This window comes from Salarias fasciatus, chromosome 10, assembly GCF_902148845.1.
Source record: "Salarias fasciatus chromosome 10, fSalaFa1.1, whole genome shotgun sequence".
Taxonomy (NCBI): Eukaryota; Metazoa; Chordata; class Actinopteri; order Blenniiformes; family Blenniidae; genus Salarias; species Salarias fasciatus.
The window spans coordinates 17170671-17275578 of record NC_043754.1 but is presented as its reverse complement, the minus strand read 5'-3'; the positions used below and the strand labels follow the sequence as shown (position 1 = coordinate 17275578).

Sequence of the window (104908 nt, the reverse complement as noted above, 5' to 3'; positions counted from 1 at the left end):
ACACTTGATGTTAGGTTGTACAATTTTTTTTATTGGTGCAGTTTTATTTTTTTAACTTCTAAACCAATTTTAACTTTGAAAGATTAATCAAGTAACATATGTTGGTGGAAGTTCATGGACTGGCAAGGATAATAAAAAGCACAAAGGTTCTGCAGACATCAATCAAAAACTGAAGAATAATAAAGATTCTGCTTGTTTTTGGGGGCAAAAAGTGAGTAAGTCTTTAGGTATCTTTACCACAGACCTTTCAGAAGTTAGACGCAGAGGCGTCTAAGGAATGTCACCGGAGGTCAGTTCCTGACAGAATACTCAGATGTCAAATACCCAATAAATTCAGATTCCTTGCCTTCCCAATGGATCAATCACTGCTGAAGATCCTGAAGTCGTTCTTCCTCGAAAGACTGATAAGTAGCTTCTCGAGTAAAGGTGAGAGTTACAGCCATGCAGGGTTAGCGGTTCAAAGGTCAAACCGACGAACTGCTGTTTGACCATGGATGAGAGAAGAGTTGCAATGTGTTAAGTCGGCCTTTGAATCCCTTTGGAGTCATTCCCACAAAGGCTGCGTGGAGTGTAGCTCCGCCCTTCACCATCCTGAGGAGGGATGAAAGGCTGCTGAATGGAGAGAGGATCGCACAAAGTGAAAAAACACAAAAATATCCGCCTAATTTAGAAATGCCTTCATTTTTCGGGACTTCGCCCTCGTGCACAGAGCTCGTGGGTCAAAGGTTAGGTCACAGGGGCCTTTTAATTAGTCTGTCTACCAAACCAACCATGTCTCAGAGGATGGGCACCATTTATGGCATCTCACCCCTGACCTATGGCTCCTGGTCTCTAAAATATCCCCACAATGTCAGTAGTAGACAGTTTAGCAGAAGGTGAACTTTCACACCCAAGACTGGAGGAAGGTCAAAGGGGAGTTCCTACCGATACCTCAATGGGAGCATTCAGGCGAAAATAGCTGCCTGCATTTCTTTCTAAGCTTACATCTGTGTGCAAACGGTGTAGGCCAGTACCTCCAGAGGACTGCTGTTTGCAAGATGATCGTCCTGCCTTAGATTAAATCCTCAGCGAATCTGCCAACTCAGTGGAATCTGTTAGGAAACGCCACACGTAAAAGAGATTTTCAACTGATTTATAACTGGGTGGAACACTTTTCAACTCCGATAGATCAAACATTCAGACCGAGGACAAGTAGGAACTTACTCATTACAGGAGCTGAAAAACTAAGCAAACATTTTCCACAAGGCACCAGTAGATCCTTGAACAAAAGCAAATTAGGTAGAACGGCTCATCGTGTTTAGGTTCAGATGTACAAAAGCCATATTTCTACTGTTGCTGCCCCGGAGGAGAACAGCACGAGGCCTCCGCCTGAAATGTGACCACACTGGTTCCAATTCAGCCGGGCGCCTTCAGGAGTGAAGCTCCTAAACAGATGCACAAAAACAAAGTGTGCTCGTCTTCTCGGACGCAGAGAAAAATGCACACATGTTCGCACAAAACGCACGTTAGCAAAAATGCACTTCCCCTTGCTTACATAACTCGGTTTAGAAGAACAACTGCCACCTCTGACTCATCGCTCTGCGAACTCTGCAGGGACGGTAACACCACCGAGGGCTGAAGCAGGCGTGGCTGTGGAGTATCAGCCGAAAGCATAACAGGTTTTTATATATCACACACACACACGCGCACACACACTGAAACTACGTACTCAATAAAAGTGCTGAATCTTGCAAGACTGGTTCACTGGTACTCTTGGAAAATCAAGCGTGTTGGCTCAATCTGAAGCGACGGCGGCTGAAGGAAGAATCCTAACCGTTACCTTTCACCTGCGAGCACGCCACTGACGTGCAGTGGCAGTCACGCCGCAGAGCCTCACAGAAAGTACAGCCTGTTTGCATTGCATTCCGGGATTACTCAGAATTGGACGACACGTGCTCTTAAGGCGGACGCCAACAAAAGCACTTTCTTTGTCTTTTATTGAAGATTTTAACATCTATGTTAAATGAATGAGCAACACAACACAGCCAGTTGTTTAGATCGCATTGCATTACTACTTTATGGATATTTCCAAATCTTATATATTGTGTTTTCATAATAAGCATTGCTGGACTCTCCTGCTGTCATGGCCTCTCTAACTCACTGTCAGCTACATTGGTAGTCTCTATTATTCATCACCTCCACTCCCAGGCTATTTATACCGGCTTTTACAGTCAGTCTATCTTTCTGCTCTGCTGGCTGCATCTGTCCACACTATTACAGCTATCTCAACATGCAGTTTTGAGCTGCTTTTGAGGTCGTGGTCTCAAACAGCACGACTGCAGTTATTCAAGCAACGTAAGCATTTCGTGGCTAACTTTAAGTTTCTCCTGTTTGGAATTCTATTTTAACACTGGTAATATTTATAGAAATATGAATAAAATCATTTGTAAAATACTGCCTGACATTCCTCAATTTCTGTTTGTCATTTGTTTAGCACAGCAGTGAGCAGAAAATACAGTGAGGGAAATGCTTTGCTACATGCCCTGTCACTTGTATGACCATTGAACATATTCAGGAATACACATTTTCCAACTTGGATTTATGCTCCAGACACTCTCTGAATTGCTTCTGCATTCCTCGCCAGAGTTTTAACCTCATTGAGGAGTGCTTCCAATCAATTTTCCCCAGACGAAAACTCAGAGTCACGTCATTTCACACGGGAACATCCACCATTCCCAAGCAGACGGTACGGTTTTTAGAGCTGCAATTCAAAACAGTCATGCACTGGCTATTTGTAGGTAGTCATGTGTATACTGTTAGCATTCCTCCATATGCACTGCCTGTGTGTATGTGTGTGTGTGGGTGTGTGTTTATTGGTGAGGGTTTGGCACAACTATTCCGTGTGCTCTGTGACAGATGAAGATTGAACAGCTTGATTACAATTTTACCAGAAGTTTTTTTCTTATTGCAACACACTGATTCAAGTAACTTGTTTGAGAAATTCTTGATATTTCATGTGTGTATACGGTACCACAGGTCATACTGTGCAGTCTCCGGTGTGATAAACTAGAGGATGCGAGTGAAATGACAATGAGGAAAAATTGTAGCATTGCCATGTGGACCTTTTCAGTAAACACAGAAATGTCCATCAAGACCAAATTTCTATCCTGGTAGGGACTAAATCTGAGGAGCCAGCTCTGATGCTGCATCATGCCACTATTTTTGCTCCTATTTGAGGTAGAGTTACGATGCCCTCTACAGGGCGATAGTGCTTTATTCAGACAGCAGCTGCTTAAAACGGGGCGTCAAACTCCTCTTCGCCCAGAGGCCACACAGCTCAGTTTGACTTTTGAGCAGCAGAATATTAGCATAAATATATTCACAACGTTTGCATTTACTTAAATAAACATTTGACAAAGCTCAATAAGGTGCATAGCTTTCAATGCTGCATAATTAATGAGTTAATGGACAGAGTTGTGTCCCCTGTAAATAAATTGGAAACAGCAGCTACTACACTGCCTATACAGAAATTCTCTTCTTAGTTAAAATCTCCCCCTTACCTGTTCATTCCTTGAGCTGGATTGAACCCTCTGGGGGCCGGTTTTGGACCACGGGCTGCATGTTTGACACCGCTGATCTGCAGTGCTGCATTCATGCCTACACACACAATTGTGAATCACAAATTAAGCTGAAATGTTTTTGGACTGAGGAAGGAAAAAAAGAGTGTCTAGAGAAAAGCCAAGCAGCATTTAATGCAATTAATCTACATTTAATATAATTTTACAGAATGCTAATTTCCCTTTTAAATGGTGCCACAATTGTAAAGAACAACTATTTTGAGGATGAGAAGAAAACTGAGTAAATGGGCTGCACACATGGAAAACTGACAGAATCTGTTACCATTGTTGTTATGAACTAGTTCCGCAGGTTCTCTCTGTTAGTTTGTCAAACACTATTGTTCATAGTTGTTGTGCATGGTTTGCCTTGTCCGTGTCTCATTAGCAGATACAAACTTTCAGTCTTTCATCACTATATGTAACTGAAGTCTGTAACTCATTCCTGTCAACAAGTGGTGGATGATGTTCATATTAAAGAGAAACTGGTCCTACCTGTCCAGTAGATCTTCTGGCTGATTTGCACAATCGCCCCATGTTATTACATCACAACTCATCAATTAAAGAAATCAGCATTGAACATTATACGAACTTAACTCGAAGTACTAAAATATTTAAAGTACTTTCATTAGGTTCGGTTATCAGAAGAAGATCCCTAAAGCAAGTTAATCACATGAAAGCCATTGCATAAGTTTGCCTTACCTGAAAGGCTCTTTGTATTGTGCTGATCATTTCCTGGCTGATAATCCCAACAAGTGGAATCAGGAAGGATTAAGTAGGGGGCCATAATCCAGAATCATTAGGGACCCCAAAAAACAGACATTGAAAATTTTTACTTTCAAAATTCAGATGTAGGGGTAGGGATCCTCTTCTGTGATTTTCACCATTTATTCCACTTCAGTGGAGTCAGTTTTAGAGATAATACACACCAGTAATTCGCACCAGTGCCCTCAAAAGAAGGTATGGACACAATATATGAGGTGTGTTGAGCAAACAATTGGTGGGTGAAATGTTCAATTGTTTCAAAACACCAACCTACAAGATTGCACCTATTTTAACCTGTTCAAGACTGAGTTCTCCTACTATAACAATGTTAAATCTTAAAGCCACCATAACCTTAGCCCATCTCCATCACTTCAGACCCCAAACTGAACTTTGGATGGAAATGTTCACTTTATTGGACCAACCACACCTAATGAGCATCCACACTGATCAACAACACAGCCAACAGACATGAAGCAAGATTTTTCACTCCATCTGTTGGGGGGGGGGGGGGGGGGGGGGGGGGCATTTCATTTAGCAGTAAAGTGGGCAAGTGGGAAGATTTGAGAGTTTACCAAAGACCAGATTGTGATGGCTGTGACAACAGGGTCAGAGCATCAACCCTGCAGCTCTGGTGGACTGTTCCAGTCTGCAGTGGTGCGGATCAAGAGGTTCCCAGTGGTCATACTGTTATTGCTGATCAGTGCATGACAGTCTGGGGGAGACAAGTGATTGCAGTGCCAAAAACAATAATTACAGACACATCAGATCAAGTATTTATTTACATTTTTAATTGTGCGTAACCAACTCTTTGGGACCAAAACTAATATGCACACATACGATAATGTCATTAGAAACAGACAGGGCAAAGCATGGCTTATCTACTTTCCTGACTAGTCACACAAATTCTCAGAATTGAAAAGGACAAAATGTCACATTAAGTAGCTACGTTGGTCGTATTAAGTGCTGTCGGGATGTGCTGCTTCCAGTGCTTCACTGTTCTGGCAGACTTGATTACTGAGTGATTCCGATGACTCCACATGCCAGACGTCCACCAGCATTGCCCGTCTTCAGGCTCTCGTCATTTCCTCCTTTTCCTAAGTCGTCAGCCTTCTCATGAATCTGATGGACGGAAAGAAAACAGGTGCGAGGCTCAGTCATTTTCCAGATTTTGTGTCACAAAGGGGTAAAAATATAAAAAGGATGTCACTTCCGTACCACCATGGTTCGGCCAATGATGGAGAGGGGGCCTGTAAGGGTGAGCATCTTGTCTGTGATGTCTATCTTGGCGATATTATCGCTTCCTGCAGTCACATTCCCCAGGTCCCCCACATGTCTGTTTACAAAAGGAAAAAGGTTTGCCTTAGTGATTTTAACATTAATACGTAAAGAAACGCTTCTTAAATCATGATAAATACTGTATGTGTACCAAGTGCTTTAATATACAGGTTTAAGAGAACTGAAGACATGCTACCTAAATGCTATGACAAAATATGACCATGTCTGGACTTTCTTCCTGTATGTATTCTAATGTCAAAAGAGGTCATCTGTTTCACTCAGCACAAGCAATAGTTTGAACTTCAGAGTCAGCTGAAACTGCTAATAAGGAAGGAGAAATGTGTCTGCACAGCAACATTACTTCTTGCAGCACTTTATAAGATTCTTCATAATTTTAGACAAAATTTCTGACTGCTGAAAATGAATGCGGCACATATTGTCAATTCTTTTTTGCTTTTTGATTTGATTTTTTTCATAATATTCTCCTCTCCTTCCTTCCTAATTTACATTGGCTGGAATGGGGCCATCCTTTTGCTGTCATCACAACAATCACTAAGCTTTTTGCAGACACCTTGTAACTTCAGATACTCTTATCTACTTAGTGCAGAAGATCCCCACCTGATCAGTTGAATGCACTGACAGTTCAGTCAGTCTGAGACAATATGTGTTGTGCACAGAAATAGATCGGTGTCAGTGTATCAGTGATATTGTGCAGCACTGTCTCTTAGATAGATTGAGCTCACCTATCGACATCAGTAGGACCAGCATGACTCTTGTTGTGGGGATTGAAGTGGGGTCCAGCACTGATGCACCCTGGGAAAAAGAAACAGATCTTACCCATGTAAAACAAGCAAACGTAAGCAAAGAAGCAACACCAACTTGCCTGTCTTGTGCATTACAAATGTACAGCCATACACACAACTATGGTCAGATGCTCACCATTTGTATTATCTCCAAAAGCGTGCACGTGGAAACCGTGCTCGCCTGGTTCAAGGCCTTTGATTTCGCCCTTCAGCTTGACAGGGGACGCATCATTCTAGCAGGTTGAGAAAACACACTTTATCAGGACATAGCACAGACAACAAAAAAAGCTGTCACAGCCAGATAGCTGGGAGGATTCAAAGCTAAAACAAAGTAAATGGGTAAGGAACGTAACAGGTTACAGGCAGTCAGTCAAGCAAAACAAAAAACAAATCAATTTCATACAAATAGTTACACATTTGGAACTGCTAAGAAACAAATAGAAAACAATGTTCAAGAGATCATGTTCCATTCTTATGCAACAGTAACACCACCATACTTCTGAGGATTCATTCAACTACAGCAGAAGGGCTGCAAGGTATTTCTGGAAAAATAAACTTATCAGAACATCAGATGACCATCTATTACATACATAACGCTAAGTACATGAACAACACTTCAGTGTCTCTAACTTGTCAAACACAGCCGATCCTAAACCAGTTACTCTGGTCAGGGGGTTAAAGGCAGGAAAGTGACTCAGCAAAATTTGTAGTACTACACCGAGGGTGGCAGGAGTCATGGGCGTTTTCAAGCAAGAAGTTTTCCTACAATCATTTAACAGAATTCACATTGTGAGTATTTTTTTTCAAACGATACCGACAATGACAGTTGCTTAACGTCAGAGACGGTAATGTTGAACTTGTGTAACAGGCGTTTATTTTTTTAAATCGCCTAGTTACTCATTAACAAAACACGGTCCTACGGTGACCAAAGGTTGTGATTTGAGCAGGAAGCCACTGATAACAGCAGGCGGATTAACCAAACATTAGTAAGTCGCTTAATTTAAGAATGCCAAAACTGTCTGCGCACTTTTTTATGCTAACAGACGCGACAGCACCATTAGCACAAGGTACGCAATCCACCAATAAAAACCTGCACGTGTTTGCCAGATCTGTCAGAAATGCACGCGTGGTCACCGAAAACATGCATTTTTGTTGCCAACTGTTAGCTTCCCTCCATAAAGGTGATCTTTATCAATGACTAGCTTGTGATTTGAAAACTTAGCTAGCTTAGCGCTCGGATGTTGAGGCTGCAGGGAGGAACTTGGACATTTTCTGTAAATAACTCGACTCTGGCAAGTGTATCTCAGAATGTGGCACCGCATGCCTTACCTCCTGCTCGAAGTAAACCGTGCCGGTGGTCTCCCCGGCTCCTTTCAGCACGCAGACTGCTTTCAGCACCATCTTTGCTGCAACTTCACTCTCAAGGAACCTCGGCGTGCTCCTGCCTGAGACAACCAACACTATTGCCAAGTGGGCGGGGGCACGTTCACGACAGCCAATCAAAAAAGGGGACTGTTAAAATACCTCCTTCTGATTGGTCTCTTATTATTACACGTGAGTACGTTAATATCGTTACAAAATACAGAATGTCCGAGTTTTAATTCACAGAAATTAAAAGCTATTGTGAAGTCATATAATTAAACTCTGATTAGTTTTGACAACTGAAGTTGACAGCCTCAAACAAGAGTACCTTCCTGCAACCTGTATCACTGTATCAGTGACGGACGAATGAAGTGTTATTTTATCTTACCCTGCTGCAACGCTGGCCTGATCAATTAATCCCTAAACTCACTATATTGTCGTGGGAAAAATATATAGAACAGCACAGGATCAAGTCCGACTTCTTTATTTTCCTCCTCTTCTGAACTCTCTTCCTGACCTCATCCACTTTCTCCCCTCATAATCTCTTATGTCCATAATGTATTACTCCGCCAATAGAAACTAGTACCTAAAATAACATTGCTTCACCAATAACATATTACTGTATCCCATTGCATTTTACCACTTCTTTAGATGAAATTTCCTATGTATAAAAAACAAATAGCTCTCAGTAGGTAAACAAAGAATTACCACATGACAGGAGAGAACAAAAATCACATAATTGAAGGTGCCATAAGTTTAATACAAAAATTATTAAAACCATTCCCATTTTTCACCTGTCATGAAGAGACATTCCCTTTAAACAATCTGTTGTCTTCACCAACAATGTCTTTGTCAAGTTTGTTTCTTTCAAAATGAGTTTGTAATCTGGGTCAATCTGATAAAAATTGGTGACAAATGGGGACCGAAAAAGTCAAGTCCTGGACGTGGACGAGAAGATGGTTAAGTATGATGACATAGCATTAAAACACTAACATCTAAACAGGTGATGCGCTGGGTGGGAGAGGTCTTCAGGATGGAAGTGGTCCTTCTCAGGCATCTGGAGCTGGCAATCTCTTTCAGGATGAGAAAAGGGCAGCTGATGATTTTTTTGGACTGATAATGGCCTTATAGGGCCTTCCTGTTTCCTGATGGACCATGTGAAGTATTCAGAAATCACAAGTATTAAAAAGCAAAAACCAAAGTTGGAGTTGCTTCTGATCTACTTTTCATACTATAAATCCTGTACAGATTGTCTTTTAACATATCGAGACCCTGCATTTTTTTTATTTTGCCGAGTTGCCAGCCATCACTATAAAAAATAAGATACTTTCGAGGACAAACTCTTAAGTATATGGCTGTAGTTGGATCAAATTATTATAGTGAAGTAACCAAGCATTCAAAGCTCTTTGTGTAAACAAGTCTCGCTGCCAGGCACGAAGAGGAGGAAATAACTTGAGTGACAAATGCTAGTGTGTTGTAAACAAGTGTTTGGGCGAACTGTTAATCTGGGTTAAGAAAACATTCCAAGTACAGCAGGTCTGATGAATTCATGTCTGGTAAGTAGATGTAAATCAGGTGGAGCAGATGTAGTGACTACAAGCATCTCAGATACCACTTCCTGTATCTCAGGGATGAAGGGATTGAAGTGTGCATGCATCAATTTACATAAAAAAAAAAGTAAATGCAAACACAAAGAAGTCAAACAAGTTGGTACAAAAATAGTTTATTAAAAACCATTTCCTATGGCTGAAATATTGAAGACTTTTAATGTCAATGTCTTTTGTATTTTTACCAAATCATAGAAACATCTGTCTTCACACCAGTAGGAGTTAAAAACGTTAAAGCAAAGGGCCTCTGTCGTTCCTTCCGAGACGACTTGTTTTGCTCAGGTAAAGAAATCACAGATTATTAACAATAATTACCATGACACCTCGAGACTCGCCAGTGATACAAGCATATTTACAGCAGTGTCTTGAGCAATACTCTTCATATCATCGCTGAAAATTCACCCTCGTCGCCTCCGGCTGCAGAATACGGACTCCTCACATGAGAACATACTAAAAGCCCAAACAGTTTTTCCTCAATGGAACACACACAAACTGTGTAGGATGTCGTTCACAAAAGGAAACAAATAAATCAGTTACAGGTTTATATTGTATTTTTCAGTTTCCAAAACCAAGTTTGACTGATGTACGAACAGAAAATTAAACAATTCAGTTATAGTTTGATTTTAAGTTCCTCCTGCCTTTCCTGCAGTCAAAGGAAAAAAAAAAAAAAAAAAAAAAAAAACTTAAATGGACACAGGCTCACATATGGCTGCTGTTCACCCTTTATGTTCACTTTAAATTAAAAGCATGATGGATTTCACCTTGATTAGTTCTTTTTGTCATCTGAGCAATTTTGAGCAATGGAGTGAAATGTTTCCTAACTTCAAGCAAAGCGTTCAGCTTCAACTGCCGGTGTAGTTTTCTTTACTCTGAAATTCACAATCGGCTAGCTGATAGCCAGTACATCAAAGACAAAGATCATATCCCTCTTCACAAAGTAACAATGCTTCCTTTCCCAGCAGTTCTGCAAAATCTGTCACGCGTAACATTTAAGGGAAATCATTTGATTTTATGTCGTGGCTGTATTTGAAACAAACTACAAATGAATACTCACTGCCTAAATGTATAAAGTGAAATGTGTCACATTACGACTCTTCCTCACTGTCCTTTGACATTCTTACATTGTGTTAGTTGAAAAGTCTCTTGGCCTGCTAGTCCATCATAAGCAAAGGCGGAGTGATTTAAATCTTAAGTTTTGGCCGACTATAGCTGGTGTCACATACTCGTAACAAAAGGTTTGCTTTGAAGTGACAACTGAAAAGTGAATGAAGCATGTGACGCGTGTGCATTTTCTAAACTCTACCAAATTAGTCAATAATCTAGAAAGTGTCAGTACAGATAAAATGAGTACATTTAACATAACATCAGATATAACAGTCACAGGATCCGACCGTCTGGCAGAATGACAAAAACACTCGTCTTTATTCTGCCTGACGTGGTTCAAAAGGTGAAAGAAGATGAAATTCATGAGTGTGTTCACACTTGTCAGGTTTGATCCAGTTAAAGCAAAACCCTTGAACAGTTACTGAGTTAATGTTTCCCATTTGAGGGCATGTCAACGCTTCCATCTGTACCCTGGTGGACAGAAATGGCTCTCGGCTGTGATGTGAATAAATTCTAATGGGAATCTGATCGTAGTAGGGATCAAAGAACAATCAACTGATTTAACATAGAACACTGTGGACTGTAGAAACTGTTAATCACTGGTGCACCAGAGGAATTTCTGCTGCTGTTATGACTCCATACAATTTATAGTCTTTTAGTTCTTAGTTGGATTAAAAAAATAAAAATCAGCACACCGCAGTGTTTTGGGAGGTACTTGCAGATGACACATCGCCACAGAAGAAAAGAAAAAGTATGGACCAGAAAACCGGACAAGTGTGAACACATTGAGCGTAACTGGCTTAATCTGGTACTGAATTTAAACCAACATCCACGACAACGCTCTCACTGAGAGACACGTCTGACTTTAAGGCCACCACAGACTTTTCAAACAACACTAAGTCTTTTGTTTTTCTTTTCAAAAGGCGCTTCAAAGTTTGCTGAGATGATATTCAGTGTTTGACATGGCATTGTGGTGCATTAATAAAACTTATTCTAAAAGAATTTACATCGAAAATTTTCTGTTGACACATAAATGAGGACGCACATTAAAAATAAACCAATTAAAACAAAAACCCAAACATGAACAGAGCCGAGTTAACATGCACGCACTGTTCGTTGTTATAACGTGCAGCAAGGAGGGGAACTACAGTTAAGAGCCAATTTGGTTTTTTTTGGTTTTTTTCAGACCAAAAGGAATGGCTGATTATGTGGAGCCAGATTATTTTTTCATGTGTTTTAGAAGTGGGAGGTTTGTTTGTTTGTTTTGAACAAATTGCATTACTGCCCAAAAACTGTCAATTACCGGTCGAGAAACTGATGAGTCAGAGTCCATCTCTGCAGCGGCTTTTTTTTCTCTCCTCGTCGTTCAGTGATCCACGGTCGTCTAAGATGCTGCTTCTTGCTTTTCTTCTGTGGGCTCACTCTGAGGTGCCGGCGAGGGCCCGGGGGGCGCCGGATCTCCTGTAGCCGGAGTTTCCTGTGGAGGCGCAGCTGGCAGTTCTGATTCGGGCTTCTTTTCAGGAGCCTGCACGTCTGCTACTTTACTGTCTGCGGACGCCACGGGAATCACACGAGGTTGCTCTGTGCTGTTAGAGGTCCGAAATTTTTCCATGCTCTCGATTTCAGCCAGTCGGTCATCCTTATCCCACCGCGAGGCCCTCTCCCGACGCTCCGGCCTCCGTGGCCTCTCTCCTTTCCCGTCGGCTCCTCTGCTCCTGTCACGAGTTGCTCCTTCCCCTCGCCCTCTTTCTCCGCCCTCGCCCCTCCCCCGTTCCCTCTCGCCGTCGTCGCCCCTCCCTCGTTCCCTGTCGGTGTCCAGGCTGCTTCGCCTCTCCCTCCAGTCCCGTCTATCTCTGTCTCTGTCCCGATCTCGATCTCTGTCCCGATCCCGGTCTCTTTCCCATCCTCCTCCACGGTGGTCCCCTCCGTCTTCCTGCCAGCCTCCCAGCCTTTCCCTGCCATCCATTTTATCGCCGCCCCCTCCTCTCCCGCCATCGCCAAATGAACGTCTTCCACCTCCAAAACCCCTGTCCCGCTCTCTGTCCCTGTCCCTGTCTCTATCCCTGTCTCGATCCCAGTCTCTGTCTCTCTCCAGCTCACGCTCCCTGAACCCTGGCCGGTCCCCCCTGAACGGTCTGCCTTCCATTTCCTCTGGCCCTTCAAGGCCACGAGGGACTCCCGGTCTAATAAAGGGAGGAGGAGGTCCTTGAGGAGGAGGTAGAGGGCCGTGCCCATGAGGAAAAGGAGCCCTTATATTGGGTGGAGGCGGCATCCCGAACCCTCCTTTGGGGGGTTCATGGTGGATGATTTGTGGATGTGGCCCTCGAGCCAAAATCTGAGGAGGCAACGGGGGCATGCTGGGGTGAGGTGGTCTCGGCGCATGAGGTGGAGGGAAACGCTGCATGTGTGGTGGTGGGGGGCCGGGAGGGCGCTGGAGTGGAATAATACCGGGGCGTGCACCCAGAAGACCACCAGCAGGGGGCGGGATGTTTGCAGGGTGCCCACCAGGAAGGGCGCCTGGTGGTGGTCCACCTGGAGGTAGGACTACCTGGTTACCTGATGGGGAACAGACAGGGAGGTTTTAACATGGTGATGAGCTTTTAAATCCGCCATCAATAAAGCACAGCAAATATTAACCTAAGAACTGTATCTGTTTCACAGAGCTTCACTCTACGACTCACACTCACCCAAATGTCCCATCTGGTTGTTGAAAATGTTTGGACCCTCGAGGACTTCGTCGGTCTTCCTGCTGCCCAGACCTGCTGGGTCCAGAGGTGGATCTTCAACACCAACTTTGGACGGTGGTGGAGGGCCTAAAGGCATGGCACCTGGTGGAGGAAAACCTGGCAGAAAAAAGGCAAGTCTCTCTCAAAAAAAAAGGCCCAAATCAGCATGAACTTCAACTCCGTGTAAGGAGGAGAGAAAAGGGAGATGGATGCATGAGTTGCTACCTGGCGGCATCTGCAGAGGGTTAAAGCCAGGTCTCAGGAAAGGAGGAGGGGGGACACCTGGCGGGAAAGAAGGCGGAGGCATGCCTATGGGACCCGGGAAGACAGGAGGCTGGAGGGAACCGACGCCGACCATCGGTTGCTGCATTGGTGGAACCTGAGAACATAAGTAAAAGAATCAGTTTTTTTTTTCTAAATCTTCCAGCACCATAAACATACTCCGATGACTCTAAGCAAATATTCAAAATGAAGACATAGATAAATATATGTCTTATCTATAAGTGAATTCATTGTTTTATAACACAGATTAGCATTGAAAACTGAAAATTCAGACTCCGTGGTTTCACCTGTGCAGGCAGAGGAGCTGGCGCAGCCACAGGTATCACTTGTGGCTCTTCGTGCTGCTGCTGGTCTGAACGACCATTGTGGGTAAGCTCTTCTGGGAGGTCCAGTGCCTTCCTCACGCTACTCCACTCTGGAAAAGATGCACATTTTACGAAAAACAAATTAAAAACTGAGTCAGCTGATATCAGGAATACACAACTTTAGCATCAAATCCTGACAGCCAGAGGACCACAGCTCTGTATGTTTATTTGTGTATACATGTTTCAGAGCCAAGTAAAGCTTTAATATGTTGCTAGGTTTATTTAAAGTCGTTACCTGGCGATAATGTGTCAACATCCAGTATTCCTCCTTCTTTCAGCTCCTCCAACTGGTCTTCCCTGACTTTAGACCACGGTATGTATGTGACGCCAAGCTCCACATCCCAGTACTGTTTGAACTCAGCCTTTATGCCTTTGTTCAAAGCCCAAGCAATCTGGTGAAAAAGGCAAAAAAAAAAAAAAATTAAATTAAATTATATAAATGAAATAAAACCAGATGTTTTCTTTTTGGTTCACAGTTCTTTGTAGCCACTCACTCACCTTGATGGATTTCTGGTTCACCTTGTACGACCCTCGGCTGAGCTTCTGCAGAGCCCTGAAGGCGTCTTGTCGATGTATCATAACAATGTAAGCACAGCCACGTGGAGGAATCATCTGAAGATGAGGAAAAGACAAATGAAAAAGAGAGTAAAGCTTCCTTTCATTATAAAACGCTCCATTTTAAAAACAAAATTCAGCTCAAGGTGCTTCACACCAGACAAGAGAAATACTATCTTGTCTAATAAACAGGGCAGAAACATTTTCTTGGTTATACAATAACTTCAACTTCCTAATGTTCGTACAGACAACTTTGCATAGATTAAACCGAAACCAGAAAAACTATATCGGATGCCGCGATGGGACACTTTCACAGTAGGGTTTGCGTAACTAATCTTTATGAGCCCACTCACATTGATGGACTCGATCTGGCCAAACTCTTCAAGTAAACAGGCCACGTCTTGCTGCTGAGTCCTTTTGTCCAACTGGCCCACCCAGAGAGTCGTACTGCAAACTGGGAAAAAGGGAATGCAATGAAATTATTTATCTCAATACCAGACAAAAAGGTTCACTTTTTGTTTTCCTGCTAATGTTCTGAATCCTTTACATTTGCTTTGATAGAATTGTGCTCAGATTAAGACGTACTGCTTAGTGTCTCGTTCTTGGGAGGCGGCAGGCCTTTCTGCCGTCTCTCCCGCTCCTTCTCTCTCTCCCTGCGCTCCTGCGAACGGGAGCGTGGCGAGTGGTGGCGCCTGTCTCTGGAGCGCGAGCGGGATCGTCTGTGCCGGGATCGACGAGAGCGGGAATTGGACCGTGATCGTCTTCGCTTAGGAGATCTGAAAGAACAACAAGGAAAAGATCAACTCCTTGTGATCCAGTGTATGTTCTTCAAAAATAAAAAAGCACAATCAATATACCACAATATCGGGGGAGAGAGAATATTGCTGTAAGAGCCTGGTTCAAAACATTATAATAAAATTAGAGGGGTTTACCTGGAGCCAGAGCGCGACCGCTGAATGTGTCTGCCATCTCTTGATATCATAGATGAATGGTCCATATCCACTGACAGATCCTAGCGCAAGATGGAGAACACGTTAACTTCTTTGACACTGGATAGTGAATGCACCGCTTTGACAAAACCAGGCTTCCAGCAACATAATTTCACACCAAAAATGACAGTTTTAATTACACAACCAAACCAGGAAGTGCTAACTTCCAATAAACATATGCGACAGAGCAAACAATGTCAACTGTATTAATTTAACTAAAAGCAACTTCCCTAAGAATCACATTTTATTAAACAAAAACAAAAAAAAAATGCATGTACATTTAAAAAAATGTGTGTAAAAAAAAAAACCTTTCTAGATGCAGTTATTTTATAAAAACCTGTTCAACTATGACATATACCTGTTGTTGCTGGGCTGAACCGTGTAAAGGAAATGCCCCTGGGAAGCCTGGAAGCCCAGTGGAACCAGGGAGGGGCTGTCCAGGCAGAACGTGCCCCATGGGAGGCATCGTTACTGGGAAGGCTTGTCCTGGCGGTAACCCACAGACCTGAAGCTGGCCGTTTGGAGGGAGAGGAACCTGAGCGACACAACTGGAATAAATAGTGTGCTCACACAGAATCACACCCAATGTAAGGCAATTTTAACAAGCATGCTATTCTGCATGTACTATTTCAACACTTTAAATGAGGTATTAACAAATAAAAAAAAACAAAACAAGGTGGAGCAAATGTCATTGAAGGTTTGGTTCCTTTACCTGTTGTGTGTGGTCTTGTGACATGTTCACCATCGGTGGTTTAAAGTGCTCCATGTGCTGTGGGAAGGCTGGAGGCTGCTGCATGCTGTGATGGTCATAAAAATACACTGTTAGCTTTGAGACTTTTATATCACGCCTGAACATAAAATCAATCAAGCCTTCTTATATCTCAGCATCCTGTTAACAGCGGTCATCGTGACTGAATGGAGGGCTTACAAAGAGGGCTGAGAGGTGATTTCTTCCTTCTTTGCTTCTTCTCCCACTTCAGGCTCATCGTCATAGTCGAAACGATCAAGCAGCTTCTAACGCAAAGACACAAATTAAGTTGAGAAACGACTGACGATGGCATGTTGACAGATGAGATTTTCAACAGATTTTCCTTCATTTTCATATCTTATTAATATGAGAATTCATCCTGTAACCACTAAAGCTGACGCAAAAACACACCGTCACCTTGTCAAAAGCTGATTTCTGCTGCGTAGGCTGAGTCGGCTGTGAGGGCAGCGGAGGATGTGGGACGATCATGCCTGAGCCGGCGGATATGTTTTGGGGCTGTGTTTGAACAGTGTGGAGTGGAGGCTGAGCGTTGGTCTCGTGTTTCAATGGCTGCTGCTGAAAGTTTTGGAGCATTTGTTGAAGCTGCACAACAGAGAGTGAGAGAAGACTTAGTAGTGGGAGTGAAAAGAAGTGCCGGGTGATAAATAATAATAATAATTGAGGCCAAAGCGAATGCCGCTTCGTATTACAGCAAACACACCTGCTGGCCCTGTGAAGACTGGAAGAGCTGTGCCACCGCAGCAAAGGCATCAGAGTTGTGCAGCTGAGCAGCAGATGTCATGGTGGAGTTTGCAGTTACTACAGTAACTGGTTCTTTGGCTGGAGGAGGAGAGGAACCTGAGGAGAAAGAGGCACCATGAGCATGTGGGCAGCATAGATGCTCCTAAAGCCACTCATGGCTCATTGATAAGAAGTGACAAAACTAATCAGAAGAGGTTCAAATGCATGGCAAAACTGCATCCATACATACTTTGTGAACAGCCACTGCTGCCCAACAAAAGCCAATCAAAATGTTTGCTCCCTTTAGTATTTATCGTCTTTCCTTCATCATTTGGACAACATCAAAATTAAAATAGGACATGTACATCACAAACATGCACTGTAACTGTGCAGAGCTTCCACGATTTCCACCAAGCCACCGCTCATTTTGCTGACCTGATGTCTGACTGGCTCAGCCAGATGCCAGTAGCTGTGCGGTGGATAATGCAGAACTCTGCATGACACCTTGCAGTTAAACATTAAACCCTGAATAGAAATTGATCACTTTTTCAGACTTCCAGGGGAAAAGTCCATTGTATATGAATTCAGTGGAACATCATGCCTCTTTCTGCATGTGCAGGTACTTCAGGGGTGCAGAAGGTGCACACTGGAATCTAATGACAGTCACATTTAAATGACAATGCAAAAAAAACAACCATGCAAACAAGCAAGGAAAAAAAAGGCTCTGTACTGTGAATGCAGCCTGAGAGTGAACGAGACAGCCTCAGAAATGAATGAGGAAGACACTTGTGTTACCTGGCTCATCTGTGCCTGCATACGGTGCGGCACCACTGCTGGATCCAGCTGCCATGTCCAGAAGAGGCTGAATGACCTCGATCTTAAACACTCCATTCTTCTGCCACAGGTTTAGCACTCGCACAATCTTACTCTGCAGAGAAACAACACGAGATAAATGGCTTTAAGAGAACAAGAGGAAAAGCAGACCTACAATATTCTGAGATTATTGATCCATGCTCTTACCTTGTCCTCTACAGGGCAAAGGCAGAGGTTCTCAAACGTTACGGTAATGTTTTTGGTGAACCTTGGGCCAAACACATCTTTGTCCGCTCCAAACTGGTGTCTGGATTGCCTAACGATGGAGTCCACCACGTAGAGCCCTGCTACCTTATACTCAGGCTTACACTGGATGAAGAAGTGAGCAGAAAACAAATTCATGTATTCCTGTTTTGACAACACCAAAACATTTCTGTCTAGACTCAAGTTTCACTCACCTTTTTGATAAATTTTTCCACAATCTGGACCACGTGTTTGTAGAGCTGAACAAGAGAAAAGTGAAGATGTCGTCATCTACACACAGTTTTAAAACATAAGGAAGCATAAATCAAAGAAAGATACAGTAACATAAACTCTAACTTACTTTCATAGCTTTGATGGCCGATTTAGTGATGGAGATCATCTTAGCCCGAGATATTGGGGGCTTAGAGTCCATCAGTGAGAATAGCTAGAAAACATGGACAATCAATGAATGAGATGGATAAACACAACATAGGAAAAAGAAAACAAGCACATACGCCAGTGCTTGAAGAGTATCAACTCAGTTTATCGCTTCAAGCACACTTAAATGGGAACACAATGCAGAATATAATTGACTGTTTTTAAATGCAAGCTAGCAGAAATATCACCTTTTACCAGTATTTCATGGCTGAATCAAGCATGTGTAATGAAAACTGTCTTTCAGCTTTTGCAGTTCCTGTCCTGTCCATACTTTTTCTGAAGGATTACAGAGATATGTACAGCAGTGAAATACGTGCCCACTGTTTTTCATTGTCACCCTCTATCTATTAAATAATTTCACTCTGGGCTGAATGAAGAATTTCTAATCTATTATATCAGATATTCTCTTATTGGTTTACAACAATATAGATTGCAATAAATTCATTTCATTGCTCAAGGCTGTGAACTCAAAAAGTACAGCACAGAGCTACGTAGTGGATGAAGTGCTACTGCAGACATGCAAAAAGAATATCCCCAATTCTCATTTCAGTTTGCATGTTTTTCATGTGCCTGGATGGGTTTTCTCCAGGTATTCCTGTAAGATTCCTGTAAGGTTAAATGGAGCTGCCATACTGTCTGAAAGTGTGAATGAATGAGTTATCTGTATCATTGTGATGTACTAGTGTTTTCAACCATAGTCCGGTGGGATTCATGGTGGATGTGTGGCACACAGCCACAAAAATAACTTCACACAACACAGCCATGTTTCACAGTCAAATAGATGACTACCCCATAGCTTGTTTTGAGAAAAGCAACATAGCAAAGATGCAATTACATTTGAAATATACACGTCGAGTTTACCAATGATTTGCAACAAAGCATACCCACAACATCAATAAAAACACTGCTAAAGAAACTAAAATACACAGAGAAAAGCATCACTTGGCCCTAAAACAACAATAGCCTGGTGCAATTAACACAACCAAGCCACAGTGGCTATGGGATTTTCAATCAGGTATTCAGCCTGAATGAAACTCAGCAAGGGTCCAGGTGGGGTTAAAGTTGAGGCAGAGCCCCTCATAGAACTCCAGAGAAACCACATTCAGATGACCCGAGCTGGGATGGGACTCCCTGCAGGCAGTCGCCAGGCCGCACCACAAAGCTGCATCGACTCGACTCAGCAGCGACACGTTTTACTCAATAATGAAGCCGGAATGGACAGATAGCTGGCTACTGCAGTATTGTAGTATGCTGTGTTGTTGCTGAAGTGGTTGCAATGATATCAACAGCACTGCTAGTCACCTTAATTCACTCCCACAAGCTAATGCACCGGCGGTGGAGCTAGTGTTGACCCTATATCCGCGTGCTTCTTAACTTCATACCACCGAACTCTGTTTAGATAAGCTAACATAACATTGGCTGAACGCGGTAACAGTATCGTGCACTCGGACTAAAACTGCATAAGAAGTCCAGGAGGCTCACGGAGCAGGCCCACCAGCCCGAACTGCTCGGCTAGCCCCGCTGCAGCGCAGCGAGCGGCAGGCTCGGTGAGCTTCGCGTGCCGGCGGGCTTCGCGAGCGGCTTACCTCGTGGTTAAAGGCGTTGACGGCATCCATGATTGCCGAGCGCTCCGAGTCGCCCCCTCAACTCCCGATTCCCCGTTCACTGCGATGTTTATTCAAGGAAGGGTCGGCACAACATGTCCGCTCCCGGTTGCTAACGCCAGTTAGCCTCGCATTGGTGGTTGACGGGACGGCGGGCACGGCAAAGCATGATGGGATTTCGGCTTGTTGTTCCGGGGTTTGTCCACTAGGTGGCGGTGTAGTGCCGGAAGGAGACTCAGTCCTGTCCCATTGAACTGATTGACATTAAAAACGTGCATGCAGATCTTGTGCTCCTTTACTCTGTGTTTTGAAGACAACATTTTCTGGGTGACACATGTTGAATACTTGATGTCACATTGAAAAAAAAGTGAAATTCAATCCAATTCAGCCTTATTTATATAGCACCAAATAGAACACAGTCATTTCTAAGCACTTTTACAGAGAAAACCCAATACTTGCACATGAGCAAGCAAAAGCGTCCGTGGAAAGAAAAAATTTGCTTTAAAACAGAGGAAACCTTTGCAGAACTGGGATCAAAGGTGGCAGCTTTCTTCTATTCTGGGTGGGGTGAGGGGACAGAAAGAGAGAAAAGGAGAGGACAGAGATTGATTCTGTGAATCAGCTCAGCATTGCTCCGCTTGCTGCAGGTAGTTCAATGCAGGAGGCTTCAGATCACGAACCTCGGGGATCCTGGAGGGAGGCAGAGGGAGAGAGAGAGAAAGAGAGAGACTACAGGAGAGAAAGTTCATTGACTAAGGGAGTTAATGGTTAATTACACATAGAGTGAAACATGTCAAGTGAGAAATGAGAGAAGAGAAGCTCAGTGCAGGTCCTCCAGCAGTCTCAACCTATAGCAGTTTCTCTTAAAAGATGGCCCAGGGAGGCCTGAACCAACCCTAACTAGAAGCTTTTACTACATTGAAAGGTCTTAAGCCTAAGCAGAGACAGCCTCCCTAACTGAAACTGGGAGCTGGTTCCACATGCAGGGGCCTGACAGCTGAACGCTCTCCCTCCTGTTGTACTTTTAGAGAACCGAGGAACCTCCAGCAGGCCAGCAATCCAAGAATGAAGTGTTCTCCTGGGGTAGTATGGTACTAACAGCTCTTTAAGATATGGTGGGGCCTGGTTGAAAAGAGCTTTGTAGACAGGACAAAGAACGGTTCAGAGCAACATTTACCTATTTTACTGGGCTTTAGTATTTGTTTCACATTTGAAATACTTATATAAAATATATATTATATTACAATATTGTTGTCTGTGTCTGTGTAATTGTCTGGTTATCAAATCCATTACTACCCCAGACCAATACCAATATGTGTTTAGAACAGTGAGGTTTTTCCCTCTCAAATTCAGACAGATGTTGGACGAAAAAACTAGCTTAAGTCAAAATCTTTTTTTCATGCATTTGTTCATTAATCTTTGAAAGCACTTTATCCAACTCAAGGTCGTAGAGTCAAAAAGACTCACATTTATTTTTTGATGCAATTTTGACTCAATAACTATCCTCACATGCATGTGCACTGTGTCAGAGAACATGTATTTCCCTCACAGCACCCCTGTCTCCACAAGCCCAACTTAGAATTAAGCTGGAAACCTTTTTGCTATGAGGTCATCTCTTTAAGAGGTGGCCACTCTAATCTCTGTGAGTATTGATTTTCACTGGGTTCCCGGCAAGATCTTGTATGCAATCCTAAAAACACTGAACAAGAAGGAAAAGACTGTTTAAAATAGACCGATTGTGTTGTAACGTGGCTGTTTTTTTAATCATATTTTGTAATTTTGAATATACAGTGTGGGTGTGTTGTCTTTTTGTATTTATGTTTTAGGGAATATTGATGGGTTTCTGATGCTGAGAAACAAGCATTCATGGGAACAGTTTGATCCCCTATCACACTCACAGAATATTTATCTGCAACGCAGTCACTTACACTCCCTCCAAAATAAGAATGAAAAAAATCGCTATGGGGCATTTTATGAAGCAGCAATGCCAAATTTTCTTACTTTTTTTTTTTTTTTTTAAATCATTTTAAAACCTTAATGAACTCAAAAAACCTAAACATAGAAATTCAGGTCTTTGACCAAAAATATAGCTCATTTGTGATCATTATTTTGTATTCGTACAATGATTCATGAGCAAAATACATCTGAATATGTTGTCTTGTCATCATTTCATATTGGATAACAGTAAATGTTCAACGATAGTTTTAAAATTAATACATAATATAGGATTTCAAAATTTCTCCTTGAATACATCAAGGAGCTCGGCTGCCTGTTCTTGTAGTACAACGATTCTCCAATAGATGGTGCACGTATACTTTTTGGTCTTTGTCTTGTGTTCCTGTTTGTGGTTTGTCCAGAGAGCATGGTCCAGCAGGCAGACCATGTGTGATGATGTATGCCTCTCACTTCCCTCAAGCATCCATTGAAACAGACCACAGACCAGACCACAGAAAAAAAAAAAACAATAATGCAAACTGCAGCCTCAGTACATGCCACAGAGATACCTTTCATAGATAAATATCATTTAACCAATCAATCGTGTTGGTTTTGTAAAATAAATGGCTTTATTCTGGTGGTATTTTTGTTCACACGTTGATCCAGTGATTAATAAGGAACCAAAAAATATAATTATATTTTCTGAATGAATCTGCTGTATGGGATTTTTAAGGAGAGAAATACCTGTGTCTAACCCCTCCCTGTGTTCTCTTTTGACCTATGAACACTGTGCCAGTCAAGACAGAAAGCACCTTATGTAACAAATTGGTGTACAACTTGTATGGTCTTGGAAGAACTCCAAATTCAGGTGAACTACAGAAAGCATAACCTATAGAAGAAAGATAAAGTATAGGCCTTTTTGTTTAGGGTGAGGAAGCTGGTCTCACCATATAATCAGTGTTATGCAATCCATTTTCATATTTGCAGGTGTACTGAGTGTACCGCATTTAAGTGAAGAACAAAATGTACTATTCTGTATCTGCATGATTTAAGATAGAAGGTGCTGAACCCCCAAAAAATCTTTTATGATTAATTCTTTCCTGAATCATTGCTTCAATTCTTCTTTCAGTCAGATTGCAACACATACAGGGTGATGTCAGCAACATGAGGTCACTTTTTAGAGAATAGCATTGAAAAAATAAGAGAAATAATTCGTGGACACTTTTTGGTTGTTAATAAGTTCTATTTTATACAGTTTTGTGCTGAATTGATACATTTAATTTTAATTGTTAAGGACTACAGCTTTTAAAACATCTGCATTTTTTTTAAATTGATTCACCAATAAAATGAAAGGGTAAGGACAGAGTATTTTATGATAAAACAATTGAACTGATTTTTATTTTAACAAATAGCATTCATTAACATGAATAGCAATAATGACTTCACCAGTCCATTACAGACAGATAATCTCACACATTCACATTCAAACCCCTTCTTTGTTCAGAGTATTTGGAAACATGGCATGTCTGCACATGCAACCTCTGCTCAAAGACCCCCAAGCCTGGACTTGAACCAGATATATTCTGGCTTTGAGTTAAGTGTGTTAATGTTCCACAAGAGTCTTCAGAGAAAGTTCTCAGGCTTCCTTATTCAAAGATCTGGATTGTGCCTCATTAAAGTCTTGATCCAGGAGTCCCTTGCATAGCCGGGCCTTTGTTAAAAGCTCCGATCTGTTTTTTGTGTGTTTGTGGGTATGTAAAACTCAAAGAAACTCAATAAATAAATCACACACAACATCACTATATATCTTTTTTCCCTTTAGTTTAATATGTTATATATTTTTTTCACTTCCTTGTAAACTGTTTTTCCCTGATCACAACTTCCACTTTGAAAACATTTTGTTGAATTTGCCTTGCAGATAGTGTTACCTGAGTAAATGTAAATGTTGCAAAGCAAACGTCTTGTTGGTGTTGTTTGGTTGTTTTCTTACTTCCCTCTTTTTAATTGAACACAGTGTGGCTCCACATTATAACACAGAACATGAAGAAAGATGGAAACTACGCTTATTAAAGGTAACAAAAACTAGCAATTCATGCCAGTTTTGTAATCATCATCTTATATTTGTGCAATGATTTAAGAGCAACAGATATCTGAATGCTAAGCAGTGTTGAGGAAAATTATATAGTGGATAACACCTTTTGGTTGTACTCTGTTTTGAATTTACCTTTTACAATTATAAAATAGCAGTTCCCTCTGGGAACATTATGTTTTAAAAGTCAATAATAAACGACCTACTCAGTTTCACAAATGGAAAGAAGACAGCATGTGGCAAAATGAGCATCAGTCGCTCAATGACAATTATCTGCTTGTTCTTGTAATACAACAAGCCTCCAATAGATGGCGTACATATACCTTTGGGTCTTTGTCTTGTGGTCCCTGTTTGTGTCTAGAAAGCATGGTCCAGCAGGCATGTCTGACTGTATGAGGTGATGTATGCCCCTCATTTCCAACAGAGAGCCATTCAGACTGGAGAACAGAACAACAGAAAATACAACCCTGCACACTACAGCCTCACCTGTGCACATAAATAAATAAATAAATAAATAAATAAATAAATAAATAAATAAATAAATAAATAAATGACAGCATGAGCATTTTGCTCATCAATAATGCAGTCATACTTGTTGAAATGAACCTGGTCTAATGGCAGATGAGGTAAAAGGCTGTGTCTGTTGCCCCGGAGTCCTCCTTTAACTGATGAACATTGTGTCAATTAAGGCAGAGGACGCCTTTTATCACCAAGGAGCACAATGATCGTTTATCTGCCGCTCCTAAATATCCTGGAGTTGGCAGAACAACAAGTTCGGGTACACTGCTGCCAGCAAACCAACAAAACAGATAAGGCAGGTCTATATGTTTTATTTGAGGCTTGCAAGCACGTACTTTCTGCTGGAAACGTGTACATGCATGCAATCCTTCCTGTCTTTGCAGGTGTATCGGTTGCAGCATTTAGATGGATGGGGTGAATAAATGCGCATTGCTGTCTGACATGATTGAAATGCAAGGCGCACAAAAAAAAAAAAAAAAAAAAAAAAGTTGACTGAATATTTGGTTCTATACCGCCGATTTCTCGTTTTTCCGGTTCCACGTGTGTTCTTTGTCCGCTCCCCCTGCACAATCTGTGAGCCCACCTCGACTCGCACCCAGTGTGGCGGTGTGGCGGCTGTAGCGCGTGGAGCTGTACCTCTTGTTCTCACATACTAGTGGGTGCTCCGCCCGCCTGCTCTGATTGGCCTGAAAATCACCCCCGGTTCCCACTGTCGTCTGTTTTTTTTATGTTTCACCCTCACACTGAGGAACGCCCACCCCGAGGACCGGGAAAGTCACTTCAAACTGACAAACACGCTGCCTGCGCACAGTCCGTCCGTTCAAGGAGGCGCGCGTGTTTGGAGAGGAGGCGCAGTGTGTTGTCTACCTCTGACGGTCACACAGGTTGCATCACTTAGGCCACTAACTTTCCATGAGTGAGTGTGTCATTTTTTGTATTTTTTTTACTCATGTCATTTTAATCTAGGCTGAGACACCTCTCCTGGAAACTGCTGAGTGCGCGCGCCGGATGCTTTGGGTGAACAGGTGGCGCAGGCTCCGGGTCCTCTTAATTTGTTATTAGGGGCGAGACGCAGACGCAACGGAGTTAACGCACTTTGCTGGACGCTAAGCATTTAATACCTGCCTTAAAAGAAGGTGGGGCACAGGACTCGTGCGCATTTCTCTCCCTTGCGAAAGGAGGCATTTTGACAAGGGATGCCAGTTGCAGACAGCGACATGGTAGTGGACAACAGCCACGCGCTACAGGAGGGTAAAACCCCGAACAGTGCCGGGAACGAGAACATCCTCCCGGCTTCGCTTGGCAGCCCCGCGGCGGACATCCTCAAGAACTTTTACCACACCAAACGGGTGGGAAACTATCTGATCGGGAGGAAGCTGGGAGAGGGATCCTTCGCTAAAGTTCGAGAGGGTCTCCATGCTTTGACTGGGGAGAAGGTAAGAACTGCAACTTGAAATCTATCATTCATGGAAATGTGAATTACATGAGAAGTGGTTATTAGTTAAATATAGCACTTGAAACTATTGTATGTCATTGGCACATTATTGTATGTTAAAAAAAAAAGAAATTAGAAAACAATTTAGATTTTTTTCTGATGGTAAGTTTAGTCCATGAAAATCGTTTGTGCTGTAAAAATTCAGTATGAAGTGTCAGTTTGTCCATGCCATGTTTTTATGCTGTATGTCAACTGTGAAAGGTATATAAAAAAAAACCCCAACCTAATATGTGAGCTTTTAAAAACAGTCTCGGTGTCTAATCAGTTCTTAGGAGAAAGTGATCAGCTCTGTTTGCATTCAGAGGCTTTGTTAATGAGCTCAGGCGGCAGCAGCAGCTGTTAAACCCAGCGACAGTGTGCACGAGCACGGCTGCTACAGACAATATTTACTTATTGTGTGTCTGTGTGTGTGTGTGAGAGGGAGAGATGGCTTTCTCTCGGCACGCTGGGTGACAACATGTGCGCTGCCCGTCTTCCTCTGAACCTCCGCTTTGTTTGCTCGCGGGGGTGATCTCACCACGCTCCCACCGCGGTGCGCGCGCGGCGCGGTGATAGGGACGGAGGGGGAACCTGCTCGGCCTATGAGAGGGCTCAGGCGCTACTTGCATATGAAATCATGTCGTTGATAAATGGGCTTCGGCTTCATTACGATTCCGCCAGCGCAGGGCTTTGATATGGGCAACCATTGGCCACTGGTTGCCTTTGTCTGTTCAGTTTTTTTTTTCTCCTTTTTTTTTTTTTTTTTTTTTGGAGAAGCAGCAATTACATTTGCATATTTGAAAAACAAGCACCTTCTGGTTTTTTTTTATGTTTCTGCCAGCAAACCTGCCTATTTATTTACCCCGGGCTACAATAAAATCAGCACGTGAATGAATTAAATTTAGAAAAAAAAAAAAAAGAATTGGTCTGATGAGATGCTGTGTTGCTGTGGGAAGAAAACACGCAGCTCCTTTCCCTCCTTTTACTGCCTTTGTTGAGGATGATGCAAACACTGGCAATCTCACAACCAAGCACATCTCCCCTCTCTCACATAAACACACACACACACTCTCTCTCTCTCTCTCTCTTTCTCCATCTCATTCATTTGAACACAGCTTTCCAACAGGGGCGGGGAGGGGGCGCAGGGCAGTGAGTTTATTCAAGCAAAGGGTAGTCGGGGGGAAGGAAATACAGGACTCCCATATCCTTTTTTAGCATCACTAGAAAGTCGGTGTGGCTGTAGGGATGAGAAACTGAGAGTGTGTGTTTAAAGGCAAGGGGGGGGGGGGTAAAAGTGAGGTGAGGTGAAGGATGTTGCTGTCAGGGTGGTCAGGGGGCTGGGGAGGTCGTATGCATGTGTTTTTGATGTCTGTAACCCACTTTCCCCCTCCATATCCCCCACCCCACCCTCCCCTACTGTCTGAAGGGGCGCCTGATAAACAACTGAATCCCCCAGAAGCCCCCTGGCAGGGTGAGGCCCTCCCCCCTACTGTACCCCACCCCTTCTCATATAGACCACGCTACTGTAAATATAACGCCCCATCCCCCCCCATACATACCGTACACCCCATTTCATCCACACTGCCAGTCATAAACACAGGCCATCTATCAACTGCACGCACGCACGGGCGTGCATGCACACGCAGCCAGGTTTAATTAGCAGCAGTAAAAAGGGTTTTTAGAGGTGCATCAATTATTAGAGCGGAAAGGACGAAAGTAAAAATGAAAGACAAGCTGAAGGGCAGAAGAAAGAGACGACACGCACACGGCCACTTTGGCCCTCACCATTTCATTTAATGGATATGGTGATTAGTTTCACTTGCCTTTCCATGTCTGTGGGCTCTCCTTGGGATGATTTGCTGTGCATGGTAGCCACGCTCTTGAACCCAGTCTAGACAGCACGCAAGGAGACATGGGCGCAGAAGAAATAAAGTAGATGGATATGTTATTGAATGTAATTATCTACCAAGGCACGCAGCGTGTTTGTCATTGAATTAAAGGACATGTTCTGTGGCTTTTTACAAGGCACACATCAGAGCGCCTGAGTAATTGGTACAAAATCATTTCAACCAATTTCTCCTTATTCAGTTTGTACCACAACTCTACACAAGCGTTTAGTCGCAACGAAACTCTGTGGCAAAAGGGGAACAGTAACTGTCCATTTGGCTTAAGCGCCTCTTAATGAGGTAACGTTTGTTTTTCCTTTAGTTTATAATGGTTCAGTAACCCTTCACTCTTTCACACACCTCCCCCTCCTGCAGCCTGGGGGCCCTTTAGGGCTTGGGTCGTCCCACACAGGGAGCAGCTGTGAGGGAGAGGTCAGTGTCGAGTTATATATCCCGCGAGAAATGTCGAGTAGCTCATCACCTGTTACACTACAACTCCCTGAAACCTGTCCCTTCACACGGAGGATTGCTTAAAGTGCTTCATTTTCCATGGGTGTCACAGTGTAAAAGCCCAACTTCAGTCAGGCCTTAACCTCATCCTCGCCTGCATTTCCCCAGGTGGCTGTGAAGGTGATTGACAAGCGGAAGGCCAAAAAGGACTCCTATGTGACCAAGAACCTGAGGAGGGAGGGCCACATTCAGCAGATGATCCGGCACCCCAACATCACGCAGCTGCTGGACATCTTGGAGACGGAGAACAGCTACTACCTGGTGATGGAGCTGTGCCCCGGCGGCAACCTCATGAACCGCATCTACGACAAGAAGCGCCTGGACGAGAGGGAGACTCAAAAATACATCCGGCAGCTGGTGCTGGCCGTTGAACACCTGCACCGGGCGGGTGTGGTGCACAGGTACACAAACAGATATTCTAAGTTTATAATCATAATAATAATCAATGAGTATGTTTTAATGCTTTGGGACATGATGACAATCTTCTATCTAAAACAGGCAAGGGATTTGTGTTTATGGGTTAGCGCTGACGAATATCTGAGTCAGACATGATCCTCTTTCTCAAAGTATGGGTTAATTCCTTCTTGTACACATTACTTTTAATCCCCCCCCCCTCCAAAAAAACAAAAAATCTGTCTGCTCAAAAACTGCACTGGGTTACAAAAATTTGGCATTTAATGTACTGTGAGGGAATTCATTTAGTTTCTTTACAAATACAGTTCGATACTGTAATGAAATGGCTGATACGATCCTGGGAAAAAGCAGCATCTATAGTGCATCTGTAAATCAAATTTCAGTCATTGTTTCACAAGCCTTTTCCCGGGAATATTCAATTCTCCACTGCTGAAAGCCTGGGAACTTTTTTTTTTTATCACTGTGCGATGGCTTAAGCAGATAACTGTCTAACAGGATTTCTGCGACTGAGGCGGGATCTGGAGGAACACAATAGACCATGAAAATCAACCAGCATGACCCACATTAGGAGGGTTATGTGTTTGTCTCGGGGTTTTTAAGGGAAGGGAGGAGGGGTTGAGATTCCCACTGACCTCTCCAGCATTGTGTGATGATGACAACAGATAAGTTAACTAATGTAAACACCACACAACCTCTGACATCCACTCTGTCTCTCTGTCTTACAGGGATCTGAAGATCGAAAACCTCCTACTAGATGAGCAGGACAACATAAAGCTCATAGGTAACACAAAATGCCTTCGGCTAAAAGAAACTGCTGTCAAAACTCTATAAATTCAGTTACAAAAAAAAGAAAAAAAGAAAAAGTTTAAGCAAAAAGAAAAGAAAACACCTCACCGCTCCTCCCTTGTCCCTCAGATTTTGGCCTCAGTAACTGTGCTGGCATCTTGGGATACTCGGACCCCTTCAGCACCCAGTGTGGAAGTCCCGCCTACGCTGCCCCAGAACTGCTCTCCAGGAAGAAGTACGGGCCGAAGGTGGACGTCTGGTCCATGTAAGTCTAATTTCTATTTTATTAAAACAAACTGTTTTAAAAATTCAACACGTGTGAGATTTGCCTGTTTCATGCTTGAATCCATATTTAAAGTGTGTGTTTTTGTGTTCCAGTGGTGTGAATATGTATGCAATGCTGACTGGGACTCTCCCGTTCACCGTGGAGCCCTTCAGCCTTCGAGCGCTCCATCAGAAGATGGTGGACAAGGAAATGAACCCCCTACCTCCATCACTTTCAACAGGTAAATAAAACAAGCAAGCATGTATACAATATCTGTCACAATATGGCATTAAATAAGAAGCAAGAAAGAAAATATGAACATAGAATGTTCCAAAAAGCCTAAACAGAAAAAGCTGAAAATGCTCAAAATTTCATTCCTCATTTACTACCATTTAAAATTTAATTTAACAAATGTTGCCGTTATGTGCTCCATTTAGATAAAAGTGAAGAAAATCAGTATTGTGTGAAGGAAATAATGATGTCAAGAAACTTTGTCAAATGTACACGTGATAAACAAAGGTCACAAGTACTGTTGATGTTTGTCACGAATAAATACTCCAGCTTGGCGTGTGAAAATGTAAACATGTCCCAACCAAATGACAGTTTGTGTTTTGTCACTGGTGTTTATCACAACTGCTCAAATTTTATTAGTTCAGATTTGCTCACAACTATTCAAATGGCGTTAATCAAACGCTTGTGTGAGTGAACGTGCATGTTTGGACAGGCGGTGCGACAGAAGCAGGAGTCTAATTCAACCTGACTGAAATTAACACCACGTGCAAACAGATTTTATGACAATGTCACGTGAATGGCTTCATGGAAGTATAGGAATATGCAAATCTGGTTAATCATAGGCGTGCGTGTGTATTGTGTCCGGATAGGCAGATGCAGGCTGGACGGGTAGAACTAGAGTCTAACCCTAATTCATCTGATTGGAAGTTGTTGGCTCATACCAGAGTCACTCCTCCTAAACATGTCACAACAGTGTCACCCCCTTAAAATACAAAGTCAGGATTAGCTTAACCTAGATATCTGAGCACCTATGAATCAAAGTAATGGCATCTGTCATCGCATGACAGCTATGCGAAACCTGGAATTAGGTTGGCCTGCAAGAACAATAAAAATATAACAACTGAAGCTTAAAGTGATCGTAAAGCTGCTCGTGACGCATTTCAGTGTAACTATTCACGTGTTCTTGGAAAGTTGCTCGTGACGGTATATGACAAAAAATGCATTGTTTATCTCACGTGTCCTAGCTGCCATTTGTTTGCTGAAGAAGCTTCTTGAGCCAGATCCCAACAAGCGCCCAAACATCCACCAGGTGATGGCCGACTCGTGGTTACAGCTGGCCAACAAGAACACAGGCGCGCCGTACCTCAACAGGTATACTTGAAATTTAAGTTTGAACATCATACACTGATTTTTTTTTTTTTTTTTTTTTTATATTGCACAATTACAAAAAATATGCCCATGTTTACATTGCAAATCAATTCATTCCACTTTTGTGTCTAGGATCCACATTGAAGAAATAAACCACACGGTGTTGCTGCACATGACGGAGAAGATGAGCTACAAGCACAGCGAAGTGCTGAGCGCCGTTCTTACGAATCGCGCTTGCCATACTTTGGCTGTTTATTTCCTCCTTAACAAGAAAATGAAGCGACTTTCCAAAGAATACAGGGTAAGCATGTCTTACATAACGACTTTCACATACCAGATACTAAAAAAAAACAAAACTGACACGCATTACACACTGTTTTCTAAGGAACTGCAAAGTGCTTCATGGTATGATTTCTGTTTTGGTAGACAGGACATTTTCCATGGAAAGAATTTCACAACAGCTCAGTGTAATTGTAAAACAGGTCACTAAAAAAGAAATGTTTACGTGTCTTCAGGAGATGCAGTTCCAAGAAAAGAAAAAAGGAGAGAAGCAAAAAAGCGAATACTTCCAGACCCAGTGGAGGAAGCACGTCGACAAGCTCACCATCCCCCCAAAGCAGACACCTGTCTACCTGGCTGTCAGCAAGGGGCCCAGCAAGGAGAAAAAACACAGAACAGGTGAGGGTTTGTCACGTTTAAAACACTAAACTCAGAAATTAGATGCAGTGTGTGTGTTTCCAATTGTGTCATGTCATTTATTGTGTCTATTTTATTCACTTTTATTCATACAGGGTAGGTTGACTGAGCATGCATGTTGTTGTACCACAACGCCCTGTGTCACATGTGTGTAGTTACCCCATCATCCATCCATCCATCCATCCATCCATCCGTCCGTCCGTCCGTCCATCCATTGTTTGTTTGTCCGTCCATCCAACCACCCAACTATCCACCCGTCTCAGAGGAAAGATCGTGGACAACTTGCCGTTCTGTCGTGAAGCAAAGACACAAATGCTTTTACGTAACTGAATCTAACAGTTGACAGCCAAATGAAATGACTGAGATATAAATTACATTCAAAAATGTTCTTAAAATATTACATAAAGTCACTGGTAACCTGAGTATGAACCAAAGAATTTAGAAGTGATAGACAAGTGCTTGGGTTAAAGTGGAGGCCTTCAGGGCTTGTCATATAACCGCAATTTGTGCTGACAAAGCCCCAGGACAGTTCTAGAGCCAGCATGTTAAGAACCGTCAGCCTTCACAGGGTGAAGATCTGGACAGAATGTTCTGGTAGCTTTACACGTACTTGTTACATAGTTCTGCCTGAGGGTATGGAGTAGCATATAGATTCTAGACATGTAGGTTACTCAGCCAAATGTTTGAGGGAAGGCACAGTTCTCAGTCTTTCTTTGAGTTATGCAACTGGAGAAAATATATTACAAAAAAATGGCAGAGGATGATATTGTTACAGAAAAAGTTTTAATCTTTATTTTCACTTTCATCTGCAGGGCTCTTGCGTGCCATAACTGGTGGCCATCGTAACTCCCCTCTGGCACCGCCCGGCACCGTGGCGTCCTCTTCAATGGAGTATTTGGAGATCCATCCTCTCTTTCCCAACACGCCACAGCAACGAAGACGCTTAGCCACCCTCCCACAAGTCAACACGAGCCCAGAACACAACATTCCTGCACCGCCGGCACCGTCACCGATCGGCATGCACTCCTTTGGCTCTCTCGCCAAAGCTGAACAAATCGAAGACACCCCCTCCACACCCTGGTACAAACTGACCAACGGGACTCTATCCCCTCCTCGCCATGTCTCTGCCTTCCAGCCAGACTCCTCGTATTTGAAAAAGGCCACAATCCCCAGTCCTCCTGTCCTCATTGTAAACCCACAGCCCAAGAAGAGCATCTCATCTGATTGGTGCGGTTCCTCTGACACCAGCGGAAGCCCCCCGAGCACTGTGGGCAGTCCCCCAGGAAGCTCAGCTTTTAGCCCTCCGAAATCTGCCTTCAGCCCCCTCAATCCCACCTCGGCCTTCAGCCCTCCTTCCAACAACAGCAGCAGCAGCGATCCCGAGAGCCCGACCCACCGCAGCAAGTTCCCTTCGATGGGAATCGGACAGATCCTGAAGAAGAAGGTCCAGCTGCAGCCGTTCACTTTCCGGCCGGAACAAGTTGTTGAAGAAGTGGTTTCCCCGCCTCCCTACCCCATGCAAACGCTCCTCTGTGCTTCAGGCGCACTGAAAACCCTTTGCTGAGGGACAAAAGACAAAAAAAAAAGAAGAAAGAAAGAAAGACAGTCTGAATTTGAGGCCCCTCTTAACATTTTTTGTTGAAGTTGGAGAGGTCTTCCAGAGCGGCCTTGTGAACTGTGAACTGTCCCTTTATTGCTACTGAGCCACTTTTCATGTAGACCGAATAGTTAAAAAAAGAAAAGGGAGAGGGTATAAATTAGTGTATCTGATCACCGCTCTTGTTATGTAATAGGAAGTGATGACACTGAGAAGATGAGATTTAAAATGGATCCCTGAGCAATGACTAACCCTCTTTGTGTCCTAGATACTGAGTGGACCTGGGACATCATGTAACATGGGCCTTGCTAATAAAATGTACACTTACGCACACACTCACACACATGCGTGCACACACACACACACACACACACACACACACACACACACGTACACATACATGTGTACAGACAAAACACTGTATTATAGACCAAGTTATAGATACTCTGTTATATAATATTACTGTAACTGGTTACTAATTGAGCAGTAGACTGATTCACACCAGCTAACAGACCCCAACGTTTACCCTGACCCTGATTACATGTTTAAGTGTTACGTCTGTGTAAAAAAAAAAAAAAAAACTCTTGTATGATAGCCACTTTCTTCCAGCTGGCTGGCACTGTATCCTAAATGCTGACTGGAGGAAGAAGCTCACTGCACTATTCTTGAAAACCAAAACCTAGAGTAACAATGGTGTTTTACCATCTTTTACCTCACTGCATTATTCATACATAAATGTAGAAGTGCAGCGTGACATGCTAGTGTGGATTGTGCCACTGTCGCAGTGTTTTAAATTGTTGCCATTAGAATCAACACGGGAGAAAACAAAAAAAAAAAAAAAAGAAGTAGGTACCACGCGAGTCATACTCTCACTTTTTTATAGAATTCATGAAGTGTCACTGATAATTCGTCACGAATAACTTTTTTATACACAAGTACTACACCACCTCTATGACCCACAGGGAAAACTGTTCAAGTGTTTGATAGAACTTTCTCACTGCAGGTATTGGCTGTTCAGTCAGTTTTGAAAAAAAGAAAGAAAGAAAATAGCTGAAAAAAAAAAGAAACTCCTTATAAAGCCTTATGTAACTGATCAACCTCACCAAAGGCTGAGGGTGTGAAGGTGGGGGGGGGAGAACTGCTACTGGCACTACTACACAACTCTCGCGAAAATACTTCACTTCCTTTTGTCTTAATGCTGTAGTGTGTGCAATAGTCTTACGTGTTAACTGCAATTGATGAGTATTTGCCAAGAGCTCTGTTGAGCGCAAAGTGAAATTTGTTGTAAATAACAGTACAAGCTCCCGTGTTACCGTCAGCTGTAGCATTCGATACGAGGGGATTTCTTAAATGTTTTATGGATTTGACATTTTTTGCGTCGTCGGTTGACCCTACAAAATGGCTTCCACAGGCACGAGGCTCCTCACTGTTAAAATCCTGTAAAGTCTCTTCCTGTCTAAAAGAAAAGTTGCATGAGTCAAACTGTACTGTCAACTTTTGAAATTATGTCTGTGTAGGTTTTTTTCTGGTTGATACTGAGATTGATACAGACTCGGGGGTGGGGTCTTTTGTAAGATTTTGTAACGGAAGGTTTTGTTTGAGTGTCGGAGAGATTTCTATGCTGTATAAAGTATTTTAAATATTTATACTGAATCCTTTATGTGTCTGTCTGGTCTTTCAGACGCACCTGTTTGCTGTCTGGTTTCATTCGTGAAGTATGTGCACACATGGGAACGTACAACTTAGTGAAAACACAGTGTTAATACATTTGAATTGCTATAATCAAGCAAGTGAGGCCACTATAATCCACAGAATCCTACATTCATGTTAATTTATGGATAATTCACACAGAGAGCCCGGGGTGTGTAATTTATTCCTGAAGCTCTCCGCTCCTGGAGGACTTAATGAATATTGGCTTGTCCGCTGTCGAAGGATCACAACCTCAATGTGCCATTTGTCTCGCATACCACACACATTTCCCACGGGACACCTGTGGGGGGGGAAAAAAAAACCTTGAACAGCTGAAGGATACTTGGGTCACATACTGCAACCCCTCCCTCCTCAGTGACACACACACACACACACACACACACACACACACTGTAGACAGTAATCTACTCAGCTGTGGCTCCCCCATCCCCATAATAAATCTCTTTGGGTGACAGTGCCATGTTGAGACAAAGAAGAGAGGGGGGGGGGTCACCGGAGCTATGGGACAAACACACACGCACAGGACGACACAAACAGGGATGTCCGATTAAACCGGCGTGGCTAAGCTGATAAAAGCGGAGGGGCAAGATTCACCCTGAAATGCATTAGAGGCAGAGCCTTTTGTTTATCAAAGACCGGGCAAAACGGTTAGTCAAAATCCCCAGGCGGTCCGCTCAGATAAACATGCTGCGGCAATGAACACTACGACTTAACAACATTGAGAGGATTTTACTGGACACAGACAAGTGAAATATATTTCAGGCCATATCTTCAAATTGTTAAATGTAAACTTTTTTTTTTGAAATTCAAACATATGTTTGATATAACCTTTTCATACATAAGTCATTAAAACAACACCTTTTCACCCCGAACAAAATAAATTAGAATCTTTAAAAATTACGTTAAACTTCTAAAGATCAACTACATGGGATATTTCTCATGCTTCTTTGTGACATGCCTTCACAGGTTGTAGTAATTAGAGTTATATCATATCACGGCATATCCAGAGCAGGTGGGCCGAGACCCACCGATGCATGTGAGGAATGAAGTCTGGCCTGTGTGGCGCGGCTGAACAGGTGAGCTTCACAAGTTCACGCTGCCGCAACACAGCGTTGTCACGCAAATGGAGCAAAGGATGGAGTTGCACAATATAAGATACAAAGTTATGATCAGTACTATGTTAAAGTTGTCATGCAAGAAATTCTGCAGGGATACTCAAACAACAAAATGTTACAGTGAAGATCAGACATATTTGAACGCAGGAGGACATTTTGCAGCAGTCAAGAATCAAATCCAAGGGAGACATTTGGATATAATATCCTATTTGATTGGAAATGTTTGATTAAATCTAGCACTTAAGTAAACGGATGGGAAATGCAAGATTTGATAACAGCTTTTTTTAAACATTTCAAAAACAGGTGCTTTTACTGACCGTTACAAATCAAAAATTACTGAACTATAACCGAATCTCAGATATGATAATATGTTACTCTGAAGCAATTTTCATAAGTTTAACAAAATATGTGAGGGTAACAGTAAGGACATTTTAAAAACTTCAATATTTGAACCCTTTCTCAAAGAAATGCATATTTTAAATGGCTTTTGTAAATCATTTCGTGCAACAGACAGCCGCTCGGGAGGGTCTTACCGCAGCGACAAGCTATTAATCTTTGAACAATCTCAGGAAACATTGATGTAAGAAATCTATACTGATGAGATAAAACATGGAAGTAATTTTCACCGACAATGGATTATTTTCAAATTAATCTGTGTAAACGGGTCAGGAAACAACGACGCCTGTGAGATAAACACACACCGCTCCCTGCAAGGAGGGGCAATCAGTTTTAACCAATTTTAGGGGGGAAATAAAATAATTTCTTACAATCAACATTGAAATTTCAGTTCTTACTCCTGATTATTTGAGAATTTATACCCAGTGTGATTACTGCTAGCCACTTTACAGCTCATTATTTATTTGGATAGATTTTATGTATATTTTGTTTACATATGATGCACATAATCTTTATTGTTATTCCTTTTAGATGGTATTTATTGTCGGTTGCTTGCTTGGCATGTCTGGCACGTCGGATGCATTTGGTGTGCCGGGGGAACTGTGTGTGCTCCTCATTTTGGGTGTGCTGCCGTATACAAAAGTGACTGTACAATGACAATAAAGATTAATCTTATCTTATTGCTTCCATGTGTTGACCGTTCCTCGACTCATTGGCAGACCGCCCCCCACCTCAAACCGACTCAAATAATTTATATTCCTTTTGAAATGCGACCAAAGTGACCACTTACTGTCCAGCAGGACGTTATTCCAGTCAATCTGTTCAGGCTGAGATCCTGATGACACTAATCCTGTTTTCAGCCCCCTGCTCGTCACATATACGCACACACACACTCACCCCAGGGTGTCAGTGGCAACAGGGCGAGCCTTTGTGTCTGAGAAAAACAGACGATTAACCTGCTTGTGGGGACAATCGCCCGAGGTCATCCACACACACACAAACACACACACACAGATACTCACTCCCACGCTGGGGTGACCCGAGCATCCCGGGTCAGCCTCACGCGGCAACACCGCCCTCCTCAGCATCTTGGCCACAGGCGGAGGGCGAAGAGGTGAGTGTGAAAACACCCGTGCTACCTGACAAACGGAGGCACACAGTGACACGGTGGCAAATAAACAAGCAGATGTTTCTAATGAAGTAGGAGGCTTTGAGCACTTAGAGGGGATTTGGGTTATTCTGTTAGCGGAGAGCCTGGCCGGCTTCATGCTCCTCCACAGACAGAGATAAAGGTGATTAATCAAACGAGAGCCGTGTGCCATATCACACACTTTAGGGTTTTTTTTTTTTTTTTTTTTTTTAACCAAAGAAGTTATTATTAAAGAAAGTGGGTTAAGTTTCACAAAGACTTGGAATCCCACATCCAGTGATTCCCAAGATTAATTGGGGGGAAATTTACCCTCCCAGATAAAGGAGATGACTAATTGATCTGTCATCCTGTCTTCATGGCACACAGACGACAACAGACCGTCTCAAGAAGTTTCCATTTGCAAGGAAGATTTTGCTGAAACCAATCAACCACATGAGGTGCAGATGAAGAAATCAAATAAATTACAAATTCAAATGTAATAAAAAAAAAATTAAATAGGTTTTTACAAATATTTTTAAATATATGTATGTACCGGTAGTACCTGAAATTATTTTTGCCTGGGTTTCTAACTCAGCTGCCTGTGAATGAATAGATTTTAAAAGCTGCAATAAGAAAAGCCGAGGAGTGTGCTCAGGACAACGGTTTGCAAGGAGCTTTGGGAAATTAAGAGTTAAACCAGAAACTGGTCATAAACCAGTGATGAGCAACTGGTGGGGTGTGGTCCTTTGTGAGGGGGGAAAACCATTTACCTTCAGCAGAAAGCATGAAAAAGCATTTAGGTAAGAGGAAAAAAATACACCTATTCAAACTGTAATTGGTGAAATAATGTTATTTTTCACCTTTTTAGCAGACAAAAAACCCCAGACAGGGCAGGCTCCTTCTCCTTCACTTTATTAAAGAATTAAATTAAATGAACTGGATTTTTCTCTCAAGCCATAATAATAAAACAAACATCTTGCTTCACACCAACTAATCCCTTTCACGCCGTTTGAAAGAAAACTGCAAACATATTTTTCAAAGTTGGCACACAGGTGGCACTCCTTGAGTTATTTTTTGCTCTCAAAAACAAGATCAGAAATTCAATCAAAGAGCAGAGCGCGGCCAATGGGATCTCAGTGTCTGTGGCAATAACAGCATCAGGCTGAGCCGCCATTGGCTCTCCGGTTCACACAGGAAAGCCTGTAATTGGCTGCCGGCGCGCCGAGGCTTCATTGCCTCCATGGCAACATTGCTTCCTTATTGCTTAGGGAAGGTGAAAAAGGAGGGAAAGAGGGGAGGCGACTTTCGCTCAGACACTACCTCTGCATTATTCATCCTTTGTCCCCGAGTGCTTTTTTTTTTGTGTGTGAGTGTAGATGTACTGACTGATGTGTGTGTGTGTGTGTTTCTGGGTTCGGGTGATGATTGGCTGAGACTCGAGGGGTGAATGGGGTGAAACCGGTGCAATAATTGCACTCACCAGTGCAACGCATCCAGCCACATCGCGTCTATATATATAAAAACGGCTGAATGAGCGCAGAGACCCCTCGGTAAAAGACGCTCGTGCCACACCTTGAGCCGGGATGCGTTCTCCGAGCAAGAGTCTGGAGCGGCGCGCAGCTGCGCACATCTGGACATCCTGCAGGAGGGATGCGGATTAAGACACGACACCGCCACAAACAACAAAAAACCACGAGGGTTGTTTGTTGTTGTTTTGACTTTTTTTTTTTTCACCCGGCACAACCGCTGAGGGTGGGGAGGGAGGATGAGAGAGGAGGGTGGGGTTAGAGAAGGAGAAAAACAGCGCGCAGAGATTAGGGTGGGATGGAGAAGGGGAGGGGGTCTGAACTCCTCCCCGCCGCATGTGTCTGAGCATGAGGAGAGGGGGGGGGGGGGGGGGGGGGGGGGGGGGGGGGTGTTGACAGGCACGCCGGTCAGCGAGCTGGCTGGCTGTTCCTCCACCACCGAGCGCGATGACGCCACGGCAACAGGCGCCCGGCGTACAGCACGTGCTCCCAGTTGCCATCGCAACCTCGCCTTGGATACAGCGTGCTGGTTGGCCGTTGCTATAGCTGTTGTTGTTCTGCGCGGCGGCTGATGAAACCTCGTGGGTGAGGGAGGGCAACGCGGTACTGCTGCCTCGGTAGAAAGTGTTGCTAGGCACATTAGAGGTCAAGTTGGTAAACAAACCGTCACGATCAAGCCCCACCCTCAACCCCCCCGAACCCGGGGACCTTATAAACTTACTGTTCAACTCCTAAATCCAAAGGATGCTTCTAATTACAGGGCGGGATGAGCCACTGATCCCCAATTTTCACTGTGAGAAAGGAAGAGAAACAATTAAAAAAAGCTTATCTGGCCCGTTTTAAGTTTTCTCTTTCAGTTTTGGTCTAGAACAGAAAACTGATGATGTCAAATAAAACATTTTTAATCGTCTTCCAGTCAAATTCTTTATTATACAACAATCTCAACAGTTAAACACAGTGAAAACACAGAAGGCAGCAACAAACGATTGCATCTGAACTGCAGAATCTTTTGGAAAAACTGAGGAATATTGAAGTACTGAAGTTTTTAAGATACATTTTTTATGTAAAAAAACAAAAACAAAAAAAAAAAGACGTGTGAATTTGAAATGAAAACACTTCTTTTTTAAAGGGTGTTTCTTTCTTTAGTTCTGAAAGGAATGTTTTGTTCAAATTTGAACAAGTTCAGTCTACACAAAAACCAATCATATCCATTCATCCACCATTACTGTTCGGCTTTGGGGCTTCACACTTGAGGAAAAGAACAAAGAAAAAGTGTGTGTGGCCTCGAGTGGCCAAATCAATACAGCATTGTGCTGAGTGTGCAGCCTGCCTGATGAAATCCTGCACAAATAAACATTCTGCTCGCGGCACACACTCGCACTCCCCGCACGGCGAGGAGATGGTGCCACAACCCGCAGGAGCCGAGCTGGCAACATGATTGATTACAAGTGCAAGGCGCTCTTTGTCTCACCATTGGTAATCAGGACAAAGCAGAGTGGAAGCTGTGTGTGTGTGTGTGTGTGTGTGTGTGTGTGTGTGTGTGCGTGTATGTGTGTGTATTAACCACAAGGTGAAGATATGACAACCGATTTAACTTGAAGGAATGAGGCCATGGAGGAAATTTGGACAGAGGGCCATAAATGTAAAACTGGATGGAGACGTGGAGGCAGGTTGACCTTTGATCCTCACATGTCGAACCCGCACAGAGCTGCCCCCCCCCACCGCCATGACGCCTGTCACTGCTACCCCTCATCACACCCCCCCTGTGAGGCCCAGTTCGATCTCCTCCATCCTCTGCGCCATGGTCATGACCAGCATTTTCATCTGGGGAGGGCAAGAGAGGGAGAAGTGAGCGGGGTTTGTGACGTGAAGATGAACGACCGAGGCACGGCGGCGGAGCGGCGGGCGGGAGAGGAGGGAAGGGAACGGACAGGTGGGGAAATGAGGGGATCGGCGGGGGGGGGGGGGGGGGGGGGCGGCGGAGGAGAGCGAGGGGAGGAGGGGCAGAGGTAATTGGAAAAAGGGAAGACGGGTAGGGCAAGAGAGAGGACGCGGTCAGGGATGGAGAGGTGAGGTGGGTAGGATGGAGGGAGGGGGGTCTGGGGGGTCTGGGGGAGAGGACAGGGTGGGGTGTGTGAGGACGGGTCATTGAGTGTGCCACATGAAAAAACCCAAACAAGTGTCTACAAGTCAGACAGACAGACAGAATACATTAAGGACGGCAGCGGGGACGAAGGGCAGCATCCTCATCATCATCAGATACAGTACAGCTGAGGACAAAGACGGTTCAGAAAGCATTTCAGGCTCTGCTGGAACAATGAACTTAGAGGAGTAGAAAAAAAAGTAATTAGCTTCTATTCATACTTGCTTTTTTTAATGATTAAATCAATTGATTCAATCTACAGTTCAATTTATTCTCCATCAAAACCCGAAACAGTCATTAATTAAAGCAATAAAAAGAAGCCAAGTATTCTCCCCCGTCATAAAAAAAAAAAGAAGAAATATCAAATTGTGCACAATAATTACCAGTCAACACAAGCTGCCCCACAACAACCTTGTCTGGAGAAAAGCAGCTCTACTTTAAACATGCCACATTCAGATAAACACTTTTTTTTTTTTTAATACTTGTTGCTACGGTAACAGTGTGAAGGACAACAAAAAGCCACGGATTTGAATCTGGAAATGAGCGTTGAATGGAAGAGCGTTCGGAAAAGAAAATTCAGATCACAATTTTATTAGTTGTGGACGAAATGTAAAACAAAGCCTTCGTGATGGTCTAGGTTCATGTCAGCAGAGATGTGGAGTTAAAAAGCTTAGATTTCAGATCTTTCTAATCCTGTTAGGCTGCGCTGACAGTGAATGGAGGCTACACCTCAAATTAATACAATCAGCAAACAGCCACAATCAGATTAATCTTCAGCCTGTTGAGAGAGGCCCCGCGCACAGTGGATTTAGCAACTAACCTACATATTAACTAAAAACAGAGTAAGAGAAGCCTTTCATTCAATTCTATGAAGGCCTCGTTCAAACCCCGTTTGTCTGACACTGTTCCAAATATGTTACATCACCAGAGATGCTTTCCGATACCTACATTCGTTGAATATTTAAAAGGTGAAGAAAACAAAAGATGAATAGGTTAGGTATTTTATTGACACTTAGTAAGGTTATAATTCGCTGCTGCTAAAACAACATTTCATGACAAAGTGACTAACTTGGCAGCAGTTTCGGAGTTTTGTTCAAACAAAGTGCTCCGTGTGCGTCAGGCTGCGGTGACAAAGAAGCCGCATGATGAAAACATGTTTTTCCTGTAACAAAGATTCCTCAACATGCTTCCCATCACATCCATTGTCCCTGGTGCAAGAGTGAGGGAGGGCTGGCAGGTGCTCCTGCGCGCTACCGCCACCTACTGGCCAATTGGGGTGACGGCGGGTATTTTCTTTAAACAAAGGGTGATTAAGAGGAACTTCGCAAATCACTGCAGCAGATCAAGGAAAAAGGGTGAGAAAAATTACAAAATAGCAGCATCTCTTTAAAAAAGATGATGTGGAAGCTCAAATGTAGAGATAATTGTAAAAAAAAAAAAGAGAAAAAATAGATTTAGATGTGAACACTGACCCATGGAGAGAATAACTTCATTTCCCCCAGTTGAACAATAAATTAAAGATGGATGTATTTGAAGGAGGTGACACAAACAGATGAGGTAACGTCTGTGACACCAGAGAGAGTTTCCCAGAACAGAGCTGATCTCACCCCTGCTACAACTTGTGCATTGGTAATGAGTGATGGAGCGCTCCTCAACAACAGCAGTGAGTCAAACTCCACAGCACACACCAACACTGGCGAGGTGTATATATGTGTGTGTGTCCAATCACCTTTTAAAATTACCTTCTTTAATTTTTACTTTACAAAAATAAAACAACAAAATGTCTGAGTTGAAGATCTCTGTAAATTATAGACATTCGCACACTTGGGCAGACAACCTGTTCAGTTGATGAAAGACACACTTTAATTCACCGGAAAAACCACATAAGAGCAAACAAAGAAAAGGAGCAGCAGCAGTAATTTACCTCTGTCAGCTGTTGTTCAACAGCCTCCTTGTCCTCCAGTGTGGCTGGCTGCTCTTTGGTTCCCTCTGCTGCCAGCTTGTTGTTTGCAGACCCCAGCACATAGCTGCAATGGACTCACACAGAGAGGCCTGGGTCAGATTTGCATTAGTTTTACAGTTGCTTCAGTTTTATAGCCTACAGGATGGTTCTGTACAACTTATTTTTTTCGAATAACAGAGTGAATATACCTGTCGATCTGAGCCACATCCAGACAGAACGTGAACCTCTTGTGGTCCAGCTTTCGTGGGGTGGATGTGTAAACCATGCCAATCACTTTACAACAGCCTCGACAGATAAGATCAACAATCAGGCTGTGGAAGGGACACGAAAAAAAAACGAGAAAATTAGGACTTTTTTTTTTTTTAATCTCGACAAGAAGTCGTGAATATTTTCCAGACCAAATGCAAGAAGGATATGTTTGTAGGTTTTCATAACCTGGTCTTACACAAAGCAAGAGGAGCAGCTGAGGCGTGATATTGAGTACTGGGATTGTAAAAGAGCTTTAAGCACATATTGTTATTATGATGCTGACAGGATTGATAGATGAAGGAGAAAAAGAAAATCACTTCATTCATAGCATATTTTTAACAGCAGCCAAAAAAATCTATATAAATCTAAACCTGGTTGTAATTCGTAATTTGAAGAAGAAATAAAGCCCCGAATTACATCTTAGTCCCCCCCCCCCCCCCCCCCCCCCCCCCCCCCCCACTGCAGATATCAGACACCAAACTCCTGATTCAAGTCAATAAAATGCAGATAGATTCAGCATGTCAGAAAGGGGACTTTCAAGGTTTGAAATAATCATTAAATAAGATACACAGAAAAATCTCATCAAACTTCAGTCGTCCAGACTCTGCTGACATTACTTCTTCACTTACATGAGGCAATATTTAAATTAACTGTAAGTCATTGCTGGATGTATACATAGATGATATTGTTGTGCGAATTACATGGTTTTTTTTTTTGTGTGTGGAAAAACCTTACCAGGAATATCTTTTGCCTTCTTCATGCACACGACTTTCATTTCCAAGCAAGACGTTGTCAGTGACCCCTACGAGTGAAACATCACGTTAAAAACACAAGTGTGTGTTGAATAATCCGTAGACAATGAAAACATAGCAGCAACGACAAAAAATACCCCCCCAACCCCAAAAAATAAATAAATAAAATAAAATAAAAAACCAGAAAGATTTTAACAAGAATCATTCTGAATTTAGTTTATGTCAACAAAATCAAAAATCCAAATAAAAGTATAAGGCAATCTTTTTTAACCTGAAGGCAAAATTTTATCTTTTAGTATTTCCGAGTGAATATTTGTGGAACTGAAAAACGGAAGAACTTGCTGTTTAAACCTAAACTAACGTTGATCTTGAAGGAAAGCTCACTCACTCTTGAGTCTGATCTGGTTGAGACTTTCTTCACTTCCATCCCAGGACAGCGAGTCTCCCACAATCATCCTGCACTTCCCGCAGATGAAGACCACCGGGCCGTCCTCCTCCTCCTCCTCCGCTTCGGGATCCCGGAAAAGCATTTCTTTGATGACCGTTGAGTTTATACTGGACGCTTCAAATGTTATGTTATTGCATTTCTGCTCAATTTTCTTCGACTTTTGCTTGGTCGCCATTTCCAAACTTCGTGTTTTGAACTCAGGCGGTAAAGTCACGTAGACGGAAACACAAGATGATCGACTATATGTACTTCCGCTTTCGTCTCCCACCCCGTAGTTCCAAAAAGTTGCAGCTAGTGACAGGTGCTTCTCTATCATGTAGCTTATTTTTTGTTAACATTAATAATAATAATAATAATAATAATAATAATAATAATAATAATAATAATAATAATACCCCCAGTTTGATAAAAATAATCAAAAACAGCAGCAAACCTGAAGTTATCTATATATTTCTGAAAATTGAGTCAACAAATATCCATCCACCCATATTCTATACCGGGGCCGACCAATCCATCACACCACTCACATTCACACCTTGGAGCAATTTAGGATCACCAACTACGACTACCACGACTGCATGGGAAGGAATTGCAAACTCTACACAAAGGCCTGGCTGGAATTCAAACCTTCTTAGTGGGGGGGGAGAGGATAACCACTGGTCGATCGTGTGGGAGAGTCCGCATACAGACCAGCAAGACAACAGCATAATAACCTATAAATACTCTCATAGACACGTCTCCTTTTCTCTTTGTGGAAAAACACAACTTCATCTTGAAAAAAACCCTCCACTACAATTTAGGCTCTTTGTGTATTTTCACTGATCAGCAATTCTCTTGAAAAAAACTACAGCCATTGTATTTTTTTCTTTCTATACTTTGCCATGTCATTTAATCACTGATTGGAACAAATTTTGGTTGATTTTAGTTGCTCGACACCCTTCTTCATAAAGACCAACAGTTGCAGTTTGGGAGTGAAACATCTTGAGGCGACCGTCGTCTTTGTAAGCAAAGCCAACTGTCTTTTTTGTTTTAAACACTTGAATAAAAAATCCACAGATATTACCTCATTTCGGGATTATTTCTAAATTAATATTGTATTTCCAATTTTGTTTTAATAAACAACTGTTTTTCTCCAAAACGGCTTCTCATTGGCTGGAAACCCGGAAGTTATCGCGACGATTCCGCGGAGCGCGAAAATTGTGTTTACTGCAGGGTTAACTCCTGATTTTTTTTTCTGCTGCACTTGCTTTGCAATGTGTGAAAACGTCAAAAAGGTAACCTTCGCTGTTTTGTTGTCAGTGTTTCAGGTCGGAACCGCGTTTTCAGCCTCCTGTCTCACGTGGCTCCGCAGGTAAGCAGCTGGCTCGGGGCAGTGTTTGGAGAAGGCTCCGTGCCACAGTTTGAAATGAACGCACGGACAGTGGAGATCTTGAACCAGCTGATGCAGAGCAGTGAAGCCAGCTGCAGGGACACCGCTCTCCTCATCGAGGACTACAAACAGAAAGCAGCAGAGTATCACGCTGAGGGTAAGTGACTGATCATGCAAGGGATTAATGTGATTAATTGTGAAGCATCACTACTGTGTAATCCAGACAGTTTTCTTTTCAGTCTTGATGCTTTTGATGACGTGTATTTATTCATTTGAAACATTATCTTCATTCTGAAACTTGTTATCTCATTAATTTTTATTATCTTTTTTGGGAGTTGTATAGACATTGTTTCAGACCGCAATGTCTACACCATGCATTAATATATATTGTTTCCTGCTAAGAACAAGGTAAAAAAGAATAACTGATGTTTATTAATTGACACCGCAGAGAGTTCAATATGTTTGTTTGTTTGTGTCTTCACCCAGGTGATCATCTCCAGGATATTCTTCAGCAAAGCCTGAACCTGTCCCCTGCCAGCCTCTCTGTATCTGCTGCTCGGTACTTGTCGATTTTAGTGGAAAGTGCTGTAGTGCTTGGAGTGAGAGACACATCACTGAGCAGGTACACACTGGCCCTCTGTCATTGTTGTCATCTTATTTGTTGTTATCACTACTTGTATGAAAGCTCCTCTAACAGATCTCACAAAACAGGATGATTCTGGACCTTTGTGTCTCTTCCAGCTACTTCCCTGCAATCAACAGCCTCACCAATGAACTTCTGGAAGCGGAGAAGTCAAACAGGAAACTCAAGAGAGAACTCAAGGCTGTAAGAAACAAAGTTGGGGATACTTTGTCACGGGCAGACAAAATAAAAGTGTAAGAAAACAACCGTTCACATGTTACTACTAATCACCTGTTTAAGAAAAAAAAATCTCCTGTCTACATTTTGACAGGAGGTAAACCCTTGATATCAAAACAGCAGAAAATGTTGCTACAACTGTAATATTTCTCTCATTGCCAGGGATCTGAAGAAGACAATCAAACTTCAGGCAGAGGAGAAGGTGAAAGTAGATCAGAGGCAGCTCAACATGGATTTTATGAAAGCAAAGAATGATGAGCTGAGTATCAGACAAAAGAAGTCCGAGGTATGTTATGATATGTGATGATGCTGTGCATGTTTTTTTTTAACTTAAAGCTTTACACCGAGGTGGCGTTACATTGTACAGTAGCAATGCAAAATGTCTCAGCTGATCCCTGCACCACTGATTATTTTAAATAAGCTGTTTCTTCATTTCTTTATTTTTAAATGGGGATCGTGTTGCTTGTAGCAAAATAGAACGGATATATTGGCTTTTATTGCCTAAAGAGTGTTTATTTTTCATTACTCAGTCACCAGCTGAAGATGCAGACAATCAGTCAATCCCGTGTGTGTGTTGTTCTAGTTATTTAGGTGATATGTAATGAAATGCTGAATCATAAATTTAAAAAATGATCAAGATTGCCACTGGGGATGAACCTTAAAAGGACATAATCTCAGGTGAAGTTCCTTTGTGGTTTTGCCAGCCACTGTATAATGTTACTGCCTGTGGTTGAGAGAAGCGATGCGGTCCAGCAGTCGACGCCCTCGCTGTTATTGTCAGGAGAGACCAGATCTTCAAAACATCCCCGGCTCCGTCTGTCTGCCTCATCTGGCTCGTTTCATCCTGCAGGCTCAGCTTGCAGCCCTGAACATGGATGACTCTCTTTCCCATGAAGCCATAGAGAGTCTCTCTGAGGTACCGTTCCTCTCGCCACTGTGAAAGTAGAAGCCGATGGCCGTTTCATTTCAGGGCTTGAAAAGTGTCCTCTGAATTTATTCCTCTTCAGGAAGTGGCGGCCCTGCATAATAAAATAAACCCTTTGAGAGAGAAACTGGCGTCGTACATGGACCTCAGCCCGGTACGTCATCCGGACTCTTCACAAACAGAAGTGGATTAAAGAATTTGTGTTTACTATATTTCCTTTTCTTTTTTCTGAACCGCTTTAGAACCCATGTCTCGCTAAAGTGAAACTAGAAGAGGCAAAAAGACAACTGGTGAGTCTCCAGACAGTTACACCAACAACGAACCACGCAAGATATTTTAGTGGCTGACTGGTTATTCATTTTTTGAAATTTTTTTCCTTTTTCTTACAGGCTGCACTTGATTTACAATTTCATGTTGATTTAAATAAATGAAGATGTAAACATGGTACTGGTATCAGCTGTGAGTCTACTGTACTTTATTTTATTGATTTTTTGGCATGTTTTACAAGCTTATATTTCCTGTCTTTTGTCACAGCATTCCATGTGTTGCATTTTCAAGTCTTTTTTTTTCCCACATTCTCCGTCTTAAAACCTTTGATTCCTCAACATCAAAATGTGTCTTCATAGACTTTTTACACTGCACTATGCTTTAGTCCTACGTAAATCCCAGTCTGTCTGTTGGCTCAATCTGCTCTCGCTTCCTCTTCTTGATTGTTCCAAACACTGCTGAACACTAATCAAGTGTTTTGTCTCAACTGTCTGAGCTTATTTACAAGATCTTTTACAGCAACATGGCGTGAGAGTTGCTCTTTCATGAAGTGAATCAGCCGGCCTGGCGGTTACTCATTCTTCCTATCTGAGAAAAGAAAAGTGATCTGATGACGTGAGCGAGCGCACAGCAGGAGGTCGAGGCCGTGAAGACCTTTCAAAACTAATCAATCTGAAAACCAATCAGAAGCCGGTTGAGTCGAGTGGCCTTTTTTACTAACCAGCTGCAGTCGAGGCACATCTGGATGAGCACGGAAGTATCTCAGGGAAACAGAATAGAGGATGCTGATACCCTCAGCTGCTTGAAAAACCTTTTTCCGTCAGATATTGACTGAAAGGACCCAGATCGACCTGAACTTTGGCTCCACAAAGCGGAAACGTCATCACTTGTTTTTCCACTGCTTCGTCTCCATGTTTGAATTACACGTTAAAGACAAAGCGCAGGAAACAGTCATGAGTCTGACGACTGGATTCCACGGGCTTTGGAGGGATAACGGCACATGAAAGCGGGTTTGGAGCCACTCCCCGAGCGTCTCAACCTAAAGCCCCCCCAGAATGGAAGCAACTTGTCGAGTTTGTATGCAGAATATCACCCCTGCTGTTCCTCCCCCCACCCCGCCCTCGCTGCAGAGCGTGGAGACCCCGGCGGTCTCTTGTCAGTCTTGACTGTTGTGGGTCTGACGTGGGGATTGAGCGGTTACCATGGAGTGGGTCATGAAGCCGTTTACCCAGAAGGCCCCTGGCTTTGACTGAAAGACACCTCAGCTGGGGGAATCGATGGAGACAGAAGCAAAATGTCAGAAAAAGAACATTTCTGAACACGAAACGTAGATTTCAGCCGTGTTTTGATCAATAGACTATATGAACTGTTGTGTTTTGAAAATAATTGTTATAGAAAAATTCTTGCAAATAGATTAAAAATAAAAAGAGAAGCAGAAAAAAAAATGAGAAAGTCTGAGGAAGTGAAGAGAAGTAAAGCACTTTGCCCAAAAAGTAAACACGCCTCAGAAAAAAACAAAAACCTGAAAGGCTCTCAGTGCGTCACAGCCACACCGCTGCGTGTATGTGCGCGCGCGCCCGTGCGTTGCCCCCCCCCCCTTCCTCCCTTTTAAAGTAGTTTGACGCGCCACGCCCACACCGCGACCCCCCCTCAGCTGTTACTGTAAATCCGCTCCTCTCTCCTCACGCGCCGGACCGGGACTCGGATTATTTGCCTCGCCTGTCAGATTTGGAGCAACTTGTTGCGCAGCTGCTATTCGCAGCCCCCCCACCCTCTCCTCCTCCTCCTCCTCCTGGAACGGTACCGTTCCTCTTCCTCCGTTCCTGTGCGCGCGAGGACTCGGAGACTCAACGTGACGGGAGGAGACACGCACGCTCACGGTGTTTATAACCTCCACGAGTCTTTAATATGAGCAGAGTTTCGGGGGATGCGAGTCATGAGCCGGACGGAGCGGAGCTCCAGCCTCTTCTACCTGACTCTGCTGCTGTGGACCAGGCGCACGAGCGGACTGGCGGACTTCTCCAGTAAGAGACCCGAACCCCGAACCCCGAACCCAGAACCCAGACTGTTCTGGAGCCTAATTATAGAAACATGAAGGCACGTGGTGATGTGTGGAGCCATAGATAGTGTGTTTGGACTGTGTGTCATGAGTCACTGGCAGGTGGGAGAGATGATAAATTAAGTTTTTGAGATGACTGCAGTTCACTCAGGGAGAGGTTTCTATTCTCCATCACTGAGAAAACACTCAATTCATATCTAGGTTGAATTTTTGGCCTGGGAACTGGAGTAGAAAGGGAAAAAAAAAGCCACTCATGCACAGGAAAAACATGCAAACTCCACATAAACCCATGTTCTTTCATAGTTATTCTGGCATAATGGTTCTTATTCATTTGCAGATTATGTGTGGAATGTTTATTTGTTGTGTGAGTGGCTTTCCCTAAGGGGAGATGGGACTTTCCCGACTGGTAATGTTTTAAATTCCCAGCTGCATTTGTCTTTCATGTCGGCACACAATACCTCTATTTATGTTTTAGTTCTTTTGCATAATCAGCGAGATTTAACTCACCGGTGGAAAAAAATAGAACAGACATCATTTAAGACAACGCCATGCTGAAGTTCCCTAATCTGCAGTGAAACAAGTTCCTCATCGGTCTCTAATCCTGGCATCGTGCTCCAGACTACCTGTCCAGGATCATCACCAGCCACTCCGCCCACGCCTGTGACGGGCAGCCCCTGCGCCTCCACTGCCCGCGCCACTCCACCATCTCCATCCAGTCGGCGTTCTACGGGAGCGCAGAGGTTCGGCTGTGCAGGGCGGAGCAGGCCCCCGGCGCTGTGAACCGCAGCTGCTCGGCGTTTACGGCTCTACAGGTGCGCTTTACGTCCGGCACACGGCACCGCTCACTCTCTCCCGGTCGGTGGGGGTCAGTGTACGTGGAGCGGTTTTGTCCTCTTGTCTGGTTTGGCTCCACAGTGAACTCGCTGCTTAAAGGTCATCTAAGATTTGCGTAGATGTCTCGCCTGACTGTGCACGCTGACGGTTCCCTGGTGTTTTCTGCGCAGAAGCTGCTGTCAGAGTGTCAGAGCCACAGAGACTGTCAGCTGCCCGTCAATCACCTGCTGTTTGGGAAGGACCCCTGCCCCGGGACCGCCAAGTACCTCCATGTGCACTACAAGTGTAAACCCAGTGAGTTCAGCTTTCCTGATGTTTCAGCGTCAGTTTCATTCATTGATCAGTTCTTCCCCGCTCGGTTTCCACACCATCAGCAGACACTCCTCCTCCTTCTAAGTCTCACTGTTTTCCTCTCTCTCAGCTGAGCACAAAAGACACGTGGCGTGTGAGGGGGAGACCATGGTCCTGCGCTGCAAGCCCCCCAGGGTGCTGAACATATACGCAGCTGTCTACGGGAGAAGTCTGGGTCAGACCGACACCTGCCCCTCGCGCTCCGCCAGACCACCCCCGTTCGGTGAGGTTTTACTGCCGACCAGCAATTCCTTCCTCCCTGTCCGCCGCCGGAAAGAACACGGAACGTCAAATTAGCTCTAAATCTGTTTATTTCCAGACAGTTTAAAGGAGCAGCTCATTACACACACACACGCACACACTCAGTGTTTTCTCTGTGCTGCTCCCAACAGAGTGTCTGAACCACGAGGCGGTGCACTCGGTGTCCGAGTCCTGCTACAGCAGGCACAAATGTGCCGTTGCCGTCGGCAACCAGACCTTCAGGGACCCCTGCTTCCCAGGAACAAGGAAGTACCTCAGCGTGGTCTATTCCTGCGGTAGGACTCCCTCTGTTCCCTCATTCACAATCACAACCCCGGCGATAGATCAGAGGTTTTGAAACAGGAAGGGAATCACATGATGTTACGAGATTAGTCACGTCATGTGTGTTTTCTTGTTTTGGCCCCGTTCATCAAGTCGCAATTCCTCCAGTGAACGTGTTGCACTTCCGCCTGTGTGTTCTTATCAGCTGATCCCAGCCATCGGCGGTTCTTATCTTATCATGCTCAAAAACACAGTAGGTAGGAAATCCAGCCTGCAGGCTGATATTTGGGGAATTTGATCCAACATCCTGCTGAATTTCCTGCATTTGGCACAAATGGCAGTGAGGTCATCTGGCGACATTGTTCCTGGATCATAATTTTGGGTTGCGTTGAAAGACTTACTCAGATTTTCTGTTGAACAATGAGAGTTAACCTTGTCGACAACCATGCAAAAAAAAAGTTTTCGTAATATAAAAGTGTAATTCTATTGAGGATTTCGTGTGGGCGAATGTTCTCTCACGGCGGTGTACAAAGGCCTGTCTGTCCTCTTTCCAACAGTGCCACTGGCCTTACTGAGGGAGGCAGACCCGGAGATATTAAGCCCCGCCACATCACCTACTGTGTATACGGAAAAAGGTATCAGGATCTCGCCATCTGCTGCATTTTCAGACTTTAATCATCTTATCTCCGCGTCACGCTGGTGGTTTTTCTCACAGCTCCTCCGACAGGCGAGGGGCCGTTTTCAAAAGGGTCACGCAGGCCAGACCGCTCCGGAGCCATGATGAGCGACTCTCTCCTGACCTACGCCTACATTAAAGGTAGATATTGTTCATGATTGAAGACCTTCGTTAACAGTCTGCGGTATAACCTTCCATATTTGGGCGTATGAGAGTCTTCTGAAGGGTTTATTGCGGCTCTTCCGTGTGTGTGTGTGTCTCACACAGAGCACCCAGAAATGGCAGCACTGCTGTTCACCTGCAGTGTGTGTGTCGGTCTCCTCTTCACCCTGCTGGCCGTTTCCGTCCGGGTGACCTGCCGAGGGCGGCGGCCTCAGGAACGCCGACTCGCGCCCAGACCGGGAGGTCAGACCGCTCGCTGTCAGGAGGAGGAGGAGGAGGAGGAGGAGGAGGACGAGGACGATGATGAAGGAACTGAAAGCTCCCTGATTTCTGCAGCAGACAGGAAAGCCATATTTGGATGGGAGGAAGTGACTTACGTGAGCGAGGCGGCGGACCGGGCGGAGAGGATTGAACGCAGAGAGATGATCATACAGGAGATCCGGATGAACGCTTTTCTGAATGGCGGCTCGTGTTAAACACATCTCACACTGCTCTGCTCCTTTCGGAGGAGTAAACTCCGGTGATAAATATTTTTATACTGTATAGAAGTTTGTTGCATTCCTATTATTGCAAGACTCAGACGTTGAGATGTTGGCAACTGTGACAAAAGGAGTGAAATCGCACACAAAGCTGAGGCGGATCTCAGTATATTCATACACGATCAAACATTAGTGATATCAACCAAAGACGTTTGTCAGCAGATGGGACTGGCATGACAGCATTACAAATGCATTTAAGAACATGAATTGTGTTGGACTAAAGCAGGTAAATCATCAGAGGTAGTTGAGATTGGCAGCTATCCGTGCCAGCATATGATCCAGTTTCAAAGTTGATCCTTCTTTTTTAATGTTTCATATCTGAATGTAAACATGATGATCTCTCCACTTTGAGGTCACACAGTTCATGTAAGGACTTTTTTTTTTTTTTTTGTAAATGCAGTATTATTCAATCCTCTTTGAGCAGTCTACAGTTCCTACACGGCTCGAACCCTTAGCGTGTGGATTTCTCACGCTGAGCGTTCCAGCTCCCCCGTCTCTTCTGGATTAACCTTCCTACCATGTGTCAGCTTCCTGGCTCGCAGCAGCTCCGCCTGCAAGAGGTCTCAGCTGGAGACAAAGAGAGGAAAGGTGCAGCATCCTTGTCCCTGCACTCCCAGAAGTCCAACACACTTTGTTTGAAACCGGGATTTGTGCATAAACATCTTGTCTGTACAAACTAAAGCAAAGGTCAAATTTAATGGTTTTATTTTTCACTTTGTTTTTACTCACACAGTTTGAAAAAAAAAAGGAAAACAGTTGATGAATAAAGACATCAATATTCGTATGAAAGAATTTCACCTCCAGGTTTTTGGTTATATCTGGATGCCTTAGTCACAGTTTCTCTTAAATAATTGCATCAAATCAACATTACAGGCACACATCTGCTGTATCTGTACTTGTCTTTTCGGGGCTTCCAAAAACATCAAAAGGCCACAAACGGTCTGTACAACTGTTAGCGGTTGTTTTATCCACACAACAGGTCAAAAGCAGGTCAAGGCAGCAGTTCAGAGGAGACACCAGCAGTGTCACTGATCTTCATCTCGGTCCCCATTTGATATTGGTGAGACCTTGAAACTGTCTTTTCAGGGCCTGTCGGTCGGACCACTCCGAGTCCAGGTGACTGTCATCGTCCGCCTCCTCCAGTTTCTGAGAGGAACAGTGAATTATAAAACGCACTCAGGATAAATAAGAGCGCGACATTCTTGTACTCCTCACCTTGAGCTCCTCTTGCCTCCGGTAGTAATGCAGCATCATCTGTTTCTGCTGCTCCTCAGTGACCAGCGGCTCTCTTGCCGGGGCCCCCCGTCCCTTCTGGAGTGAACAGCAGCCAAAGCACAACAATGAAAAAACAGCCTGTCAACACAGAACAAACTCAAAGGTAGCTTAAGTAACTCCTACCTTTTGAATTTTTACTATGAGTTTTGTCTTTTCATTTTTGCCAATGTAGTCTTGCAGTTTTTTCCCCCTTTGCATTTCTTTGGCAGCCCACCAGAGCTGGCATTCGTCCTCTGTGATCACCTGCAGAGATGCCTGTCGTGTGGTGACAGATGGGAAGGACACAATTAAAAGGATAAGTAGACAGTGATGATATGTTTTAGTGCTCTGGCAGTCAAATGTAAATCAGTTCTTATTGATAAAAGTATTGTAAGCAGCCAGTAGGGGATAGAAGCAGGAACAGCTGTTTCACCTGTGTTCCCGAAAGGTCCTCCTGGCCTTCAAACTCCATTCTGATAGGGTCATGAGGAGGCAGCTCCATGGGATAAACAATCATGACCGCACCCCTGAGCTGATCGAGGGCATCCTTTATCATCTCCATAGTCACACAAATATTAGCCTGAACTTGTTTCTATGACACAATAAAAGGCACAGAATTAATCAGAGTGAATCACTTGGTGAAAAAAGCATGGACTACTTCTTTATAAAGATCACTCACTTTGGAAATGACTGCCTTTGCATCTTCCACTGTTCTCATCAGCACTGCTTTCATTTTCTCATTGGGAGCTAAGAGAAGGTACAGAGACAATTCGCAATACATGATTAGCACACTGAAGAAAGTGAGATGGTTAGCACTACAAGGAGACCCAGCCTTGCTTCAAGGCTTGGGTCCAGTTTGCTGGTGATTCTAAATTGTCAGTTGCTGTTTCATTCACATGTTTGTATTGAAGAGTTTAAAGGTCAGAAAATGTCCCACCGTGTCCGTTCCTCCTCCCAATCTCATCCTTCTTAAAAACCGATCCTCCACTAGGTGTGCACTTGTCTTCCCATTCATCCCTGAGTTTCAGCTCCTCGATCTGTTCCTCAGTCAGCCCTTGCATGTTGGGAGGCAGAGTGATGCCATGCTCTGCAAGCTCTGGGATTTCTATTGAGCAGGGAAAGGAAGTCTCTGTTGTACATTTTGAGTTCAGACACCACGTGTTTTATGTTCTCAGTCTATGTTAGATCAAACAAAATTAATTTGCACTAATATTGCAAATGCTAAATTCACATAACTTCACATAAACGGAATATACAAGTTTGTCCTTTTTAGCATTGTCCCTTTAAGAAATTATAAACCGAGCAAAGTTTCTGCAGACATCACTTGGAAATAACACAACCTGAACCCACCTGAACAGATTCGATCCACTTTCAGTCTCCCGTTGTAAATGGCAGTAATCTGATGGATAATTTCCTCCAGAGGAGCGTCCACGGTGGTGTTGAAGAGAAACTGGCTCTCGTCCCCATGCTTCACATGAAGCTGCACCATCCTGTGTCAGACCAGCTGTCTACCACTAAAAATAGTCGTTCAAACGTGAAAGTTAGTACTCGAATAAACCCCTCCGGAGCACAAGGTCCTAGGATAAACAGTGTAACCATGGCAACAGCCTATGTGACGACGCTTCCAGAAGACAGCTAGCATTAGCATCGAGCTACCTGTGTATATATGTTGACTCTTCCATCTATGAGACGAATTCAGACATTATAGTTTATCATTGCGAGACTCACCTGTACAGTAAATACACGATGCTTCACGCTGTATCTTGTTTTAGACTAATACTGGCGGCCGTTGCCCCAAAACCTCACACACCTTCATGCTTTTCTTCTTCTTCTGTTGCGGCGCTCAAGAGACGCAACTATTGAAAAGTGCAATACCGCCACCTGTCGAGAGGATTGGCACTGTACAGGCAGGTGGACGGAGCCAGAGAGAAAAAGAGCTGCATTAACGATCAATAATTGCTTCATTTAATAACTAAATATTACTACCACAATTCATGAATATAGATTATGTTTCACAGTGTGTTAGGATGTGCAATTAAAATTGTGCTATTAAAGTTATTGCCTTGAAGACACAAAAACACATACATGTATGGGTTATATATAAGTTTAAGTTGTTTAGGGTGTGTGTGTGTGTTTGTGTAATGGTGGACCAGTGTCCTGTATCCTGCATGTAACTAATTTTCCTAAAAAGTATGAGCGACAAACAAGAAAGCCGTTGGGTTAAATGTGTTTAAGGACACACTGCATTTATCTGGCAGTCAAAGCAAATCAAAATAGAGTACATAGCCCACGTGTGTCGAATTTACGACTCAATATTTATTAGCTGATGAAGGTCAAGTTACAGATAAAACTCTATATACATTTTATGCTGTGCAATGAAGTCAGAGCCAGCAGTGAAAACCAGATGACAAACACTCATGTTAACGTACATTTATTTTTGCATACATACAACATAAACTGCTTCATACATAAATGTGCCGTCTGCTGCTGCGCACTTAAAATATGGAACGTCGGATATTAACATGAAATACAGCTTCATGTTTGCACTTTTAATACGTACAGAATATGTTCCACAACACATTTACCATGATTTATAGCCATAAAAAAGGGACACCAACCGCACGAAGGGAGCAATTTGTTACCTATAAAACCTCATCTTGAACTGTGACGTGACACGAAGCGCTGGCTAATCACCTACTGTTAAAAGCAGACACAGTACCTACTGCACACATCTGGATAACACAATAAATGCATTTGTTTGAAATGACATCAACGTGTAAGCAAAGGCAGCCTGATATACATTTGCTTACACAGATAAATACTTTTACTGTAGTGAATTAAGATCGTCTTGTTTACTTTACATGTGGTTAAACCGAACACAGAAGCATTAGTTAGCCGAAGCTTTCTTTAGTGTGACCTTTTCGCCTTCCATAGACCATTAAAAAAAAACAAAAAAAAAAAAGTTTTTCAGATGTTTTAGATGAAGGGGGAAACATTTGTGTATGAGCCGCGATGGCTACAGTGTCAAGTTGCTGACCTTTTCCATCGTCGATGTAAATGCTGACTGATATTAGTGAACTAGGTAGTAAAAGACAAAATACTGACACGTCACCTCTGACAGCACCACGCACACTTAAAATAAAATAAAGGTTTACGACGTCAGCCGCGCTGCGTAAAGACACTCCTTCATCTAGAATAAACAGCCACGGGGTGGGAATCACAGGCGGATCTGTAAACGCTGACCGGAGTCTGACAACACTCGAATCACACCGCACCTGGGTAGGACAAAAATCATGCTGAAGTTCTGCCTGTTGAAGTACCGGAGCTTCCCCGTGTAGTTCAGTCACTAAACTGTCTGATCGTGAGCGATCTGCGAGAGTTCCTACAGGGAGACTCTCTTTGAGGTGATTGGTGCTGAGAGAAAAAAAGAAAAAGCTCTCGTTGTTGTAAGAACAGCGAGGCGAAATACAGTTACAGCGGCGCGTGACTGTTGTGTGTGTGTGTGTGTGTGTGTGTGTGTGTGTGTGTGTGTGTGTGTGTGTGTGTGTGTGTGTGTGTGTGTGGGGTGGGGGGGGGGGGGGGGGGGAGGGGGGGGGGGGGAGCACAATGCTCATACTTAAAAGTCCATGGTGTTCCACTCTTTAACTCCGTATACACTCACATCCAAACACAAACACGACAAGGACGATATGCACCTCAAACACATCACGTCACTTCTCACCACAGTAACAAGAACAGATTATTTTGAGTAAATGTTATTTGAAATGGTGAGCTTGACTTCTTCCAAAAAAAAAAAAAAAGAAAAAAAGATAGTGAAGTAAAAAAAACAAAAACAAACATTTGCCCTCTTATTATTCCACATCCCATTCGGTATGCACACAAACTCTGAATTTCACTATAGTACTGTTTGATAGTTTGAATGAATGACGGAGGATTTAAACACTGGAGAGGGGGTAAACGCCAACAGCCAGGAGAGCACGTCCTGCATCCCAGTGCATGTTGGTTAACATCTGTACACCCACTCATACACACTCACTGCGTAGTTTTTCCCGTACAACATAGATTTATACATAACTGCTATGTATAGGTTTGATATAGAGCTACAAATGGCTTCCAGCAAAGCAGCCGCTAGAGAATCACCAGATGGATGAGATGACTTTACAGAGTCAGTCCTGCAGCCGTGGTCAGGCCGACCTCGTCTCCTGCCGCTCGTTTTCACGCTCCGGCATCGTCGGGGGAGGCAATGGCAGAACCTCGTGCAAAATAAAGTACATTCATGGTAGAAACGTGTGCAACACAACTGCTCGAGTCAAGACAGGGAGAAAGAAGCGAAACTTCTCATTTCTTAATCTAAAGTCAAAACAAGCCAATAATCCGTCAGCTATTGTAAAAGCTGTTCTGCACATCAAGTCAGAAAACCAAGGAAGTGAAAGATTGCCATTTAACTGTAAGTGTTTCTCTGATTACCGGCTCAGTGTGTAGTAAATAAGAAGACGCACGGCTCTGGAAACCCCTTGGAGGTCACTGCAGTGCGCTGCGCAGGTACAGAGACATGCTTTGATATTGCACAGGTGGCTGAACGCGCGGTTTGTGCGGACTGGTATAGTTGATAATAACTACAGACTGGAGACACAGGCACGTTTGCTGCCATAAATAAAAAATAAACGTCACAATTTATATTAAAATAAGTGTTAATCTCAGGGAAGAAGCAAACCTCTTTGCTGTAGAGTTAGATCACACATTTAGGCTCATACACTTCTCATGTTTCGGATATAAATCTTTTTCCTGTGACTCAGAAGGGAATTGGTCTATACTTTTAAATACCGTCTCTTTTGTACATACACGCATACATATACACATTTATCATAGATCTATACATATCTGAAGATGCCCTTTACATGACGGGGGGGGGGGGCCCTATCTTTCTGTGGACTCTCTGGGGAAGAAGCAGCTTTCGGCGGACCCGCCTGGGACCTTCACGCTGTTGGTGGCAGTTCTTGTTGGGATGGGAGGGGGGAGCGTCGGGAATGCTGCGGGGGCGGAGGACAACCACTCGGGCTCCGAGTCGAACACGGAGCGAGGCGGGGGCTGAGTCTGAGCGTGGGGCAAAAGGGAAGCGGGGGGGAGGACCGAGTTCTGCTGCGTTTTGGCCGAGGACGGAAAACCGAAGTCGTCGTCGAAGGTGACCCACTGCTGAGGAGCCTTCGCTCCTGGGGGGGGAGGCTGGCGACGGGGGGCGAGGACCGGCGGGATGGAGGAGGGAGGGGCTGCGGGCAACGCCGGAGCCGGAGAGGAGTCGGCGGCGAGAGGAAGCAAAGGAGCAGGGGCGGGGCCGAGGCTGGGCGACGGCCCGAACAAGGACATGGTCCTCTGGATCTGAGGGGTGGGGGCGGCCTGAGGGGGGGCTGCTGGGGCGGGGATGGGGATGAGGGGCTGAGTGAGGGCCGACATGGTCCTGTGGAGGTTGGTCTTTGAGGCTGGATGCTGGGAGCTGAAGTCCGGGGTGACGGCGCGCCGCTGCTGCTGCTGCTGCTGCTGCTGCATCAGCGGGCCGGTGAACGGGTTGGTGCTGCTGGGCCGCGCCGGGAGCGGGTCGGGCGGGAAGAGGCCCGGCGAGGCGCGCAACGTCTCCTGGGAGCGGCTGCGGGGCGGGGCGGGGGGCGGCGGCAGCAGGGACGAGGCGAAGGGCGACGGCGTGGAGAGCGAGGAGGACGACGACGTGTCGAAAGCCTGCAGGTCCGACAGCGCAGAGGACTGCAGGGAGAAGGAGGAGGGGAGCGTCGTGGAGGAAAAGGCGGACGGAGGAACGGAGGGCGGAGGGCGCAGGGACGAGCCTCTGGTCAGCGACTGGGTGGCGTGCCAGGAGGAGGACGACGACGAGGAGGGGAAGATGTCGGATGATAGCGAGTCGAGGGGGTCGGGCTTCCATTGTGCTTCTCTTTGGATTCCATTCAGTCCATTCACCTGTAAAGAGGAAAACAAAAAAACATCACTCAGACATCGCAAGGCTCGTCATGGACTTCACAAGACGCCACTGCCTCAGATTTATCTGACAAAATAAAGGAAAACATAATCTGCTTAAAGATACCCTTTGGAGCTTTAGTCTAGAACTTTAAATATTGTCCAGAGGAAGTAGTAGCGAAGAAATCCCGCTATATTCATTTTAAATGAAAAATGGTTTGGCTACTTGATGAGAAAAAGGATTTATAGTTCACAAATAAAGGTGATTTCTTAATGGCTCTTTGGGCAGAACTCCATTTCACCCAATAGGCAGATTCTGAAATCCTGGAATCCTTTTTGATTGATCAGCGTTGTGGAAGACTTTCTCTCCGACCTGCGCCGGTTTTACACCTTCATCTGTATATAAGAGGCAAAAAGCTTTTCAAATAGCCTTCAACGGAAGAAAGAAAATATATAACTCCTATATTTTACTGAATTAGTGTTTAGATTTCACAATATTCTGCTCCTTTTGTTTTATGGCAACGCTCGCCTTGGCCTCCGCAGGGTACCTTTAATCTGACCGACTTTTACAAACATTTACAGACGTCTACCGTGTTGAAGCTGCTATCCTGGGAATAATCACATAGAGCCACTAAATCTAACATGATGAACGAAAACGTCAAATCAAATTATGAGGTCGTTGCATATGTGCTCAGTCTCGCCGCCCGGCGCTGGGTGAGCCCATATGGAAGGACGAGTGAGGAAGAAAAAAATGACCAACAAACAACATCGTCCATTATTTTTTCAGGTTTTGTGATTTGATGTCGACTCACATAAAAAAGTGAAAACACAGAATGTCCCATAATATGAGCCTAACACAAAAAAAATGCAAGGATTTGCAGAAAACTAAACACATCCGGGTGAAAATAACTTAAAAATAAAAAGAATAATAAATAATAATTACAAAAAAAAAAAAACTAAACAGGGAAGGAAGTTACTGGGTGTAATGCATGGAAGGTAATAACATCAGAGCAAAAGACTGCTGTGCTATGGAGGATGAGACGGAAAGGTGTCTGAATATCAAGTACCTGTCACCCTGAGGGCTTCTCCAGCTTGTGAGAAAGAGACAGATGTATCAGAAAAAACAAATGCAAGAAGAGTGATACAGACAGCAAAGCTCATCTAATGCCAGGTAAGGAAGCAGGAAAAAAAAGAGAGGCTTTTTCTCCCGTTATGGGAGATTATTACAACAACTAAAGCCTAAAGCAGTTTTTTTTTTCTTCAAATGAGTGAAAATTTAAGCAGAAAATCTGTAAAACAGGAAAAAAAGTCAGTGTACTAAACAAGTCATTAGGTTAGGCTTCTTTGTGTGGTTTGCTGAAATGCCAACTATTTAATAAAAAGGCAGCTGGCACCAACCTGAGCGGCTGGGGTTTCAGACTTGGCAGCTTCGGGCGGCAGAGCATGAGAGGAGCGGGACCGCGGCGGGGGTTTGGGAGAGGCCAGGCCCTGCTGGGGGCCGGGAGGGGCCCCGGCGGCGGCGGCGGCGGGGGCCGGGGCAGCCGCCTGCTGCGGCAGCAGGGGCGCCGGGAGCGACGGCTGCATGGGCGGCGGCAGCTGGGACTGAGCGGAGGCCGCGGCCGGCTGCGGCTGCATGGGCGACGGAACCTGGGGCCTCGCCGCAGGAGGGGCTGCCGGAGGCGGGCCTGAGGGCGGAGGACCTGGGGGAGCAGGTGAATTATGCACTGTTAGAAAACGGTCTCAGACTGCCATGTGCAGAACAGTGAAGAGGTTTCAGTTACCCAGAGGCAGGTCGGCCGGTTTGGGCTGGGCGCTCGGCGCCGGCCGGGGGGCTCCGGGGTGGGTGTCCGGGATCGGCCGAGGAGCTCCGGGATGCACCTCTGGGATGGGCCTCGGCGCTCCGGGGTGAGACGGCGGTGGTGGACGAGACTGAGGGGGCATACTGATCACCCCAGCTCGAGGAGGGATGTTCTGGAGAGAACCCAGAAAAAGCAATCACCATCAGACCGCTGAGAGCGCATTGTGTTATAAAGCCACCGGAAACAAACTCACCGGTCTGGACGCACCGCCGGGTCCAGGAGCTCCTGCTGCCTGGCTTCGACCTAAATGAGTTTAGAGAAGAAGAAGAAGTAAAAAAAAAGAGCCAAGCTAATTCCACACCGTTTTGTTCAGGGTCCTTTGGGATACAAGTGAAGGACAGTCAGTGCATTGAAGCAGATGAGAAGTCGAGAAGAAAATGAACACGTGAACTGAAATACATTGGACTAAAATCACAGATGAGCAGGAGGGAAATCCAACCCAACCTGTGACAGGAGAAATTCCCCACGGCTGACTTCATTATGAATGATGACTCAGTGATTCCTGAGAGATGGTCTGGAAGAGAGGCCGGCCTTGTTCTGTGAGCCAAGCGCTTACCTCACAGCAATCACACTCTCTTTCTGTATTGATGCGCTCAGCTCTCGAAGCCAGCAAACGTTTTCCCACACTTCTAGGATGAGTCAACCGCACTAGCAACGCATCCTTGTCAAAGCACTTCAAATAACAGTGAGCACCTCCAAGCATGCTGGGAGAAGACAGGTGAAATGTGCTTTTTGCCCGATCATAAACACAAGACGACGGCCTCCTCCTATTCTAATGCTAAGCGAGGCTACGTCGCATTTTATCGCACTCACCTGCAGCAGCGTCAGGTCGAGGAAGAGCGGGACTTTTTGGTCCTTTGCAGCACAAAGGAAACCAGACCAAATTTCAGTTATGCACAAAGCAGAATACTAGTCACAGGAGGCCGGAGTCCCGGGTGACATCATTTCACAGAAAGCGCTACGAAGAGCATGTGGCGGCAAAAATGCAGCAGAGTAGCAAAGCCTGTGATGATCTGAGTATCAGTCTGTCTAATGAAGACTTGATTTCAAATCATAGTGCATGACGGCAGCCGAGATATCCTCTTAGTGTAAAACCCCTGAGTGTAAAAATCTGCTTGCGGAGAAACGTCACTCAAAGTGCATTAATCTTTCACTTTGCTGCATGTTTGGGACTTAAAACGAGCTAAATACTTTCTTGCAACATGCTACCAAACACATCTGTCTCTCTCTCTCACACACACACACGATTGAAATAGCGCACAATAAAGAGTTTTCCAAAGGTGAACCATCAATGTCAAAACAGCATCAGTGGCATTGATGACTGGCGTCTGGCTACAGGGATCAGGAAACACATGTACACACACACACTTCTGTCCAGTTACCTTCACTGCCTCTCCTACCAAACAGTGGGCTGGGACATTCGCCACAGTCTTTAGGTCAGAGGGGAAACAGTGTGTTTATATCTTTTATTTAAAACACAAGAGAGCTCAGACTTCATGTTTTAAAAACACAGACAACAATCCAAGGATAATCCCAAATCTAAAAGCTGCACGTGTCTAGTGGTAATGTTTAAAGCTGTTCTATTCTATATGATTCAAATTACAAAACATCTTTAAAGCTCCATTAAGCTCAAACATGCACCTGATTTCCATAATATAAAGATGACAGGCTACTAAATCCCCTGATGCGCTGTGCGCTTTGTGTGTAGCTCAGATGGGAAAAAGCAAGCTGCTTCATCAAATGCTTCAGCAACGCAAGCAACATAAACACACCGATGCAGAGCAATCACTTTACCTGCAGAGTCCTTTCTAACTGGCAGAGGGCTCATGCCTCCTTCAGGAATGAGGTGAAGCAGCAGGATAAAGTTGAAAATGTTAAAACCTGCCGATAATATCTCAAAAACTACACAGCTCAACTTCTACTGGAGGGATTTATTAGTTGCTCTGAATGATAGTGGAGTCTAAAAAAACAAACACTAAAAGGGCTGAGGGACTGCATCTCACCTGAAGGCGGTGGTGGGCGCTGAGGAGGTGCGGGTCTGGCCGGGGGGGCGTTGGGGCGAGGGGGCGGCGGGCGTTTGGGCTCGAAGCCCTGCGCTGTGGGGGCGCCTGGCTGAAAGTCAACGGGAGGTCCTGGAAGGGATGAAAACAAAGGTGGGGCTGAACGTCTTGGCCGTCACAACGTTTACACACTCTGATCGGACACGCCCCGCCCACCGAGACAGAGGATTCTTGCATTTTTCTATTAAATTTAACTAAACATTCTATGTAAAACAGCATGACTGATATAGTTCAACTACTTTCAAAACTGTTTCTAGCACCAAACAAAAACTACTGGCTCTACAGAGCGTTACCTGGAATGTCTCTCCTCTGTGATGCTGGAGTTAAATCTCCTTTACCATTACAAACACAACAGAGGGACAGTTTAAATACCAGCCGAGAGACTTCAACCTGCACCGGCTCCCGCCGTGCCTCGTGCTTCACCGTGTGCTGTTCTTACCTTGTGACGGTCGGGAGGGCTGCGGTGCGCGGCTGGGCCTGCTGGGGGCGGCGGGCTCCCCGTGGGTGGGGGAGGGGCAGGGGCTGCCGCGGGGAGAGGGCAGCGGGGAGGATCCGGGAGCAGAGCCGGCTCCAGGCTGCAGGTGCTGCGGAAGGATCTCCTCCACCTCCTCGTCCACGTCGCCTGAGACAGGTCGAAGAGAACAGGCATTAAAAACACAGAGAGAAAACATCTCGAGGGGCGGGACGAGGATTTCTGGGATACTGCGCTTCACCTTCCATGTCGTAGTCGTCGTCACCCATGTCTGCGTCTTCAGCCAGCAGGGTGGAGCTAGCGGAGGTGGGGATGCTGCCGCAGATTCTCTCCACGCTCATCTCCTCCTCCAGACTCTTAATCCAGCCTGGACTCTTCAGACGGATGTCAATCACCTTCCCAAGGACCTACGATGTTAATTTCACAATGCAAAGTGTGTGTCAGAGAAGCTCGCTTCGGAATAATACACACACTTACATACTTTTTTCTTTATTGCGTTGAAACTATTTTCCAAGCAGACTGATGACTTACGGTGGAGGCGCTGAGAGACAGAGCAGCCAGAGCAGAGTAGCCCTCGAGGAAAGTCACCCACATCTTCTCTTCAACGAACCTGCACCAACAAAGACGCCGTCATTCGCAGAAGATCTTTCTGAGCGTCACGGAGGTGTGTCGGTCTCTGTTCCAGAGTCAGGCTCACCGGATGAGGATAACCTCTCCAAAATTAGCAAACTTGTCCAGCAGCTCGTCTATGAGCGGATCGTCGAAGTAGTCATCCGGGCCGGACGTGCACAGCGACACCAGGATGGTGCCGTCCGGAGGCCCCTGCAGGGCAATCACGTCTTTGTAGACCTGGTGCCGGGCCTCAGGGTCCACCTCCAGGATGTCCACATCCATTACTGCCACCACAGGCCTGGAGACAGACAACGAGGAAGGCACGAAAACTTATAGAAAGACTCAGATTTAATCTATTTTTGATACGAACTTTGTTTTGACTTGCTTAGTTTGAAAGTCAAGTGATTTATTTGCCCACAGCGATCAACTCTCTTGTCCGTTACCTGTGATCAGACGTCTTAAGCTCAGCTCTCCCATAATACTTTAGAGTGCCAGGGCTCCACGGGTTGTCTGGGTCCTCCTCACACTCCCCGGGGGTCGCGGCCGCTCCGACAACATTCATCTCCTCAGCTGTAAAAGATTCACAAACAAACATGGACAGTCGTGGAAAGTTCCATTGTCTACTTCCGAAGAAACATAAACTATCCTACTTTTCAGACTATATTCTAGGACAAACACATAAAAAACACCCTGTTTTGGAAAAGTCACATTTATAGAGCAGATAGGACAGCGATGACACACAAGAGATTTGACAAATTAAAAAATAATAATAATCATAATAAATTTCTGGTTTTTCCTGTCGTGGTTCTGGTCTAACCTGTTTTGTCGAAGTTCCACTTTCTTCTCTTCCACAGAATGCGGTCGGTCCAGGCTGGTGTGCGGCACTTCTCACTGGTGTCGTAATCTTCTGAGAAGAGGTCGTACTTATAGGTGGGGGCAAAATCCAACTTTCCCTCAATAAAATTCCTAAAAATCTGAAAGAAGAAAACAGAAATATGTTGTTTTAATTATGGTTATATCACAATAAGCTTTTTTTTAATCACTAATCTATTCATATTAATCAAGAAGCAAAATCACTGAAGTTCAGACGTGCAGATTTCTGTATTTTTTTCTACACAATTTGTAAATAACTCAAATCAAAATGGTCGTTTCTTGTTTAGAAGTTAATCTCAGAACTAGTCTCAGTCTTTGTGAACATTAATGCTTGCTGTGAGTCATACCAAACCAGCATTCTTCTGGTCCAACAACTGGTCCCCGGCTGTCAGCGCGTCCCAGTTCTGCTGCTTGATGAGGTCCTTCACCTCCTCGTTGGGCATGCTGATCCGGTAGTTGAAGTCCCCACACCAGAACACGTAGTCGTGCGAGTACAGGAGGCGACCCTGAGGACGGCAAACGCGGCGTTATGCAATTATGCGTTCGGCTGAGGAAATGAGTTGTTTGACGAGTCCCGTCGATGCTGTGATTGTTACCATGGGAAAGCTGAGTCTGCGTGTGATCTCGTTATAGTCGTCGTTCCGTTCCTTGACCTGCGATTGGCCGGCGGCAAAGTGGGAACAGACGAAACAGATGCTGGTCGTGTGGAACAGCAGGCGGATGGCCACGCCTCCTTTATTACCCGTGGCTCCGCCCATTCCCGTTTTGACTGTATCCACAGCAACATCCCTTGAACACGCACAAGTCGAGTTGGAGTTTATCGTTATGTTCTGCTGTCGGCATTCGGTCTGTTATAACGTGTGTTGGGTTCATACCTGATGAACGGTGCGTGCTGTGGGCGGATGAACACGAACAGGCACACCCCCACCAGCTGCTCCGAAGCAAGCAGGACGTACTTGTGGTCCCGCGAGATGTTTTTCTGGAGCTCAGCTGCCCACAGTTTCTGGTTCGTAGTGCTGAGAAGAAAACAGAAGACGGGCTCATGTGCAACAACAGAAATTAGAAGAAAACAGCTCCCTGTTTAGATATAGCTAGGGCACTACATTTTACAATGGTGAATGTAATTCTGATGTTCAAAAACCCTCAAAGGACTTCGCAACAGAGTTCTCTCTCTTGGCTAAAGCCATCAATCTACTGACGTTAAAAAGATAATCGGGTTCGGTTTGAGAGAGATTGACGTGTAGCGCACGTACCTGGCACTGACAATGTTTCCAGCATTCAGTTCAACCATCTCCTCGAATCCAATGGCGAAGATGTCGATCGGGTTGGCTTTGCTGTCTGAAGACAGAAAACAATCACAGAAATGTTTGATCGAAGGAGCTAATCAATTCAATGCAGTATTTCATTTTGATCGCTCAGTCTTTGTTGAAAAAGGCCAAGCTGCTCCTGTTCCTGTCTGCTGGATCACAGCATACCCTGAAACTCTGGATGTCCCGCCTTCTTCGGAGCGTCTAACAGCCAATCGTTGAGCGTCTGATTACGGAAAGCGATGCTCCGGAACTGTTTCCCCCCGTTGACGTTCCAGGTGCCGACACACACCCGGATCCTCTTGGGCCTCGTGTATTTACGGTAGCTCTGGCACATTCCCAGCAGCACTCGGGGGGAAGCTGCAGAGGTGGAGACAGAACTGGGATTAGAGCGCAACAGAATTAAACACGTGGACGTCGGAGTGAGGGGTGGCACACAGCGGAACAGGACAAAAACTCTGGAAAAACTAATCAAAACCAACAAAAAAAACCAATGGGAATACATCCAAGTACGACAGAGGAAGTCCACATAAACAGTCTAAAACGTGAGATGTGACAAGGAATCACATACTCAGCTTCGGTCATGGTTCATTACTGTCTGTTAATTTCCTCTTTTAATTCAATTTAATCTCCCCCCCCCATTTGCTCAGACAGTGGAGTAAACCACAACCAGGACTGCATTTCAAATATATGAGCACTGATGAGTTGCAAACACAAAATGATAAGACAACAATGTGACACAGGAAGATAAGGCCCATCCGACGGTGCCAATCCGTCAGTTACTGTACCTGATTGTAAGACTGGCTCAGTGACTAAGATTGTGTGCAAGAACAAAGAGGGAGAGAAGGGAGAGAAGTGTTAACCGGCGCCGCAACGGATGATGCCAGCAGAGCAGTTGGTCAGTTTTAATCTAACTGGGACAGCGAGCTAGCACATGGAGATGAATCTGCCCACTTCGCACATAGCAGACAAAAACCCTTCTATTATGCAAAGTAGCTGTTGGTTTTACAGAGCTGCAGCAGACACTCATCCAAACACGCAACAGTATCGCAAACACAAAAGTCTGGAAACTGCAAATTGAAGAAGCTGCAAGACTTGCATTTGTGACACTAGATTTTCTTTAGGAGTGATTAATATTTCATTTTGCGCATGTCAGAAATTACCATAAAGACTGGAAGTGGTGAGCAGGGCCCGAGCTTTGTCTGCCAGATCACTGTTGAGCGTGGAGCCCAGCCTCAGGATATCTATCGCTTCCTGCTTGGAGCTGTCGAAGAAGTTGTTTTGGATGGTTCTCGTCACGGAGCGAGCTCCGTCTTTCAACTTCCCACCCTAAAATAAAAAACAGACACATGCAGACGATAAAGAAAAGAAAAGAAAAAAAAAAAAACAGAAACGGTTGCATAACAACACAGAATTATCGTCTGTATTCTCACGTAGAGTGAGGAAAGGCTTCAGCCACTCCAGCAGTGGAGGAGAGAACAAGAAGGAACACTTCACAGAGATCTAACAACACACGTCTGTTTTGATCCAACTGCTGGATTCATTCCTATAAAAAGATCAATTTAACTTATTTCTTCAGCTTTCAATATTTTTTTCGGAATCTTTATTTCAAATATATTTATGTAGTTCGCAAGTGAGATCTCCATGGTGTTCTCTGGAAGTAAAACAGAAATAACCCAAGGGAAAAAAAAAACAAAAAACAAAAAAAAAAAACCACAGTTCATTACATAAATAATGGGGAAAAAAAGAAGAACTTCCACCGGTCCCAATCCCAATCCTCGTCAGCATCCCCTTTTGACCCACTGACACTGAAATCAACAGTGCACGAGACATACACCCACGGCTGAAAAGACGACCACGGTCTAGTTGACTTACCACACAGGTAGAGATGTCCAGAGGACAGCCGAAAAAGATAGCACACACGAGTTAAGAGACAGAAGCAGCACACAGAGTGGATGAACTGTTCACTCAGAGCTTTCTACACATGCACAGTGCACACAGCGGCTTTTAGCCTCTATCAGTGAAGAGGCTTTCGGCCTGTATTCACCGTTATGTGACGAGTTTCCCTAAATGGTTTCATATATGAAGCTTCTTTGAGCTGCCTGGATCTAAAATGATCAAGTCACCAGTCTGGTGAGATCTTATAATAATAACAACTGGGAAAAGAGAAAGGGCTGAAATTGTACCTTGGCTTTGCCGTCCAGGGCTCCGGTGCCGGCATAGATCTTACTGACGGAGTCTCCATTGGCGGACCACATGGTCCTAAAAACCTCCTGGAACCGGGCAACCAGCTGAGGTTTCTCTGTCAGACTCATTTCTTCCAGCTGCTTCGGCAGCATCTAAAGAGAGAGAGAGAAGGGGAGGATTAAACGTCCGTAGTACAGACTACAGATTACAGTAAAGACTACAGTCTGTAGCAGCTGGATGTAAAATCGACTCCATGCAAATTGTTGGACTGTTACCTCGAGTGCGAAGAAGGCCTGGACACTGTTAGTGCGATCCAAACAGTCCAAGCAGTTCGTCCTGATGGTCCCTCCCTGAGTCCTGCAGAGAGTTCAGAAACCTTCTGAATGACTACATTTGATGACAAAATGATTTTTGTCCTGACTAATGGAGGTGGATCGGAGTTTTGTTGTTGTTTTTTTTTTTTTTTGTTGCACATGCACGCTTATTGTGCTGATTTTACCTCGCGATGCCGGTTTCTCCAGAGTAGTAGAAGAAGCCGCACTCGTCCACGAATTTGCTGAGCTGGGGTTTGAGGACACTGTGCAGTTTGTCGGCCTTGCCGCCCCTCACGTTTTGGTGGTAGTCGAAGTTCACCATCTTCACTGCGGCAGCGTGCTCCGACGCCTTCAGGTGGCTCTGCGGGGGGGCAGGAGAGGGGGGGCGCAACGTTTCCACATTATGTCGCATGTCTGGATTCATGCTGCAGAACCAACATCGAGGCCACGGTTTGGAGCAGCATCGCTAAGGCAATCGATCGGCTCCCACACAAATACCCGTGCTTTCAAACTTCAAATTAATAAAGTGCAAAAAATGAAAATAACTTTTATGAGCACTTATTTGCTCTAAATATCACCGGATTTATGAAATTATGCATGAAAATAAAGATAAGTCCAGCATTGTCCATATTTATAGTTAGAGTTAATCAGCAAATGTTGTGAAGTTTTAATATCTTAATCTGTTTTTCCACATAATAAACTGAATTTACAGTGTTGTTTTATGACTGTTATGAGACAACAAATGACTTTATCTTTCCATTTTAATTTGAGCTCCAGACTAGAGCCCTCATTTATTATGATGCGTGTGTTTTGTTGTCAGTCTGCCGTCAGTCTCTCACCTGGAATGCTTTGCTGAGCATGTGTTCACCTTCCTTACTTCCAAGCAGGTTGATGATCACTTGCTTGCCATACAATCGCCGCAGTGCAGTGAAGTGCCTGGAAAGAACATTTAACCACAATATGAGCACTGCATGGGTCATAAATTAGGTCTAATAGAAATTATTCATCAAACTCTGTACTGATATGAGAGCATGACGTTAAAACTCACCATCCCTGACCCATCATATTTTACAGACTAGTCAAAAGACTACTGATGTGACAACTGTAATGATCATCTCAAAGCAATACAAAGCTCAGCTCGACTGAATCAAACCTGTGAAGTCAAAAACGACTGCAATTTAAAACCTACTGGTAATTTCTTTTGCCTTACAAGAAAAAGTAATCTTTCAACTGAGAGGACGGCATTGGCCACTATGAGACTGATGAGGAGGCTGCTGGAGGCTGATGAGGAAGGGCTGAGTACGATCAAGGTGTAACAAAGTTCAGCTTCTAGAACACGTCGTCCTACTCAGGGTGGTGAAGATGGAACAAATGTCCCATGGTGAGTTTTCACCTCAATGGCATCACTTTATGTAAACGTTCAGATACCAGTTCTGTATTCTGTTGCTGCATTGGAGGTTGTGTGTCTTTGGGCAGAGAGGATGAATAATTTGTAAATTGTTTGATAAAATGATCAAGAAACATCCAGTTTAGTGAGTATTACTTAAATCACAGTTGCTGATTTTGATTAAAAAAAAAAAATGAAATTACTTTCACTTGAGGAGACAGTATTAATGTCTGGCTAGCGGGCTGTAATAGTTTTCTACCAGTTTAGATCAGACAGTTTTTCTTGTATTTCCAAGGCAAAGTTATAATGGATTCTTCTGAGATAACACAAAAGAAGAGAAGTCACAGAAAGGTCTCCTGATGCATATAAAGAATAACGAGGGAGGAAAAAAAAAATGAGAAAAAAAGGCAATATAAAAAAAAGTATTAACAAAACCATGAACATTTTAAAAAAGGGCTTTGATGGTTGCAAGTTAGCAAGGTAAACAGCTAATTAAAATCGACTGATGTGCCTTTCATGTCCCTGCAATGACTCAGCCTCTAAGGACATGCTTAAATCACAATTTCTTTAAAAATGTGGAGAATGTTCTGTCGCCCAGACAGTAAGTGCGTGAGGCCCGGCATTAAAGTTGCTCATCTGCTGATCAGAGAAATGTTCATCTGAACCTAGCAAAGGTGTGAGACGGGCTTACACGCATAGATTAAAAAAACATCCTAATTTACCTTTCAAAAGCAGGCGCGTTCGCCTCAAATCCTCTTGACAGCTTGACACGATGTGAACCAACCTGCAGAGACACAAGCCACAGTGTCCTCCTTCAGTGAGGATTAAAACTAAAACATGAGGTTGTGGAAAGTCACAGATGGTCCAAAAAAAAAAACAAAAAAAAAAACCTGATGACGTAAAATGAATTTGGGATAGAAATTGGAGGAATCTGAAATGGGAGGAAAAAGTGATCTCAACAAGCATGTGACGTGAGCAACATGAGGGGCGGGGCAGGTAGAGTCGCGCATACGGAGGCAGAGACACTGAGCAGCGCTTTGACGGTAAACCGGGACTGAACTCCGAAAAGTTTGACGCAAGCATGACCGTGAGAACAACTGACGAGGCTTAGCGGGACACCGGCGCTGCGGTGCAGCATGGGAACGCGCTCACTCTGCGCAGCAGGCCACTACATGTTTCTGTGTTGTTTCTTAATCACCGCTGCCCACGGACGCTTTCAACGTTCACCTCACTTCTTCTATTGGAATGTAGAAATAAAGGTTAGCAAATAAAAATAATCGATGTTAATTTAAAAAAAAAATGTAACTTTCACTTCTTTTCCCTGTGAAGTGATAAGCTGCATGAATTCCTCAATCTCGAGCAACTGACTGCGATCATAACCATGTAGCCTGCCTTTTAAATCTTTTACTCCCTAAAGACGGCGATTATCTTTGTTTTGTTGTGTCAACTCATCCTTTATTCTGTGCTTTGTGTTCGCTTATATCTGACTGCCCTGGCTTGTCGTCTGTGTGAATGGACCTTTAGCTTCCTGCTGCTGCCATTTGTCACTGCTCCCCCCCCCCCTCTCTCTACTGTCACGCAGGTCGAGGCTATGCATATTTGATAACTTCCTGAGATGGCATCTCAAACCACTCAGGTTACATCTGTACACGGCGCAAGATAAACCTCACAAAGTTTGTCACCCTTCAGTTGTAAATGCTCAATAACTCCTGAGAATAAGTGATGAACACTTTTATTTAAGAAAAAAAAAAAGCTTTCAAAATGTTGCACATTTAAAACACTAAATCAGAGCTATTCCTAATTTAGACTAACTAGAAAAAAATAATTTTATTCTGAATGAAGCTGTGATTTTGAAGTCCTGCTCAGGGAATGGAGCAGAATACGGGAAAGGAAAGCCTACAAGCCACAACTGGAAGTCTGGAAGTGGGGACTAAGAGCTAAAACAGTGCTTTAAAAGCAGGAAGACTACAGTTCTGTCTGAAAACAACCCCAAGCCCACTAATCTACGCTTTGGCCAAATCAAAGACCTTGCACGCTGAATAGGTGGCTAATGTGGTCTGGGCTGCCTGAAAGCCTGTGGTAAATAGTTCACCGTCTCATCAATTAGCATCCACCCAGGTGGAAGTTGGAACAGTAGCGCCGTTGCATCAGCAACATAATTAAAAGCGAAGTGGTTAGGGGATGTTTTCAGACCAGGATCTCACCTGACCAAAGATGTCTGGGAGCTGAGAAAAACAGAAAAATACCCTTTACCAACCACTATTACTAGTTTTAGCGTCCCCCCATGATTGTTCAAATCAGTCTGTGCAATGTCAAGACAGAGGTGAAAGAAGCCCGGTGTTGTTGTTTATGGCGTGTTTAAAAAAAAGGGGGCAATCCTAGTCTCTGCTTTAAATATGGAAAAATTACTTTCTAGATTAGAACCTGTGCACGAGATGTGAATGAGTGGATTTCACCGATGGCCTTTAGCATTGCACAGAGGACCACCTATCTGCAACATGAAAGCACCAGCACCAGCAGAGCGCCCCCTCCCCACCCGAAATACAAAACAGACAAAAAGGATTATACCAGGTGGGGGTTTTCATCCAGTCCATTAGGGTGTCGGTTCTCATTCAGGTGCAACAAAACACCCTTAATGGACTTTTTCTGAACACAGCGACAAAATGTGTTAAAACTATGATAAAAAAAAAATATATATATATCCACTACAATGACAAGGAGACATTCAATTCCCCAGTAGGCACAGATGCCAAATATCATTTAAATCAGTGAACGTGCACTCTCAGTTTCCTTTGTGAAGGCTTCCTGTCAAAGTTTACTTTCAACTGATAATCAGGACTTCTGCGAACACATCAAGACGGCTGAATACATGAAACCATCACATGAACAGCTCAATACGGACCACACAGGACAGATAAAGCTTTTATTACCTGGATTCCTGGCTGTTCCCAGAAAAGAGGAATGGATCCACGGATCTGAATGAAAGATGACACTTTGTCGTCCAAGAAAATGACCTGTTCAAAGATAGACATACGGTTGGGTTACTTTTAAATGCAACAGATCACACTACAAATACTGTTACAGAGATACAATAATTCACAGTGTAATAACGGTAAGTTACAACCCTGCTCAACAACTCTGGCATGAGCTTGCTGCTTCTCAGAAATGCTGAAATTACAGAGCTGAGTGGGAGATTATTTGAAACATCAAATCACATCAGGTAGTACAACTGCACGGAAAAACACTCATGGGCCAACAAAAGCAGAAGTACTGAAGAGAGGCAGTACAAAACAATCGCCTGGTGTTTTCATGACAGCGTGGGGAAGATATTGTTCATCTTGTGAAGCAACTACCACACAGTGCAAGTCATACAAAAAATGCCCCCAAAAACAAATAACTCAAATTAAGGGCATCTTCTCAAATTGAGGCTTCCTGTTATTCCGGTCCTTTTTCATTATTGTGTGGCTCGTTTTGGCAAGCATGATGTGATACTTTGAATATGTTTGCATAATTCATTAAGTAAACAAGCTTGGTAATGTTACCCCGGTGCGTGCAGGCATCGTTTCATAACTGCTTTTTGCACTTTGGCACCTGACAACGAAACCGTTGCACGCAATAAATATTCAATATGAGCCACAAACTATCGTATAACTTGAATTTATGACCCTTCACCTTTTTAAGAAATGACATGCGTTACCTGTTCGGTCTCCACGAAGTTAGCCACCTGTCCGTCATCGTTTGTCCCCCGAACGTTGAATCGCGTGCCAGCTCGCTCCGAGCTCAGGCGGGAGAAGATGCAGGCCTTGGCCTGCTTGTGCCCTGCATAGATGGTCCTGATCTCCACGCCGCCACACATCAGTCTCAGCAGCCAGTCGTCACAGTTCACTCCGTAATGCTTCAAGTGGAGATGAAGAGACTGGTTCCTGTTGAATTGTGAAAACAGATACAACAGGAAACACACAATCTTTAGTTGTGAATCATAAAAATATCCCCTTGTGAGACATTCAGGAGAAACTGTGAATAACCCTGCATCAGTAAAGACTATCCTCACCAAAAGAAGCGGTTGTCTGTAGTGTCTTCCAGGATCCTGCGGTGTGCGTTGAGACTCAAGTCCATGCTGACTCCGGTGGAAGACCAGGCAAAGTAGAAGTGTCCTGAGTTCAGGACCTTTCGCACCTCAGCAATCCGGTCCTCATCTCCTGGGTCATTTTTCAGGGATATAAAATCTGTCTGAGTGACCCTGAAAACTTCTGAATCCTGCACTTTGCCCACAGAGCTGCATCCTGTCACAACTACAAGACTGTGGAGCATGGAGTCACCTGCAGACACAGGAAGAAGAACGCCAGACAAATATAACTCGCTGTATTCTGAAGAAGCAAAGTATGAAAACCTGAAAACAAAAGCATTGCTGAAGGGAAAACGGAGAGAACTCGATGTAATCAAAAAATATTACAGATTAATAGACAGAGGAACTAAATGATTTATTAGAATTTGGCACTGGATCTTCACTGTGAACAAATGCCAGCCAGTCAACTCTCAGCCATCTACAAATCGGAGCTTTTAATCTTTGACAAAGCTTTTTCCTTGTTGTGATGACAGGAGAGTGTTCAAGGTCATGTGGAGGACAGGAGAAAGCAGCTTATGAGTAAGCAGCAACAGGGACACAAACCCCAAGGTCTCCAGAGTCACACATGAACCTGAGGGTCAAAACCTGGAGTGGACTTCATCAAGAAGCAATAAGATGAAAAACATACTTCAGGTTTCTTACCAAGGTTGAGACGAAGTACGCCCAGTATTCCGTAGGCATCAACAATCTTTGTATATGTATTTTTAATGGCTTCCTTCTCTGCTGCAGCTAGAAGACAAAAGTAACACAAGACTTAACGTAAGAAAATACTCGCTCAGGTCTTCAAAAAACGTTTTGTAAATGTACTCAGCGATTAAATCATAGTAGCTAATCACATTAATAAATGTATTAGTGGGAAAAAAATATAGCATGTGTATTTTTCTAACATTACACTTCTTTGGATGACAGTATGACAGGTTCAGAGTTCCTCATTTTATTACAATGCAAATAAACAAATGAACTTACAAAGGACAGCAACAGCTCCTGATTCAAACATGAGGCATTCATCTCTGGCCCTGGTTTCCACTATGACACTGTACGGTGGTGGGTCCAGCTTGTGGTAAATGCGATATCCCTTGCTGAAGGCCATGGCTGTTTCAGGAATATAAGACCTATGTTGTGACCTGGAATCCAGAAACAATGACTATCAACAGATCAGTCAAAAGACAAGCTCTATCAGAGACAGCACATGCACTGAACGATTGAAATAGTATATTCTATTTGTGCAATTTAGATTTTCAGGTTCTAGGATGAGGCTTTGACAATAAGAGTGATGCTATTATGCAGTTGATGCAAATATTTCAAACGTAAAGAAGACATTAGAGAAACATATGCAGAGTTGCCTGAAATTTCCGAGAAAAAAAAAAAAACAGTTTCCTTTATTTGGTGAATTTTACATGACCAATAAATGAAATCGGTCTGATAATTGGGTAATAAATTGCGTGATCTAGGACAACGGGAAGACTAACATTGCGAAATCCAAAGCCTATAATGCAATCCACTGCGGAACACAACTAAGGCCCACACCTCTGACAGACAGATCTTTATTTAAACTCAATCTTCCAGGGAACTGGAGACTATGGGGTGCTGTGTGGTGGTGGTAGTTAACGATAAGGCCGGGCAACTGAAACATCATCCAACCTGACCAGGACAGTCACGACTTGTTAATGCAGAATGCGATGCTAACGCTAACAGCTAGCTTGAATGCTAGATTTTCAGCGATGATAGCTAACTGAAGGCGCAAGATGACAATGTGAAGAGTAATCGGCTTGCTGCGTCTTGCCGATCCACCGCTCCCTGGAAACATTTGCTGCATCGACCAGAGAAACTGCTAGGAATCGCCAGGTTACAATATTATGCTGTTGTACTATTTGCACGTCGGGGATGACAAACTGGCGATTACTTGTATTGGAGCGATTAGGCTGTATAGAACACAGAGTTCTATACAAACATTTAAATTCATGCTAGATGTTTCGACTGTCCATTTTATTTGAACTGCAGAAAAGGAAGGATATTAAATTCACTCCTTACCGTCTCCCCCGCCGGGTTGTAACTCCGCTGTCACAACAAAATCCTTCCCGGTGTCTTTGCAAAATGGTACATTCCGACTTAACACACGCCTCCCTGACGTTTACTTATTAACCTGGAATAAATGGATTTGTTACGAAAGGAATTAGACATTATTTTGATAAACAACTGTATAAGATGTTGCCTGAATGCATTTTTTTATATAAATTAAGGATAGTTTTTAACCCATTCACACACTGGCACACATAATGTTCTCGTCCACATTTATTTATGATTGACAGGCGCAGCTAACAAATCAAATCGACTGCGGAAGACTGCTGTCCAATCATATTCAATGAAAGGCGGGCTGTCTGTGTTTCATAATAACCGCGTATGCGCTTTAACCTCCATAAACTTGGATTTCATCGCATAGACAATGCTATTAATGTTTAAATTAACAAGGGTCACGGATTTCAAGATGATGATTGAGAAAACGAAGCACTAGATTGTGTTTGTTTGCAAATTTCAAAGTTATTCAAAGAGGTAAGATGCTGTCATGCTATTTTCCCTTCAAATGTAGATACCTAATTTGTTTTGTTTTTTTAAATCAAACACGTGGGAAGCTCAATACAGTAATCGCACCTCGGGAGCATTTTAAACACGTGTTTCCAATTTTATCTATTTTCTTCGGTGGAGGTCACAAAATGTTCCGCTTTTGTTGATGATTGACAGCTGCTCCTAGCCAATCAAAATAGCCGTGGATCCCTGTCATCCAATTGTGTGTCGCAAGAGGCGGGACACCGGCGTACGTATAAACCTGTACTTAGCCGTACAAACACAACATTTCGATGGCAGAGGAACCTTTTATCTGAGAAAAACATACCCAGACAGGTTGGTTTGCACGCATTGTCATATAAGGTGAAGCCAGACTTGCAGTGCTTGTTCTTTTTTTGTCTCAGTGTTTGCGTGACTGCGCTTATTCCCTAACGTAATTACAAGAACAAACAACGTCGTGTGAGTTATGTACTGTCCTGCGCGACGCGTTGACTATTATTGAAAGAAATAAAAATAAAACTCAGAAAAAAATGTGCATTCTTATTTCTCAACAATGCGTTATTTAATAGTGTTACATATTGTGATTATTCAACTGAACTACAAAGTCGTCATTGTCAGGTGTTAACTAATATCCTAAGACTGGACCATATTGATCTGTCTGCTTTTCCCGTCTCTTTTTCAGCAGTCTTTTCCAAGATGAAGAGGAGTTTTCTGGTGGAGCCCGTGGTGGCCCTTTACGCTTTTGGTTGTTTTCTTTTCTTCCCGGTTGCACAGCAGTATGTCTATCGGAGGCTGTGGGAGCAGCTGACCAACACCTCCTATCCCATCACTGATAACTCTCCCAACTGTGGATCAAATGGCAGCCGGAACCATTCTAAAGACTTTGAGGTACTGTCAATAATGCTGAAACGAGTAAACTTAGAGGTAAAGAAAGATTATTTTGTAAATTGATGACTGACACAAGTTACTGAAAAATATTTGCAAATGAACTTAATGGAAACCTAAACCAACACAACTGGTGTTACCACTTTTTGCATTTGAAAATTGATGCAAAACTTTTTTCACATATCTTTGTTTCATTCCAATAGTAAATTGGAATAAATAAAGTTGTCTGCTGTGGTCCCTTGCTCTTTAAAACTGGTGTAACCAGTAACTGACTCTACATTGTTATGCATATTCTCTCTATGTGTTTTGGCTCACATGATGCTGGTTGTTTTCTAGAGCATCAATAAAAAAAAAAAAAAAAACTCAATAGCTCCCGGTTTTCCTTTTAATTTTCCTCATGTCACTGTCTTCCAGCCCTTAAAAACTGTCTTTAATATCAGTTTGTGCAACATGAACCCAATAAGCTAGCGAACACTGTGTTGAGGTAGTTGTCAACAGAGTTCACTTTCAGAACAACTTTTATTTATGTTTTTCTCTTATTTTTTCATATCTTTGTGCAACCTGAAGCTGAAGTGACTACCCAACTCCTCGATGTTGGATGAATGAAGTGTTATCTTATCCAAGTAATTGATATTTCACAGCATTTTCTGTGAAAACAAATTCAATTTGGCACGTTACATTACCATCTAAAAGAATATCATTCAAAACTTCTCAGATATTTTCACACTATATCTTAGATGAATTCTGTTGCGATTGTATTTGCTTTGCATGACTCCTAATTTACAGTCATGAATAACAAAGACTTGAAAATGAAATTTTCAGCATTTTAAGTATAAAAGTTCTAATAACAGCTGCCAAATGTTTTTTGCACTGCATTCTAATTTTTAGATTCCTCTCTGCTTTTTTTAAAAATACAGTTAACCTTTTTGATTGACAGTAACAACAAAAGCACATCCTACATTCTGTGAGACGGATGTTTTATTAATAAAGAATAGAGAAAGAAGTGAAAGCAACCATTCTAACTGCTGCAGCTGCACCTGTCATACAACAGAGAGCTCTTAGAGGTTATGTAAGTGCTTTTTTAATGAGTTGTTCTGTTCTCCGTGTTCTAAAGCCACAAAGTCCCGTGTCTGGTTATGAATTTTTGCTCTAATCAATCTCTCTCCCTCGTCTACTTTTCCAGGAAGTCCAGAGGCAAGCGTCTTACTTCTCCCTCTACTCAGAGCTTCTGTCCCTCATCCCATCCTTGATCGTCACCATCTTATTGGTGACCTATAGTGACCGAGCTGGACGAAAGATGGCCATACTCCCGCCTTTGTTTGGAACATTGATCTACATTTTGACTTACCTGGCCGTGTCGTACTTTGAGCTTGATGTTTACATTCTCATTGGCGCTTCCCTTCTCAGTTCTCTGTTTGGAGGGTTCGGCACCTTTTTGGGGGGCGTTTTCGCGTACATAGCGGATTTGTGTGAGACTGATCGTGAAAGGACGTTGCGCATGACTGGAGTGGAGATGATTATCGGCCTGTTCTCTGGGGGTGCTGCAATATCAACAGGCTATTTCCTGGCAGCCACCGGCTTTAACTATCCTTTCATCACTTCTGCATTGTGTTTGTGTTTGAACATAGTTTATGCCATTTTTTTTCTGGAGGAGAGCAGGCCGAGGGACAGCAGAGTTTCAGGTGGCTCTTCCCCGCAGTCAGCTCTGAAGGAGATTGTCTGTGGATTCTTCTTCATGCTTTCATTGGGGAGTTGTAAGGCTAAAACTGTTTTAACCCTCATGATTTTAATCTTCACCACCCTCTCCTTTGCCAACTCGGGAGGCCTGTCCATGGTCACGCTGTATGAGCTCAATGAGCCACTTTGCTGGTCTGAGATATTAATCGGCTATGGCGTAGCGTTGTCCACCACCGTGTTCCTGGCCAGTTACGTCGGAGTGAGAGCGTTTACACACTGTGGTGTATCGCAGCTGCTCATTGTCCTGCTCGGGATCCTGTCTGTTATGGCAGGAATGATCATGTCAGCATTTGCCAAAACCACTTTAATGATGTTTTTAGGTAAGAAAACCCATGCAGCCAATGGCACTAATAATTCATATTTGAGTCTTGTATTACATGTAAGTTCATTAGTAATTTTTGCATAAAGATGGGCTTTCCAGTCGATCAATGTGAGCAAAACCTGTGTTCATTATGAGCCTGGCACAGTTACAGCAACGTGCTCATTGTGGAAACAAGAGTATCATTAAAAGCACAAGTCAGCCTTCAAAAAAAGATAAGAAACATTACAACTGTAGAATGCAAAGACATTCAGAGAAATGCCCAATAGCTTTTCTCAGTGGTTACTGATTAACAGATGCTTCTTTTACGATGGCTTTATCCTGCTACCTGGTGTGTTTTATTAGATGATTGGATCTGAAACACCAAAGTCAATAGACTGCAGTTATGATGCATAATGACTGTCGATCATTTTATTGCATATAAACAAGACTCTTAAACACATGAGATTTATCTTGATGTTAATGATATGTGTAATTGGTTCTCAGGTATATCTAACCACCTCAATCTTCTCTCGCCGCAGTGAGAGTACCGCTGCTCCTGTCAATCATGCCTTTTCCTGTTCTGCGTTCCATGATGTCAAAGATCGTCTCAAGTTCGCAGCAGGGTGAGTGTCCCATGAACCATAGAGAGTTTCTGTTTGTAGAGTCAGAGTCCACCTGAAAGCTGCCTGTGAAAGCAACTTGAAGCATCACCTGAGAGCCAAGCACGTTCCGCTCTGAAAGGAGAGTTCAAGTTCAAAACCACTCTCGCTCAGTGTTTTAAAATGTTTACTTCTCTTTTTTTTGCAGGAGCTCTGTTCGCCTGCGTTTCCTTTATGCAGAGTTTGACTAGCAATATCTCCTCTGCAATCTTCAGCTACGTCTATGCACACACAGTAGCATGGTACTCCGGCTTTTCCTTTCTGCTGGGCGCTGGATTCTGTCTCATCCCACTGGGTCTCTTGGGGTGAGTTGTTCCTTCATTTAGAAAAAAATCTTTGGAGGATGATACAGAAATGCTTTATTGCAACAGATTTTAAAATAAAAAGAAAAATGCATTCTTACTTATTCAAGCAATTTTCCTATTACACATCCTGGATCTGAGTGAATCAGTCTATCATCAGTAGAACAAAGCAGAACAATTTCCTGGACAATGATCCCCTCCATGGTCATGGTTAATATCTACCACAATCTCCGCAAGATATAATTAGACATTTTATATTAAGCTGCTTTCTGTGGTGGGTTGTATTAGGAAAACACCCATTTTCCTTTGAAATGTTTTGCTTGATCTGCACGCTCAGACGTGAACATTCGGTTCCTCATTTGTTATTCAACTTCCTAAATCAGTTTCCCTCCGAATATAGCTGTGTCACTGGCACGCACATGTTCATGAAATGATACTTGTCAAGCATTGTGTTCTCACATCTCTTTTTGCGCCAGTGATTTGCCAAAGAAGTGCTGCTTACTCAGCCTGGCTGGAGTTACTTGAACTCCTTCAGCGAGTCGGCTTAATCACATGCCGCCGCTTTTTTGCTTACAAAGTGGTTAGTTGTATGATAACAAAGCGACTGACTCAGCGGTTCCTACAAAAATTGTTAAAGTAGGCTGCAAAAACGAACCCATTATTTATTTAGAGACACACACACACACACACATATATATATATATATATTTGGATCAATATTTTTCTTCTCTGAATTTGTGCCTGTGTGTTGCACTCTCCCTTTAGGGTTTTGGGTTTCATAGGTGTGGATGTTCCCGAGATGAAGCCAAACCCAGAGGAAGAGAATCCCCCTGAAGATGGCAATGGCGAAGGCGATGAACGCCGCCCTCTTCTCAGTTGAGCCACTTTCGGTACCAATGCCTCTCCAGCACTTTATTCAGTTGCTCAAAGGCAGTGCCTCTCTGGTCATGACCAAAGTTTTGGGGTCTTTGCAGAAATGTTTTGATAAATGTAGCTTTTTTTTTTTTTTTTACCTGCTAACTGGAACACACAAACAGACTTTTCATAAATAGTCCTGTCAAAACCGGGGCCGCTGACTTTCTCTATTAGCGGATGAACAATCCAGCGTTTAGTGAATTCGGCTTTCCAATAATAGGAAGAACCAACATCAAAAGATCCAAAAGCAGCGTCGCTAGGAGCATGAAGGATACGCTGCTTCTGAAGCACATCTCACACTGCTTTTGGTTCCGATTTCAAGTCTTTGAGCCATGCTAAATTCACATTTGGACTTCCAAATGCGTATTGCTATGGTACTTAGATGTGCTCGGCAGACTGGCAGGGTCTTTTTTTAGTTTTTTTCACAAAGCCCTACTTGCCCCTTGGGTTGTTCTTCTGTTTAACCAGATTTACCTCATTGCTTTACGCCTGTGAAAGATTTAAAAAAAAAAAAAAAAAAAAAACGCACACTGCCATCTTGGTCCAAAAATTGGTTTGACAAGGTCAAGATTATAGCATAAACTGCACCTGGTAAGAAGGGATTTGGATGACTTCAGGTTTCCGTTAAGGATTATGTAAATATCGTCTGACATTATTTATACTTCAGTGGCCATATTTTGATTACAGAGATATTGTAATAAATTGTGTGTTGATTGAACATTGAATCACTATTGCATTTTATGCAATAAACCAAATATGCATTGTGAAGTTATTTACTAAATAAAGTACCTTAAATAAATCCACAGTGTAACCGATTTCTTCTTTTGGGGAAATAAAATCTGTAAAAGTATACAGAATCTATTTGGAGAGTAAAGCCTGAAAGAAAAAAAATTATATTTCGCAGTAAAGTTAGTTATAAATCCTTCGATCATTTGGCCGATTCAGTCAAAAACAACTCAAGATCAACATTTTCTCTTCTCTTCTCACAAAGCTTTGAGCTACAGGCTTCGCTCACGTGGAAACAGTTTGAAGTTTTCAGTTTGGGCCATTACCTGGTGAGGCTGTTGTAGGTTTAGACAGCTGGGAGACATTCACTGTGTTGATGCCTCCCTCATATTTCACTATTACCTTTCACAAACACATGCATACATGCCCTCTTACACTAGTATTCAGTAATGTTCTCAGGACCAGATTTGCTGTAACTGCTGTTCACGGAATCATTTGAAAGTGATCTAACTGGACATTCAGGAGTTGAGCATGAAAGACACGTGAAGGGTGTCGCACAATGTGTTGACATGGAGTTTTGCATGTATTGACCACTAGGTGTCGCCATGAGTCCAGGCTCACATCAGCCTCACATGCCCCATTCATCCATACCAGCATGATTCAGTTATAAAATCTCTTCTACAGGTCTTATAACATGAGAGAAGATGTTTGATGGAGCGCTCCATGCCGCCCAATGTCACCATTGAAACCTCTTTTTCCTTTGTGTTTAAAAGTCCTTCCTGTGAGCCAATATCAGTACAAGAAACGTTTAAAATTTACATATGACCTTTCTTTAACTGTAGTTTTAAGTAAATTACAAAGCATGCAAATGGTGTGTGTCTCATGATAAATGGACACGGGGATGTCTTTGGCAGATCCTCCATCAGATTGTGCTGCTGCCTATAGCTACTGGAACCGTCGACTCAGTTCGGAAGCAAAGAAGTGTGGAACCAATTTCAGCTGCCACAAAAGATGAATGATGAGATTTCAGATATGCAACCGAATTCCTTCACATGAGTCTGTCCTGAATATGCCACATCAAATCAGATTAGACTCACACATGATGCATCACAAGGTATATCCTGCAGTTCGTCAGCTTGGCCCTTTATTTGACTTGTATGAAAACGGAGTGTTTTAGCTGTTCTGGATGCGACAGGAAGAACGCAAACTGGAAGAAACAGGCCGACATGAAGCAGGTAACTGTCTGACTCCACTCAGCTCACATGTCACAGAGAAACTTAAGAGAAATAAAAAGCAAACAGCTAAATCATGACAGTAAAAGTGTTTGCAGTTTCCTCCCCTCCCTCTTCTTTTTTTTTTTTTTTTTTTTTTTTAAATTCTGGCTACTCGTCATGACACATCAATTTGAGTTGGCTTCATTTGTGGAAACTCGCATGACGTCCGATCATAGTGTGCAGTTATTTTATTTCCATCCTGCAGTCTTGAGATCCGTGACTACTGCTTGATTGTAACACTGACACTTGGGTTCAACGCCGGAGGTTAGTGGAGCTGGATGATCCGAGGCAGGGTTTGCTTGGCGCCCTGCATGACATGTCTGGCCGTGCGGTGAGCGGCGATGATAGTTCACATGGTGAGTTGGGGGGAGACGCTCGTGGTGGCGGTGGCAGTTTGTATGTGTGTGTCTGGTGAACACGGAGTCCCCGAAGATTAAAGGGAAGTTTTGACAGGGTAGGGTTGAGCTGGGAGGGGGTGGGGGTCCAGGGTCTTCGGTTTCTGGTTTCCAAATTAGCCGCCATGTGCGCCGCACCACATCACATCGCCAAAACGGCCCCATCTCTGATGTTGATCCAGAAAGTTGGTAACAGACCTCTCTTTATCGTAACCCTCTGCTCCCAGGAGGAGATAATTCACTATAATATAAAATAAAATCCATTTGAGGTGGTTTGAAGCTAAGCGGGGGGAAAAGGATCCCTAATTCAATCATCTGAGAATAATTTAATGACAACAGGATTCAATGAAAACTTTCTTCCTCAAGGAAAGGTGGGTAACTTTATTATCCAAATAGATTTATTTACTCTTAAAATAACGGTGGAGATTAATTTAATTGAACACAAAGTACACAAAATTCTATGGAAACTGCCAAATACTGTCTTTAATGAAGTTTTCAAGCGAGACGCTTCTTGCCATCACTTCCACGAAACGCTCCATGGCAGCTTCTGAGGTAAAGCAGACGTCTATTATAACATTTGGCTTTTCCCAGACCTGCTCTGAATTTTATATTCATGCCGCTACGTGGTCTTAATAAGGCTTCAAAATAAACATGCAGTTCACAGCAACACAACCAGGCCAGCACTTGTCTTTTCAGTGTACGTGTGTGCATCAAAGAAACCTGCGATCGCAGACAGACACAATATTTATACGCTGTGGGTGTACTTTTGATGGAGGTTCATTGTTTGATTGCGGACATGCAGTTACCAGAATAGCAGTGGAAAAATGAGCCAGCACATCTTTTCCACTATTGTCATCGAAACCACCAGCTGGAGCTCATTCATCTTTTCAGTTCTCCGCCACCAAATTTTTCCTTCATCAAAGGTCACACTGCTTCTGATTCTGATTCTCCTGCTGGCAGAGCTGCTGGTGTGAGCTGACGATGATTTATTTTATTTTTTCCTGGTCTCTTTGATCAACCTATGCTGCCCACCATGCTACTCTGTGTTCGCGCTGGAGTTTGACGTCTGTCTATCAGTGCTCCATGCTGTGATTTTTCCACGAAGGGTTATGTAATCAGCCATACACTTCTTTAAATCTTTCCACGTTTATCCTTTCTGAATGATCAGTGTGTACCCTGAGATACATTCGCCTACTTTCTGTGCCCCATCTGGACCCCATGGCTTCATGTGGTTACCGATCCTCGCCACAGGAGCCTTTCCCCTCCATCGAAACTGCTAAAACGTCTCTTTCTTGTATGGCAACTGCTATTACTTAATCTCCAAACATCCCTCTTATTTTCTCTGTGCCCCCCTTCACTGAAGAGAATTGACGGGCATTTTCCAACTTTTAATAAAAGATCTTCTGCTGTCATTATTGGCACACGCCCCAAACCACAGAGCCTTCATCTCTCCTTCTTTTTACCGTCTCCCAGTTGTCTTATATCAACCATGTTTCACACTCTGGAGTTGGGCTTTGAGCCAAATCCACCCTGCTCACATGTGCTTCCAGTCACTCCAGCACACACACACACACACATAAAGGCAGCCTCGGCCATATGCCACCTTCATCACATTCTAAGTAGGGTTGGTGCATCACATAGTCTTTATTTGCTAATTTTTACAGAGACAATTGACTTATTAATTCCCTGGGTTCAGCCCATCTTATTCAAAGTTAACCTTAAATACACACAGTAGGAGCAGTAGGCTGCAGCAGTGGGATCCTATGGAGCGGTGGGGATCAATCCCAAGCCTTTTTGTCTGTTCTTCTGCCCAACACCACCTTTAAACAACGTCTCGGCTGTGCTGACCAGTCTGAAACCACTGCAAGCGCGTTTACCACCCATGACTTTTATGACAAATGTAGAGTACTATTTATTGAATTACCATTATTTTTCAACTTATGTTTCTTGTGAAATATATAAATGGCAATAATACTTTCTTTCATTGCATGGATCTTGACTGTTAGGGAAGGGTTTAGCGATGAATGGAAAATGTGGATTTGATTATAGATAATACTATGTTGCTAAAGTAAATGATGCAGCGCACTTATTTTTAAAGCACAAGACATGCTTCATTGATCATTGTGGGTTATGCTGCTTTTTTATCCCAGTCCTCCGTCAGAAGGAAGACCAAGATAAAGATTGCTGCCGCACCGCTGAGACCACAATGATTGCAATTTAGTGTCTGAAAGCCATGAATGTCATTTGTGCAGAGCACTGTGTTCCTGTCCTCGGCCCCTGTTGCCCGCCGACGAGCCTGAGCCTTAGAGAACGGCAACCCCCCACATCTCTCGAACAGTTGTAGAAGAAAGGTCACTGTGACAATCAATACCCTGCCCCGTTCTGCTTCAGTGCGTCAGATTAATCAGCCTGCTGCCTGGGTTGGAGGGGAGATGTCAGGACTTGATAATCAGAGCAAAAATGGAGGAAGGAAGAGTGTGATACACGGGGTGCGTTCACCGCGGTTTACTTTGAGGGATTATCGTGTTCGTGTCACAATTAACGGAGTCGTTGCTGTTTGGAGGCGTCACCATGTTGGCCTTGGTCTCCGTATGCTGATAATCTCTCTTCCCTGGATTTGGTTTTCCTTCAGAGGGTTTTATTGTCTCTTTGGGTGTATCAGCAGCAACGTGTGTCTTAAGTGGGCTCACACTAATTGCATTTGGTTGAGGCGCCCTCTTAAAAACACACAAGCACGAGCACACAGGCTGACTTAAGGAGGCGTCCCGTCAAATCTTAAACTCTCCAGTTTCCTTCAGAGTCCTCAGAAACCGCAGAGCCACTAAACCTCCCATTTAGACTCCCTGGTAAATGGTTCGCCGATGTGAGAGCACACATCTGTATTCATCAGATTTCCTCCAATCCTGAGCTGCTGTGCTTTGTGAACAAGTTTTTACGGCCTACATTTGGCTACATCAGCATTTTGTTTGATAGTTGTTGACATTGTTTCCACTGCACCATAATTACTACAGCCTCAGACTTTCAATTATCGCTGAAAAGGTTAAAATCATCATAAGTAGTACATTTATATTATAGTGTTTGTTTTCTTCATTGGAAAAAAAAGTGGTTTCATCTTCTTCTTTTTTTTTGCTGTTTAAACCACAATTCTAGTTTAGTTTAACTCATAGAGATTAACATATTTCATTTGTAAAGACTATTGTATGGGGAAGGTAAAAAGATTCTCAAGTAAAGCGTTTCAATGTTCACGAACCTCTAGAAGCAGCTACTTTTATTATTGTAGAAGTTTCGTAGAAGTACTTTGTCTTTTTAATCGCAAATTGGTTATACAACTCCACTATAGGCTTTTGAGCTACTTTCCTGTTGTACTGCCTAAATATTTCTTGGTTTTCTTTCATAATATGGCATGACCACCAACCAAACAACCATCCATCCATATAATTCCAGCAGAAAGATCATCATGTAATATCCATCATTAGGGTACATTATTGAATGAATCCTACATTATATAGTCATAAGTCTTCCCTTTAAAAATGTAATTCTTGTTTGCCAGTGGCTTAAAAGAATACTCCGAAGATTTTGGACCCACGCCCTATCCCTATCATTTACAAAGTGAGATAAGCTCATGAATACCTTTTTGGTGTCCGTTCGTCCAGTGCCTGGCTAACAGCTGTTAGCATCGTAGTTAGCTTAGCTCAACTACAGCAGTTGACGAGGAGACAGAGCCAGACTGAGAAAGTGGACATAATCCTCCTTCCAACGGTCCAGGGGACGGCGTATTAGCACGCAAAGTAAATCCGAATGGTTATAAAACATTTTAAAAGACGTGTTTTCTTTTCAATCCCTTAAAATAGTGTTTTGATACACACAGACCTGCACAAGCATAGTGCGCTGCGGGAGGATATACCAGGCGCACAGCGGCTGAGTCTATGCTTCTACTGCTGTGCTCCGGTATATCCTTCCGCGGAGCACTGCGCATGCGCAGGTTTGTGTGGCTCAAAACGTTATTTTAACGGATTGAAAAGATAACACGTCTTTTAAAATGCTTTATAACCATTCGGATTTACTTCACGTGCTAATACGCCATCCCCTGGACCACTGGAAGGAGTATTTTGTCCACTTTCTCAGTCTGGCTCTGCCTCCTCTTCACCTGCCGTAGTTGAGCTAAGCTAACTACGATGCTAACAGCTGGGAGCCTGCGGCTGGACGAACGGACACAACAAAGGTATTTATGAGCTTATCTAACTCTGTAAATGATAGGGATAGGGCGTGGGTCCAAAATCTTCGGAGTATTCCTTTAAATTGCAATATAACTTCACAGAAGAAAATTCAGAAATAAACCCAAATCAAATATAAAATCAAAGAAGTAACAAAACTGGATCAATAACAGAATTTGCTTAAGTCTTGGGCAAGCACTAAATCAAAAACAGATATTAAAGATCGCTTTAGACCAGTTTGAATTTTGAGGCAGCGTATGTGATACGAGGAAACGAGTCACGCAATCTGGAGGTGACTGATGTGATTTTGAACTGGAATGGATCAATAAATCAAATCACCTTCCGGCTATGTGTTGAGAATGCTGGTTGAGAATACAGGTAAATTGTTGGTTTTGATTATTCAGTTTAGGTGAGAAAAACAAAATGATCAAGAAGTATAATCGAAAGACTAACATCACGAGACACTCAATCATTTTGATGGAATCTTTAAGGAGCATTTCTGTGTTCCTTGTTTTCATCTTAAAAGCCACGAGACGCTTGGCCGTGCTGAGACGCTGCTGTCACTGACCCTCAGTATATTATTGTTTTGCTTTCATCTGCTTGAATTAGCAAATCCCTCGATGCTCAACAATGAAGCCAAACGATCCATCTGGACCGAGTTTAAATGAAGGCTGATATTTGAGATGGCCTGTATTTTGTCTATCAGGCCTTTGCCATGAACTCCAGCAGAACAGCGGAAGCCTCAGTCACATTTCATACAGTAGTAGATGGAAGTATGTGTTGGAGATGAGATGAGGGGGATGACTAGGATATATGTTGTCTCTGCAACCCCAAGAGCACCCCCCTCCCCCCTTTTCCTCTTTCTTTCTCCAGCAGTTGCTTTGGAAACAAATCTTGCAGCGAGGAACATAGAGATGTCCTTGAGCCGACAGTATCTTTGACTGTCATCTCCAGTCGGGGATGACTGGGACAAAAACCTCCTGGACTGTGTGGAGCGGGACTGTAGGAGGGGTGTTCGCTAAAGCAGTTACACTCCTGAGCAAGTTCAGGAAAGACTCTCACCGCAGAAAATATCCCGAGGTCTGTTTTTGGCCCCATCTTCTTTTCTTTTCACAGTTCCCATCTGCCAGCTGTTTCTGCAGCCTGTTTTGTGTCTTGTCCAAAGCAGCGAACATCTGTCCTGTGTCTGGCCGACTGATATCAGGATGTCACAAACACGTATGACCAGGAACAACTCGAGCATCCACAGAAATTAAAAAAAAAAAAAATGTAATCATGAAATATTAAAAATAAGAGGAAGAAGAAAAACACAAACATGGAAATGAGCCGTTTGACCTAAAGATCACAGATAATACCATGTCTGCTGTTCCTGTTTTGGTTACGCTAAGAATAACCAGTAAGCACCATTCGTCTTTTTCCAGCAGCCATAACAATTCATTATGATGTTGGTGGTTCCTTCCTGTACAATACATCCACAGTGGTCACTTCATTCCTGCCGCCGCAGAGCTCCAGCTCCGTGCACATATAACATAATGGTCAGTTTGTCCGTATCGCAGGCCGAACAGATGACGGCCGGCTTTTAACTGCAGGGGAAACCACCAGTGGAACACCGATCTGTGTCAGTCCTCCAGCTCCAAGTACGGCGAAGCGGGAGAGCTTTCTCAGACCACAAATATACAAACAGAGCCAGACAGACGCACTCACACAAGCGTGTAAAAGTTTGCATGCAAACACATTTGCGCTCGTGCTCTTTCACAGTATGCCTCAGTTAGCAGTCCACATTTTATTGTTTGATGACAATAGTTTTTTTTTCTCTTTCTCTACAAGAGGTCATTTTATGCACCTGAAAACATTCAAATCCGGCCAAGACGCTTCCTGGAGAGCAGATGTTACATGCGAACTGTCACACTAGGGGGTAGTTAGCATATAAACCAGATGCTCCAAGCAGGACAGTTTAATCTCCTTTTTTCAACTGCGATCATTGATGAAATGAAAATGACTCTATTGGACGAAGCCAAGAGATCTTTATCTTGAAGTACAGTTAAACACAAGATGTAAGGGATCAACTTCTTCTTTTTTCTTCTCTGGATTAGTCGTCTTTATTATTATTTAAAAAATCTGTTTGGTTTTCCTCCATTTACCATGAAATATGCTGCCTGACAAGCAGCTGGCGACTCGTCAGTTTCAGGCTTTACATGTGTTGCCATTGAAAAAAAAAACCTGAACTCATGTGACCCAAATTATCTGGCAGCGGATTCCACCGTCTCTCCGGCTCCAGATGCTGTTAGAGCTTCCACGGTTCTGATTGTGCCATTTAGGAAACAAGTGAAATAAGTGTACTTAACCTCCAGTTGACCTTATTGATTATGTGTTTACAAGCCTGCTGTACTCATTTGTTCTGTTTAGTTTCTTTGTATTAGAAAAAGGACGGGATTCTAGCAGTTCTGCACCCAGTGCATTTCACATAGCTTTTCCAATCAGTGTTATTTTATGACTTGATATCGTCTTTATTACATCTACATCACATTCATGTCTAGTCTCTCAGATTTCATGTGAAATACACCACCTTTTCTTATCATTTGATCTCTTTATTATGCCAAACCCCCCATAAGTAAAGTGAAGGTCAGTGTTCCTATCAAAAAGAAAACTTTTTTATGCCACAGACTTTTCCATTCCCTCCACTTCACAATGGTTCCAGTTTCCTAAAATCAGCATTCCCATTCTTCACAAAGAAAAGCCCATGAAAGTTTCAGAGCAGAGTAGCTCCTGTTCTCCATCCCACCTCTGGACAGGGTCCCCCGTGCTATTGTTCCCCGTGATTTATGAAGAGAATATCAACAATCTTGATGAAATATTTCCTTCCACTTGGAGACCTGGTCCTCAGTGACCTCTCTCACCGGGCTTAACTGCTCTCAGTGTTGAATATGTGTAGTCATGCAGTGTTGCACACAGATATGTGTTTTTTTTTTAAAAAAAACTCCTGCCTCCTTCAACTATAAATATGCTTAAAATCTGCTTATATGCTGAAAGTAAAGGATATATATTTCATGCATCCTGCTTTTTCTTCATGCGTTGTAATAAAATGGTGGAGCTCGTCTCACTGGGTGTTTTTACAGGTCCTCAGTAAATTATTTTCAGCTCCACAGGATTCTGTTTGTGCGATCACACTGTTACTCAGCTGTGCAGTCTTCTGCCCATCTTGGCCAGGACGTGCTTGCAACAAAAAAAATGGCCATAAAGCCACGTAGTACTCTCATCTTGTGGGAGAAGTTAACAGGTTTGGTTAACAGGTTTGGGTTGAGCTGTGACGTTCGTTCCATGTGTCAAATGTACAAATTCTTGAAATGTTACTTTTACCTGGACTGATGTGGGGAGAATATATCCGTCAGCTCAAACCTTTGGTTTTCTCCCCATTTAAATTCTCTCCTCAATAACTTCAATGATCCTTGACAATAATTAAAAAAAATGGAAAAGTGTTCATCTCTGCGCCGGGGACTGGCCTGGATGTGCAGGGACTGTCGTGTCTATGTTTATGAGGGAGTTTTCGTGAGCACACATGACCTTTGAAATGCTCTGGGGAGTAAGTTTAGCAGGCAGCAAAGGCTTTAAACAGTAGAGCAGCTTTGATGAGGTCTGCTACTGCCCTCTGTATTTAAGCAGAAAAAAAAAAAACAACAGAAAAAAAAAAAGCACTGTGCCAAAGAGTCCAGCGGCATACGCCATGCTTCAGCTCCAAGCACACATCCTAAACACAGACTGTAAATTACAGCCTGTGCTTGGGGCTCTTTTAAAAGCTAACACTTTCTCTGATGCACTTTAATGGCGAGCGGGCACACCCGCTTGTACCCACAGATCCAGGCGACGCGAGCGGCGGACGAAGGTCCACCGAGGTCAGCTGTGTCGGCGAAGGATGTCCTGCTGGTTCCAGGACATCCTCAGAGGATGAGGATGGGTTTTAAACCGGGCAGACGCAGCTGGACCAACTCAGTGCCTCTTTGATCCCGTTTCTTAAAAACTGACAAGCAACATGAGCGTTACAATCCACAGATGTTGTAAACACAGCCTTTTCAGTTTCTGATGCTTAAATGAGTAGTTACTGATGTAATTTTGGTCAGATTTCCTTGCTGCTGTTTCAACCAATTTACTGTGATTAGTCCACATGCAAAACTGGAAAGCAAAATATCAATTGTTCAATAACTCTTGCCTGACAGGCAGGATTCACTGACCAGCATGATTTAATAGATCTCTTGCTTTTTTCCCAATATTTTCCAAATTTAAAAAAAAAAAGAAAAACTAAGCAAGCCCCCTCTGCTTTCTACAAGGACATTCATTATACTGTGATAAAACAAATGTGGATGTTAATATATGGAGGTGAGTTTAATTTGCAGAAAACTGAGCCTGTGCAGAGCACTTCGGTATTTTGTTGAAAATCAAAATGTTAGAACTGGGCAGGAGAAATAGAAACGATGGTGTGAGTCTCTTATCATGCAACACCAATCGCATTGTGGATCAATATGCCAAAACGCTATTAAAATAGGAGAACAAAGTTGTGTGATGGATCCAAATATTGGTGTGGACTTAGCAGATCTGATGAACTGTTACACGATGCCTCCCTTTGTCTGCACTAATAAAAAAAATATTTCAAAAATCAGTGATAATTCATGTCAAACTGCAACATGTGTTGCCCTTCGAAGCCTCACAATGTGTTTTTATTTTGAGAGACTCATGACGTACTGCCTGAGAGCGCCGTGTCAAACCAGAGAGTGAAGGCGAGGAGAAGACGCAGAGGTTCGGAGAGGCTAAGCGGGGACACACTCACTGCAGACTGCAGAGGAGCAGCAGCGGAAGAGGACGAGAAGCCAGAGATGATAGCGTCGGTAAAAGGAAAACCACCTGCAAATCCCGATCACTGAAGCGACCCTGAACCATCCTGCCTGGGACTGATTGCATTTTGGGTGGGTTACATTTTCCCTCTGATATCAGCCATGAGCTGCTCCCATTAAGGGGTGAAATCACAGAAGAAATGAGAAACTGCACTGGAATAAAATGGCCTCTTATATATGCACAAAAACAAAACGCACACACAACCCGAGCATTCATAATCCTTGAGTTTAATCTGAAATCTTCGCGTTTGTTCCACACTTTAAACCTCTCCTTACACGAGAGTTGGGTTCCTCCTCAGAGCGTCCCCACATCAGAGGGCGACAGGCCTTTAGCATTATCCGGAACTGAACAATGCTGGCACGTTCCGCAGCGTGACAGATGGACAGAATGAAAGAAAGAACACGAGAAGCCACAAGCCATATGAAGAGCCTTATAAAACTCGCAGCCTCCGCTGCCATCTCCACTCCGCTGCGATCATCACAGCAGCTGAGCAAACGCACGGCTGCTTGGCGAGTCTGCCGCGCAAAGAAAAGTGTTTCGTATTATTCGGCCTCGTGGATGAAACACAAAGAGGGAGATTATTGTCGTGTTCTAATGGCGCGAACAAGAGCTCTCGTGTTCGGCGTCTTTTACGGTCACCAGGAACACCTGGAGCAGCCTGCGACGGTCCGGAGGAGTCATCAAAGCAGTTTCAGAGTGCGCCTGCAGCAGCCCATCTTGTGATGTACAAAATGTGAAAGGCCTGTTAGGCTTTCACTCACACCTCCAGCCCCACATGGCGCCCATATTTCCCTTCACACACGAACACACACAGCCACACACTCACGCAGAGAACGAGTGCTTAGCATAGCACAATACGCCCCATAACTATCAAAGCCTTCAATTTTTCAAACTCCTTCCTGTCTTTGTGGCCGACTCTCTCTGATGTTGCAGGAAATGAACCATTTGGGGAGCAGGTGAGAGTGAGAACGCCGGTGTAGAAGTCATTAAAAGCCGAGACAGCCTGAAGGGAATGTGACGAAGGTAACAGCAGCAAACCAGTGCTCACCTGACTTGACAAATGTATAAACAATAAGGGTGTTTCTTGTCTTTTACATTTGTAGGAATTCATTGCTAAAGGATTGGGTTTTATATTTCAATTATAGAAGCATCTTTGCATGTATTTTTTTTCCTGAACACTGATCAGCAACACAGGCAAACTCTCTGAATGAGCTCATGTACGAACTCTCTCAGCATCGACACCAGTTGTAACTGAGATGACTCATCGTGCTGGAATACATTTGCCATCAATAATTTACAGGCCCGTCAATGATAGAGTTGTGGCAGATTCAGTTTTTTTGGCCTGCTTGTCATACCAGGTGCACGCAGGCTTTGTGCATTTAACAGCGTTCTGGATTCTCTGTCATACAAATGAGCCCTGACATGTTTTTATATAAAAATGTGAGCAAAATAGCACACTTTATGTATCCATCATGCCACGATTTCATCACAGCTTAAGAAAAAATGTCCACATGAAAACAGAAAAAGATGTGTGTCCTCTTCAATTGTTCTTGTTTGAACGTTTTCCTCTGATTTGTGAGGAGGCGTATTAAATTTTGTGACTGTGGTGAAAAGGAAGCGACTGAGAGAGAATGCGGCCATGTCAAAGAATCCATGCTGAAGTTTCCCATTATAATCCTGACTGAGTTTCTCATTCATGTGTTTTCACATACTATGCTCTGAAAGATGACCGACGTGCCCGTATGGGACTGGAGGGATCCTCAAAACATTTTCATATATTTACTTACAAAAACACTTGACTTGCATTTTCTTATGTTTGCAACCACAGGCATGGAAGTGATTTCGATCTTGCAAAGACATGAAAGAAGCTTGTGAGCCTCGGACACGTACGAGGGAGCGTGAAGGAGTATAAACATTTATGGGTTTGTCAGCTTGTCATTACAGCGGTGGATTAATAATGTGTGGAAGACGTCACGAGACCGAGGTGCACAAATGGTGCTGATTTAATGCAGGGATGAAACATTAAAAAAAACTCTCTCTCTCTCCCTCACGTGCACACGTGAGCGTACGTACACACACGCACGCAAACGCGCGTGCGCCTCTCCAGCTGCTGCCGCTCTCAGGCCGTCATGTCTAATCCGAATCGAACTCTGTTTATTATTTCTTACAAGCAACTTCCATCCGCTCCATGGAAACCTTCGCTATCCTTGGCAATTTGCTGGCTAATCCGTGGTGAGATTGTACTAAAATAGCCCCGCGTTGCTGTGATTACAGAGTTCAAAAATCAGCGGTCACTGTGATGTGGATGGCCGGTGGGTATCCTAAGCAGTGTAGCAGATTTTCTGGTTGCGGCCGTGCTTGCGCCACCTTGCTTTTCCATTTAGGGCTATCTCTGTGCAGAAAATGATGGGAAAGGCAGGGGCCACTTCGTCCTCATGTAAATCCTGCACATGATGTGTTTGACTATGAGTGTATCAAGGCTTCAATGGTTAATATCAGCAGCCTAATGCATGGAAAATTGGGGAATTAAACAGTGGAACGCACCCGCAGTTGACCACAACCTTAATATCCCCCAAACCCTGCGCACCAGCGTGAAACAGACTGCTTCAGGAAGGCATCGTGATATGTCAGAGGAAAGTATTAAGTCGTGCCTCTGAGGCAGACTCAGAAAGAAAAGCAGCAATTAGGTTAGGAAAGGAGGGGCCGAGGACACCGAAAGAGAAAAACAAAAAGAGCACGATGCAGGCCGAGGCCACGTGGGCCCGAAAACAGATGCCAGCCCAGGTCTACTGAGGTCTCTGGCAGGTTTTGAAAGCCAAGAAAGTAGCCCAAAATGAAGTGATGATTATGTCAACAAAGCTCTCAAAGGTGCCTGGCACCTCGCGGACGGCCTGATACGTCCCATTATGGCAACGCAGAGAACGGGGTAATGATGGCTGCCGCATTATGTTTCATGCAAGGGACTGGGAAAGGGCTGGATTTCTCCCAAAGCACTTAGAATAAACAAAATGTGGTAGTTTTCTCACAAACCAGACATAATAGGTCATGCCCACAAAAACACGAAAGGAACAACGTGTCCCTTAAGAGATTTGCATTTTGCCGAATTACCGCACATAAAACGAAACAACTCGAGAACTGGCAGTTGAGTTAAGTTGACAATACGAAGTCCAAACTCCAAGAAGTTAATGAACGAGCAAGAGCTGTGACTGAAATCCTTCCTCTTATCTAGCGGAGTGAGTTTAGGGACGCCTCGTCAAGCTCTCAGAGGCATCTTTACAAGCAATACTTCATCTTTCCTGAAGCGTGTCGCCACATGGATTATGTTCCAAGCTCATATGGAAGAAGGCACCCTGGGAAAAAAAAAATGAAAAATTAGCTACCACTGTTGGCTCCTTTAGAAATTCATAGTAACTTCATTCAATGAAATGAAAAAATCTGAACTTTTGTAATATTTACAAAGCAGACTCCGAGCGGCTTTCGAATGCCTGTTTGACTTGACACATTGAGCAAAATGTGTCCTCTACAAGCTGAAAAATCTTGAAACTTGTGGCCTGAATTTGGTGAGGCATGCTAAAACAACCCCAAATGTTCAATAAAAGAGAAATACTGTAGTAAATTGGAGAATACCTCCCCTGTGGTAGGTAATCACTGGTAGCTCATACAGCGCTCTTTGTGAAGCCAAAAGGCTCGCTTCCAAAAAAACACCTCACCGTGACGTCGGCTCCGAGTGGCGTACCTGGACTTGAATCGTGCAAAAGAAATGTTTACGATTTCCTCACCAGTCAGGAAAGTTTACAGGGAGCATTTAACAAATGTCATACATGCATTCGAAGGTTCACTCGGTCTGTTTTGAATCAAAGCCACGGGGACTATACAGTTGTTGGTGGAAAATGCTCGCAGCTTGGACGGGACCTGCAGTGTTCTTTTTGTTTCTGTGAACTGAATCATAATTGAATAAATATGTCGTGCAGAAAGGGTGTTTAGATGACAGACAAGGCACTATAAATATTTGGGCCTTACCGGCTGCCAAGCTGCCACAGGAAGAGTGAGTTAAAAAACTCTGAGAACCGACTCCACGCTCAAAAAACAACACAAGCTCGGCCCTGCTCGGCCTTGATATTACTAAGTAATCGTGATTGTCTTTTATTAGGAACTTTTCTGTTCTGCATTCTAGCAGGTATTGAGCTTTAGTGTGGGTCACTGCTTTTATTTTCTGCGGTATTTTTCGTAACGTGCTGATCCATCCACTTTTTTTCAAGTCAGTCAACAGTCCATGGACTTCACTATTTTGTCCCGTTTTCCCTGCTTTAGCAGCCTGAAAGCGCTCCGCCATTGGGAGCTACTTGTAGGGAAATTAAACATAGAGAGACCTTGTCCAATTGATGAGAAAAATGTGAAATTTAAAAAAAGGCACAAGGTAATTTACTTTTAAATTAAGTTGAACGGGCTCGTTTGGGGAAGCAGCACCGCAGTCATTAGAAACTCTGATATGCCTCACATCAGCTTTCGTCTGTCTCCAGGTCTTATCAGTGTGGAGTCTAGACTTAACCTTGTTAACCACGTATGAACGCACCTTCCAAATGTGTTTACAGAATAGTCCCTCTCTCTCTCTCTCTCTGTTTTTCTGCATGAACCACACAAAACATTCAGTCAAACAAGACCATGGAAGATGTGGTCGACATGCTGCGAGTCGCGGTCACATGCTGAGGGACACAAAGAGGTCACGTCTGCACACGGGCAGAGATATGCATAAAGATGCAGGTATGAATAACTCTCCTGTGTGGAGGCCGACGGGCGCGGAATGTTTTTGAGATGGCTCTAATAAAGATGTCGTGCAGTAAATCAGGGTAAGCTTGTTAAAAAGTCTTTTGTTGATGTTATTTTGTCCTTATTCACTCTAATTCCTCATGCAAACGCTTTAAGGCCAGAGCAGGTTTTCTGTGCCGTCGCAGCAAATGAGATAAAGTATCCCTTTAAACAAGCATCAGTTGTTTTTCTTTTTCTTAAAAGAACCATTTACTTTTTTAATGTATCTGCTGAGTTTAGTGTTGCACTCCATATCTTTCCAAGCCGCTGGATAATGTTGTCACTTTGCCAAACTAGCCTCAGAATCCCTAAAAAATATGAACTTTGTTGGACCCATTCCATCCCAAGCCCTAATCCCTCTTAAAGCTCAGACAGCTCTCCGTAATGTAAACCAAAATATCGCGTGTGGCACTGCTTGGAACGTCTGCATGACCTTATCTCGATCGTTGCCCTTCTGCGGAACGCTATTTATTGTTCTAGAAATCCAGACGCTTCCAAAAAAACAAACAATCAAAGAAAGGTTGGAGCAGTGGGAGAAGACTGGACTGGACATAAATCACGCTGGAGGAAAGTAGAAGGAGGAAAAATCTCCGTCTGCTGCCCTGGCTCCCGCCTCAGACAGCTGTGAGAGTTGCAGAACTGATTTTGGAGTTTTTCTTGACTGTTTTCCAGACACAAAGTGGCCCTATGTTCCCGCTGTTTGATTCTGAGAAGATAGGGAAAGTCATCAGTATAATCGAGCGGCTCCGTCGTCGTAAGGTAAACTTAAACCCTCGACTCCATTTTAAAAATAACAGACTGCGCTTCCGGGCAAAGTTTTGTGCAATGCATATGTTTGCTTTTTCTCTGAGAAAGATTTGAAGAAGTATTTGGATGAGATGTGTGGACTATGAATCCCACAAAACTGGACTGTAATTATCTTAAATTGAAACTGACAGGTCAAGTTTTGGAAGTCAGAAAAAGTTTCTATGAAAGTCATACGCTGGATCATTCTGTATTCTGAATCCAAAGAGCATTTTTCCACAAACTACCCGATGTACTTGAAGCTTTAGCTTAAATTAACCAGTGAACGAAGATAATTAATGCATTAATTAGTGCGTCTGTGCAGGAGGATATGGATTCCAATTCGAATTTGAGTTACATTTTGTGCTTGCATTGCCTAAAACACAACTTTTTTTTCGGTAACTTGCACAACAATGACCTAACTAAATAATCCACCATATTTTATCAGCCTTCCTGATTTCATTCATTAAAATGATGGGTTGATGATGCTGAATAATAGATCCAGAGACTTAACGGTTTTATCATATTGTTGCACTATGATCCGTTATGACGTACAAACCGGCCAAATGTGAAAGGACAGCGGGTCACGCTGGTCACGTGACGCGGTGTGACGAGTCGCTGAACAATATAGCATCCGCATCAGGACGGGCTCCTGTTCCGGTGGGGTCAAAGGTCAAATCCTTGCTGTCGGCAGTGGACAACACACACAAGCGGGAATAAACAGGAAGCAGCTGATCCAGGAGGCCGGCGCGAGCGACGACTTATCTCCCCCGACGCACTTGACCTTCTCATCTTCCTCTTCCCCCCCCGAGGTCTCCGACACAAGGCGGAGGCGTCCCACAACACACGCAGCACGCACACACACACCTCAACAGAACAATAAAGCTTGTCACATCACGTTGCAAATTTTGCTTTAGATGATGAGAGAGGATGTGTGTGTGTGTGTGTGTGTGTGTGTGTGTGTGTGTGTGTGTGTATGATCCATGTTCGAAACTGGGTTCACCAGACAGATGTTTACACATTAACTTGTACATTTTCAAATATTCAGACAGAGTAATTGCATCTTCTTGCGAAGCTGATATAATTTCTGTTTAAGTCCTTTCATAAAAAATATTTTCTTTACCGGTGAATGATCCACCCTTTCCGTGTACATGATGTGGGGCTGTTATTCTCTGGTGGGTGTGCCTCTCCCTGTTACATCCTATTGTCAGCATGGGACCAAGAAAAAAAAAAACTAGAAGGACTAAGCAACTACTTACAATATATGGCGACATATTTTTTTTTTCCCAAAACATCATTCACAATTTAGATTTTAAGATTTAAACAATTAGTATTTGAGATCACAGCTGTGGAAATTCTTGCAAAATTCTCTGAAATGCTGAAAATTGTTGTGATTGAACTGTGGTCCAACAGATTCAGCTTTTCGGTGCCCACCACGTCGACCCTCCTGTCAGTCACTCTAAAAATGGAACGACGGCGGCACGTTAACGGCGAACTGTCGCTACAGTGCAGCGCAACGTCGCATCTGGCTCACAACACCCACTAAATCTGTTCCCGCCGCTGCCGTTTTATGTGTGCGGTGAGTGAGCGAGCGTGGCGTGTGGAGGTGGGACTCGCTCTTTCCCACGATGCCTTGCATCAGTAGAGGTTCGGGGGAAGGAAGCTGAGGGGAAGGAATGCTGAATGGCAGGCGGACACACACACACACACACACACACACACACACACACACACACACACACACACACACACACACCCCCGGTGCCCACTGTGCAGGAGCTGTCCCGCAGACTGTCCGATGCAGGAAGTTCTCAGCTCTGGCCGATTCCTGTTTGCTGGACGCTTGTATTAGAAGCACATTGTGAGGTAGAGAAGCTTTTCAGCAGCTATTCACCGAGTGCAACGAACCAGAGTGAGATTATTAGGAGAGAGTATTCCAGCAGCTGGAGCTGGCAGTCCACATTGTTTTGGCACACACGAAGAATTTTTAGCAACACTGACATTTCAGCTCATTTTATTCCTGTAAAGTATGACTCCATCAGTGCTGCCAGAAGTGTTTTTCTGTGACCACCATGCAGCTGATAAGGCAGTCAAGCGCCCCATTTTCATCAATTCTACTTCATATGTCCTGCTTTGCTGTTACAAAATTGAACGTGAGCAGAAAATAACAATTCCAGTTGACATTTTTCCCAATATTTTACACCTATGTTTCATGGTTGCAGACATTGAACTCTTTATTGAGAAAGTGCATCTCTGTATATCTTCTGATAAGCTATCAATAGTATATTGAAAGAAGTGCTGATTGGAAAAAAAAGTTCTGATTATCATTAAAATAGGTGCCATATGCTGGTGTTTGCCTATTTTGTTCCTGATGCAGACTGATACATGATAGATGTAACATCTGTGCTTGAAATTTAGTAAGGAGGCTAAAGCCTGTTAAGACATTTTTTGAGCTTATAAGGTAAAATTTATGTGATTTTTTTCAGTATTAAACCACAATGAAAGGGATTTGAATGTATAAATATCATGTGGCGGTGTATTAATATACTTTATTTGAATTTTATGAAATATCCTTCATCATCTGAAGGGTTAAAGTTTTCAATTTAAACATATTTCAGCAAGTGCCCTATAAATGGTTAAAAGTATGTCTTTTGGCATACAGCTAAATCCTCTCCTCACAGTCTAAACAGTTTCAGGTCTTAGATCAAGCCCATTCTGATTTAGTGTATATGCCTGCCTGGTGCATTTGCTGAGTAACAATAAAACATCCTGATATGAGGAGGAAGAAGGAGGAACGGAGGTGTCACGGGGAGATGAATTGGTAACGAGAGAAAGATCAGGGTGCAGAGGAGGAGGCTTCAGGTGTAGCATGAACGTGGTGTACAGTCCACTTCATGCAAGAAGGAGATGTCGGTAATGATCACAGCAGAAGATAATAAAAGACAAGAAAAACTTGAGTGTTTCCTGAGGGATGTCTAAAAGAAGTGAGTGTAATAATCTTCCTAACAACACAAAGGACTTTCAGATAGATTATAACCCATAAATTTACTTCACTGCATTAAAACCTGGAAGCCGGCGGTCACAGGACCGACGCTGATATCAGCCGACATGTAAAGAGAGAAGAGGCCATTACAGGCACAGCATAAAACTTGAAGTGGTGCTTTTAGGCGGTCATATGACCCTCAGGATGGTGGAACCGTTGATCACATGTAGCTTGTAGTTCTTCAGCGTCGTGGTTTACGGTTTGGTTCTGCACGTGTTTATGCTTGTTTCTCCACATGTTCACCTTTCGTGTCGCGTTTGGCCGTGCTCCCCATTAACCCTCCTCTGATTTCAGGTGTTCTCCTGACTCTGTGTTCCCGCCTACGTTAACCTAACAGCAGTTCAGTGAGAGACAGATGAATTTCTCATTTCTTTCAACTGTTAGAACATTAAGGAGGCGACGTAACTCCAGATAAGGCTGAAAAATGAAGCTCTGAATTAGCGGAAAACTGTGCTAAGTGAGAAGAGGATTTAATAATGGCCCACAGACTGAACTGTACTGTGTACACTGTTGTAGATACTTCAGGGGCGGGTGCAGTTGCCACGATGATATCACCATTGAAAACATTTCAGTTCAGACATAATTTCCTTTTGGATTTGGGCTCGTAGCAGTATGTGTGGTTTCAGTCTGGGGAGCTCTGAGGATCACCACTTCAACAAATCCCTTTTCCTGCTGTCATTTACCCACCAACCCTTTGTGAAATAGCCCAAAAGTTCCATACGTTCCATGCAAAAAGTCACACGTAAATAATGCGCGAATAAATACGCCGAATCCGTTTTGTAGAATTCAAGAGGAGGCCGCACCACACACAGCAGGAAACGTGGCAACGTCACCCAACTAAAGAAAAACATTGTTTTTGCCCTACTGGCAGGACAAATCACAACTATTAAAGGTTTACATTCAACGCCGCACACTTCACTGTATGCTGGATTTTCAGTGACATCTGCAGAAATGAACAATGCAGTAGCTTTGAAGGAGCTGCCAGAGTCGCTGGGCCGGTGTGTGGTTGCATGGTACGCAGACTGGCCTCAGAGCAAAGTAAGCTATAAAAACCTCTCCAAGAATACACTGCAGGCACATAGATGAGGATAAATATGACTGCATCTGTTGCCAGTGAAAATGGAGGGTAATTGAGGAACCAAGAGTTAAAAAAAAGGTGTCTTTAGCATCGGTGTGCAAAGAGAACCTGAACAAAGGGCGCCCTTTATGTGGGATTTTTTTTTAATGGTTCGCTTTTCGAGCTGCGCAAACCTGATGAAATTAAATTTCCTTACTTTTACAGCAACTGAGACTGCAACAAATACCACGATAAGACCAACTAATTTACTACGTTATTACATTTCTAGCTTCTCCATCATACTGAGCCTAAGGAAAAAAAAATCCCAAATCCTTAAACATAATCTCACATTTCTAAACTAAAGGGTTATTATTTCACTTTAAAGCCGTGTAGTC

At 43.6% G+C, this 104908-nt stretch overlaps 9 protein-coding genes and 1 long non-coding RNA gene across 19 annotated transcripts; 5 read left to right on the top strand and 5 right to left on the bottom strand.

Annotated features, from left to right (window-relative positions):
* Nucleotides 1–5116: 5116 nt before the first annotated feature.
* On the bottom strand, nt 5117–7904 carry sod1 (superoxide dismutase 1, soluble). Of its 2 annotated transcripts, none has more exons than XM_030101815.1 (5): nt 7766–7904; nt 6573–6669; nt 6377–6446; nt 5574–5691; nt 5117–5477 (listed from the first exon to the last, which is right to left on the bottom strand). In XM_030101815.1, exons 1-5 carry the CDS (start codon nt 7835–7837, stop codon nt 5370–5372), a joined length of 465 nt encoding a protein of 154 aa, XP_029957675.1. In that variant the 5' UTR covers nt 7838–7904; the 3' UTR covers nt 5117–5369. The 2 variants fall into 2 exon arrangements, with proteins under 2 accessions (XP_029957675.1, XP_029957676.1); XM_030101816.1 differs by having other exon boundaries at nt 5574–5700; nt 6386–6446; nt 7766–7894.
* On the top strand, nt 7155–14488 carry LOC115396063 (uncharacterized). Its single transcript, XR_003932348.1, has 5 exons — nt 7155–7225; nt 13171–13626; nt 13813–13886; nt 14161–14195; nt 14359–14488. It is a non-coding gene; the product is annotated as an uncharacterized LOC115396063 (long non-coding RNA).
* Nucleotides 9506–20153, bottom strand: scaf4a (SR-related CTD-associated factor 4a). 2 transcript variants are annotated; one of them, XM_030101784.1, is made up of 19 exons: nt 19996–20153; nt 18333–18416; nt 18187–18231; nt 17936–18097; nt 17711–17843; nt 16896–17032; nt 16592–16777; nt 16355–16440; nt 16139–16223; nt 15785–15961; nt 15370–15449; nt 15023–15213; nt 14791–14891; nt 14381–14494; nt 14118–14274; nt 13805–13932; nt 13461–13614; nt 13197–13352; nt 9506–13065 (listed from the first exon to the last, which is right to left on the bottom strand). In XM_030101784.1, exons 1-19 carry the CDS (start codon nt 20023–20025, stop codon nt 11894–11896), a joined length of 3378 nt encoding a protein of 1125 aa, XP_029957644.1. In that variant the 5' UTR covers nt 20026–20153; the 3' UTR covers nt 9506–11893. The 2 variants fall into 2 exon arrangements, with proteins under 2 accessions (XP_029957644.1, XP_029957645.1); XM_030101785.1 differs by having other exon boundaries at nt 16355–16437.
* A 5191-nt stretch (nt 20154–25344) lies between these two features.
* On the top strand, nt 25345–35217 carry hunk (hormonally up-regulated Neu-associated kinase). The gene is made up of 9 exons (XM_030100549.1): nt 25345–25992; nt 28535–28827; nt 29566–29621; nt 29756–29891; nt 30005–30132; nt 31148–31274; nt 31404–31572; nt 31787–31949; nt 32780–35217. The coding sequence occupies exons 1-9, from the start codon at nt 25753–25755 to the stop codon at nt 33529–33531; spliced, it is 2064 nt and encodes a 687-aa protein (XP_029956409.1). The 5' UTR covers nt 25345–25752; the 3' UTR covers nt 33532–35217.
* Nucleotides 35218–40434: 5217 nt separating this feature from the next.
* On the bottom strand, nt 40435–45170 carry mis18a (MIS18 kinetochore protein A). Its single transcript, XM_030100554.1, has 5 exons — nt 44936–45170; nt 44531–44597; nt 43735–43857; nt 43508–43610; nt 40435–41264 (listed from the first exon to the last, which is right to left on the bottom strand). Exons 1-5 carry the CDS (start codon nt 45168–45170, stop codon nt 41193–41195), a joined length of 600 nt encoding a protein of 199 aa, XP_029956414.1. The 3' UTR covers nt 40435–41192.
* A 1020-nt stretch (nt 45171–46190) lies between these two features.
* On the top strand, nt 46191–48495 carry haus1 (HAUS augmin-like complex, subunit 1). The gene is made up of 8 exons (XM_030101373.1): nt 46191–46269; nt 46347–46521; nt 46851–46986; nt 47106–47240; nt 47386–47509; nt 48074–48139; nt 48231–48302; nt 48391–48495. Exons 1-8 carry the CDS (start codon nt 46249–46251, stop codon nt 48493–48495), a joined length of 834 nt encoding a protein of 277 aa, XP_029957233.1. The 5' UTR covers nt 46191–46248.
* A 1615-nt stretch (nt 48496–50110) lies between these two features.
* On the top strand, nt 50111–54297 carry eva1c (eva-1 homolog C (C. elegans)). The gene is made up of 8 exons (XM_030100550.1): nt 50111–50439; nt 51093–51286; nt 51479–51602; nt 51730–51882; nt 52052–52195; nt 52739–52816; nt 52897–52998; nt 53125–54297. The coding sequence occupies exons 1-8, from the start codon at nt 50343–50345 to the stop codon at nt 53493–53495; spliced, it is 1263 nt and encodes a 420-aa protein (XP_029956410.1). The 5' UTR covers nt 50111–50342; the 3' UTR covers nt 53496–54297.
* Nucleotides 50962–56642, bottom strand: cfap298 (cilia and flagella associated protein 298). Of its 3 annotated transcripts, XM_030100552.1 has the most exons (9): nt 56541–56642; nt 56163–56326; nt 55750–55917; nt 55492–55559; nt 55246–55404; nt 54957–55088; nt 54774–54869; nt 54588–54704; nt 50962–50976 (listed from the first exon to the last, which is right to left on the bottom strand). In XM_030100552.1, the coding sequence occupies exons 2-8, from the start codon at nt 56299–56301 to the stop codon at nt 54594–54596; spliced, it is 873 nt and encodes a 290-aa protein (XP_029956412.1). In that variant the 5' UTR covers nt 56302–56326; nt 56541–56642; the 3' UTR covers nt 50962–50976; nt 54588–54593. The 3 variants fall into 3 exon arrangements, with proteins under 3 accessions (XP_029956412.1, XP_029956411.1, XP_029956413.1); XM_030100551.1 differs by lacking the exon at nt 50962–50976 and having other exon boundaries at nt 54311–54704; XM_030100553.1 differs by lacking the exon at nt 50962–50976 and having other exon boundaries at nt 54311–54704; nt 56163–56302; nt 56541–56603.
* Nucleotides 56643–57229: 587 nt separating this feature from the next.
* Nucleotides 57230–78078, bottom strand: synj1 (synaptojanin 1). Of its 3 annotated transcripts, XM_030100248.1 has the most exons (32): nt 78002–78078; nt 76937–77094; nt 76613–76699; nt 75896–76163; nt 75542–75767; nt 74775–74858; nt 72567–72628; nt 71297–71393; nt 70643–70818; nt 70419–70500; nt 70143–70295; nt 69120–69285; nt 68745–68768; nt 68125–68316; nt 67903–67987; nt 67525–67665; nt 67246–67438; nt 66997–67155; nt 66594–66750; nt 66220–66346; nt 65862–66074; nt 65696–65774; nt 65406–65571; nt 65132–65314; nt 64636–64764; nt 64427–64465; nt 64015–64062; nt 63446–63487; nt 62826–62875; nt 62555–62744; nt 62172–62473; nt 57230–60776 (listed from the first exon to the last, which is right to left on the bottom strand). In XM_030100248.1, exons 2-32 carry the CDS (start codon nt 77058–77060, stop codon nt 59730–59732), a joined length of 5091 nt encoding a protein of 1696 aa, XP_029956108.1. In that variant the 5' UTR covers nt 77061–77094; nt 78002–78078; the 3' UTR covers nt 57230–59729. The 3 variants fall into 3 exon arrangements, with proteins under 3 accessions (XP_029956108.1, XP_029956109.1, XP_029956110.1); XM_030100249.1 differs by lacking the exons at nt 63446–63487; nt 64015–64062; XM_030100250.1 differs by lacking the exons at nt 63446–63487; nt 64015–64062; nt 64427–64465.
* Nucleotides 78079–78392: 314 nt separating this feature from the next.
* On the top strand, nt 78393–83928 carry LOC115394942 (solute carrier family 46 member 3). Of its 4 annotated transcripts, none has more exons than XM_030100252.1 (6): nt 78393–78520; nt 79215–79420; nt 80601–81474; nt 81995–82078; nt 82263–82419; nt 83182–83928. In XM_030100252.1, the coding sequence occupies exons 2-6, from the start codon at nt 79229–79231 to the stop codon at nt 83294–83296; spliced, it is 1422 nt and encodes a 473-aa protein (XP_029956112.1). In that variant the 5' UTR covers nt 78393–78520; nt 79215–79228; the 3' UTR covers nt 83297–83928. The 4 variants fall into 4 exon arrangements, with proteins under 4 accessions (XP_029956112.1, XP_029956114.1, XP_029956111.1 ...); XM_030100254.1 differs by having other exon boundaries at nt 78414–78520; nt 79218–79420; XM_030100251.1 differs by lacking the exon at nt 78393–78520 and adding an exon at nt 78794–78868.
* Nucleotides 83929–104908: the final 20980 nt, after the last annotated feature.

Excerpts from the sequence above, each read along its gene's own strand:
- LOC115394942 (XM_030100252.1), top strand. The coding sequence starts at position 79,229 with ATGAAGAGGAGTTTTCTGGTGGAGCCCGTGGTGGCCCTTTACGCTTTT. Across the intron at positions 79,421-80,600 it reads ACCATTCTAAAGACTTTGAG|GAAGTCCAGAGGCAAGCGTC; the intron begins GTACTGTCAATA and ends CTACTTTTCCAG. Across the intron at positions 81,475-81,994 it reads CACTTTAATGATGTTTTTAG|TGAGAGTACCGCTGCTCCTG; the intron begins GTAAGAAAACCC and ends CTCTCGCCGCAG.
- cfap298 (XM_030100552.1), bottom strand. The coding sequence starts at position 56,301 with ATGGTGCAGCTTCATGTGAAGCATGGGGACGAGAGCCAGTTTCTCTTC. Across the intron at positions 55,405-55,491 it reads CAAAGGCAGTCATTTCCAAA|AAACAAGTTCAGGCTAATAT; the intron begins GTGAGTGATCTT and ends ATTGTGTCATAG. Across the intron at positions 55,089-55,245 it reads AGGACCTTTCGGGAACACAG|GCATCTCTGCAGGTGATCAC; the intron begins GTGAAACAGCTG and ends ACCACACGACAG.
- hunk (XM_030100549.1), top strand. The coding sequence starts at position 25,753 with ATGCCAGTTGCAGACAGCGACATGGTAGTGGACAACAGCCACGCGCTA. Across the intron at positions 29,622-29,755 it reads GGACAACATAAAGCTCATAG|ATTTTGGCCTCAGTAACTGT; the intron begins GTAACACAAAAT and ends CTTGTCCCTCAG. Across the intron at positions 31,950-32,779 it reads GGAGAAAAAACACAGAACAG|GGCTCTTGCGTGCCATAACT; the intron begins GTGAGGGTTTGT and ends TTTCATCTGCAG.
- eva1c (XM_030100550.1), top strand. The coding sequence starts at position 50,343 with ATGCGAGTCATGAGCCGGACGGAGCGGAGCTCCAGCCTCTTCTACCTG. Across the intron at positions 50,440-51,092 it reads CGGACTGGCGGACTTCTCCA|ACTACCTGTCCAGGATCATC; the intron begins GTAAGAGACCCG and ends ATCGTGCTCCAG. Across the intron at positions 52,817-52,896 it reads TACTGTGTATACGGAAAAAG|CTCCTCCGACAGGCGAGGGG; the intron begins GTATCAGGATCT and ends TTTTTCTCACAG.
- scaf4a (XM_030101784.1), bottom strand. The coding sequence starts at position 20,025 with ATGGATGCCGTCAACGCCTTTAACCACGAG. Across the intron at positions 15,450-15,784 it reads GTTCAGCCCAGCAACAACAG|GATCTGTCAGTGGATATGGA; the intron begins GTATATGTCATA and ends ATCTTGCGCTAG. Across the intron at positions 15,214-15,369 it reads CGGTCGCGCTCTGGCTCCAG|ATCTCCTAAGCGAAGACGAT; the intron begins GTAAACCCCTCT and ends TTGTTCTTTCAG.
- haus1 (XM_030101373.1), top strand. The coding sequence starts at position 46,249 with ATGTGTGAAAACGTCAAAAAG. Across the intron at positions 47,510-48,073 it reads TCAGACAAAAGAAGTCCGAG|GCTCAGCTTGCAGCCCTGAA; the intron begins GTATGTTATGAT and ends TTCATCCTGCAG. Across the intron at positions 48,303-48,390 it reads CGTACATGGACCTCAGCCCG|AACCCATGTCTCGCTAAAGT; the intron begins GTACGTCATCCG and ends GAACCGCTTTAG.
- sod1 (XM_030101815.1), bottom strand. The coding sequence starts at position 7,837 with ATGGTGCTGAAAGCAGTCTGCGTGCTGAAAGGAGCCGGGGAGACCACC. Across the intron at positions 6,670-7,765 it reads CGGTTTACTTCGAGCAGGAG|AATGATGCGTCCCCTGTCAA; the intron begins GTAAGGCATGCG and ends TCAACCTGCTAG. Across the intron at positions 5,478-5,573 it reads TCATTGGCCGAACCATGGTG|ATTCATGAGAAGGCTGACGA; the intron begins GTACGGAAGTGA and ends TCCGTCCATCAG.
- synj1 (XM_030100248.1), bottom strand. The coding sequence starts at position 77,060 with ATGGCCTTCAGCAAGGGATATCGCATTTACCACAAGCTGGACCCACCA. Across the intron at positions 67,666-67,902 it reads GGAAACATTGTCAGTGCCAG|CACTACGAACCAGAAACTGT; the intron begins GTACGTGCGCTA and ends TTTTCTTCTCAG. Across the intron at positions 66,751-66,996 it reads ACCAGAAGAATGCTGGTTTG|ATTTTTAGGAATTTTATTGA; the intron begins GTATGACTCACA and ends TTCTTCTTTCAG.
- mis18a (XM_030100554.1), bottom strand. The coding sequence starts at position 45,170 with ATGGCGACCAAGCAAAAGTCGAAGAAAATTGAGCAGAAATGCAATAAC. Across the intron at positions 44,598-44,935 it reads CAACCAGATCAGACTCAAGA|GGGTCACTGACAACGTCTTG; the intron begins GTGAGTGAGCTT and ends TTTCACTCGTAG. Across the intron at positions 43,858-44,530 it reads GAAGGCAAAAGATATTCCTG|CCTGATTGTTGATCTTATCT; the intron begins GTAAGGTTTTTC and ends TCCCTTCCACAG.